General features: G+C 36.6%; 3 protein-coding genes across 4 annotated transcripts in view; 1 reads left to right on the top strand and 2 right to left on the bottom strand.

Moving 5' to 3' along the window:
- Window positions 1-28,593, bottom strand: part of DECR1 (2,4-dienoyl-CoA reductase 1) — a 61,329-nt gene extending 32,736 nt beyond the window's left edge. Inside the window, exons 1-4 of the mRNA XM_044668376.1 lie at window positions 28,436-28,593; window positions 6,951-7,153; window positions 5,096-5,153; window positions 4,605-4,691 (exon numbers count right to left, since the gene is read on the bottom strand). Coding sequence (XP_044524311.1) covers window positions 4,605-4,691; window positions 5,096-5,153; window positions 6,951-7,153; window positions 28,436-28,501 — 414 coding nt within the window. The 5' untranslated portion in view covers window positions 28,502-28,593. The remainder of the gene's footprint in view (window positions 1-4,604; window positions 4,692-5,095; window positions 5,154-6,950; window positions 7,154-28,435) is intronic.
- Window positions 28,594-74,198: 45,605 nt separating this feature from the next.
- Window positions 74,199-113,321, top strand: NBN (nibrin). Of its 2 annotated transcripts, XM_044668359.1 has the most exons (15): window positions 74,199-74,287; window positions 75,249-75,408; window positions 78,066-78,169; window positions 83,656-83,773; window positions 85,243-85,436; window positions 86,213-86,298; window positions 91,610-91,739; window positions 93,580-93,849; window positions 95,871-96,303; window positions 101,148-101,213; window positions 106,440-106,445; window positions 106,640-106,792; window positions 107,974-108,087; window positions 110,962-111,011; window positions 112,806-113,321. In XM_044668359.1, exons 1-15 carry the CDS (start codon window positions 74,214-74,216, stop codon window positions 112,834-112,836), a joined length of 1,989 nt encoding a protein of 662 aa, XP_044524294.1. In that variant the 5' UTR covers window positions 74,199-74,213; the 3' UTR covers window positions 112,837-113,321. The 2 variants fall into 2 exon arrangements, with proteins under 2 accessions (XP_044524294.1, XP_044524300.1); XM_044668365.1 differs by lacking the exon at window positions 106,440-106,445 and having other exon boundaries at window positions 93,577-93,849.
- Window positions 113,322-143,665: 30,344 nt separating this feature from the next.
- The window catches only part of OSGIN2 (oxidative stress induced growth inhibitor family member 2), a 20,665-nt gene continuing 20,151 nt past the window's right edge, over window positions 143,666-144,179 (bottom strand). The window contains exon 6 of the mRNA XM_044658180.1: window positions 143,666-144,179. This exon is cut by the window's right edge and continues 1,266 nt beyond it. The gene's annotated coding sequence lies outside the window, so the exon portion shown is untranslated.

Raw genomic sequence — 144,179 nt, 5'->3', positions numbered from 1 at the left:
TGGACATGAAGCATGACAGAAAGTGAAGAGTTAAGAATGAGTCAGAAGTATTATAAACACAGAAGGCTGAGATGATTGCAGTATGCTTAAAAGAAACAGAGACATCTCAAGGGCAGTCAAGTTTAGGAGAAAGGATAGGTTGTTTTGGGCATACTGAATTGAGATGTTGATCGAACAGGAAGAGATGTATAGCAAGCAAAGACTAATATAGAAATGGAGCTTAAGGGATAGATTAGGAATGAATATGTAGAATCAAGAGAAAAAAAATAGAGAGAAAAGGACCAGAATAGAGTTTAGGCAGACACATGCATAGGTGGCAGGAGATGAATGAGAAGACTCAAAGGGAATATGATAGCTGTCTTCATTAACTGAAAGGCTATCATATGAAGGAGAAATGGGGGTAGGGGATTGGTGCCAGAGGGCAGAATCAGGACAATGGGTGGAAGCACCAAAAAGGTCAATTTAAGTTTGATTTCAAGAAAAACTTCCAAAATTTGATATGATCCAAAAGTGAAATGCCTTGAGTTGGTTCTCTCCCTTTGGAAGTCTTGAAGTAGAGGTTGGAGTCTGTTTGATCGTTTATTTGTTTTCTTCTAAAATAGATTACTAGTTGATTTGTACTTGTATTGAAGGATACTACTATCAACTATAATGACTGATACAATGTTATACTGAAATTCAACAACTTCTTTGAATAAATAAAATATAATCATGTTATATGTTAAATATAATCAACTTAATATGTGTACACATTTTTAATTCTACAAAATTTAGTTTATTAGCATTTTTGTTAGATTTCCAAATTCAAAATCAGGGCCTCCAATGGAAAAATCTGTCAAACTGTACCTTGGTTGCTATTTAACAATAATTTGGTATTTGAAATTGGACAAAAACTGAATATAGCATGTTTTGTTTTGTATTTTTTTCAACTGGAAAAATTAATAAGTATTAATAGGTGGATTGTTATAACCACAGCCTAGGGAACAGTAGGGTAAGCCAATCCAAGAACAGCCAGGCAGTCCCCACAGGAATGGCATCAGCTATGAATATTTAGAACACACAGCAGACAGTACAAATAGGCAATAATAAACACAAGGGAAGTCCAGGATCAAGTGGTGGAGACTCAACCACAGGCTCTGTCATTCCTGTGCAGGACTTAAAAGGACTGAAAGAGGGAAGAAAAATAACAAATCCAGTCCTAGAGAAACTAGATTACCCTGCTGAGAACTAAAGCAGGAATTCAGGTATGAGAGGGATCAGATGGTGACCCAGTTACTATACTGAATATAAGGTTTGACTGCAAGAACAATGTTGAAGCAGTAAGCTTCTGGCCTAAGACTAATTATATTCCCCTTACCTTGGAACACAGCTGGTCTCAGAGTCTGCCTGATGAATATGCCTATTCAGGATGTTGTCAAGGAGATTATTTTGGCAGATATGTAGAGAACAAATTGAAGAGAGGAGACACTAAAAGTTAGGGGCCCAAATACTAAATAGGAGACCACCAAGATAGTCCAGAAAAGCCTAATGAAGATCTGAACTTGAATGGTGGCTAGATGAAGGGAGAAGGGAAGACAAATATAAGAGCTGCTTTAAGAGTAGACTTGATAAGACATAGAAAATGATTGGATCTGAGGGATGACAGAAAGTGGGGAGCTAAGAATGAAAAGAGAGTCAAGAGTATAAACATAGATGACTGAGATGATGGTAGTGTGTTTAGCAGAAAGAGCACTCTTAGAGACAGGTAAGTTTAAGAGAAAAGATTGGTTTTATTTTGGGGCACACTGAATTTGAGATGTTGATGGGGCATCAAATTTGGGTTGGACTGACTAGATGTTGTTGTCGTTTAGTCTTTTCGGTCATGACCCCATTTGGTCATGACAAAGACACTAGAGTGCTCTGCTATTTCCTTTTCCAGCTCATTTTATAGATGAGAAACTGAGTCGAATAGGGTTAAGTGACTTGCCCAAGATCACACAGTAAGTATCTGAAAAGGAATTGCCTTTATTACTTTTATATTAGTGATTATAAAACAAGGAATCACATATAATCCTTTAGATAAATAATTACAACTATGATCTAGAAAGAATTAGACCCAGTTAGTGAACTAACTGTGTATAAGATTTCAATTATGATAACATGATAATAACCATAGTAGTAGAAAATTAGAGTGGGGTATTAGAATAGTATAGCTACCAATAAAATTAAGAGCTATTGTTATCAACTTTGGAACTTTAAGTGTTCTGCTTGACTGAATCCTGATTCTTGATAAAGATAACAGAAACATTCGTTGAGTCAGTAGTAGAAATTGGGAATTTATTACAAAGCCAAGATGGTATTTACTTTTGTAAAGGTTTTATATTCACCATAGGTTCCCTCAGAGTTTATGGCCAAGAGACACACCTTTTGATTTATCTTTAAGTTTATTCCCAGAATCAGTATAACAAATTAAGTCTGATTATGTCAGTCTATTATTTGTATCAATTAAATATGTCTAAAAACTGTATCCTGATCAGATTCATTCCCACATTTTCTGTTATTCCTACTTTCAAACTTCACTTATGAATGGCACTTGTGACATATCATAAACCATACATTCTAGAGACTTGAGATATTGAACAGAGGCCCTGATCTTCATAGTTCCTTCTGATGTCTGAACAAGAGGTCTTAATTGGCACTTAATCATCAAAAGCATAAGAGCGAATGGGGGCTGTCTGTCTTCTTCCTCTATTGGAATTTATTAACTCTTTTAGCAAATATCTCCTAAACTTTAGGAACATGTTCTGTACATTTGGTTTTATTAATCATTTTTGTAAACTGACTGTCAAAAGCCTATAAAACAGGCTGTCTTTCTACATCTAAATGAGATCTTTGCCAAAGGCTGGGCATGGTGAGGCCTCCAGTTCTAATTTCTCACAACTAACGATGGATCTTCAACTCCAGATGATGGCCTAAATTTCTTTATTTCTTACATCTCTGAGGCTAGATTTTAACTGGGGAAGATGAGTGTACACAGAGATCTAGAGGTTACACTCTCATAAAGGGAAGGAATGTCCACACCTATAGAACTATAAATCCCTAAACTACTAAAATCAGGAGCTAAATACAATGGATTCTACAACAAAACTCATGCCACCCAAATCCACTGACTTCTACTATGTATCACGGCCCCCTATTGTGGAAAATGCCCCACATTTAAAGGACTATTTAGGCAGGGAAACACAGCATTTTGGTAACCTAAGTTCCTTGAAATCAAAAGAGATGGCCTGGGTTCAAATGTGACCTCTAAAGCTGTAATCCTAGACACTTTGGACCTAAGTTTACTCCTATGTAAATTGAGAGAACAGGCCTTGATGGCCTTGAATACTCCTTCTGGCCATAAATCTAAGATCCTCTGACTACCATTTTCCATCTTTGCATCTCCAACATCTAACCCAGTGTTTTATACATAGTTTTATGAGAGCATGGCTAAATGAATAGAGCATTAGATGTGCAATTAAGAAGGGTAACTAGGTGGCATAGTGGATAAAGCAACAGACCTGAAGATTGGAAGACTGGAGTTCAAATCCAGTCTCAAATACTTACTAGAAATATGACTTAATCTCTGTTTGCCTCATTGTCTTCATCTACAGAAATGGGCATAATAATAGCATTTACCTCCCAAGTCTGTTGTAAGGATCAAATGAGATAATAAATGTTAAGCATAGTGCCTAGTAAGTAGTAAGTGTTACATACTAGCATTTATTATTATATAACTATTATATAATATTAATGTATATAATATTAATTTGAATTATCTGTAATTCAAATAACTATCAAATATTAATATTATATGATCATTCTATATTATTCTATGTGTGATATTACATGTTATATAATGCTATATTATAGTTGTGATATTATACACAATATTAATATTATCTTATAGTTTTTGTTATTTGAATCTTACTTTAGATACTTATTAACTGTGTGACTGCTATAATCACTTCCCTAAATCTCTCTAAGCCTCACTTTCTTCATGTGTAAAATGAAGAAAATTATAGCATTTACCTTCAGGATTACTAAAAGGATGAAATGAGATAATTTATAGAAAGAGTTTTGCAAATATTAAAGTGCCATATAAATGTCAACTATAATTATAGACAGATTGTCACAATGGATAAATAGCCAGCCTCAATCAGGAAGACCTGGGTTTAAAAGTCTATCTTTGACACCTACTGGCCATGCTAGACAGTTCTCTTAATTTCTCATTGTCCCAGCAAAATTTCTAAAATGATAAAATGCAAGGCGGGTACCATTCTGCCTTACTAAAGAGATCTGCCTCTTTGGGAATCCCCTATACCAATTGGTCAGGTCCAAAAGAAATAATTATAACAAGCAATCAGTAAATTGAATTAAAACAGATGATTAATTACAGGGATGGTTTCACATCTTCGTGATAAAAAGTAGTTTAACTTCATAATTCCCCATTTTATAGTTGGCCCCTAGAAACACAGTTTTTCAGAGCTTCAGAAAATAAGTTACATATTCCATTGTTATTTTGTGGGGCATTCTCACCTTCTAATGCACTAAAAGTCTTATGACATTCCTACTCTTGTACTTACATCAGGATGTCCTGCTACTCCGATTAACTCAGAGACAGCATTTTTAACCATCTCAGGATTTCTCACATCACACTGAATTGCATGTACCTGAAAAATCATAAAAGTAAAGAAAAAAGTTGAAAACTTCTAAGTTTAATAAGATGATAACATGACACCTTTCTCAACTGTAAGGAAAAAGGGAAATTAGTATAATGAATATGGCCAATCTCACTGGAAAGAGCTATTCAAGTCCTGCCTTTGACACATACTGGCTCTGTGTCTTTGGGCAAATCACTTAACATCTGAGTTACCTTAGAAGGTTGTTCCCAAACAACCCTCTAAAGCTATAACTTCCAGAACTGTTGCTCATCTGCAATACAGAGTGTTCTCTACATTGGAGAAAATCATAGAACTGGGCAATAAAACAAAAACAAAACAAGGCTTAAAATATTATCCTATTATCCAATTCATGTAAAAACAAAATATAAGTATACTTCTCTGAAAAAAAATACCTTATTTCCTGTTTGAGAAGAAATTTCCTCTGCAGTAGCTTTCAAAACATCAATATTCCTAGAAACAAATTAATGAAATTCAGCATGAGTCCTAAAAAGTTTTGTATATTACAAAGCTTTCTTTTCTTGTTGGATGATGTTCTTCTCATTTAAAAAAAATGCAGACTATTAGGATGGGGAAAGAAAATAAAGAAAGCATCAAGACTGTCTTGAAACTGTAAAAAGGAATTCTTTAATGCTTTTCCCTAATTTAACAGGGGACCTGAAGGTCCTCTTACCATAGAGATATGTAGGGATTAACCAGCCCACAGTGAAAGGAAGTAGAAACCATAGAGACAGGAAGTGAGGTAGGAGGAGGTTATAAAAGGGGCCAAGCATGAGTTGGTCAGCCTATCAGTTCCTGACAGTTTTGGGGGGGTGGGGGGGTGGACAGTTGCTGACAGTCACGGGCTATCTGGTTCCCATACTGGGAGTTGAACCCAGGCTGCCTGGGTGAAAACCAGGAATCCTAACCGCTAGACCACCAGGGAGATACTGCTGCAAAACTCACTGCCTTAAAAGGGCCTGAACTAATTCTAACTTTGGCAACTAGTAACAAATCAGATTTATCCCTTTCTTATAATGAAAAGGAAGTGCAAAAATGGAAACAGAAATTCAAAGTAAAACAAAGCGTAGTTTAATTTGACTGAATTTACTAAAAATGTCAAAAGGCCTTTTGTGCTTTTTTTTGCTCAATGTGTGCTAATGTGTTGAATATTTCCATTTTTGAAACCAATTGTTATAGCTGGATATATTAATAAGTTACTTAAGATCATTTATTTGTACCTTTCGCATTGCTCAATGTAAACTTTAACAGGAAAAAATATTAAGTCATATGGGCAGGCTTTGGACCAAAGTTGAGAGGCCTAAACCATAGGAAATGAACTAATTCACAATCTTAGAACCAAATGTAGTTTCGGAATCTTAATGTCTCTCAAGGGTAGTATAAGATTTTATATATGAATTTTTATGTGCTAACACTTTTCTCAAATTTTGAAGCACTAAATAATTGTATTATAATTGCTATTTTATTCATGAGATGTCAGTACTAAATAAAGACACATGTTTCTTATATGTATTTACTCTTCATTACTATTACTGCCACCCCAGCATCTATTGAGATAAATATTGCTATGATAGTTCTCAATCTCATAGAATGTGATAGTAGAATATATATCATCCTGGTAGAAGATTAATCATTTCCTTGAGGAGAATTAATTACTGCCACAGAAAGTAGGCCAGCTGATTAAAGCAACTTTGCTACTTCATTTGAACTATTTTTTTTTTTTTTACCTTCCTATTAAATAGCATGGTGTGCCTGCTTCTCTTGGTTGCTGTGGAAGAAAGCACTTTGTCAACCCCAAACAAAATACAAAGGTGAGTTATTACATATTCCAAAATCTATACACAGCATCCTTTCCTTCAATTCAAATTTTCTTTTTAAATTTTTATGCAAATAACTTAACTATCTTCTAAATTTTAAGAGAATCAGGCAAGATTTAAAACATTACTTTCTCAACCATTAGTGATTTATTGTTATTACAATAGTCAGAGAAAATAAATCTTTATTTTTTTTTTTCATAAACCCTTACCTTCTGTCCTGGAATCAATACTATGTATTGTTTCCAAGGCAGAAGAACAGAAAGGGCTAGGCAATAGGAGTTAAGTGACTTGCCCAGAGTCACACAGCTAAGAAGAATCTGAGGCCACATTTGAACCTAGCACCTCCCGTCTCTAGGCCTGGCTCTCAACCCACTTAACCACCCAGCTGGCCCCCATTCTTAAATTTAAAAAGGTTTTGATATGAGTCACTTACCGACTTGCTATCACACAGGTCGCACCCAGACTGGAGAGAGCAGTCGTCATTCCTTTCCCAAGCCCAGTACCTCCTCCAGTGATGAAGGCCACCTTTCCTTTAAAAGAGTTGGGTGGTAACATCACTTTTTTAAGAGGTTCAAAGAATTTAGCTCGTGCTGCACTGCTGCTTTGGCATAATTCTTTTGTTCCACAACTAAAAAGCTTAAAGAGAAAAACCAACAAAAATCAATGAAAGAACAACTAAGTGACAAATCAAATCTCAATGCCAAGAACTGTACTAAGGCACAAAATTATAAACTACACCTTTTAAGTTAAAGGGAACTTTACCAGCAAAGTTTTATAATGAACACAAACCTCAGCCTAAATACCTTTTGTATTTACATTAAGTTGGCAAAATGTTACTTATTTCTAAAGCTATATGATTTAATAAAATTATAGAATAGAAATATTAGTTTCCTTATAACAATTTGATTCTAAAACTGGTTTGGATAACTTGGCAATCAAGACAGTCTTGATTTGAGTCACAGGATGATGATAGAAGATAATAATAAATAACTAGAATTTAAACAGCATTTTAGAGGGTGCAGAATGCTTTTGGTGGATTATCTCATTTGATCCTCACAACAACCTTTGTTATCCCCTTTTTACAGATAAGGAAAGGGAGACACAGGAAGTGTTAACTGATTAGCCTAAGGTCACACTCCTACTTAAGTGTCTGGGGTAGAATTTGAACTCACCTTCCTTACTCTTAATCCAGCATTCTATCCACTATGCCACATGTATAATTGGAAGGGACTTTAGAAGCTATTCAAATTCAACACCCTCATTTTTTTTTTAATCCTTACCTTCTGACTTGGAATCAATATGAGTTCCAAGGCAGAAGAGAGGTAAGGGCTAGGCATTTAGGGTTGAGTGACCTGCCCAGAGCCACACAATTAGGAAGTATCTGAGACCAGATTTGAACCCAGGGCTTCCCATCTCCAGTCCTGGATCTCTATCCCCAACACATTCATTTTAAAGAGCCTGATCCCTGCTACTTACTAGCTGTGTAAATGTCTCTATAACTTTCTGGGCCACAATTGGTTTCACTGAGTAAAATACACAGCTGCCCTGAGGAACCATAACTGATGACTGTGAATGCTTCATTGGGTAGCGACTCCAGATAGAGTGATATACACCACTGTGGTTGGTTCTACAGGCATCATTAGCCTCATTTTACAGGTGAGAAAACTGAAATTCAGAAAAATAAAGTCACTCATCCATGGTCATACACAGCTAGTAAGTACCTGAATCAGAATAGGATCAATATCTGTTTTACTCTACTAGGCTACCTCCTCTAAAATTTTGCTTCTTCAGGTTAAAAAAAAAGTCAAAAGTTTCAGTCAGAACTGAAAACAGAACCCAAAGATTCCAATTTATAATTATCATTCTGCTCCAATGAATATTTAATCTTTTTCTGACCAATTTTAATTTTTATTGAAATCTTTTATTTTCATATCTGTTTTATTTCCAAAAATATCCCTCTCTTTCCCTCCCCTACACAGCAAGTCATTCCTTGTAACAGGATAAAATAGGAACTTTTGAAAAATCAGTTTAGCAAAACTAAACAACATACAACCCAGTCTGATAGCATATGCAATATTCCATATACATAGTTCTCAGTCTCAGATGCTTACTAGCTCTGTGACTTTGAGCAAGTCAACTCCTGTTGGCCCCAATTTCCTCAACCATAAAAATAAAAGTAATCATGACCTACTTCACAAAGTTGTTATGCTGATAAGATCTTATATAATTATTAGCTATTATTATTATTATTTTCATAGCAAAGGCATACTAGATACATCTTCAACCACCTTGCTAGAAACAACTGTTAAACTTACAGGGTGAGCATTTACACCTTGGAAATCAGCAAATGCTACAAATCAGGACTTGACTTATCGTAGAGTTAAGAAAGTAATAGAGAAAATCTTAATAATGCAGATAAAACTTAAAAGTGTGTCTTGCCAGGGGGCAGTGATGAAACATTTCCAGGCATATCACTGGAGATCTTATTTTCACTTATTCAATAACATGCTTGGTCATTATCATTTCACAGCATTTAGTCTGAAGGGTTCAGAGGGCAGTCTTCCCTTTTACATTATCTGTAAACATCACATAGATTGTTCTTCGGGTTTTGCACAATATTTAATCTTTGAAAGAATGGAGGGTTGCAGAAGGAGTCCCGGTATAAGAGCTGGAATGGAGAAGAAAATGGCAAACCGCTTGGGTTACCTTTAGCAAGAAAGCCACAAATGGGATCACAAAAAGTCCAGAATATCCCAGAATGAGGACAGGGGGCAAGAAATAACAATACTAAGAGCTGGAAACAAATTCAAATACTGACTCTGACATTCCTAACAGGGAGATCCTTGTGAAAATCACTATTAACCTCTACAAGGTGCTAAGGAAGGGAAAGGATGGCAGAGTGCCCTGGCTCCGTGCTGAGTACAACTGCAGCTGGATCAGCCTACTGTATCTGCTAAAGCATCTCTCCAGGCACTGCATCGTCCTGGACATACCCACCTCCACATTGCTGCTGGGTCACCCTCCAGTTCCTGTGGCTATTACTACCACTTCTGCTAGCAATTCCAATGGCCAGGGAGACCTATGATTGGGACCTCAGGTTTCCTGAATTCAGTTTCTTGGTTGAGCTTCTTCTAACCTTTAAAAAGGGGAAAATAATACTCGAACTATCTACACTAATAAGGCTGGTGCTTAAGGATAGTGCTACATAAATGTGAATTGTTATGATTACTTTAGTGATGAAGGTGGAATTTAAATTGAAACATTTTTATACATTAGGTATTGGGCCCTAAAACTAAAAATAGGCATCTTCTCTGAAGCAAACTATTCTTTCTCAATTTGGAACCCGGAAACACGTTTTCCCATAAAGAAGAACTTTTATGTTCCCCAAAACAAAATATCAGCTCCCTGCTACTTTAAAAATTAAACTGAGAACTTGACAAAATTTGGGGACAAGAATTTGCAGGTGTGTAGTGCAAAAGCGTATGTGGGCTATTACTTCTTTCAGTTTTATGTTGACAAAGAAATGTATTTGTCTCTCCCATTTTTGCCCAGGCATGATAAGCTAAGCAAACTATAATAAAGTACTACAGAAATGGCAATTTTGCTTAAAGACTACAACCTGCCTCCTCAGAACTATGACATTAAAATGATGAATCAGTGAGTTTGTGTGTAGGCTGGCAATTTTGTCATTACTGAGCAAAAATGGAAAATCTTGTTCTACTATGCCAATAGCCCTACCACAGATGCCTATTTACATGGTATGTTTTTTGATGGATTTTCAGGATGGGGCAGTAGAGAGGAATAAGAGAAAATTGTTAGTAATAATAACATATTTATGTAGCACCGGAAAGTTTTAAAAGGTGCTTTTCACATTTATTTTATTCATTCCTTCTGTTCTGTCAGTGTACGAAACAAAGAAACCCTAAGAACCATAATTCTGAGTTAAAAACTGATTTTATTCATGGGTAAACAAAGTCAGTGATCCTATCATACCCAGTCTGTGATGAAAGACATCTCATGGATGTTCACAGTTGTTTTTAGAAGCTGTTGACAGTTGATACAAATCACTGATTTAAAAAACCCAAATACTCAAAGTATGTTAGCTAGTAGTTGATTTATTGATCTTATAACTAATATTTTCAGGCAATAACAAGAGACATAAAGGTAAACAGAGTCATCTCTCTGAATAATAAAATCTGAGAACTCTGTTATTGACAAGAATTCCTAGAGAAGCTATTACTATTCCTACTTTTACAACTGACTATGATTGTTTCTGTTACCTTAATTTAAAATCAGGAGATAATAAAGATGTGTACTTAACATATAACAAGAGCTCCTAAGCTGACATTCCCCTTATCTAACACTTCTTATAAAGAGTTAATTAACAACTAGGACTAGCCTTTCTAACATTCTAGTTACACAAACTACTTAAAGAATTACATAAGATGAATTAGTTTTATACAAAATGATATAAAAAGAAATTAAATGAAATAAATGCAAGTTAAGCTCTATTGTCAGTCAGACAATATTTATCAAGCACCTACTATGAGACAGGCATTGAGTCAAAAGCTAGAGACACAAAAAGAGACAAAGACAATACTGGTACTCAAGAAACCCACAATCAAATGGGAGAGTCAAAGATGTGCAAACACATATACAGGATAGATAAAAAATACTTAAGGGAGGGAAAGCTCTAAGAATTAAGAGGACTGAGTAAAAGCTTCCTGAAGAAGATGGTGTTTTAGTTGGGACTTAATGGAAGCCAGGGAAAGCAATAGGCAAAGAAGAGGTAGGAAAGTATTCCAGGCACAAGGGACAACTAGAAAAAATTCCTGTAGTTACAAAATGGAGTGTCTTGTTCCTAGAACATCAAGGTGGACAGTGTTACTGAATTGAAGAGTGTGTGGCAGGTTGTAAGGTATGAGGTATATAAGGATGAAAACAGAAAGACTAACAACATGGGGGGGATGGAAAAGTTCTGCAAAGATTTTGCCACAATACTTTTTCACCCTCAAAGAAGGTGTGGAAGCTACCACATTGAAATCTAACATCACGATCCTAGAAGTGCTTTTGGAAGATGTAGAAATGGTACCAAACCAAGAAATGATGCAGAACAAAGAAAGGAAAACAAGTTAGATTGGACCAAAAGTACGTAGAGAAGATCTGTGCTGGGCATGAGAAAATTGTGGGACACTGAGGGATTAATATCTATAGTATCAGATGTAGGGGCTACTAGGTGGCATTTGGAAAACTATGCCCAAAGGGTTATACCTTTTGACCCAGTAAGACCATTACTAGGTCTGAATACCAAAGATATCAATGAAAAGAGAAAAGGACCTATTTGTCAAAAATATTTAGAGCAGCTTTTTTTGTGGTGGTAAAGAATTAGACATTGAGGAGTTACCCATCAATTGGGGAATGGCTGAAGAAGTTGCAGCATATGATTATAATGGAATAATATCATGCTATAAGAAGTGATGATCAGGATAGTTTCAGAAAAACCTAGGAAGTGATCAGAACAAAAACTTTGTACATAGTAGCAGCAATGATGTAATGATGATCAACTATGACAGACATGGCTATTTCCATCAGTCTAGTGATCCAAGACAATTCCAAAGGACCCATGAGGAAAAAATGCTACCAGTTTCCAGAGAGAAAACTGATGAACTCTGAATGAACAGATATTGAACAGAATGAAGCATATTTTTTCATTTTCTTAATTTTTCTTGTGTTTTGTGTGCGAAGAGCCCACTCTTCGCTTGGTTGGGTCTCTGGAGGTAGGATGGCGTGGCGAAGAATGAAATGAAAACAAGCCAGAGTGCAAGTCAAATTGTAGAGGCTGTTTTTTCTAGTGCCATCTGCTAATTTTTATTTTTATACCCTTTTTTTCTTTATGATCTCATACAGGTTTTAATTTTCCCATACATTCAAAATCACACATTAACTTTTGAAACATCCTATGATTGGCATTTACTAATTATCTTACTGTAGTTAAACAAAGAAGCAAGCTTGTCAAGAATTATTCAATACGGCCTGGCTTAGTTGGAACTTATTATTTTCAGCCATCCCTAAGGTACAAGTACATCAGTTCCTAGCTAAGCATAATAGTTAATTTTCTTTTGACTAATTAAATCATGTATATAGTTATGTTATACTCTTCATTCTCATCATAAATCAAGGAGATGGTTATGGTAGTTGATTACATCTAACAAGATACAATAATATCAGTCTGGTCCAAGTTTTGTTCCCATGCTGTTCTTTCTGCTATAGGATCACTAAGAATACAGTTCTGGTAGGGTGATTCTGTGCTAATTTATCATCCCCTTTTTTTGTGTTTCACTGTTTCTTTGATCTGTGGGAGTTTGGAAGCAAACCCAGGCCAGGTATTTTCTTGCTGGGAACTTTAGAAACTTGTATTAACTCACTAACTGCTGGTTTTCTGCTGGGCTGATTCTAGGGGAAATTTCTATACTCTAGGGGGTTGTACAGGGGTTTATTTTGGGATATTGTTTAGTCTATGAGTGTGACTGTTCTTGCCTTGAACCTATACTGTTTTTCTGTGTTTCCTTGGAGCCAAATTAAGAAATTAATTGTAATAATTTTAATGCAAATGAATGTCACTGCAAAAAGTCATATAGGGGAAACTGAGTGTGGAATTTCCATCCTCCTGACAACCTGCCATGCTGGATTGTCAGAGCTTGTGAGTAGCCGTGCTAACCTCATAGCCTCGATGGCGTCCGGCATTTGTGTATATTTTCTTTTGCAACATGGCTAATATGGAACTGTTTTTCATGACCTCAGATGTATAATTAATATCATAGTGTTTGCCTTCTTAGAGGGATGAGAGACGGAGAGAATTTGAAATTCAACATTTAAAAAAATGAGTATTAAAATTTTTTCTTGAATTGTAATTGGGAAATATTTCATGTATTTTTAATGCATTAGTGTTTTTGTCTTTCCTCAATCCCTTCAATACTAACTACTCTCTTGTCAGATGTGTAATTATTATGACTATGAAGTTAAAAACCTAACAGTTGCTTTGATTTTATTTTCTATTGTCATTGATTTGTAGTAATCTTTAATAAAAAAAAGTTGTGTTTGTAATTATTTTAAACAATTCCTATTAAGATATGACACAGAGTAAAACATTTATGATGGTTTCATATACTTCCTCAATACTAAACTACTATTAGATATGAATTTTCCCCCAAATAATCAGCTTCAGTTACTATCCTAGCTGCCTTTATTTTCTTATGGAAATTTTGAATTTCATGTTATTAAAATAATTTATGTTTTGTAATGATTATCTCTTTTTTGATTAATGACTCTCCCATTTGCCAGACATAAAGAAACCTATCTGGTTCTCTTTCAACTTTTTTCTAATATTTCTTAATATTCAAATTGTGTACCAATTTTGAACTTATTAAAGTATATGGTGTTAGATGTTCACCAAAACTCAATTTCTGTCAAATTTCTAACAGTTCTTATCAAATAAAGAATTTCCCCTAATATAATTTACATTTTTAGGTTTAACAAACATTGGATGATTACACTGCATTGTTTCCCCCACTAAAATGCAAGCTCATTGTAGGTAACTGGTAGTTGCTTAATAAATACTTGATTTATTTCTGATTCTTCCTTGCCTAGTCTGTTTCACTGATTTGCTATTATATTTATTAATCTCTACTGAATTTTAAGGATTATTGCTTTTAAAATTATAATTTGAAGTTTAAAAGTGTTTCCCCTTCACCTCTAATTATTTTTCATTATTTTATTTGAGATATTAGACCAGTGATTCCCAAAGTGGGCACTACTGCCCCCTGGTGGGTGCTGCAGCAATCCAGGAAGGCAGTGATGGCCACAGGTGCATTTATCTTTCCTATTGCTATTAAAATTTTTTAAAAATTAATTTCCAGGGGGATAAGTAATATTTTTTCTGGAAAGGGGATGGTAGGCCAAAAAAGTTTGGGAACCACTGTACTAGACCAAAGGCCTTGAGTCGGAGATGAATTTTTAAAAAATTTATTTTGATAACTATATTTCAATATGGTTGGCTCCCTTTGCAATCCTATGTATAATATTTTATAAATTTAAAAACATCCTGAAGATTGCTAAATGTGTTCATGATACAATAAAAGTTTTAAAATCTTATGGACCTTTTGTTCCATTAAATTAATTTTATGACCAATTTAACTCTAAAATACCTCCATGGCAATGTGGGATAGCAGCAGATCTATAATTAAGTTTTGGCAACATCATAATATTTGTTATATTGATCAACCATAAACAATAAAAATAATTATATTTAAGTCATTAATTAAAACATTTTCTAATTTAATTTATACATGTCTCTATTATGCCCTGAAATAGTGATTCACAGATAGTTTATATATGATGTAGTTCAGAATGTGACTTCCTTTTCTAATATTTTCTCTTAAATTTTGTTGTTGCGAGGCAGAAAAGGTTTTTGCATATGTATGGAATTATTTTACATCCTACTTCATAAAAACTGTTGTCTAATTAGTTTCTTTAATGATTCTCTGGGATTTTCTAAGTAAGTCATTATGTTGTCAAATACATTAATTTTGTCTCTTCCTATGTTTATGGCCTTAATTTCTTTTTCATGTCTTACCAATAACATTGTTAGAATTGTTAGCATTAAGGAAAGGGATTATCTTTTCCTTACTCCTGTATTAAATGGGAAATCTCATGTTTTCCCATTAAATATACTGTATTTTGTCTTAGATATAAATGTTATCTATGTTAACAGGGCAACTAAGAGGCTCAATGGACAGAGAACCAGGCCTCAAGATGAGAAATCTTGGTTCAAATTTGTCCTCAGACACTTCCTAACTCTGTAACTCTGTGACTCTGGGCAAGTCACTTAAACCCCACTGCCTAATCCTTACATGGGATACCACACTATCCCATGCAATTGATAGTAAGATAAAGTTTTAAATTATAGAAGGTCATTTTTTAAAAAGAATTTTTTTTTAAAACAGTGATTCTGCTTCATAGGTTTTGTCACAACTGGGTTTTGTACTTTATCAAGAATTTTTTTCTGCATCAGTTGATATAATTGTGTGTTCTGAAGAAGATTGTTTTTAAAATAATGAAGTTAATTATTTTCCTGGTACTGAACCGTCTTTGAATTACTGGTATCAATATGACTTGATCATAATAAACACATTTTGGCTATACTGACTATTGTCTTTTAACTAAGTTTTATTTTAAATTTTTAATATTCATTAATGACATTAGTCTATTTATAATTCTCTTTCTTTTATTTAGATATTAAGTTTAGATATCATATTTAATATAGTATATTTATATTATATATTATCTTTAATATTATTTAGATATTTAGTTCATAAAGGATATTTGGTAGTGTTTTCTTTCTCTATTTTTGAGAATAATTTATATAGTATGGTATTAATAGTTCCTTAATACCTTAGAATTGTTGACTTTTTTAAATTTACTAGTATTTTATTTTTAATTTACTAGTATTTTATTTGTTCGATTACATGAAAAAAAACATTTTAACTTTCACTTTCTTTAAGTTTAAGCCAAATTTCTCACCCTCTTTTCCTTCCCCTCCCTGGTATTGAGATAACAAGCAATCTGATATAGATTTTACATATGTAAAATACTGTAAACTATCTTTCCATATTCATCCTTTTGTGAAAGAGTTTGAACAAAAAAAAAGAGAAGCAAAGAAATAAACTGAAATTTATTTATCTCAGTCTGCATTCAAACTCCATCTGTTCTTTTTCTGGAGGTATATATTATTTTTCATCATGAGTCTCTGGAATTATCTTGTATCACTAGGAATAGCTAAGTCATTTATAAATGTCCATCACATTTTATAAAATGTTCTCCTGGTTCTGTTCACTTCACTTTCTATCAGTTCGTGTAGGTCTTTCCAAGCTTTTCTTAAATCATCCTTTACATCATTTCTTATAGCACAGTAGCATTCCATTAAAATCAGATATCACAATTTGTTCAGTCATTCCCCAGGTGATGGGTATCCCCTCTTTTTCCAATTCTTTGCCATCACAAATATTTTTGCACAAACAAATCCTTTCTCCATTTTTAAAAATCTCTTTGGGATACATACCTACTAGTAGTAGTGGTGGGTCAAAGGGTATATGCTCACGTTTAAAGCTCTCCAGAATGACTCAATCAATTCACAACTCCACCAGCAGTACATTAGTGATTGACTTGACTTCTTTAAACATTTGATAGAATTCACCTGTAAACCCACTGGAACAGGGTAAGGAATTTTAGAATAGCTTCTTTATATTTAATTCCATTTCATTTTCTGAAATATTTGTTTATAACTTGTTTTTCATGTTTTTAAATAGGCGTTTCATATTTTTTTGTAGCTAATCCTCCATTTATTTTGAATTTTTGCTACATTATAATTGTACATTATAATTTTGCTACATTATAATTGTAGGTTAGGTTTTGATCATTTTATTTCATTTCTAATGGCTTAAACTTCATCTCATTCATTTCTTATTTTGGTCAATTGACTTTCCTTTCTGTTTCTTTTTTTCATCTGATTAGCTAATGGTTTATCTAGTCTTCTCAAAGAACATGTTTATAGTTAGGGTTTTTTAATCAACTTTAAGAATTTTATTTTCAATTTTATCAATTTCTTCTCTAATTTTTAAGATTCATCCTTTATGTTTATTTTTAATTTACCTATTAATTTTTAAGTTTTAAATTGCCTGCTTAGTTCTCTTATCTTCATTTTCTATTAATGCATTTTCTCATAGATACAATTTTTTCTATGAGGATTGCTTTGGCTGCATTCCAGAAATTTTGATATGTTATTTCTCATTGTCATTCTATCACTGTTATTAATCATTTCTGATTTATTTTTTGACCTACTCATTATTTAAGATGTCATTATCCAGACTCTACTTAGATCTGTATCTTTTATTTGTATTTCTTGTATTAATTATTTTGAACACATTTCAGTCTGTAAAGAAAGCTTTTCAGGTCCCTTCCAGCTCTAAATTGATGACTGTAGGAGGAGAACAAAGGCAAAGAAGACAACACCATGCTGACAATAGAGATACAAGTACAAAAAACTAAAAAATCTTTGCTTAGGGTCTAATGGGAGAGATAGCAAGGTATATATAAGATATATACAGCACAAAAGTTAATAAATCCAAGTATATACAAAACAGTTAATTACAGGGGAATTTTGGAAGAAGGCACTAGTATTTGAAGGCATTAGGAAGGGCTTCATGCAGAAGACACTTGCCTACTGCATCTTAAAAGAGGAAATCTATGAAGCAGAAGCAGAGAGGGAGCACATTCCAGGCATGAGAGAGAGTTCCAAGACAGAAAGACAAAGAGACAGGCTGTTTTGTGTAAGGAATAGAAAGACCAATTTGACTGTATTATAGAGTGTTGGGAGGAGGAATAATGTTCAATGAGTCTGAAAATATCATTTGATGCCAGGATTGGGTAGAATTTTGAAAGCTGAATAAATTTTTTATCCTAGAGACAATGTCCAGTGAGGCTAAAATGACAGGATGAAGGCAGAGTTTTTTTAGGGTTTTGAAAGCTAAACAAATAAGATTTTTTTTGGCATTTGTTTTCATCCATCCTCAAGTCAACAGAAAGCCTATGAACTTTGTTAGCATGTTGTAGAATGGACTGGGTAGAAAGAGACAACACAGAGACACAAATTGGAAAGTTATTACAATAATCTAGGTGAGCTGTGATGCAAGCCTGCACTAAAGTGGTAGCTTATAAATGAAAAGGAGTCAGAAATTTGTCTCATCCACTAGGCAGACCAAACAGCACTGCCCTGAGTGTTGAGAAGAAACTGGTAGAAAGTTTTCAATTAAAATTTTATTAAAAAAGAACAAAGATGCAGCAAACTGAGAATTGGCACCCAATAAATTAGACTCTGGACTTAAAGAGCAGAAACAGCTTTATTTTCAGGGATGTAGGAGGAGATTTAAGAAGATTCCATTAAACACTTATAAGCCAAATGTGTGAGAGTTTTTAAAAGTTACTATTGTAATTCTTTAATTCATAAGCAGGATCAAAGTGAAAAGTAATTTTATTACAAGAAACTTACTTTGGGTTCAGTTCTACAGGCCAGTACCAATAGCCAATCATCTGATGCCTCACAATAATGTTATAACTTCATCACTGATGTGAAGTGAAATGAAGGTTGTTTACTAGCCTTCCAAGTATGGAGTATTTTTTTTTAAATCAGCACTAGACAAATTTAATAAAACATGTCTTTGTGTGTTTTACACACTTCATATAGCACCTAGAATACAGTAGGTACTTAATTAAATGTTTCCTGAGTATATATTTTAGATGTCTCTAAAGTACCTGATATAAAGTCCTTCTTATTTTAGTATGTCTCCATTTTCGAAGACATAAATAAGTATAAATAGCCAGGCCACAAATATACCAGGTTTCCTTTAAAAATATGAGTCATTCTTGACATTAATAGAAGCTGCTGGGGTCACATATGAAAAATCTTATTTGTTGTTTTTTAAATACTTTTACTTAGTCTATTTTTAATATTTTTAAAAACCTAGTTCCAAAGATCTGAAGACTTTTATATCCTTATAGATTAAAAGGAGCTCCTGATGGCAGGTAGGTGACTCAGTGGATTAAGAGTCAGGCCTAGAGATGGGAAGTCCTGGGTTCAAATTTGACCTCAGACACTCCCTCATTATGTGACCCTGGGCAAGTCACTTAATCCCTTACCATTCTCCTGCTTTGGAAACAATACAGAGAGTATTGATTATAAGATGGAAAGTAAGGGTTTGCAAAATAAATGAAATAAAGTAAAAAGTAGCTATCATTTTATAATGTGTTGTAGCTTGCAAATCGTTTTCCTCCCAACAACCATATGAGATGTATGTTTCTTATCTATAAAATGAGATAGGCAAGGTGATCTAGGGTTCTTTCCTGTTCTAAATTATATGCATTTTTTTTGCATTTTTTAAAAAAGATGCTTTTTTTTTTTTTTTTTTTGCTTTTTGTACTTTATTGAGAAGAAAATGGGCTCAGAGTGGCTAAGTGAATTGCCCAGATTATGTAAATGGTAGGATCCCACCTGAACCCAGGTCTTCTCACTAAATGTTCAGAGGGCTACCCAGTATAATACTACATGAAGAATTCCATTCTGGGAGCAGAACTATCATATATCAAAACAACAGATCCCATAGTTTCTGGATGATGCACTAACTCTACAGACCCAGGACCTAGGTTAGGATACTGGTTCAAATACTTCAGTCCTGTGTGACCTTAAACAAGTCACTTTTCCATCTCTCTGGACTTCAGTTTCTTTATAAGATAAAGGCAACAACATGGTACAGCAGATATTCTGCTAGACTTGGGGGATGGAAGATCTGAGTTCAAATCTGAACTCACATGAATATACTTAATTGCGTGAGCCTGGGCAAGTCACTTAACTTCTGTTTGCCTTTGTTTTCTTTTCTGGGGGGTAAATGAGGATGATAATAATAGCACCTACCTCCCAGGGTTGTAGTAAGGACCAAATGGGGTAATAATGATAAATCACTTAGCACAATGCCTGGCACTAATAAATGTTGGTTGTTATTTTATGGGAGGATGAGTGAATTAACTTATGTAGGAGTAGAGATAACCTCTAAAATCTCTCCCAGGTCTACTAAATATGATTACACAAATTCTTTGTCAGAGCAACCATGAAAAGGGGTTGTTCCTGTGTGGCAATGTACACAGACTGACATAAGCTCTGGCCATCAGGTTTGAACTGCCATGGATAAGCTAGGCAATCATCTTTGAGCAAAAAAAAGGAAGCAGATGATAGGAATGGGCATGAATCACTTGCAGGGGAAAAAAATTTTTCCGTAACATAGGGTATAATTTCTATTTTTAAATAAATTAAAATTTAAATCTAAATTTTTAATTTTTAAATTCAATATCTATCCTCTAACTTTGACCAAAATGATGCTGCATCCACATCATAAAATAAATTGTTTTTAAAAAACTTTCAACTTGACAGAGCTGTGTTTCTTCAGCGTGGGCACTGCTTCTACCAAAGCAAAGTGCAAGCCCTCCCCAGCTTAGCAGACTTTAGGAGTTGCTACGGCCACAAAGATCGCAGTTCTTCCCCAGAAGGCTTTTGCTGATGAGGCACCCTAGAATCACCTTGACTGCTGCTTGGACAAGAGACAGCCACAGCTGGCTTCCAGAGCCAACGTCTTTCAGGGGTTACTCCTTCGCTCCCTCCTGGAAACCCGAGTCTCCTTCAGGATTCTGCTCCGATGCCGCTTCCTACAGAAGGTCAGATCGTATCCCTCCAGCCACTAATACCTCTCCTCGAAGCCTTGCTGCCTTATATCATGTGATGTGCGGCTGACTGAAATAGCTCCACCAGGCAATACAGAAGTCCTTCCGCAAATGCATATCCTTTCCAGAGGCAATACAAAGAACTGCAACTTCATGTGGAGGTTCCAGAGCTACCACGGAAGCTGTCCTCATGTTGATCCATTTGTTCTATTAACAAACATGGATTAGGTGCCTAGGAAGGCTTTAAAGTCAGAGGGCTTATGCTGATATCCTGTCTCTGGCTCTTACTTCCTATAGGACAGTGATGGCAAACCTTCTAGTGATGGAGTGCGGCCCCACCCTACCCCACCCACCCGCACAGGGAGGGAGGAAGCACTCCCATTGGGCTGCTGGGCAGAGGGGCATGAAGTTAAGAGGAAGTGAAAAAATGTCTTCAGACACAAGGCGGGGGTGGGGCAATTCTGCTCAAGTCCTTCTGCTTTTCTAATAATGAATTGGAGGGTGGGGGGGAGTGGCTGCATGACCACAGAGAGCGCTGCGTGCCATCTTTGGCACCTGTGCCATAGGTTTGCCTTCACTGCTGCAGGCCATTGGACTTGGTAGCCTCTGAGACTTTCCAATCCAACCAGTCCAACTTACAACTGAGGCCCAAGAAGGTTGGCTTAATTTATCTAGTGTCACTCAGGTAGCAAGTGCCAGAGATAGGATATGAAAACAGACCTCATTTACTGAATGCCTGCTACATGATGAACACTTAAAACCCTTACAACTGAATTGAAGTTAAACAATCATAAATGAATGCTAATTAATGTGATTTTTAAAAATATATCTATTCACAAATATAAACACATAATAGAAATATACTCTTTTCATCTAATTTTTATGATTCTTTTTCTTAACATATGCACAGTGTGGTTGCAACTAGGTGTCTCAGTGATTTGAGAGCCAAGCTTAGAGATAGGAAATCCTGGAAGGGTTCAGATCTGACTTCAGACACTTCCTAACAGTGTGAGCCTGGGAGAGTCACATAACTCCCATTGCCGAGCCTTTACTGCTCTTCTGTCTTAGAATCAATACACAGTGTTGATTCTAAGCCTGAAGATAAGAGTGTTATTTATATTTATATATTTTAAATATATAAGTATATATTAAAATGTAAACTATAATAAATATATTTATTATATGTAATTTTAATATATAAGTATATATAATATATAAGCATATTATATATAGTATAATATATAAACATATATAATTTAATATTCAAATATTAAATTATGTAATGTTTATTATATAAATGTATAACATGATATGTGTTTATTGTGTGATTTAATATATGTATATGTTAAAATATAACTATATTATATACAATATAATATTAAAATATATAATTAAATATATTAGTTATATGCTTTTAGTATAAGTATATATTAAAATATAAGCCATAATAAATATATTTACATTGTTTATATATTATTTACACTTTACATGATATATTTATGTTATATTTTACATATTTGTGTTGACTATATATGTTTGTATTTATTATATAATATCATATATTCCTATTTTGTGTGTGTGTGTGTGTGTGTGTGTGTGTGTGTGTGTGTGTGTACACAAAAGATAAGGGAGATTCCCTAGCCTGTATATACCTGGAATACTGTTGTCAGTTCTGGATATAAATATTTTTAAAGGGCATTGATTGGCTGGAAAGTATTCTGAGAAGGACAATTATGATGAAATTCATATTTTCATTTCATTTGCAACTTTCAAGTTTATCATAGTTTAAGTTCATTTTCAGTTTAAGTTTAGTTAAGTTCATATCTACATGAGAAGTAGGCTGAACTGGGGGCATTTGATCTGAAGAAGATTCTTAATGCACACATCCGTTTATGTCATTCCCCTATTTCCTATTTCTTCTAAGTTCAGATACAAACTTCTCCATTAGAGATATTAAGTCTCTTCCAACATACCCATACAGTACTTCCACTTTGCAACCCAAACTTTTCCCTCAACTGAAAATAAAGATAACAATAACAGCAATCTCCCAAGGTTGCTGTGAGGATCAAATGAAATCGTATTTGTAAAATGCTTAGCACAGTGCCAGGTACATAGAAGGGGCTGATTCTCTTTCTCCCTCCTTTCCTCCACTTCTAGTAATTACAACTATTTTAAAATGGGATGAAGCTGCCTACAGCTAGTGCTTGCCCCTCACTAGGGTTCAAGCAAATTCTGGATGACCATTTGTTAAACACATAGTTTAGAATACATGGTTTCTGAGATTCCTTCAAAATATGGACTTCTACATAATTCAATTCAATAAATATTTATTAATTGTCTACTATGTGTAAAGACAAAGCTGCAAGCACTGGAGACTATAAGAGTAAAAACAAGATAAAACGGTGCTTTGTGCACAATAGACCTTTAATGCTGGTAGAACTAAATTCTAGGTACAAGGGACAGATTTTGTCAAGACATGACAGCAGTAAGACAGAAGATTATATATCAATTTTGTGGGGAGAGGACAAGTTTAGCTAAATGAGTATATGAAGAGGGCTCAAGTGAAATAAATCTCAAAATGTAGGTTGGAACAAGACTGTGGAAGGCTTTAAATGGCAGGGCAAGGAGTTTGTATTTTTATCTTTTAGGCAAGAGAAACTGAATATTTTTGAGCAGAGAAGCAATATGACCAGGCATTTTCTTAAGAAAAATTATCCAGGTGGTTCTATGGAAGAGGAATTGTAGAAAGGAATGACTGAAGGGAGGAAGACTCACTATATAGCTACTATAATAATCTACCCAAAAGGTGATAGGGCACTAAACATGGGTGGTAACTTTACATGGAGATCAGGGGATAGATGCAAGGCATCTAAAGGCAGAATGAATAAAACTTGGCAACTAACTGGATAAAGTGGGAAAGAGGAAAGAAGCAATGCTTGGAATAAAGTCTATTTACATCCACTTTATTGTATCCTACAGTATTATCTGATTACTCTAAATTATTCTAGAGGTTCATGGTTGTATTTTTGGCTTTTATGATGCAAAACAGCCTAAATAAAAAGTGACTGTACATGTAACAACATAGCACTGACTTCAGATTTCAAGTTTAAATGAAAGAAATAGAGGCAGAGTTGTTTTTGGAATCTCATTTCTTTTCTAACTGAAAAAGCTAAAAGTATTGACCAAGATGTGATAATAAGATTAATCTACCCTGCCCATCTTTAGATTTAATCACCAAAGGTGAAAACATCTCCATTTAACTCACAAGTTGGGTGGTCTGTAACCATATGTTCTAGAGTGAGTGACAAATCAGAATTTACTGACTGCCTCCTGGGAAGTCCTAAGAAAAGCGTCTGTTGTGACTGGACACATAAACTAAGAGGAAGGCACAGGAAGTGATGCAAAAGAGAACCCTTTAAAAAGAAAGTTCAGAGAGCTGAGGGCTCTCTTCTGGTTCTTGCTTGGACATGGAGGAGCTCTGGACCTGGGATCCTGAGACCTTGGTGAGACTGCTCTTAAATCTCTCTTTTAGCACTACACATGGTGAGTGAAGAAGGCTGACTCCTTTAACCTCCCAGGAGGTACTAACCTTCGGGAGGCTCCCTTGATTGGGAGAAGTCCTTGTGGCTAAAACCCCTGTTAAATGACTTTTAGGCTCTGGCTGGGCCTCTGGAACCCAGATGGAATAAAGCCCAGACTTGAATACAAATCTCTTATTCTACCCTCTTCTCATCTCTCTACTTCCACTCTCTCCTATATTTTGTAAATAAATTTCCATAAAAGTCATTTTGACTTGAGGTTATTCTTTAATTGGGGATTGATAATTATTCAATTCCCTGGCGACCTAATCTTTTAATATATTCAATCAAAACCCCTTTTTTCCCCTTACAAAGATCATTTAAGATTCAGGCAACTCACCCCCAAATGTATCTGTGATGGTTCGAAGGCACTCTCCAAAGGAACTATTTAGAACCCATCCATCCTGCCCAATCTGTGTCCTCTTAGCTATGCTTTCCAATATATTCATCACAACCAATCTGATGGAGGCCTTACTCGATTCCTCCTGACACTACCCTGTACCAGTGGAGATCTCCATCTGTCCAGTTGTCATCATTTGCTCTGGCCACTTAACCAACAATTATTCTCTTCCTAGCATATGTTTCCTGATTCGGACAGAAAACTCTTAGAGCTTGCCCATCAGTAAGAGTTGACTAGAGTTGAAAAGCAGGAGGAAAGAGGGCTGGATGGCCCTTGACAGACTTCAAGGCTCTTTTCCTGACACCTCATGAAACAAAGATCCATCTTTTTCAATAAAGCAGTTGTTCAATGTTTCTATAAGGAAGAAAGGCTTGGAATACCAATGAATATCAGAGAGAACAGAGAGGTACATGGTAGTATGAGCAGTCTTTACACATGGCCAATGAAGAACTTCAAAGAATAGAAATAAAGATGTCATTGAGTTACAAGTTAGCTTCCTAAAATCATGTTATTACTTTTTCTCCCCTTTTAAAAATCTAGTCATTTTTTTTTTGTCATTTTTGTGTACTATAGCAACTTAATTTATATAGGTGAGCAATGAGGCTCAGTGGTCAACAAAACGATTTAAAATTACATTTTACAAATTGCTAAAACATTTATCTTTTGCCTTGGTAACAAGAGTTCTTGGATCAGATTTTTAATTGTAACAACTTGTATTTGCCCACAAAAACATGATGTTCCCTAGAACAACCTGGAACAACCTCCCACCTCACATATGACTATAGTTTGGGGTTGGTTTTTTTTTCCCTCTCAAAAAGCCTATCCTCACCTACTATGTGTTAAGAATGAGCACCTAGCACAGTCCCTTTCAAACAGGATACATTCCATAAATATTTGCTGAATTTAACTGAACCACTGTCCTACTCTAAAACCAAATTAAACATTACCTCTTTTCATATATCCACTTCCCCTCCAATTCCAAACAAGTGTAAAAACTTCCCCCTGAAAGCTTACCTTTTCCTCAAGGATAGGAGCTTTCTAAATACTATATATAGCCTTTACCCAGTGTTTATTATAGATTAGCTGGATTTTTTTCCTTCAATGCCACTTTATGTTGGGAAGCATCCCAGGATCCTGCTCCAAAAGTAAATTTAGTTCTTCAGCTCAAAATCCCAGAATGCCAGGACTAGAAAGAACCTTCTAGAAAAAAAGCACATTAGATACCTTAAACTGCTATATAAAGGTGAATTATTATCTAAATCAAGTCCTTTATTTTACAGATGAGGGAACTGAGGCCTAGGGAAGCAAAATAACTTGACAGCTAGTGAATTGAAGAGCCTAGACTCTCCAAAAGGAGCCTTCCCAATAACTCATTTATATTTTGATTAAAAGCATTATAAATAACCAGCCTCTGGGCAAGCAGCCCTGGGGGTTCAAATCCTGCCTCTGATACTGTACTAGTTGTATAATTCTGGGCAAGTTAGTCTGTCTCTCAGTGAACAAAGCAACTCTTTACAGGGGTTCTTAATCTTACTCCTTTGATAGTCATGGACTATTATATAATTTATATTATATATATATAATTTATATTCTAAATAGTCATGGACCCCTTGACTTCAGTCAACTGAAGCCTAGAGACCCTTTCTCAGATTAATGCTTTTAAATGTACAAAATAAAATACATAAAATTACAAAGGTAACCCGGACTGAAATAGTTATAATTTTTTTTTTTAAGTTCACAGACTTCAGGTTAAAAACCCTTGCCGAAGACTACGCCTGGCACACAGTAGGTGCTTAATAAATGTTTCCTGAATCTGCACTGTGATACTTCCAACACTCCTTCCTCCCCTATTCTTATCAATAATCTGAGAAAGACAACAATGGAAAACATAAATCTGCCCTCCTTCCCCTAGCATTTTTTTTTTAATAAATATACTTATTTGTTTATCCCCTAACATTTCTATACTCTCCCACTAGGGAATGGGGAAAACAGCTGCACGTCTGGGAATCTTTAGAGCCAAGCCTTATCCCAAAATTATAAATCCTGTTGGCCAGGTTTCCTTACTATATTATTCTAATATACCAGACTCTGTTCACCTGGATAATGTATAGCAGAAAGAAGGTAATTTTTAACCAGACAGGAATTTTTCAGCTTACAAGCTAACTTTAGATACTAACCCCCTTGGAGTGTGGACTTTTCCTACCACTGGAGTGACTTCCCATACATAGAACACTATTCTTGCAGCCTGGAAAAGCCTGGGCCCTTAGTTTGTAACATGCCTCTTTGGAAAAGTTAAAGTGTGTAAATTATTATTAGGGAGACAGTGAAAAAAATACTGGTTCTGGAATCTGAGGACATACGTTTAAATCTCAGCCTCTGATGCTTACTACATGTATGATGTTGGTCAACTCAATTAACCTCCCTGGGCCTCCAGGTAAAAGGAATAGGTTTGACTGGGTGGTCTCTAAGGACCCTTCCAGCTTTATAATTATGAACCTATAAGAATTAAGTATGCCCATGAAGCAGACTGGGAAACTGAGGCTGAGAGCTTAAAGTGACAGCTGGTAGGTGTGTCCATTTCACTCCTTTATTCCTACTATATTGTTTATAATTTTGTCCTTTATTACCTGTAAACTAGGCAAATTCTTTGTATTTCCAACTTTGTCTTTATAGAAAGCAATACTATAGTCATGAATAAATCTTGTTCAAAAAATAAAGCCCTTTTTATTTAAGGAAATACAAATATAACCAGTGAGGGAGAGGGGAGAGGGGTGGGTGGGAAGGGAGGCTGGGCATTTATAAAGCCCCTATATGTGCCAGGCGATATGCCAAGTTTTGTGGATACAAATACTGGTCTAACAAGCACGATGGCCCATGCCTTTAGGGAACTTACCTTCCAAGAGAATAGTGACCTCTGATCAAGAGGACTAAGAGGACTAGCTACTCCCTCCGTGGCCCAGGTCACAACTTTAGTTTTCCAAAGGAACAAATCCAGGCTTTTACAAGAGAGCTATTGTTCTTCCTACCATTGCCTGGAGTGAGTGAGTTCTCATCTTCACCCCACGAGTTTTCTGTTGGCTTATAGTTTTTCCTAGTTCTTAGAGTCTTTGGAATGGAGAGGTGGGAGGACTGGCAGAATGGGGTGGGGGAGAGAATGAGGGAGGTGCAGATTCATTCTCCCCACCAGCGCGGGAGGGGCCAGGGCGTCCCGGTGCTTTAAAACTGTTCCAATTTTAAATCGGAGCACCAAACTCCGGAACTGAGCGAAAGGTATATTTCAACCATGAATTGCTTTTTTTTTTTCCCCGGGGGGGGGGGGTACTAATTATACACAGCAGCCGATTTGGGGCGGGCGGGGCGGAGGGGTTCCCAAGTTCAAGTTCAGGAAAACGGCCACATTCTCCGCCCTCTCCCCTACCACCCACCTTCCCCAGCAGCGTTCTCCAGGCGGCCCAAAGTCCTCTACCCTGGACCGGGGACCTTGGGCCCAGAAGGGCTCCCCCCCCCCTCCAGCTGCGGACGCGCCTCCTAACTCTCAGGCTGCCTGGGGGAGACGCTGCAACGCCCTCCCGGACCTTCGGACCCCGGTGTAGCCGGCGCGAAGGAGGCCAGCCTTACCCGCCGAGAAGGCAAGCCGAAAGCTCGCGGGGCCCAACGGCCCAAGAAACGCGTCCCCAGCACCATTTCTTATTGCTGCTGAACTTGACGGCGGACTGCAGGCCTGGGCAGCTAGAGAGATAGAAGCCGAGGATTGGCGAAAACCGGAGGCAGGTTAATGGGGAGAGGCGGAACCTTGGCTGGGGGTGAGCGTTATTATGCCCTCAGACTTCAACTTTACCCCACTTCCTCGGGATCACTTTTCTGCCAGAGCTTATGACTCTTGCCCCCATTAGCCCTTCCTTTCCCAACATTTTTAGTGTTAAAGGCTCCCCAGGAAAGGACAACTTGGAAGCCCATTTCTGCCTTTGCCTTTCTCTCCGGAAGATATGTAGTTTGTCCAATATAATGATCACTTCTCTGGGTGATGCTAATAACTAAAGAGGAACAGATGAGGCTTACTTGCGGCTCACCTTTTTTTCCCGGTGTGTCACACGTTTCTATGTAGTTGGAGTGAATGAGTAAGGTAGAAGTCCTAGGAGGTTAGTGGAAGCAATAAATAGGATCAGGGATATTAATATAAGGGATCAGGTTCGACCTTGTTTGTTATGTATTGTTTATTTAGTACTGTTTATTTAGTGCTGGAAGAGACCTGACTTCTAGTCAGTTCAACCTTTAAATTTTGAGAAGAAGGTGAGTCTCCCAGAGATGCAGTGACATATACAATAGAATTTATTCCCAGGTATCTCAACCCCTCCCGCCCAGAACCACAGAAGGCATCACTGTACAAAAAGATACATATGTATAAACGCTGTCTTTGTGTTTCTATTTAAGAGTTCTTCTCTGGAGGTGAACATTCATTAGTCATTCTTCAAATATTAATTCTGTAGCTTTATGTAATGTTCTCTCCCTTCTACTCCGTTCACTCTCATTCACTTTACACACTTATTTGTTTTTTAATTAAACCCGTTCATTGTTTCTTAACTGTACAGTAGTATTTCATCACAATCATATACCACAATTTGGTCAACCTTTCCCCAAATGATGGAAGTCCCTTCAATTTCCAGTTCTTTGCCACCACAAAAAGAGCTGTTATAAATATTTTGGAACATATGTGTTCTTTTCTTTTTCCTCAATCTCCTTGGGATATAGACCCAACAATATGGGTCTAAGTATTACGCAGATTTATTACTCTGGGCATAATTCAAAATTGCTCTCCAAAATGGTTGGATCAGTTCACAGTTCTACCAACAATATATTAATGTCTCCATTTTCCACATCCCTTCCAACATTTCTCATTTTGCCCTTTTGTCATTTTAGCCAATCTGACAGGTGTGAGATAATATCTCAGAATTGTTTTGATTTACATTTTTAATCAGTAGTGATTTAAAGCATTTTTTCATATGTTCATATATTCTTCATCTAAAAACTGTGTTCGTATCTTCTGATCATTTGTCAGTTGGGAGATGGCTCTTATTCTTATAAATTTGACAAAGTTCTCTATATTTAAATATGAGATCTCTATCCAAGAAATTGTCTATAATAATTTCCTCCAAATTTTCTGCTTTCCTTCTAAACTTGGCTATGTTAAAAAAAAAAACTTTTTGATTTAATGAACTCAAAATTATCCATTTTACTTCTCACAATGCTCTACATTTATTGTTTACTCATAAATTCCTCTCCTATCCCTAAATCTGAAAGGTAATACACTATGTTCCCTATTCTTCTAATTTGCTTATGATATCTCATTTTATGTCTTGGTCTATAGTTAGTTTCTGCCAAACTGATTTCCAAATGTCCCAGCAATTTTTACCAAATAGTGAATTATTGCAAAATTTGGATCCATACAATTTTTAAATACAGGGTTATTATTATAACCTTTCACTACTGTTTGTTGTATGTCAATTCTTTTCCACCATTTTACCTTCCTATTCCTTAGCCAATACCAGCCAGTTTTGACAATCTTTATAATATAATTTTATAATAGTTTTATAATACAGTTTAAAATCTATTACTGCTAGACCTCCTTCCTTTATACTTTTTTTCACTAATCCATTTGATTTTTTTGATCGTTTGTTCTTTCAAATTAATTTTTTTCTTTTTTCTAGCTCAATAAAAATTTGTTTGGTACTTGAATTGGAATGGCTTTGAATAAGTAGATTAAATGTTTGTTTTAAATTCAGGGAAGTGTCTAGCAGACTCCCTATGGACATGTGGGAGACTTTGAGACTACATTACCCATGATTCAAATGGGTCTTAGGGCGTGGGGATGTCAAAGGTCCCCACGCAGTGGGCAGTTTAAATGAGAGGAGGACCTAAAGAATGCCTCTAGATCTTCCTGAGGAGCTGGCATACCAGAGGAACAGGATGGGCTCTGGTGGTAAATATAAGAGATAGGCGTGGTCTTATATATATTTTACCAGCATGGCCATGGCCTTAATTAAACTACTAATTTCTCTTATTATATCAGTCTTTGTCATTTTTAATCGTAACATAAGTAAGATTGTCATTTTAATTATATTGGCTCTATCCACCCATGAAAAATGAACATTTCTCCAATTATTTAAATTTTACTTCATTTGAATAAAAAGTATTTTAGAATTATGTTCATATAAGTTCCTGGGTTTGTTTTGGAGGTATTCCCCCAGTTATTTTATTCTCTCTGTGGTTATTTTAAATGGAATATCTTTCTATCTCTTCTTACATGTCTTTGTTAGTGATATATAAAAATACTAAGTTATAAGTAACCAAGGTTACTTACATGGGTTTATTTTATATCCTAATACTTTGCTAAAACTATTGGTAGCTTCAACTAACTTTTTAATTGAATCTTTAGGATTTTTCACATCATATCATCTGCAGAAAGATAGTTTCATTAATTCGTTTCCCACTCTGATTTCTTCTATTTCTTTTTCTCCTTAGTATTTCTAATACTATATTAAGTAATATTAGTGATAATGAGCATCCTTGTTTCACTCCCAATCTTCTTGGAAATGCTTCTAGTTTATTTCTATTACAAATAATACTTGGTGATGGTTTTAGGCAGATGTTTCATATCATGTTTAAAAAATTCATATACCTCTGCTTTCCAGAGGTTTTTTTTAAGTATTTATATTCATTTTTTTTTTTTTACTAAACCCTTAACTTCTGTGTATTGGCTCATAGGTGGAAGAGTGGTAAGGGTGGGCAAGGGGGTCAAGTGACTTGCCCAGGGTCACACAGTTGGGAAGTGTCTGAGGCCAGATTTGAATTAATAAAAATCATTGCTCAGTTGATACGTGGTCAAAGGTTATGAACAGGCAGTTTTCAGACAAAGAAATCAAGACTATATACAGTTATATGAGAAAATGTTCTAAATGACTCTTGATTACAGAAATGCAAATTAAACAACTGCTAGGTCCTCCTACAAACCCCAAACTCCAGAAGTGATCCAGGTCATAAGGGATGTAGGAAATTCCTTTCTGATAAAATTCTCCCAGCACTTTCCCCTAAATCTTCAATTAACATAGATATGCACCTTCCAGTTGCATTGGGTGGTACCTAATCCAAATATCTCTTGAATTCTACAGTCATTCCTTATACCTCCCAACCCAGTTAATTACCTCATTCAGGATTCACTCCACCTTCCCCTTTCTTATCCTGTTGTCAAAAGGATAACCACCCCACACACACACATATACCCCATCTCCTCTGGGAGGCTGTGTTCCACCTACACAGTCTCCTGGCTGTTCAACATTACCTCCAAGTCAATAAGTTTCTCCTTTTATTTTTAAACTAATTTTGGACTCTTGGATTCCTGCAAAGGGCAACCTATCCCAAACCTGGGATTTCACCTCAAAGCTCTCCCACAATATTTTGTTGCTGAAACCCAGGAGTCCTGAGAAAGTTGCTTTTCTACCAGAGATTCATGAGAAAACCATTTCTCAGGTAGAACAGGGGCCCTTCTTTGGCTCCTGAAACCCCCTGGGGTAAAATCTAGCTCTTTCTCCCATCTGGAGCCCCAGGGGTGCCAAGCCTGGGGTTGAACTCCACCTCAGGATCCTCAGAATTATTTCCCTTGAATAATCAGAAGACATTCTGATTTAGGGAAGCATGCCTCAGCGTCAGAAAACCATCTGATCTGAGAGACTAGTTGGACATCCCACTACTTCGCAAGATTTTTTGGTGACCCCTTATAAATTGGCCATTCCATATCCAAATCATGGGACAGAAGCAGAGAGTACCAAGAGATTCCCCTTTGGGGTGCATACTTGACAATAATTGACAAATTAGGCCGGCCATACAACATGTACTCCCCATCTTGAGTAGTGGCTGCATTGGACTTTTCTCCCTATCATGAATTCACCCACCGTAAGTCTCTGTGGGAAGACCGAGGGAAAAGTGTTTCACAAGCCTTCCTGTTGGAATGGGATCAGGCCCAGACAGTCTGAATAAAATTTCAAATTTTTTTTTTCATGTTAAATGGCTAACATCTTGGAAGAATGGGAAAATTGGCTTTTTTAATGGCACCCTAAATTTTAACACCATATGGCAATCAGATGCATTTTGCAGGGTAGAGGGCATTTGGGCTAGAAGCCCTTATATTTTAGCTTTTTAATCTCCTAAACCAGAACCTAGAGTTCTCCTAAACCAGAGCCTACAGTACTCCAGCTGTAGGTGCCTCATGAAGACACCACTCTCACCTTTTTCCTTGCCCCCTTCCTAGACTTCTAGCTCTCTGAACCCTGTCCTTTGCCTGAGTTATTTTGGGCAGGGCCCACCCAAAATCCAGGCCAAAATAGACATAGGGAGCTTGGAAATAAAGCAAGGCAGAATAGAATTAGAAAGCAGATAGAAATGATACCTGGTAGAGTGGATGTTTAGAGACTAGGAAGTTTGAGCAAGTAAGCCTGTATGTGAATGAAGTACAGTTGGAAGATATTTTCCCTGGCTTTTTCCTTTTATGTCAAATTCCCATAATCAGCACATAATGCAAATTGTAAAGTGAAAATTTCCATTTCTAAGCAGCCTAATAAGTTAATAGTTGACAAATAGGATTTATCAAAGCGTTAGCTTTCATTAAATAGCCTTCTATTTATGGAGGTCTTGTAGGAAACTGACTGTGATTGAAGTTTGGATCTTGGGCTTAGAAATATGACCCAGAGCTTTCTGGTTTTCCTCCAGAATCTGGAGTAGAGAAAGCTATCTATAAAGTACTGTTACTTAAGTGTTTATAGAAGTTGGACTAATATGTGCTTTGCAAAAGATTTTTAGCAAGAACACCTCAAGAATTTCTACAAACAACTAGGAACAAAGCAAATTTCATAAGAAGACCTGTCCCTTATGTCAGAATGTTATAGGGGTGCAAATGGTAAACCCCTGGGTTCGGGAAGGAGACCTTTCTCAGAAATGAGAGGACTCCAAATTTAGCTTAAAAGTAAAAAGAAAGATTTATTAGTAAGATAGGATTAATGGCCAGCAAGACAGCATGAGTGGAACAACCATGGGAGGCTGCTCTCCATGACATGGCAGGGCAGCACAAGTGGAGCAACCCTCCGGGGTTGCTCTCCAGGTGCCCCAGCTCAGGGGTTTTTGTATCCTTCTCAAGAGTGTGCACTTGACTTCTTGCACTCAGGCATTAGGTGGGTGGGGAAGGTCTGTCTGGGATCCTAGGGGCTTAGGCTATCTAGGTATGGCCCAAAGGTGTATCTCTTTTGTCTATCTCAACCTAAAGGACATCCAAGGATAATGGCCTTTGCCTCTGGAGTCACAAGGGCAGGAAGGGGGAAGGAAATTTCCCTGTTCACAGTGTGCCTGAGTCAAGGGGTACAGGGTCCCTGCCATCTCTGCACAATGCCCATGTCAAGAAGATGATTTCTGAAGATGGGATTTCTTGGCTGTGGGGATAAGCTACTCACATACTAATGGTTAGTTGATGTTATCAACGGCTATTGTATTAATTTTCTCTATTTATATCTGTTTCTCCAGTTTGGGCCCTAGCCATGGCTTCTACAGTTCTGCCTTAGGAAATGATCTTCCCCCTTGTGCTCTGTCTACTGATTAAAGGAAGTAGTCACTTGGACATGTCCTTCAGATCTCCAAGCCTTCAGGTCTCCAGCTACTAGGACCCAGGCATTCCCTGAGGACACATCCTTAGGACTCCTGTGCCCACAACCCCTCTCCCTCTCTCTTCCTCTCTCAGAGACAGCTCTACACCCATTACCAGTGTCAGATTTAAATTAATAACTCCAGGTTCTTATTTTCCATATAGTTTATTAATAATCACTTGAAATAGAGAAAGCAGATATATAGAGATTTAAGCCTAATTTAACCCAACCCTGACCTCGTGGTTCTCCACTTGGTTGTCTCTCTCAGCCATGGTGCTTCCCCATGTGATCCAAGGGAATAGAGAGACTGGGCATAGCCTACAACATTTTCTTTTATCATTCTGCATGCCTCACCTGTCCAGTACCCTCCAAGGGGCATGCAAAATGGGATAAGGGAAGTAGGTGAACCACCTTGGAAAGGTGAGAGGAGGGAATTCCCTTTACACACTAGCTTCAAAGAAAGTATATAGAAGACGGACCATCACCCTTCTCTCCTCAAGAATGTAATGGGAGAGGAATATCATGGGGGTGCAGATTTCCTCTTAGGAACCCCAAACTCCAGAAGTGTTCCAGGACAAAAGGGATGCAGGAAATTTCTTTCTGTTAACATTCTCCCTAGATTTTCCCCTAGATCTTCAATTAACATAGATAAGTACCTCCCAGTTCCACCCTGATAGGCATTGGGTGGTACCTAATCCAAATATCCCTTGAAATGCACAGATTATCCTTTATATCCCCTAACCCAATGAATACCTCATTCCTGATTCACCCCATTCCCACCCCCTTTCTTATCCTATAACCCTTGTTGTCAAAGGGGTACAAAAATCCCAGACCCTATCTCCTAAGGGAGGCAGTGTTCCACCTGCACACTGTCTCCTGGCTGTTCAACATCAACTCCAAATTAATAAATTTCTCCTTTTATTTTTAAGCTAATTTTGGAGTCTTGTATTCTTTCAAAGGGCAACCTGTCCAGAACCTGGGATTTCACTCCAAAGCTCTCCAACAACATTACTACCTCACACCTAACAGATTGGCTAATATGACAGAAAAGGAAAATAAAGGATGTTGGAGGGGATATGGGAAAATTGGGGCACTAATGCACTGCTGGTAGAGTTGTGAACTGTCCAGCCATTATAGAGATCAATTTGGAACTGTGCCAAAAGGGTTTTAAAACTGTGTATACCCTTTGATCCAGTAATACCACTACTAGGTCTGTATTCCAAAGAGATTTTCAAAAAAAAAAAGACCTGTTTGTATAAAAATAAAGCAGCTTTTTCTGTTGTTAAACTGGAAAAAACACAGAACTATTAAATGGTAAGAAAACCACTCTTTAATCATGGATTGGAGTTCAGTGCTGTACTCCTGGGAGTGCCACCACATTAGATTACAGCTCCCAAGGACAAAAGAATTGGGGAACCTATACCTTTTGGGAAACTGAGGGACAGGGAAATATGATTGATTGGCTATAAGGAAAAGGGAGTCCCCAAACTATACTGACAGGGTACAATCAAGCTTGGGAAAGGAATCATGCCTAGAGGTTGGGGTGTAAGGGAATGGGCTATTTACAATGGATACTAAAAAGGTGGTCCCTGCCTAGATGTGGGTCTTCTTGGGAAAGGGTCTCTGATACAATGGGAGAGGCTACTGGGATAAAGAATATTTTAGCATTTGATTAAATTTGTTAACTTCACCTAGCTAAATCCATTAAATATCTTAAGGTCTTATTGTTCAGTCTGCTAGTCTGAGACAGGATGTCTTAGAGAAATCCATGGTCACTAACAATAGGGTGTTATTAGGCTCCCAAATGTAGCATAAAGATCCTACATGCTTGGGGAGACAGCCAAAAACCATTAACTACAAAGGCTATTTCAAGAACTACAGCGCGCCCCTGAGTCTGCCGATACCCCACCACCTTTCCCACCACCCCCTGAGTTTCCCACCACCCCAAACGTATATAATCTTTACTCTGACTATGCCCCCCACCCCCACCCCCCATCCCCGAACTCCTTTGCTGAGCTCCCCTAGCGTGCACTAGAAATAAAGACTTCCCTTTGCCTGGATTGCATTGTCTCTGTGTGCTCCTTAGGTGGCAATCCATTTGGACCCTAACAATATCTAGTTCTTGACTCTGTGTAGGGCCAATTAGAGCACTGTTTTTCTTGTCCTGATTAAAGACATTCTTTTTAGTGGTTTAGTGGTTCTATGTTTTTTAAGGCTGACACATCAAAATCTGTTGAAGTGGGGTGCTTCATAACACGAATCCAGACACCCAGAAATTCAATTATTGGAACCATTATTTATTGATGAAAAGAAAGAAAGAAAAAATCTACCAGCTGGGACAGTCTTCCCTAGTGGAAGCTGTATCAGACTAACATTACAAGATAGTTTATATAGGTTACAAGATACTACTATTTCCTTTCACATCCAGGTTCTTATTTGTCAACACACATCACAAAAACAGGAAGTGATAAGTGGATAACACTCAGATCTCTCAGGGGATATTTACTTTTCACATGTACCTAAACACTCATCTAAAGTTAGCTATATGTTTACCTTGCATTCCATCCTGATCTATTTGCTTGTACCTAATGTCCCTTTGTTGTCCATAGGGGAATTTGGACTCTGACCCAGCATTTGCCTAGGTTGCTGGCCTCCTGGAGGAATTAGGTCAGTTTCTTAAATAATGCAGGAATGGATTAATCTACCTCATCTACTTCAATCCTACTTTATTCTCTAACCTATTTCATTTATTCAGACTACTTCACTGTTATTAGCCCAACATAGATTAAGTGAACTTGGAGAGAAAGAAATTTGTTTTAGAATCGTGAAACAACTGAAGTAAAATTTATTATTTTCTATGTGGAGTATACTAAATTCAGTAAGAAAGTTGAAGGAAGGAATGAACTTAGCCCTTGAGAGATTTGGAAGAAAATAAATTAAGAATTATATTTTAAGCCCTAAAGAAATTAATACTCTTCAAAAGACTTTAACTTTAATTCATACCTGAAGTTTTAATAGAAGCTGACACTTTAAATCAGTGGTTCCCAAACTTTTTTGACCTACCACCCCCCTTCCAGAAAAAAATTACTTAGCACACCTGGAAATTATTTTTTTTTTCATTTTAATAGCAATTAATGGGAAAGATAAATGCACCTGTGGCCATCACTACTCCCCCTAGATCACTGCAGCACCCACCAGGGGGCAGTGGCACCCACTTTGGGAATCACTGCTTTAAATCAAGAAATTATTATGCTGAAAATCAAAAGATACTTCTAAAATAATTGTTGGCCAATTGATAATGAGATAAATTTTATTTTAAATCATTATCCGGATCCAGCCGGACACAACCGCGAGACCCATGAGTCAGCCACCTGAAAGAACCATAGGGGGAGAGAAGGGAGACCAAGGCGCAATAAAGACAAATCAGTCTTAATTGTGACAAGGCTCGTTTATTGTGTGCAGGGAGTGGGTTTATATACTTCTAGGGCTGGGGTAAGGAATTTTCCTGATGGTCTCAGGCTGTTGGTCTCGCCACGCCTATCCCGGGTAAAGCTGGATAAGTTTCTATTTTCGTTTCTTGGGAAACCCTTCACTAAGTTTTGTTTCTATGGTCTCTATAAGTTTTGTTTCTATGGTCTCTATGGTTTTGTTTCTATGGTCTCTATGGTTTTTAGGTTTTGTTCCTTGGTCTCTGACAAATCATCAAGGATAATAATCTACTATCAAAGAGTAAAAGTGATGGAATAGTTATTTTTTTTTACAAGAAGTAAATAATCTACAGACTTCCAGTTGTTTCTGGTATTATGATATTTAGAAAAATATGAATTCATTAAAACTGTTCATTTGAAAATGCAATGGATAATAGTGTTTTTACTATGCATTAAAAAATATATGTTATATATATATAAAACAACTTTTTCTCTGTATGAAAGAGTTTAAGATCCACACTAGACCTATGAGTAGAATGAGGTTATTTTAATAACAATGGTTTGTAATACATAGCCCAGCAATTTTTCCCCAGCATATTTTGAGTAAACCTAACTTTGAATTTTAACTAGAAGAATTTTATTTATCTTAAGTAATTTCATTTGACCTACAAGTCACTTATGGGAGGTTTTCCTATATAAAAGCAATTTGGAAATGTATTTACCTAATTCATATCATTTCATTAGATTTGTTTTAAATATAAGATGCCATTATTATATTAAATTTTTAAGTTGCTTGAGTTGTAATTCTTAGAAATACATTGTGCAAAAAAAATGCTATTAAGGAAATGGTAAAATTATTTCATTAGGGATTTTATTTACATTTGATTAATATATTATGAAATTGATTGAGTTCTTAGAGATCATTGTCCTGAAGTGGAAACAGTGGAAACATTTGATTTGGGCATATTTTAGAAGTAAGGAAAGTATTCAGCATGGTGAAGATTATTTGAGATTTGATTGGTAAAAGAAAATAGAAAGTACAAGAAGAAGTGTGAGATAAAATATGAAAGAAACAAAATATAGGAAGTTTAAGGCAAGTAGAAATGAGAGAAGAGAGGACAGAAAATCAAAATCTGCAATAAGTGTGAGTAGTGGGTTTGAAGATCAAAGGTTTAAATGTAAATGCTAATAAGTTTTGAGCTAATGTTAATTTGTTTTAAATCAATAAGGGTATTTCCTACCCCCAAATTCCCAGAATTATTATCTCACCAATTATAGAGACTGATTTGGGGGTGAAACTAGGAAAATTTTTTATTAAACTAGCCCTGTGAGTGAACTTATGGGATAGGTCCCAATGATGACAAATAGAGCACTCTCTGTGGGTATGTGGCCACCCACCCCCCCCACCCAGAGTTTGTTACTAGAAAGGCAGAGGGACTTAGGTGGAACTGCTTCCCTCCTTTTCTCCATTGTGCCTGAGGACATTTTTTTACATCCCTCCCTCCTCTACCCAGAAGCCCCAAAGGAGCACTTTTTCCCTCCCCTGTTTGGGGTTAGGGTTGGGGCATGGCTGGCCCAGTACTCAATGATGCTTAGTCTCTGGCACTGCACTTGGTTTGGGGTAGTAGAAGGGGGAGGCGGTACTGCATTTGTCAAAGGTTTGCCATCACTTAGAAACTGACTGGATATTATTAACCTTATCATACTTCACAAAAAAAGAAAAATGTCTGTGAATTGGAAAACAACTAAAGAGAAATTGAGTTTGATTAAAATATTTAGATACTTAGGAAGTCTTGCAAACTAAAGACTGATCATTTTTAATAGCTTTTAATTTGGTGTGTATATCTTGAAATTGGAAACCTTGCTATAAATTATATCAGACTGTTGCCCATTTTGTATTTTGTTCAAATTTGAATTTTAAGAAGTGTGGTTAAGGGAGACCACTTCCCTACTGAGTTGTTAAAATGAATATAATAACTGTCTTTGGAAATTATTGTAATAATGAAATGTCTTTTGTCTTAAATTCTTATGATTCAATAAGAAATTTAATACCTCAGCCTGAATTGTTATATGATTTTGTAACTGTGCTTGGGTAAAGTTACTTTGAAATGGATTAAATTGATGTTAGATAAAGTAAGTTTAGTATTTTATGTATTAGACTGCTAAAAGATTAATAAGTTTGTTCAAAGGAAAACTATTGAATATTCAATGGATTGCATTGTCCTCTAAAATGGCCTCCTAAAAGGAATAGTTTCAGTCTTACTCTTTATAATATGAATTAACAGAAAACAGTGGGCTTTTGGGAAAGATGAGGTTTAATTGTTCCTGGTTGAAATGTAATATGATTTTATTTACAGTGAGGTAAAATATTTATGCCCATCTCTCAGTGTTGTTGTGGGGAAGGTTCATAATTATGGAGTGCTTAGCATGAATATGTGACTAGTACAGTGGCTGATCAGTACTCAGACCTGATAAGAATTCAGTTGGACAAAAATGCTCAACTACTTGATAGAATAATGTAAATTGACATTGGAAAGTTTACAAATTTTGCTGATATATTTCAGAGAATCAAATTGTAACTAGAAAAACCTGACACCTAAGTATTTTAAAGTAGAGAAGAAAAAAGTTCTTTGCTTTGAAAATGAAAACCTGGTATGTATTAAGTACTATGTAAATAAACTGTGTGAAGTAAAATACTTCCATCCCAGCTTTGATCCCATACACACCAGTGGCAGGAAATAGGAGTCACAGAGCCATGTGTTCCCCAGTGTCCCACCATGCATCCCTCAGTGGCAGTGCCAGCGTCCTGGCTCAGGCATAATGTCTCAAGACATTTGAAAGCCATTGATCTATGATGTGGGGCTGGGAGGAGCATGGACTTTTTGAAAAACCAACAGAAGTGGAATGTGCTCTTTCTATGGACAGATCTCTCGAACTAAATGGCTCCCTAAAACCATTTATCTTTTCTGGCTATCTCTGACAAGCCACCATGGTGCCAACTGCAATGGCTTAAACCCCTTTTTCTATCTTTCTCTCTCTTTACTAATAAATGCTTATAAATATGGTAATATGTCTCCAGATTAATTTTTATTTATAACAAAATTATTGTTACTTCTTTATCATAAAAATAAACTCTATATTAAGTTTTCCACATTATTGGATATGATTAGTAAGATGTCAAATTTAGGAATTTAGGAATGTTTTCTCACTGAATTATTATCACCTGACTAAACATAAGTTTTGTGTTTAAATGTATGATATGTATAATTAGAATTCTCTTCCCAGCAACCCAGTTACATATTTCTGTTTGCAGGAAGCCATCAAAGTTCATGACATTTGCAAAGCCTAACATGAACTATGAAACCCGCATAGCAGGTGACAGAAGGATGGTGATTCCACTTAGATTCCCCTATGTGACTCTTCTCACTAACATTCCCTTTTATTGGAATTATTGTAATCAATATCTCTATTCAGCCCCAGGAACATATAGAGGAACATTATAGGCTATTATTAGATCCCTTACAGGCCCCCAACAAACTCCTAGGAAATTCCCACCTTTACATGCAGTAATACAGAAATTCAACTAAAAGTCACTTCACAACAAACCAGCAAATAGTGAGTTAATGTTAAAGATTCTAAAATCCTAACTTAAGTTTCCATACACAAGTGCCTGCAAAAACAGGCCAGAATAGTCTCCAAGATTCCCCCTACCCTAATCCCCAATTTGGTACAGTACTTTAACATAAAAGAACAATAAAATGATAAATGGAGAAATTGTCTCCTGTACTTTCCCACCACGATAGCCCAAGAGATATGTCAAACACACCTTGAAAAATATGGAAAAGTTACTGGAAAATGAAAAGTATGACTTAAAACATTGTCTTCAAAAAAGATGTATGGTGGGAAAGGAAATCATGCCAGCATGTATGTAATCTTAAGAAAAAGGTAAAAAAATTAAAATCAGCAGATGGCAAATCAGAACAGCTTTCTGCAAGCTACTACATCTCTAACTGTTCTCTTTCATGCATCTCTTAACTGTCCTGCCTCCAAGGGGAACCTGGACTGCTGGTAAGCCACTCCCTGCCCCCAGCACATGTTACATGCTAACATAGGGAAGATATAAATTTTGTGTAGCCCCCCCCCCCGCCCCTTTGCTCTTTCTTCTCCTGGAAGCGCGGCTATGGAGGTGGGGTGAGGTGTGAGGCAGGAGAATTTTACTCTGGTGTTTTTTACCCAGGTTTTTACTTTTGTTCTTTTTATTTTCTTCTACTTCAACTGATTATTAATAAACATTATAAAATATAATACTTAGAATTATTGGATATTAATTTAAAGTTTACATTGTTGACAACCAGAAGTCTGAAGTTATAGGACCCTAGTTCCACTCTAAGTTGTAGAACAGTTTTTAAGGACAGATTAGCTTTAAAAGCCTCTTGCCATTTCTGCTGGCCACAAGCTACTGCAGTTTGCGCCATCGTTCCCCTCACTCCTACTGTGACCTCCCTACCACTGCTGTTTGCCTGAAGATCTGAGAGCTGTTTGAAAACACCTTCTTTTTCCTGCAGGAAAGGTGAAATCCAATCCCCTTGGGCTACACCCCCCCAAAAAACAACCACGGGGGTCGCAAGCCTGCACCAGCCACTTTTCAACAAGGGAATACAGCATGGAGCAGCCCCTCACACACTATCCACCAAAACCCCAACCTGACTAACCCAGGGGGGGTTTCCATGTTCCGGGCTGTGGAGGTGGGGACTACAGGGCTATATAGCCACTGGTTTTTATACCTGGGGGGAGGGGAAGGAAGGCAGCTCTTTCAAACCTCTTAACTTTACTCCTAGCCAGCACATACTAGGGTAGTACCACCTCGGACAGGAAATAGAATTGCAAGCATGGCCCACTCTATGAAAGAGCAGTGCATTACCACTTTAGGATGTCTTTTCTTCCTATAGTTCCTGGGTGCACTTGTCCTTGCTGTTAGCTTGAGTAATCTCAAGATTCAGAGGGGACACTCATCTCCCTACACCCCCTTGCCATTTTGGCCTGCCCAGTCTCTGCAACACATCCAATATGGGGTATGTCCACACTATGCTCAGTGCCAGGTATGGGGAGTCCCAGAAGTATGACCAAAGGAATCTAGATGGATGATGATACTTGGAAGGGGAAGGAACCTTAAATGTCTGGAGGTGAATTTTAAGCCTTTTCAAACTCCATTTGCCTTATTGATGTTAACTGTTTCAGTTTGTTCCCCTCTAAATAGTAAAGAAGTCTCTGTAACATAGCTATCAGAATTGGAGAAAAGGACTCTTGAATTCATTACTCACATCCTGTCACATATATTATATTTGCTGATTATTTGTTTTAAGATTTAATTTTGTTTTTTAAGTTCACATATTGATCTAATCTATAATTTTCTGTCACACTATGTCATTTTCAGCTACTGTGTTTTGGTCATTAGCTATCTGTTCTGTTACATTGTCTTTATTTGTACCATCTTCCTATGACTGGTCTGGGAAAAATACCATTATAAAAGTCCAAAATCAACTGTGTTTTGGTCATTAGCTATCTGTTCTGTTACATTGTCTTTATTTGTACCATCTTCCTATGACTGGTCTGGGAAAAATACCACTATAAATAAGTCCAAAATCAACTTGGGCAAACCCCTTTACATGGCAAAACCATAGGTCCTTATGGATGCTGGGTTTGTCCCCAGATCCATTGAGGTTACATGTTGCCTTAATGGCTTTTTGTTCCTTTTTGCCTTTGTTAATTGTTACATAGATGATGAAGGATGGACTCCATCAAACTGGTTACAACCAGTATATAATCTTTGGAGAATTTAATAAGCTAAAAATTAATGGATTTTAATGGGGTCTTCAGAAGGGATTTTTAGATATCTGATAACACCATTTCAAAATTTTCAAAATTTCAACATTTTCAGCAAATGTGTTTTGGCTATTTAACTATATATTCTGTTACATTGTCTTTATTTGTACCTCTCCCTATGACTGGACTGGAGAAAATACCATTATAAAAGTCTATAAATAACTTGGACAAACCCTTTTCTGTGGCAAAACCATAGGTCCTTATGGATGCTGGGCTTGATAACCTTTTCCATCTTTTTGCCTTTGTTAATTGTCACATAGATGATGAATGTACTCAATAAAACTGGTTACAACCTGTATATAACCTTTGGAGAATTTAATGAGCTGAAAATTTCAATTGAATTTAACAGATCTTCATAAGTGGTTTTCAGATATCTAGTAGCACCACTACCTCTGACTGATCATTTGCCTACCTTTGAGTTGTTTGTAACAAGAAGTAAGGGTCCATTTGTAGTTGAAGTGAAGTGCAATAGCACTGTTGTATTCCCCACCTCCACATTTATAAAATGTAATGGATGAGACATCAGAAGTGATTTTCACTATTATAGTCCTGACCTCCACATTACAATGAATGGGACATATAAATACTTGCCTTTTATGACTGTTACAGTCACATACCAAAGGAGGGAGGTTTCCCAAGGGGCTTGGTTACCCTATGATGAGTTATGATCTCATCTGGGAGGTGGGAAGGTTTTCCCAGGGGGCATGGTAACTCCTAGATTGCTCCCACAGGAGGATTTCCCATGGAACCTAGTAGCTCCTGGATGGTTTTTATATTTGTAACTCTTAAGCTTACTCTACCCTTCCACCAGAATGATCTAGATTCTTGGTGACATTCTAGACCCAAAAGATTTTCATCAGCAGTACAGAGGTATTGTTTTTTTTCTGGTTTCTCCTGCCACATTTTGGAATGATGGCAGTAGTAGACTTTGTTAGAAATATCTTCACCAAGGTTGAAAGATTGGCTAGATCTGGAGAACTTGTGACAAGTATTCATGAACCTCAAAGGTTTTTTAAAAGTCATACAGCAACTCATGTGAATCCTAATGATAGTGAGTTTGTTTGCTATTGTCATTAAATGGGCTCTTGTGATTTGGGGGATTTTGGTACTCTTTGAATGTCCATTAGCTGCTGTACTACTATTTTAAAAAGCTGTAAATTTATTTTTGTAATTTAATTTTGTATTTATGTAATTACTTGGTAAAAAATCATGTGCACTCACACTGTGGATTGTGGCCAAGCTAAAAAGGAAATGGATCTCATATTGAGTGAGAAACTTTTGTATTGTGCCTTTCCTTGGCTAACCTAGTATGTCACTGATTATGAACTATATATATATATTTTTTTTTAATTTTATTATTGTTTTTCCTTGTATGTGCAATAGAGTATTTGAGTTTTCTTTTTTCTCTCATTTTTTGTACTTGAAGCACGTTACCTGTATTAAAGTTGTTTTTTTTTTTTTTATTTTGCACTAGGATGAGTTTAGAATGTCCATTAGCCCTGATGTCAATGCATACCCAAAAGCTTTACAATATGGAAACCTATCATTGATTGTTAAATATTATGGGACTTTGATAAAGAGCCACTGCACCATGCCAAGGAGCACAAAGTTAACCTGCACAATGCCAAGGAGCACTAGGTTGAGGAGACCGACCAGTCCCAGTGGGACTAATGAGATTCCGCACCAAGTCAGGGGACTTGAACATATTTCAAGTTCACTTCAAGAAAGTGGCTGTTTGCAAAGTCAGACATAGGATTCCCTCATGCCAGATCCAGACTCCTAACAAGTACCTCAGTTTGGCTGCCATTTTGGCTCCCTTATCCCCAAGAGCAAAGGAAAAATCAGACCAGGGAATGATAATTTCCCTTTTTGCTTGAAAATCTAGTCCTTTTTCTCCCTCTTTTATGGTACAGCAATTTTCTGTAGTCCTGGCTACTGATTGGGTAAGTATACAATCCTACTATAGGCTTGTGGGACATAAATCACTTTAATCAGGCCCTGATTCAAGGACCTGTTATGGGCTTATTTTTCCTTACTTGGAATTTTTGCACATGAGACTTTGATATTTTATGTTTCATCCAGAAGTTGATTTTTTCTCATATATATATATATATATTTTTTTTTTTTAATTTTCTTTTGACAATTGATTCATATACTTCAAAACTCAGCCATATATCCTGGGGTGACTCATGTGTTGGTCAACATCCTCCTCAGAAAGGATTGTATTATTGTCATAAAATTCTAGACTTATAAAAATTTTTCTTGTTTGAGAGTAATTTTAGCATAAGAAACATGCTACCTCCCTGAATCGGGAAAGTGAATTGTTTGGAGAAGGCGCCTTGAAGATGCCTGCAGAAATCACACACTCCACCAAAAGATCCAGAATGAACTTTGGGATGTGGTGATTTGAACTGTGGGGGGTGGAACACATTTATTTTGAATGTAAACTGTTATGCCAAAGGGGAAGGCCCCCTAATTGGCTTTTTGTCAATGTGTCTAGCAATCATTAGTTTTGTTCTCTTTCTCTTAATGACCCCTGCCCTAAACACACTAAATTCCTAAAGAAGCCACAGGTCAAAGATTACTTGAGGAATTCCACCCTTACTGTACTAGTGTGATGGGCACCAGAGTCCTCTAATACACCCCAAATTCCTAAAGGCACCATAGCTCATGAGGAATTCACCTTGTAGGGCTGGAAGCTGAACATAGGATCCTCTACCTCTAATCTTTGGATATATTTACACTAGCCTTAAGATAAGAGTCCAAGCACAAGGGGATACCTCGTGTTTACATCTCAAATCTATCCACCTTTATGATCCCTACATCTCAAGTATCATGATCCCAAACATCCCCAGGTTTCTCAAGATGGGTAACATGATCAGGATGCCATAAAAAATGTGTACTTGTACTATGCTCCCAGACCCACCTCTATGATCAGGATATCATAAATGATGTGCGCTCATGTTTAAGCCCCGAGACCCAAAGGCACCTATTCTGTTACCTATTCTCCCCTGATTGCCCACTTGTTTATTCTCATTGTTCATCCCCCTTCCCATCCTTCCTTTCCAAGTCATGTGGACACCCCCTTTAGGATATAAAAATCCTGTACTTTTCTCAGTTCAAGGGGGCAGTTGATTCTGTACTCTGCCTCTCACCCATTCAATTTACATAAATCTCTCTATTTTTAAAGGGAGTCTTTCACTGGAGACTGTCATTCTTGAAAGGGCCTACCTGAGGATTAGTGAAGGATCTTGTAAAAGTTATTCCCTCACCTTTTGGTTGGTCAAAGGAGGCTTAATAAATGCCTGTGACCTAAAGGAGGAAAGTTGGACTTCAAATATTAAAAATATAAGATTGTGGATGTTAGATATTAAAAATAGACATCACTGTATATGCTGTATAAGGTTTAATTATAATAAAATAGAATGTGACTCTCAAGAAATGTATCACATCCTTGCTAATTTCCAGGGATGGAGGCCCATGTTTCTGCTAAGAATCTGGTAGCCAACATTAAACCAGTTGAATTCATGCCAAATAAAGCCCCGTCAAGACACTGACCAGATATTCTAATGAAGGACTCTAAATTTTCTCTTTTGAACCCTAAAGTTTTCAGACCTCTCCCTTCTTCAGGCATTCCTATACTCTGGTGCTGTGCGATGTTATGTTGGTTTTAACAATGATATTTGTGGGAAGGTATAGTTATGCCAGTGATAAGTAACCTGCTGGACTCACTCCTCCCCCACTGACAAGCTTGAGTGAAAAGGGAGGGGCACAATCTAGCTCAGTGCTCCTTTCTCCCCCCTCCCAACAAGCAATTAGAAGTCAGTTGGAAATGGTGGTTGATCTGATATCTTCTGGCAAGGCTAGGAAAGGTTAGTCTCCTATAGAGAGCCAGCTCCCTATATGGTAGGTAGGGGTTCTGAGTGGCGTTTTGTGGCATCGGATTATTAAGATGGGAAAAAGAAAATGAGAACAACCAGACTAGTGGTTAGCCCATGTTGATCTGATCTCTGTGGGCTTTGGAGTTTATTATATACTGATTTCAAACAAAGAACTCAAAGAAAGAGTCACAGCTGTAAAGGGGTCACAAATCATACACAACCCATTAAAGTCTAAAAAGTAAAGATATAGGTACAAGGACAAGGGCCAAATTCCAACCACCAATTAGTAGGGGATAATTCTGGGAGCAGAAATATATTTTATGGAGATGTTCACTAATTGAGTCCTGTCTACCTGATTTACAGGTTTTGCACCTGGTCAAATAAAGTCTGGACTAAATTGTCAGGCTCCAGTCTTATCTAAGTAATGCAGTCTTATCTAAGTAATGTTTGTTAGGGTTCAGGCTTCTTAATTATCAAGGAGAGAAATTTTTAACTCAGTAGTTGTTGGTCTGCCAAGGACTCAAAGCTTTTCAATAAGTCTATAATGTTTATCCAATGAGAAAAGGTATGGATCATAAGAGGTGTCAAAAGAGGGGTCTCAGATTTTTATCTATTCTCTTATTGGCTTCCCACAGTCTCCTAAAGATATTGACTTTTCTCAACTTATTTCCCCACAGGTTTGATTAGGGGAAATTGGGAAGAAACTTGAAGTCATGAAATTATCAAGGACAGAAGGAGGATCTGACTTGTATGGGTCACACAGCTGAAGGAACTAAGCTTGGAAATGGTTGTGAGTATTCCCCAAAATAATAGCCAGGCACTGCTCCCAAAGATGAAGGTTTTCTGATAAGTGAGGAAGGGAAAGGGAGGGAGGTTTTGTCAAGGATAGAATAAGGTCAGGGGAGTCCTAAACTGTTAGGTCCAAGCAGCCCCTGTCACCAGAGGGGAAAGATAAGTTGGTTAGCTATTTAGCTCTCTAACCTAATAAATAATCTTCTCCTAAGGTCTAAATAACTAATTTGAAGTATTGGTGAGGTTGATTGTAGGTCTAATTAGGCTAAAGCAAGGTTGACAGCTCTCAAGAGCCCCAAAATCTGGAATCAGCAAACAGAGTGACCTGCTCACTTCCACCCCCACGAATCAACTGCCCTTAACTGCCCCAAACTGCCCCTCACCCAGAATTCTCAGGGTGGGGGGGGGCCTGGAATTCTGGGTTGAAGCTTGACTCTGTATCTTGCAGGATCTCCATGTATCTGCCATCTCCATGTTACAGTATTCCCTCTTTTCTAATAGAATTTCCACTGGAAATTCTGCAGGCTTAAGACATTCCAGCCCACTTCATCCCCCCTCTATGCTACAACTAAAGCAAATTCCTATTCTTAACACCATAATCCTATTCTTTTCTATTCTCTCTATTGCTATGGCTTATTTTGACTATCTACCCCTATTTAAGGAGGGAAAAGGAAGGTGAACAAAGGGAAAAAAAAGGTTTTGATATAAGTACAAGCATAACAACAAATGAAACATAGTAACACAACCATAAAGCCAAATTTGCAACAAATACAGGTTGCAATGACTATTCCTAAAGCATGCAATGAAAATATCTTTGAAACACACATGAAAGCAAACTTGCAAAAACCTAAATTGTATCTCAACTTGCTTCTCAACTTATAACAAAAGCAGTTTTCATGTTAGTACCTTACTGAAGCTATATCAATGGTGTTAATACATCTACATTCTAAATTATTAGTATGTTAATGCTATCCTGTTAGTTATAACTATGTACATGGCTATATACATTACTTATCCTCATATACTATAGTGACTTTCCCTAACTAACTCTGTATTTCAAAGGTCCCTAAAGCTACCTTTCCCTAAGTTGTTAGTTATCCTTAACTATATGTGTTAGTAATTATAATACAGCTATACACAATACAACTTTGTACAGGAGGAAGTTCCCTTGATGTCTATCAAATCAAAAAACAAACAATGGATCTTTTGATATGCTAGAGATCCTAGGATATCCTTCCATTATATACAAATATTCACATGTAATATGTATATATAATACATATATACATAATAGAGACTCCTATTTATTTACATGAGGTCTATGTCAAAAGGTGAAAAATCAGTTTTGTGCTGTGTCCAATGAACTAATAAATACTGGTGCATGCTTATACTCACCCTTTACTACACGGATCTTCTGCCAACACAATCACCATTCTCCTTGTGTAGCCATACGTAGTGTGGCATGCAAACTACCATGTGATGTCCCATTTGTGTACTGTGTGGTTTGTGACATAATAATATAACTTTATGTAATTCCTTCTTCTAGTCCTCTTCCTTCACAGTACTTAATAAAGATTATAGATCCCTTGTGATTGTCCATTCCTTCGTGCGCCTCTGCTGTGAATTACTGCAGCTTGTAGCTTCTGTGTTCTTCGTTTTTTCACTGTACTGCATGCATACTTGCCTGTTGTCTATCATCTTTCCAGGTGGGTGGCTTGTCACCTTCTTAATCAGGAACATTAGTTATTGTCATGTAATTGTGTTAATTTTGTGTTAACTTTTGCGTTGCAAAAAAAAAAATTGCAGTTTTTTTTTGTTTTGTTTTGTTTTGGTTTTGGATTTTCAAGCAGGTCAGTTTTCTTCAACAGTACATTCTGTATGCTGTGGATCTGGCTGTATATTCATTTCAGGTTGCTCTTATTCAGTTGATTTATCATGGTGTTCTTCATGTATAGCACGTTCTTTCATAGGCTTCACATACGTGATGTGGAACCAGGGATCTCTGTTCTCAACTTTGACACAAGTTGGACTAGTTAATAGTACTTGGTAAGGCCCTACCCATTTAGGGTCTATAATGGATTTCCTTGCAAAGTTCCTTATATAGACCATGTCTCCCGATTTAAGCTGATGTAAGCTGAAGTCTAAAGGAACTCTCTGGGTTAGCAAGCCAAGCTTATGCAATTCATCCAGTCTTTTCCTTAAAGCTTTTATGTATTTATACAGCTGACATTCAGCTACAAGGTGTGACAAGTGAGCTGATTTCTGGGATGAACTATGCCATGGAGCATGACCATACAAGAGTTCAAATGGTGATAAGTGTGTGTCACTACAGAGTTGACTTCTCAAATACAAGAGAACAATGGGGAGTGCTTGTACCCATTTCAGATGTTTTCTGAACACACTTTTCTGATTAAAGTTTTAATTTTTTTATTGCACACCTCAATCTGCCCTGACGATTCAGGGTGATAGATACTATGGAGGCTTCTTTGTATTCCTAAGGCCTTGTAAACCTCATGCAGGATGTTTTGAGAAAAGTGTGATCCATGGTCTGAGTCAATTCTGGTTAGAACTGAAAATCTCGGGACTATCTCTCTCAGAAGTGTCCTCACCATGAAGGCTGACTTATTTTTCTTTGCAGGGAACACTTCCGGCCGAGTCAACCTGTCATCAATGACTAGGGCATATTTGTATCCTTGACAATTGGGCATTGATATATAATCGATCTGTAAGCACTCAAATGGGGTATATGCCAATTGTTTGCCCCCTAGTCCCTTAATTCTGGTCATGCTCTGATTGTACTGCAAGCAAACTTTGCATTTCTGGCTGTTCTAATTGCATAAGTGGGTATGCCAGGAGCCGTCCAGTGTCTTCGAATGCCATCCACAAGGGATTGGGTCCCATAATGGCCTTTGGCACGCAATGCATTGCATAGGGTATTATATAGATCTTGGAAGAATGGGTTTGTCTGCACTAGAAAACCATATGCCCCTCACTAATTTGGCCCCTAGATTTTCTATCCAGTGCTTCACTTCCCTTGAGGAGTATGCCTGTTTGAGATCTGCTTCATCCACCAAGGAGAAGTTTAGCACATGGATGGGACCAAATCAGGCACCATATTTGGCTGTTATGTCCACCCTTCTGTTTCCTAATGAGACTCCACCTACACCCTTTTGATGAGATTGGCAATGCATCACCAAGACTTCTTTGGGCAACTGGACAGCTTCCAGGAGTTGGTTTATAAGGTTTCCATAGGCTATTTCCTTCCCACCAGCAGTTATAAACCCACAATATCTCCAGATTTGGCCTGTGCAATGGACTACATTGAAAGCATATTTGCTGTCAGTATACACATTTATCCTTTTACCCTGGCCAATCTCTAGAGCTCTGGTGAGACTTAGGATTTCAGCACCTTGAGCACTCATAGACTTTGGTAGAGCTGCATACCATAAGTCTCATCTTGAGTCACCACAGTTTCACCTGTATACCATTCCCCATCTAGCACAAATGCAGAACCATCGGTAAATAGTGTCAGATCTGGAGAGACCAAAGTGATATCGATTAGGTCATCTCTAGTTTTCTGCACTACTTCCAAGGTATCTGCACAGCTGTGGATGGGTTCCCCTTCTAATGGTAAGTCTGGCATCAGTGTGGCTGGGTTGATCTCCTAAAAACGATGGAAAGTTAGGTTCTCATTGCCCAGCAACACAATTTGATATTGGGATAAGCGCTGGGATGTAAAAACGCTTGCAGGTTGCTGTTTTTCAAGATGGTATCTATTTGATGAAGTGAATACAGCACGATCCTGCATCCCAAAACCATCTCCATGTTACAATGATGACCCAGAATTGCAATCACCTTGCCCTTATTATTGCTCCTTTGATAGTCCTTATTATTTTAGGTTGACAAAACCCAAATCTTCCTAACTAAAAAGACAAAGAAGAGTGGCCAACATCAGAGGATGTTATTTTCAGGTATCATTGACTTTAAGTACAGTGCTCCAGCCACAAAGAGTTAACACTCTCCTCACCTCTACCTACTGAATTCCTTGGTTTTTCTCATGGTTCACTGAAATGTCACTTCCTCCAACTGGACTTTCACAATTCCCCTCCATGCTACTGCCTTCCTTATGACATTACCTCTAATTTACCCTGTATATTTCTTGCATGCACATAGTTGAAAGTCACTTGAAGAGATTTGATTGGATAATTCTCAATTTGACAAATCTTTGTTAAACATTTACAATGTACAAGATCCTGAGGATATAAAGACCAAAAAAAAGTCCTTTTCCCTCTTCAGTTCTTAAGCATTATTGTGTCAAGAGATGTAGCAAGCTGAAGAGAAGGGAATAATGTTTTTACATCACCAGAATTTCTCCCAATAATTTTCTTCCTACCCCTTCCTAGAGCATCATCTCACATAATTTTTTAAGAAAAGGAAAGGAGAAAAAAATCAGAAAAACTGATAAATGTATGAAAAAAAAACCCTTGAAAATGTATGCAATGTAGGTGGAAGTGGTCACTTCTATTTTTGGGGCCAAGTTTTAAGTTCTTTGTAGTTTTGCAATTTATTTTTGATTGTTTGGTAGTTGTTCTGTCTATTTATATTGTTGTATTCTTGTAGAATTTCTGGCTCAAAGCATATGGACACTTTAGTCAATTTATTTGCATAATTCCAAATTGATTTCCAAAATTGTGCTGATTTCACAGTTCCAACAACAATGCGTTAGTATTGTACCCATCTTCCCACAGTCCCTCCCATTTTAAATAGTCCTATCTTTTTATCATCTTTGTTAATTTGTCCCATGTGTGGTGAAAACTCAGGATTGTTTTCGTTTTCATTTCTCTTGTCATTTGTGGTTTGGAATATTCTTTCATATGGCTGTTAAAAGTTTTGCAGTTCTGATTTTGTTTTAGACTCAATGCTAAATGTTAATTTTAAGGCAGAAGAGTGGTAAAGGCTAGGCAATTGGGGTTAAGTGATTTGCCCAGGGTCACAAATCTAGGAAGTGTCTGAGGCCAGATTTGGACCCGGGTCTTCCCCATCTCTAGGCCTAGTTGTCAGTCTACTGAGCCACATAGCTGCCCTCTTGAATGCATTTTCCAATTTTTTGCCAGCATAAAGAAACCTGCTATAAATATTTTAGAACACATAGATTCTTTTCCTTTTTCCCTGATCATCTTGGGAAATAGAGCTAATAGTGATATTGCTGGGTGTAAGGATGGAATTTGTGCAAGGGGGAATGGGACAAAAAGAGCCATAAGAAGGCCATTGGTGACAGTTACTGACAGTTGAGACCAGAGGGAATTCTGGGTAATTCTCGGGAGGAGTAAGAGGGGAAAGGAGGAGAACATCTCAGCTCGAATCCAGTCCTGAGGACTTCCTGAGGATCTTTCTTTGGACATTGAAACACTGATTCCCTGGTCAAAGATTCCATCGCTTATCACCCAACAAGACTTCAACCATCGAGTCAGCTAAGTGTTTGGATTCCATTTTGGGAGCGATCTCTTAGGCTCCTTCTCCCATTACCCAACCTTGCTGAGAGACTCTTTCCAGTTTGACTTGCAATTATAGAAAAGGATAGAAATGGGAAATAGAAGTAGAAACTGAAGGAGAAGGGGCAAGGGGAGACACTTAGGAGTGGGAACCCCAAAGGTTCCCTCCTGAGTGACAGGCTCAATAGGAATAGAAAAGAGGGCACCCCAAAATTCCTCTTCCCTTCACCACTTTCCCCAATCCCTGAATTGTGATTAATAAAAGCCTCTCATTAGTCAGATAGCATTCCAGAGTGCCTGAGAGACAGCGAGGGGGAGGGGAACCACAGCTTGGACTAGCTGCCTCCATCTTGGAGCCAGACCACCTGCTGTGAAGTTGACTGGTCTCAGGGAAGGCTTGCATGAACTCCGCCCTCACTGAGAATCGGATTGGGGTACCACATACCTCGTCTTATAGGAAAGCCTTGCCCCCAACTCCCGTGGGGTGGCATAACCATCCAGGTCACCCAGTTTTGGGGTGACATCCCCTCGAAGTCTCCAGTGTATATTTGGTGGGAGGAGAGAGCTGGAAGAGAGTCTCACATCATAGGCTCTCTCTCCCCTTCTATCTAACATTGGTCAGCTGGCTCTTTTTATTATTACATGGGTCAAAGGCTATATAGAGTATTCTTTAAAATGGCTGGATCAGTTTACAGTTCTCACAGTGTGTTAGTTTCCAATTTTTCCATATTCCTTCCAATATTTGTAATTTTCTCCTTCTGTCATTTAAGCCAATTTAGAGGTGGTACCACAGAAATTTTAATTTGCATTTCTCTAATCAATAATGATTCGAACCATTTTTACATGACTATAGCTTTTATAAGTCCTTCATCTTCATTGTTTCAGCAAATGTTTATGAAAGAAGAAAATGGGCATTTATTAAATGCCTACTGTCCTGTACTAAGTGCTTCACAAGTATAATCTCATTTGAGCCTCACAATTTTGGGGGGGCAGGGTTAGCTGGTATTGGTATCTCCATTTTATAGTTGAGAAAATTTAAGCAGAGATTAAGTGACTTGCCCAAGGTCACATAGCTAATAAGTGCCTAAGGTCAAATTTGAATTTAGTGCTTTATCCATTGCACCAATTGTATGCAGCATACTGGTTAGACTATATAAAATTGTGTGATGGAATTTTTAAAAAAGTAAATAATAGATTACTTAAAAGTCTCTTTAAGATTAAATAATTAACAGAGGAACAAGCATATGGTGAAAAAGAAAAAATGTGTTCAGAGTAAAGGATTTGATTTCTAATTTCAATTCAGCTCCAAATTAGACCCTGATTTACCTTAAGCACTTAAGTTATAACTTTTACAGGCCTCAGTGCCCTCATCTGTAAAATAGAGGGTTAAATTTAAATAATTTAAATTTCCCTACAACTCAAAATCCTATCTTTTTATAAATAATTTAGAGTTTCTGTCTTTAAATACAAAAATATATATGTAAATTATTATTGAGGTGGGAAGAGATGCAATTTAAGAGACCATTATGAAAAGCTGGACTTCAAAGCATCATTTTTATTGAGAGTTAATGTTTGAAGATCAAGGTATCTCTCACTTCAAAGCATTAGTTTTCATTTAGTGCTAATGTTTGAGGATCAGACCCAATTATCATGGTACATATGAATATTGACTTTAAATGTATTAGCTTCCCTAAACAATTTCTTAAGGAAGAGACATTCAATTGTATCTTTGTTATGGATGCCCAATTAGTGTTCTTTCTTTTTTAAAAATATGTTTTTATTTATGTCTTCTATTTCTTACATCATTATAGTTATCTCAAGGATTCTTTCCTCTCCTCTTCTCCACATATTAATAGTATAATTATCTCCACAAAGAGGTAGGTTGGGGCTTTTCATATCTCTTCATTTGAGTCACTGTCGATCTTTATAATTTTATTACATTTTTATTTATTTTTTTATTTTTTGGTATGTGGTTGTTCTTTCCATGTATATTGTTGTAGTTAATGTGTATATCATTTTCTTGACTCTGTTTAATTTACTCTGCATCAGTTCATATAAATCTTTCTATGATTCTTAGTATATATCATATATGTTGAAAAGACTGGGCAAACATCTTCTGAGCAAACAGACTTTATTGTGAGAGCTACAGGTCACATAAGTCAAAGTCTACCTTAGCATAGACCCCAAGTATTACAAATGACTGATATGTATAGATTTAAAATGTAATGCAAGAAGAGGTTTTACCTAATTTGATTTCTTATCCTAAGAAAGTCAGTCTAGGGGATGTGCTGGTCTTTTCTTCAGGTCTTTTTCTAGAGAGGTCAGTGATATAGTTTTATATATTACAAATGGACAGTTAGTGCCATAAAGCCACAAAGAGATTAGTCTTGATGACCTTGTTTTATGGAACCCCCAAATTTACCTTTGTCCCTAGGGAATGTGCCTTTAAGAAAGTCCCATATTGACCCTTGTCTTGGACTGAACAATATACCTTCAAGTAACTAACGATCTCAACCTAGATAGAATTAATAGATAAAATCAAATCTTAAGTACTTTTTTGTCTTAGAAGTTTCTCTCATTGTATCTAGACCTCTCCCAGGTAATCCAGCCCCTAGCTGGAATCCTTCCTTTTTCTCCATGTAAACACATCAATTATTCTTCCTGTCCTTTATTTCTAGAAGGTATATAAGACCCCAAGTTATTCAACTCATTGGAAAATGCCCTTTAAAGGTGCATTTTCCAGGAGACATTGTTCCCAGAGTCCCAGAGCCTATCTCTGTGTGGTATCTTACTCATGATTCTGTGTGGTGGCAATTAGAGCATTGTCTCCCTTGTCTTGATTAAAGATTTGTTCTAATTACTCTGGAGTTCTGTGTTTTTCAATTTTGACTGTTTTACACAGGTTTTCTGCTAGACAATTCTTGCAGTAGATCATGAAATAATTTCACAGTCCTTTTTCAGGATGTTATGGAGGATAAATGGAACTGTCACTGGTCAGTGAGGCAATAGTATGATTCATCAGTCTTTGAATAGTCTGCTATCCCTCTCAGGGTTAGAGATTATAATACTAACATACATCTGCACTTAATCATTTATTCTTATTTGATTTTATGATTTATGGTAACTTGCACAGTTATTTAATTAACTAATCACTATTAAGTCAATAGTTACAATTTAACAGATTAACCAGATTAATTAAGAGAATGATTAGAATCTAATTAATTGCAATTTTTGCTTTATATATTTTTTATAGTACAATAATATTCCATTATGTTTGGGTACCACGATTTGTTTATTTAACCCCAATTTTAAAAAATCTCCATTTATTTATTATCCCTAATCAATGGGCATCTTAGCTATCAAAAAAGTACTGTTATAAATATTTTAGTGTAAATGAGAATTTTCTTTCATTAAAGGCTTCATTAGAGTATAAGCCCAATGATGGAATCTCTATTTCGAAGGGTAAGGACATCTAATTCACTTTATATGCTAATTACAAATTGTTTTCAAAAATGGCCATACTATTTCCCTGATTTAGCAACAATGTATTAGTTTTCCTATCTTCCTATACCTCCTCTAACACTGATATTGCCATTTTTTGGCATCTTTGCCAATTTGCAGAGTGTGAGGTGAAAGAGTTTGGATTTGAATTTATCTTATTATTAGGGATTTGGAACATTCACATGATTGTGAATACTTTGCATTTATTCTTTTGAGAACACTTTGGCCACTAATCTATTATCTATTTAATACTGAATTCATAAAGAAATGCTTTTCTCCTCTAAGAATGTTAGTCTTATTTTTCTTAAACCCTTACCTTGTATCTTAGAATTGATACTGTTATCGTTTTCAAGGCAGAAGAGTGGTAAAGGCTAGGCAATTGGGATTAAGTAATTTCACAGAGCTATGAAGTCTCTGAGACTAAATTTGAACATAGGTCCTCCTGTCTCTAGGCCTGGTTCTCTGTTGAGAGTACAAATAGGAATTTGCACACATATTTTTATAGAAGCATGTTTTGTGATAAAGAACTGGAAACTGAAAGGTTCTTCATCACTTGAAGAATAACTAAACAAGTTGTGGTATATTATTGTGATGGAATATTATTATGCCATAAGAAATGATGAATAAGAGGATCACACAAAATATCTGGTGATACAAAAATGAAGTGAGCAGAACCAGGAAAATATTGTACATAGTAACAGCAATAATGTATGATGATCATCTGTGAATAACTTGACTATTATCAGCACTGCATGGATCTAAGACAACTCTAAGAGATTCATGATAAAAAATGCTATCCATCACCATAAAAGGAACTGATGGAGTACTTTTTCTAATACATGTGATATATCTTCTTTCATAACACGACAAATATGGAAATATGTATTGCATATAGCACATGTATAATCTATGTCAGATATGTTGTTGTCTCAGGATGTTGTGAGGATTACTTAGGTATTAGTTTATATATAGTTTATGTGGACCTAGCAGGAAGGGCTGGAGAATTCCAAGATGGAATGAAGAAGCAGGAAGTGTCTTCCTGCTCACTGGGAGAGACTCCATGGTGGTTGGGGCAAGCTGCAACTGACCCTAGGAGACACCAGTTCACCAATGATCCTGTGGTAAGACCATCACCTATTTGTGGGAGATTTTGGTAGAGACTACTAATCCCAACCTGAGTAGCAGGTCAATTTGGGCTGGGTCAGCTCCCAGAATCTACCCACCTGGAAAAGTACAGCAGGTGGTCCTGGAGGAGCAGAAACACCACTGGAGTGAGGCTGGACACTACTGTGAGGATATCCACTTCAGTCTTTGCTAGTCTCTGGGCCCTGTCTTGCTTAGGTCTCAGTTAGTATAGATAAGTCCCTTCCCTGACCCTGGGTTTGCCCTTAGTCTGAAGAGTATAGTTACACCTATTCCCATCCTTTGTCTTAGTTGTCCCTAATTAAAAATTTTATAAAACTCTTGCCTTTACTTTGCTGGTTCCCATAGGCCTAGTCTAGATACTGCAGTGTGGCAGTTGAGCCTAACTGCCACTTCAGTAACAGTTACCTCCTAGCAGTTAAACCTGGTCTCCCTACCTTGTTTGGTCCTGTCATCTGTCATTCCTGTCACCCTCACACCCTTCTGGACCCACATTTTAATTTAATTTAATTTTAATTTAAGCCTACTGCCCTGGTTATTCCCCATTACAAGGGAGGGGTGAGTGGAGGAGAGAGGGAGGTAGGGAGGTAGGGAGAGAGAGCATTTGGATTGCAAAATGTCAGAAAACAAGTATTAAAATTGTTTCTATGTACAATTGGGGGAAAAACACAATAAAATGTTAATGGAGAATTTTTAAACAACCCGTTCATTTCTCTTTTTTTCCAGTGGTGTGTTGGGAGAGAAATAAAATGAATGCCAGTTAATTGGGGGAAAAAAGCCTTTAAAAAATAAATTACATGGGTACTTTCAAATAATACATTGAATTGGTGGCAAGATGAGGAAAAGGAACTATGTTCTTTACATTTTAAATCATCTATTTAATCCTCTGAATCATGACGTATGCCAAACATTAAATTACTAAGATCATTAACTACTGTGTATTGTTTTTTTTAATAATTTTTATTTTTTAGAAAAGTTATCCATGGTTACATGATTCATGTTCTTACTTTCCCCTTCACCCCCCGACCTCCCTGACTCCAGCCGAGGCATATTTCCACTGGTTTTAACATGTGTCATCAATCAAAACCTATTTCCAAATTGTTGATAGTTGCATTGGTGTGGTAGTTTCGAGTCTACATCCCCAATCATGTCCACATCAACCCATGTGTTCAAGCAGTTGTTTTTCTTCTGTGTTTCCACTCCTGCAGTTCTTCCTCTGAATGTGGGTAGCGTTCTTTTCCATAAATCCCTCAGAATTGTCCTGGGTCATTGCATTGCTGCCAGTACAGAAGTCCATTACATTCAATTTTACCACAGTGTATTAGTCTCTGTGTACAATGTACTACTATGTATTGTTACCTAATCTTTTCCACTGATCTACCATTCTTATTTCTTGGCTAATACCATATTGTTTTTATGATTGCTTTGTAATATTGTTTCAAATATGGTAATGTTAGGCTACCTTCTTTCATATTTTTTACATCTATTCCCTATTTTTTATATCTATTTACATTATTTTTTATATCTATTACATTTGATACGTCTATTATATCCATGACCTTTTGTTCTTCCAGATGGATTTTATTTTTTTTCTAGTTTTATAAATTAATTCTTTGTTAGTGTGATTAGTATGGCACTGAATAAGTAAATTAATTTAGGTAGAATTGTTATATTTATTATATTGACTCAGCCTACCCATAACAAATTAATATTTCTCTAATTGTTTACATCTCTATCTGTGTGAAAAGTGTTATTATATATCTGTGTTCATATAACTCTGGGTTTCTCTTGGCAAGTAGACTCTGTGTGAATTAAATATCTTGGAGACAACCAGATCCTAGAAGTCTTAAATAACAGGGATTTCAAAGTCATGTGTCAATTTGCCAAAATAACAGGTAAGATTCCTGACTGGCAAAAGTCAAGGGGTGTGATATGTAGGGACTGAAACAAAATCCTGGCCAATTAGAAAATCTTAGAGGAGGGTTTAGACTGAGTTTAAAAGAAGCCAGCATATGAAGTGGGAGTTCTCTCTGCCATTTTTTGGACTTTCACTGGTGAGTTGGCCCTTATGTAGGTAAGCCATCTTTGGCAAATTGTGGAGCAGTCCTGCATATCCAGCCCCTGAATCCAGGAACTATGACTTACAACCTCTGCTGGGGACTTACTTTAAGTTAGAAAGGATGGAAACCTTATTTCTATCTTTCTCTTTATTAGTACTTATAATTTAGTATAAAGTCTCCAAGATCAATTTTTATTCATAACAATTCCCAAGTATTTTATATTGTCTGCAGTTATTTTAAATGGATTTTCTCTTGCTGCTAGGTTTTGTTGGTAATATTTAGAAATGCTGATAATATACATGGGTTTATTTTATATCCTGCAACTATGCTAAAGCTATTTATTGTTTCAACTAGTTTTTATATTGATACCCTAAAGTTCTCTAAGTATACCATCATGTCATCAGGAAAGAGTGACAGTTTTGTTTCCTCATGGTATATTTTTATTTCTCCAATTTCTTTTTCTTGTTTTATTACTATAGTATATATTATATTAATAGTAATATAGTAATAGTATGTTACTATAGTACATTTCTAGTACCATACTGAATAATAGTGGTTATAATAGACATCTTTGCTTCATTCTTGAAATTATTAGGAAGGTTTCAAAATTATTCTCATTATAGATAATGCTCTCTCTTATTTTTTAAATTTAATTTTTATTTTTTTAAATTAATTTATTTAGAATATTTTTCCATGGTTACATGATTCATGATCTTTCCCACCCCTCTTCCCTCCCCCTTCCCAGAGCTGACAAGCAATTCCACTGGGCCATACATCTAGCGTTGTTCAAAATCTCTTTCCATATTATTCATATTTGTAATAGAGTGATCTTTTAAAGTCAAAACCCTAATCATATCCCCATTGAACCGTGCGATCAATCATATGTTTTTCTTCTGCATTTCTACTCCTAAAGTTCTTTTTCTGGATGTGGATAGTGTTCTTTCTCATAAGTTCCTCTGGATTGTCCTGGATCATTGCATTGCTGCTAGTAGAAAAGTCTGTTACATTTGATTATGCCATAATATATCACTCTCTTTGTACAATGTTCTCCTGTGTTCTGCTCATTTCACTCTGCATCAATTCCTAGAGGTCTTTCCAGTTCATATAGAATTCCTCCAGTTCATTATTCCTTTTAGCACAATAGTATTCTATCACCATCAGATACCACAATTTGTTCAGCCATTCCCCAATTGATAGACACCCCATCATTTTCCAGTTTACCACCACAAGGAGCATGCCTATAAATATTTTTGTACATGTTTTGTACTCTATTATCTATATCTATATCATTTTTTGTACTCTATTATCTATATCTATATCATTTTTTAAAAATACACAAAACACTTACTTTCCATCTTAGTATCAATACCATGTATTGGTTCCAAGGCAGAAGAATGGTAAGGCCTAGGCAATAGGGGTTAAGTGACTTGCCCAGGGTCATATAGCTAGGAAGTGTCCGAGGGCAGATTTGAACCTAGGACTTCCCATCTCTAGACCTGGCTCTCAATCCAGTGAGCCACCCAGCTGCCCCTCCTCTTCTCCCCATTACTCATCATTTTAAGAAAGCCTCCATTTCTTTTTATGCTTTGTAGCATTTTGAATAGGAATCGGTACTGTATTTTGTCAGACTTTTTCTGCATCTATTGTTATCCTATATTTATAATCATATTATTTTTGATGTTTTTTTGTGATTGATATGGTCATTTATGCTTGTAGTTTTCCTAATAATGAACTAGCCTTGCATTCCTGGCATAAATCCACCTGGTCATAATGTATATTCTTTTAAGTTCCTCCTTTTCATTTTTTTAGCCTCAAAGCAGCAGGATTCCACAGTTGCTAAGCAACAGAAACAACAATTTCAGTTTTCATCTCAACTCTGGAAGAGTAATATCTTGCAGTGTTGTTGGTTACACAAATCATTCCTTTAAGATTCATCACAATTTTAAAAGCAGAGCTAGCAATCTTAAAACTCTTTTTTTGGAGTAATTCATCATAGGATTACAGATCTATAGCAGAAAGTGTCTTCAGAAGTTACATACTCCAATCTCTTCATTTTGCAGATTAAGAGACATTATAATCCTACATAAACTAGTGAAAATAATTTTTTTAAATCTGAAAATATATAGCACTCAGCAACGGTTTTGTAAGAGATTTTGTTTTATTTTGAAGCATCAGTTCTGTCTTCCATCCTACTTAGGAATAAAATTCTGATTTTTCCCCTCACAAGAAAAAAAAAAGTAGAGTAACATGTTCAAATAAAATATAAGTATCTAGAGGGCAGAGGCTAATTATTATTAGTAGTAGTAGTCTTTGTATTTGCTAGCAGTTAGCACAGAACATGTTTATAGTGGGCATGTAATTCAATTGCTGAATTGAATTAAACATTACCAAAGCTTGGTCCAGAAGCTTAAATTCCATTAAATAAACGTTTATTAAGCACCTACTATGTGTTAAGCTGCCTGCTATTGGAGAGACAATTTAGTGTAATGTCTAATAGATCACTGCATAATCCTCTGTGTGCTCTTTGAAAAATCACTTTTCCTCTCTGGACTTCAAGATTCTGATCGGTGAGTTAGGGAGGGGTGTGAATTAAATAGTTTTTTTAAGTGCCTTCCAGTTCCAAATCCTAGGAATACTGAGGGGTGGGTGGATCACTCCCAGTCTAAACTGTTTTCCCACACCCAATCGCCAGGTGGCGGAGCAGACTCTACCTATCCCTAACCCTTCTCTCCACATTCTCCTCCCCTGCTCGTTCTCAATCTCTCTTTAGACCCGTAGGGGGCCCTGTTCCTGGGAGCGCGCACGCCGGCACCCGGAAGCCACGTCATTTACTCGGAGTCCTCCCCTTTCCCGCGCGTGAAGTGGCTCAAGAAGAGCACTGCTTCCCCGGGGCCCAGGGCTTGACCGGTCTCATGTGGACGCTGCTTTCCGCCGCGGGCTCAGCCCGAGGTAAGGACCGCAGAGGCATGGCGGCTGGGCCCCAGCCGGAGCCGCCATGCGGACCCACAGCCCTGTCCCCACCGGCGAATTGGGAGAGAAGGGAAAAGGGGTACAGAATAACTGCTGGGGTGGTTGGGAAGAGTGCAGGAGAGGCACCGAAGGCGGTTGGTGGTCGTGAGGTATCTCTAAATCATTTCCTAGCTTAAACTGGAAAAGTTTTATCGTGTTTTTCTCTTGATCCCACCCTCTGCTCTTATGCGATTGGTCAGGCGGCCGGAAGCCCCGCCTCTGCGACACGGGGTTTGGTTAATGGGCCTGCCACCTTCCTTAAAGCTCCTGAAAACTCGTGAGAGTGAGGTAAACTCCACTAGGGGAATCCCAGGTCTGCCTAATAAATGACCACGTAGGGTTAATGGAAACAGTTTTTTCCTCTGGAGAGCAAACAACAATAAATCAGATAACTTTCATATAACTCATTAAGCTTTGCAGAACATTTTACTTTATTCATTCCTTTCATCCTTAACAATCCTAGAAAGAAGGTTCTATTTTGGTATCCCCATTTTACAGATGGGAAAATTTGAGAAGACGTCTCTCTGTACTGCAGGCCTTGGAGAATGAGTTGTTTTTTTTGTTTTGTTTTGTTTTTGTTTTTTGCGGGGGCAGGGGGGGCGGATACTTAAGGTTCATCGTCTTTGAGCTGCTTAGGCAACCCTGGGGATGTGATGGTTAGAAAGCTGGATTTGGGAGTCAAGGAGACCTGTGTTCGAATCTTATGTCAGACATTTACAGGCCATATGAACTCTCTTTTTCACCCCATTCCTCATCTGTTAGATGATCAGGTTATATTCGATGGCCTCTAAAGCCCCTTTCAACTCACTACTTTAGTTTGTTTTAGTAAAGGCTACAATATTTTGTAATCTTTAATAGCTGTAATTCTGGAACTGGGATGGATTATTTGTGATCTCATCAGTGTTGGTCCTCTGCTAGCAGATCACAATTCATCTTTACCTTTTCATGTTGTTTTTCAAGACTTTCTATTCTTTAAGTTATTTTATGGGTACCTGTTTAGCAAATTCCTGTCTGTTATTCTTCCTTCAGCTTATCTTCTATTCACAAATAGGATTTTTAAAAAGAGAAATAAGGTAGCTCGTGCTCTCCCTAAAAAAAAAATCTTTTTATACAGTATTGTATATTTTTAAAGCCTAATACCAATTAATAATCCATCTCTATTAAATTAGTGATAATATTTGCATTTAAGCTGTTTTTTAGGGCACATTTCAGATTCTGACACTAGGTCTTATCACAACTTTGATCCCAGGGATGTGGTAAAAGATGATGCATGATCATAAAATGAGATAGAATGAGTCATCTAGAGTTTGGCCACATATGGAGAACTTTTAGGTTATTAAATTCTAATTAATCTGACAGTTCACATTAAACTTTTTTAATTTTTTTTAATTTTTATTAAAATACAAGTTGATTTTACTAAATATTTCAGGTAATCTGCAGCCCAGGGTCAAGTGGGACAGGCCCATATTGGGTATTCAGAATCTGGTCTCACCCCCTTTGTTTGACACTTAAGAAAACAGGAGCTAAGTGTAAATTTATAAGGTAACACCACAAATTTGTTGAATTTGAGATTAGAACCCAGTTCCTCTGATTCCCTATCAGTGTTCTGTCCACCAACTGTGTCATTGAGCTGAATTTTTATCAGGCCATAGGACTGACTCCTGACTCTAAGACTAAATTAAATATAAAGATATTGTTGATAAACTAGCAAAAGGATTGATATGATTGGTTCAACAGCTCTTCACTCTTTTTTTGCCCCTTTAAAAAAAATTTCAAGGTGGCAAGCCTCAAATTTTCTTCACTAGCCCCTTGGTTATTTTAGCTCTTCTGGTGAAACTTTTTTACTTTCAGTTATTTGAAGCCTTGTTTGCTCAATTTGTTTGCTGCTGTCTTCATATAGGATACCAACAAATATCAATTAAGTAAAAGCAATATTCTGTGCATTACAACAGTGTACTGCAGTTTTCACAACTAACCACAAGATGGCAACAGAGGACCAGCTAAAAGAAAACATTTGTAAAGGGTTAACAGGTATTCGTTACATCCATAGCAAATTTAAAAGAGAAAAGTTATTTTTACATTTGTTTAAACAGCTTTTCTTTAATGAGAGTAGCTTTTAGCTTTTGGTCCATACCTGTGATTTAAATTGGTGTGAGAACCTCTTCACCTCTACCCCTAGCCCCCCAAATTGAAAATTTCCCCCACCAACATTCTTATCTAATTGCCTTGTGTCACAGAACTTGTATGTCTCACAGGCAGAACTTGAAGGCCAGTCTTCCTGATCCCAAAGTCAGCCCTCTTCCTGCTAGGCCAGGGGTCAGCAACCTTTTTGGCCGTGAGAGCCATAAATGCCACATTTTAAAAAATGTAATTTCGTGAGAGCCGTACAGTGCTCACAGTGAGCACTCCTGTACCAGTGCCTGAAAAAAAATGGACTTTATGGCTCTGCAGAAAGAGACATACGTTGCCGACCCCTGTGCTACACCATGGGAATCACTTAACTGAGCTCCATGAGATTTTGGACTTTTGTCTTATTTATTCTTTATATCTCTCTGTGTCTCCTTAGTCTTTGAAGACAGAATGAAGTTAAACCAAAGTGTCAGAGGAATGAATGTCAACACAAAAGCATACTTGCAAATACTTAAGGCAATAGTAAGCCTTAATTATTGCATATTTAAATTTATGTAAAGAAAAGCTTAAGGAAATACATAAGTGCAGATATACTAAAGGAAAACTACAACCGAAGTTTTCGGTTTTTCACTGCTAGTTTTAAGGAAAGGATATGCAAGGACAGCCAGAAAGCCAAGCCATTAGTTTTTTTAGATGAGAAGAAATGTATGTATTTTCCTATTCAGGCAGTAATTACCTGTGGGGTTGTCAATGAAAACTTCATGAAGGAGATATGACTTGAGTTGGGCCTTGAAATATGAATAGGGTTTTAGAGAGGCACAAGATACAAGTGCCTAGCACAATGTTTTGTATACCCAGCACAACAGGAGTAGCAAGTATAATTACCTAAAAAAATTTTTAAAGGATCCTAGATTTTTTTTTTTTCTGGTATGTATATTCCCTCCACTTCCCTCTAGTATTCAGTAATAAGCATTTAAGTATCTACTATCTGTGAGGTTTTGTGATAAGCTTTAAGATACAAATAAGAAAAAGAAAGACAGTTCCTGATCTCACAGGACTTGCCAACTAAGGAGGGAAGACTACACACAAAAAGAAGTTGAAAAGGCCCCCAGAAAGTACTTAGTGATGGGGGTTGTCATGTAATGGAAACCAAGCAGAGCAGCTAGTGGAAAATGAGTAAACTCCTATATTAAATATGTCATGGTGTTCATGAGTTTCAATGACTGAAAAAAAAATCACTCCATGGTCAATCTGGAAATATTTCTTCTAAAAGAACTGATCCTTGGACTTAAATGTAAAAACTATATTCTGTCACTGGGCACTTCCTTGAAACCGTTGCAGTTTGAAAGAAACCTGCCAAAAGTTTGTGTTCTTCTGGTATAACTTTTGAGATTACAGGCTGTAGTATACAGAATTGGGGGATACAGTTTTTTCTAGCTTTGGCTGAGTTCCAAAAAGCTGTTAGAGGTTTTAGAATCTTGAGGAGAGGGAGTTGACTGGATCTTCCGTGGAGGGAGGAAGTCAATGAGCGAGCTCTTGGATTATCTAGCTTCAATATTGAAATTTAGCCTAGTATTGATATATTTACATAAGAAATTATTATTTTAGATAGACCCTTTATATCTTCCTTTCCTAATACCACCCTGCCTTCCCTCCCTTACCTTAGTGGCTGTGGAGTTTATAAGGAGAGAAATTAGAGAGGAGTTAAATCTGTGAAGAGTTATCTAATTGACAGCATTATTTATAATTTAATCAAATCATCATTTATTCCCTTTAGATAGCATTTTGTAAAACTGAATAAGGCAGGTCCTTACTCAGATTCATCTTCACTTCCCTTCCCCCACCTGAGGTTCCTGAGATAACTGATAGGGCTTTCCTTTAATCCACCCTCCTAACAAACATTCTTCAAACAATTAAACCCTTTGTGTTTCAATAGTCCTATTTAGTGTAATTTGTCTGTTAGTTATCAAGAGGGGAGAAGAGGGAAAGAGACAACATACTCTGGGCTCAGAGGGTAGTTGGGGCATCCATCTTGAAAGGAAGGTGTTACTTCAAAATAGGTCCCTTCCTGTGAAATTAACTAAAGCCCGTTTGTTAATTTCAGTTTAGTCTATTTCCCTCAGCTTGTGTTTGAGTCTAAGTCCCAGTCTGTAAGCCTGCTGTGTTAGCCTGTTTAGTTTAACTTCTTTCTCCCAAGAAGATCTCTGTTTCCCTTTTGTGTTATACTCCTGACCTCAGTCATATTATACCCTGAATCTCCTTTAATCTCAGCCTACCTGTAGCCTAATTTATCCATTTACCAAGTCTCCAACATCCTCCTTTCAATTCCCTTATCCCAAACACCTTTCCTCAAATTACCCTCGTAACATTCTGGCGAGCCAAGTCATACGAAACCTATATTCTGAAGAATAGAAAAAGAAAATGAATTGCACAAGATTGATTTTTATATTAAGCAGTCTATCGCTGCTTATATGGTCTTTTATGCAGGGAATGTGTGCATTTGGCTAGTAAAAGTACCAAACATGATACAGCAATTAATAGAAATCTACGACTATTATAAATGGTTTGCATTCACTTTAGCTGAATGCATATGCTTCATTCCAACAGCAATGGCAATTGTTCTGGCTCTATGGCATTTTTTGACAATTTTAAAAGCGGTCCTTACTCATCTGTTTAACTATTATAAGGCATCTGATTCAAAACAAGGAAATGATAACAAGGAACTAGTTGAGAACATAAAACTACTGTTCCAAGTGTTGAGGCAATTACGTGAAGGGAATGAACTCGACAAACATACCATCTTACAACTTGAAATCGTAGAATCAAAATTTTTTGGGAAAAAGGAAACAGAGAAAGATCAACCAATACAGAATGCAGTGGTCTCTGCCCTACCAATAGTAGACAGGACTATCGTGCAACCTGGAGAGGGGGTGGTGCATGTCAAAACATACAAGGCATTCACTCCTAGTGATATGGAGGTTTTAAAACGCCATTTTCCCAGATTCTACGAAAAGCCTTACAAAAGTTTAAAAGAATTGAAGCGGGTGTTCACACTTTTTAACCCTAGTTTCGACGATGTCGAATTTCTTTTGGGGGAATTTTACACTCCCTCGGAAAAGGAAAAATTCCTGACCTAAACTAGAACGAACCCCAATTTAGAATCATGGCCGTTAGTACATCAAGATCTAGATTTCACTCAACACGCCAACATGAGGTACTTGTTAAGATGCAGGGCTGATCTTATTGAAGCAATAAGAAATTTTGCAAAAAGGCCAAATGCATGGCAAAAATTTGAGAAACTGAGGCAAGGGGAAGAAGAGCACCCGAGCAGTTTTCTAGACAGAGTTATTGAAGCTGCTGAAACGATATTAGGACTTAGAGATACTCATTCCCAAGATACGATCGATCATATAAGGAGACAATTTGTAAAGGGAACCTCAATCCCGATACAAAATTACTTCAGGCAAAGTTGTCCACAGTGGGAATCATTACCACTGGAGGATATTAGGAATCATGCAGCATATATACATGATTCCAAACAGAAAGAAGTGAGAATGGCTAGGCAATCTGACAATGAGAAAGATGAGATCATAGCAGACTTGAAGAGGCAATTGAAACAGTCCAGACGGGAGAAAGAAATCGAAGAGGTGAAGAATTTTGCTCTTCAAACGAGTAGAAACCAGTTTAGACAACCTGCCAACAGCACCCCAAAATCAAAATCAGCACCCCGATGCTACTTGTGTGGGAAGATCGGGCACATGATTCGTTTTTGTAGATATAAGCAACAAATTGATTTTTCAAAACCCAATAATCAAAGAGATAATAGAAAAACATTTTATAATTCAAAGTGGGCTAGAAATAATGAATCAAATACATATAATCAAGGAAAACATACAGATACTTGCTGCAATCATACATGCAAAAAGTACAGTCAAACACCTTCGTTAGATGAAATGGAGAAATATATACAAATGGGCACGAAACCGAAAAAATCATTATGAATCGAGATTTCTAATTTAAAACCTATTAATCAGTGTAATTTGGGTGTGGCAGAGTAAGAGAATTGAGGGAAGCAAAATGAGAAATCGAGGCAAAATAGAAAAGGTGTCTAAAGTAATCTACACAGAGGATACACATAGGTCTGTGGTAGATAATGAGCAATGGGAAGACATAATGCAAATGCGCAAAGAAATCTTTGGCATTAAGGAGGATGATTATGTAAGGGATCAGCTTTCTCATTCCATATCACACACATTGGGTGGGAAGCATGAATCAAACCATTGCAAAGAATCACATCAAGAAAATTTGCAAACGAGTTTAGAATTAGATGCAACAGTTCTTTCCCATGCAATTGCTTTAGACACAATGTCACAGAGGTTAAAGAGCAAAAAAGTCTAGAAGTTGGCAAGAACTTGATTTTAAACTCAGCCAAAGCTAGAAAAAACTATATCCCCCAATTCTGTATACTACAAGGCTTATCTCCATGCCAAGACTGGGTAAATGGAAATGTTGAAAAAATATGTAAGCCCTGGGTTCTGGTAAGAGTTGAATACAAAGCTAGGGGGTTTGGACTGACATATAGGAGTATTAATCTGATGTGCAGGATAGTTTATTTGGGGAGGAAGCACATTTTGGTAATTTTTCTTAGTCGGGAACTCAGAATTCTCCTTTCACATATATCAGTGATGGGCAAACTTTTTAAAGAGGGGGCCAAAGGAAAGGAAATGCTCATCTGTCGGTCTGTTTCTAAGGCAACTCTTTCGAAGTTTCACTGTATTGTATCCTACTCACTGTATTCATCAGATTAGGAATAATGTTGCACGGCTGGATAGAACATTGCAGGGAGCCGCATCTGGCCCGCGGGCCGTAGTTTGCCCATCACTGACATATACCATTCTTGCATTGAGTGATTCCCTCTCTCTCACATTATCCCACATTATCCCCAGGTAAGAAATAGGAAAGAAGGAAAGTCTGTGATGGAATAGAAAGAAGAGAAATTGGGATGATGAGGGGCACCAGAACAGTAATTGTTCTACTATGTGACAACTTTCTGACTTAAGAGTTCTGATACATAGCAGTTCCAAGTGTTTATAATTAGAGAATTTCTCATAATGCAAAATAGATGCAAAAGTGTTTTGGAAAGTTAAAAACATAAAATGTTATTATGCTCGTACTATTGGAAGTTAAAGGTATTCCGAACCATATGATTTCTACTTTTCCCTCAGATACTTATTAGCTATATAACCTTGACTTAGTAAGACATTTAACCTCTCTGATCCACAATTTCTTTCTCTATAAAATGGAAATAATAAAACCCTCTCATAGGGTTATTGTAAGCATCAAATGCAATATTTATGTGTATAGATATGTATATGTACATTTATATATTTATGTCTATCTACACACATATATACATATATTTAGTACTTTGAAAATCTTAAAGCACTACATAAATATTTATTATTATTAATTTATCATATTTACAGGAAAAAGTTATTCACAATTGGATTGTGATTTATCAGCTTAAAAACAACTGTTATTTTTTCTAATCCACACAAAATAAATAAGTATTGCTCATACATATTTTTCTAACTTCAAGTTATTTTTTATGAGCCAAATCAAATATTGGTAGATAAATATTAAAATTTTTATGTTCATTTTTATAACTCAAATGTTAATTTAGTATAAACTGACATTTTAAAAATTATTGATATTTGATTCTATGCTTGCTTCACAGTAGCTAGAATTTGTCAACATTTGGAGGAATATTTTATAATATACTTGAGAAACTGATTTGTAAATTGAATCATTTTAAATCAACTAAGAGAGTTTATTAAGGAAACTTTGTAGTCAATGAAGTGAAAAAAATTTAGTATAAATACCTCCCCCCTCCAATTTAAGTTTTATCAGTTGGTATCTTCTTTGTATAGTGGATTTTTTTTTAAAAGCAGAGTATATATATATTTTTATTGATAAAGGAAATTTATTTGAGAGTGTGGTGAAGAATCATAGATCGACATCCCTAGTCCTCCAGTGATGTACTCTAAATGTCAAAATACATCAAGGAAATTCCCCAGCTCACGTGGACCACATATCAAATTTATGAGAAGACATGGACAAAAGTGTCTCCTGGGTGGCAGGTGTGGATGGGTTGTGATCCTCATCATTAGAAGAAACATCCATATTTATAAGATCACAAATCCATTTGAATATTTGATAAGGAAATACTTCTTAGAAAAATATGTCCCTATTAATTTTTAATTGATCATTAATCTCTTCACAACCTCTGAGTGATATAAGGAACTCTTTTAAGGCTAAATTGCAGAATAGTTGTTGATCTGTGTTAGTACAAATTTACCTTACTTGAAATTCCCTGCAGGTCCAGACCAAAAAAACCAGTACCTTAAAACATAAATTTGACTTGAGTAGAAAATTCCACTAGTTTTTAGCTAGCAAGAATAAAATTGTTTCATTAAAATCATTTCTTTTACAGTGATGTTGAACCTATGGCATAGGTGCCAAAGATGGCATGTAGAGAGCTCTCTGTGGACATTTAGCTACCCTCTCTCCCTACTCCCCCCACCCCCACCCAGAATTGGTTACTAGAAAGGGAGAGGGACTCGGGCAGAGCTAATTCCCCTCCTCCTCTCCACTGAGCCTGACAACATTTTTTCACATCCCCTGCCCCTCTGCCCAGCAGCCCAATGGGAATGACAGGTGGTAAGGTGGGTAGCTCATCAGGAATAGAGCTTAGACCACTCCTCTCCCCCTCTCTACATTTGCTGAGGACATTCCTCACTTCACCCACCCTTCTGTCCAGCAGCCCAATGGAAGTGCTTCCTCCCTCCCCTGTGTGGGGTAAGCTGGCAGTGGGGCATACCTAGCATGCAGGAGGGGGAGGCATGGCACGTGGTGTGGGGGGTGGGGCCTAGGCCCAGCACTCTGTCTCTAAAAGGTTCCCCATCACTACTTTAGATGAACAAAATTTGGAATTTTTATTAGATCAATATGCTTTGTGATTTCCTTAGGGAACTCTTACCGACTTTTGGTTGATGTCGATTATGTTGTTGGAAGAAAAAATTGTGGAATTCTACTTGAAGATGATCAGTCAATCAGTAGAAATCATGCTTTGCTGACTGTCAGACATTCTGTGACCAACCTGGTATGCCTCTTTCTTTCTTACCACAGATTGTAGTTAGGTAGCTATCTGGGAAAATAAAAGATTGTTTTGAAATTTGAAGAAAAGATTTTGTGGGGCTTCTTTTTCAAGTAAAATAGTATGCTTTGTTAATATCAGCAGAAATGAACATTTGTAACTTGTTAAAAGTAACTGTATATTTATTGTCACCGTTTGGTATGCTATTCCAAATCTTCATTTATTCTTTGGGAATTAGGCATATAAACGATATGTGTACATATGCTGAAATTATTGTAATTTTGCCAAAGCCTAGGGTCCCTCAGACTTATTTGAAGATTTGTATATGTTCTGTCATATAATTAGTCACTTTGTATTTGTTTAATTTTCCTTCATATTCTGAATCAGTGGACAAATGCTTCATTCTACTTAAGATTCTAAATTTGAACTGTTTGACTTCTTGTCCTTAAAAAAACATATAAATCCAGTCCTGTTCCTTAAATGAGGACTAGGAATGACTCATTGGCTTAGAGCTGGGTAAAGTAGAGTATAGTATACTGGGAAATTATAAACATGGGAACATGGATTCCAGCATAGTGCACTCAATATCATGGGAAGGAGGGAGAGTCAAATATTTATATGGTGGGGAAGATGTGAGGATAGAACATGAACAAATTGGTACCACTTTTGTAGGAAAGAAATTTGTTTGGGAAATGATGATTGATGAAGGGTTGGATAATGGGTATAGAAGAAAGCATAGAAAAACTTGGAAGGGTTGAAAGGATATCATACCAGAATTTCAAAATGCTAAGAGCTGAGAATATAAAGGCAACAAACGCTGAACATTTTTCTCACTAAAAGAAAGTGAGAACATAGCCCACTGAGGGGAGTTGGTCTCAGGAGTGATAGTTGCTTCAGAGAAAAAGTGAATTGCTTAATAAAGACAAAATTGCCAACAGTAAGTAAAATGATGACCACACTATCATCTTAGCATCTTGTTCATCAAAGTTTTCAATCTATTTTGTTTGGTATGTTTTTCCCATGGATATTACTCTTAAATTTCAGAGTATTTCTCATTAACATTTCAGAGATGTATTTGTAACTTATTCTTCATATGTTAAAGTAATGTTATAAAATGTATTTTCTGCATGGTAAGAAATATTAATGCCTGTATTCATTTCCAGAGTCAGGCTTCTGAAATCCCTATGTTGACAATAAAAGATAATTCTAAATATGGTACATTTATTAATGAAGAAAAAATGCAGAATGGGATTCCACTACCTTTAAAGGCAGGAGATAGAGTTACCTTTGGAGTCTTTGAAAGCAAATTTAAGTAAGTACTTTTTTAGGTGGATATTTAAGTGGGCAAACTTTCTCCCCATAGCCAAATTCTTTTTTTTAAAACCTGAGTTGCTGATTATTTCACTTTTGATCCCTAAAACCTATAGACCATGCACCCAGTTTGTCAAAACAAAACAGAACTTTTCAATACCATGCAAACCAGAATCAGAGTATCAGAGTTGAGAGGGCCCTCTGGTGCCATTTCTACCCCCCCCCCCCCCCCGAGCCAATGCTAACTACCAAATAGCTAGGGCAAGGAAATCATAAGGATTATGTTTGTGTTCCACCATTAAAAAAAGAAAGATGAAAACTTTTCAAAATCCTTATGTGAGGCCCATTAGCAAGTATTACTGCACTCAAATTGTAAAGGTAGTATGGTATCTTCAAGGATGATAAATTAGAAGAGCAATTGTTTGGTTCCTACATAAGACTATGCTGATATTGAAGTCACATTTGTTAAGAGCAGTTTTAGGTCCTGAAGTGTCATTCCCTAGAGTGTTTTATGTTTTTTATTTTTTGTATGTATTATGTAATATTCTTTTTTTCCCAGTTAACAAAAATCTATTTTCTCTCCTACCTATCTTCCCTCCCACTAGTAATAAAAATGCTTCCTCACTGATCCTCTGGAATCATTGTTGATCATTGTGTAGATACAAGTTCTCAAGTCTAAAGAGTAGGTGAAAGTATAAGTGTATCATTTAGGCTGCTAATAATAGTGTTTCTTGTTTTATTTTTATACATGAATTTAAAATAACATTCTGAACTGTAATGAATATATCTAAATGAAATGAGAGGTGAAAAGTTTTTTTTTTAATTAAACAGTTTCATAGTGGGTTAGAAACTGATCTTATTTAGTCTTTACTAAACAGGTAACTCTGTTTTCAAATTGGTCTACTTTTTTATCCTTATTAAGCTGATAATAAAAGCCCTTGTGTAACTTTTGTGCCTTACAGAGTGGAATATCAACCATTGGTTGCATGTCCTTCTTGTTTAGATGTGTCTGGAAAAACTGTTTTAAATCGAGCTGTTTTACAACTTGGAGGACTTATTGTAAACACCTGGACAGAAGAATGTACTCACCTTGTCATGGTGTCAGTAAAAGTTACTATTAAAGTAAGTTAAATATGCTATGATGTTAAATATCTAATGAATTTTAAAGTTCTAGTTACCAAACATAACATTTCTCTTTACTGTGTAAAATATCATAACTTTTTTAAGTTTTTAAATATTTTTCCATGATTACATGATTCATTTCTCTCCCTCTCCACTTCCAGAGCTGACAAGCAATTTCATTGGGTTATACATATGATCATAATATTTTAAACATAAATGCAGAGTTTGAAAATATATCAAAATGTTACTACTTTAGGGCATGGTCTTTAGTTTCTAAAAATAAAAACCATATTAAGCTCTGGGTTATAAAGAAGTATGAAAACTATATTGACCTCTCAGAATGTATAGGTGTTCTGAGCAAGACATAGTATATATAAAATAAACCTTTTTGGAAATGAGACAACAAAGGAGAAAGAAAAGCCATGAGTGAAGCAGAGATGAAAAGTTCACCTTCATGTTTTCCAAGTCATACCCACATACTTATTTTTTTACATAGAAACATGTCTGGGAGTGGCAATCACTATAGTATATATTTTTTCTTCTGCAAAATGAATAAAAATTTGCAGATCTGTAGCCATTATGTTTAGGTATCTTTTCATTTGAAATAGGTTTTCCTTTGTTCTTTTATATAGGATTATAAACAAACCTCAATAATGATATATTTTAAGAAAGATTTAGGAGGTTAATCCACTTTAGGTAGGTGCTCCATTTGTAAGAAACCTTTTTGAACATAGATGAGGAATTAAGGCTCAATAGAGGATATTTGTGATTTGACTCAGGTTATATATAGTGTATGTAGCAGGGACCGAAGTCTGGTCCTTTCCATTTCAAGTTGAGTATTCTTTTCACCATACTATGATGGAATTTTATTTTAAAAATCACTAACCAGAAGTGTTCAATATTATCTTAGCATGTGTCTAAAAAGAATTTCCTCGTTTCTATAGTGTTTCTTTATTACCAAACTCTAGTTCTTGCTTAGAACCTGCACATATTATGGAGGATTATTCTTTAATTGAATTTTATTTTTTGTCAGTTTTCAAGATTTTTGCCCTCTCTCTCATCATCACCCTACCAAAAAAAAAAAAAAAAAAAACAAGGAAAGGAAAACCCTTGTGACAAATATTCTACATAGTCAATGAGAGCAGTGTTCCGTATTGGCCATGTCCAAAAACGAATCTCATTCTGGATGTTTAGTTCGTAATAATATAGCTAGCATTTATTTAGTGTTGTGAATTCACAAAGCATATTACATAGGTTTCCCAAAAAAACAGCCCTATGGTGTAGGTGCTATTATTATCCTTATTTTTCAGTTGAGGAAATTGTCAGGAGGTAGGGATCATTCCTCCTCATCAGTCATCTGGATTCATGGCTGACTATTACATTGAGTATGATAGGATTTCAAAATCTGATCTAATTCCCTCATTATACATGTAAGGAAATTGAGACCCAGAGAAGGCACAATGACTTTCCTGTGATCACAAGTGAAGTAAGAGCAAGGTCAGTGGTTTAAAGTGTCTCTCTGAGCTAATGCTTGTCCAGTACCTCAAAACTATATCATATATATATATAAAAATAATAGATTCTTTTATTTTCTAGAAACTTAATTTGGAGACAGATTAAGACTGTGAGGGGAGAGGGATTTGTATGTAGGCTTTGTGAAAGTGAGACTACAAGTTCTCTTAACTTAGAAGTACAGGATCATAGATTTAATGAACTGGAAAAATCTTCAGATGTTACTAGACCAGTCTCCTTATTTTACAGACTCAAGCTCAAAGAGCAAAGTGATTCACCTAAGGTCATACAGAAAAGTAGCATAGCAGAACTGGGAGCTAGGTCTTTAGACATCAGTCATAGTTCTCTTTCTTTTGCATTATATGCTTTTGAGCATATCTGTGTAATTATGTACAATGTGAAAACTGGAAATAAGCTGCAGTGAGGGTTAATTCCAGTTAAGTTGACTTTTCCTTTTCCTGAAATGATGTTATGGAGCTATAGGATTAAGCCTTTTACATATATGATGCCTTCTAATATTATCTAAAGAAAATTATATATGCATTATTTTAAATGCAAGTTAGAGCCCTTGTTCTATGTGATATCTTGAAGCCTTTACAGATAGTAAATTAAAGTTTTATTTATTAAAAGTATTCTAATGAAAAAAATTCCTAAAATATGGCATGCAGTTAGCTTTTATTTGTCTCATTATTGAAGAAAGGTAAGCTATATGGTTTTCTCTAGGAATAATAATAATTGGAAATAGCCTATTTTCTGTTGCCATTGAGGAACATAAAATAAATCCTCTATTATCTTTACGTTGTTTACAAATTTTGTGATGCATTCTTTTTTTTTTTGAAAAGTGTATTTATTGCTCTCGTCTAACTTTTTTTTAATTTTCATTTTGAATATTTTCCCATAGTTACATATTTCGTGTTCTTTCCCTCTTCCCCAAACTCCCCTTAACTTTACCCCTTAGCTGACACACATTCCACTGAGTTTTACATGTATCATTGATCAAGACCCAATTCCTTATTATTGATAGTTGGACTATAGTTATCGTTTAGTGTCTACATGTGATGCATTCTTAATTCTCATTAGCTATCACTTTTTTTTTTTGGTAGTGAGAGCTAACAAAATAAACAAATTTGTTGCTTCCATTTTAGACAATATGTGCACTGATTTGTGGTCGTCCTATTGTAAAGCCAGATTATTTTACTGAATTTCTCAAAGCCATTAAGACAAAGAAACAGCCTCCAAATCTTGAAAGGTAAAGTATATTTTCATTATCACATTCAAGGAAAGTTTGATTTAAAATGTAATTTCAGATTTAATTCTTAGTGAAAAAAAGACATAAAAATTGATATGTTTACACTATCATAGAATTTAGAGCGAGTGGGGACCTTAAAAGTCATCTAGTCCAAACTCTTCATTTTATATATTAAGAGAAATTAAGCAACTTTATTGACTAAGATAATATAAAGTAGTAAGTACCAGAGTTAGTATTTGAACCTAGGGTCTCTAACTCTAACTCTTGTGCTCTTTCCATTATAAATTTGAACCCTGTTGGCCACAGTATAAAGAAGTTCCTTGCAGCATTTTTGTTTCAGGTTTAAAAACATTTCTATAATACAAGTATTAAGTGCTTACTGTCTTGCAAATAACAATTGAGGGCTTGAATAGGTATTCAAGAGGGAATATTATGCTGATTATAAAAGTATTACCTGAGAGTATTACATGGGCTTTTCCAAAACAGAATTTGTATGGAATTTTGAATTCTTATTGAGGTAGTGAAGTATGGGGATGAGAGTCAACAGAAGATGAGAACTGTAATCTTGCTCACCTACTAACTATATGTGACCAAGAGAAAGTCTCTCTAACCTCTATGGGCTTTAGCTCCTTCATATGTTCATTAGAGTGATTGGGTGATAGTTTGATGGATTTTGGAATTCGACCTCTAATATTTTATATCTATTGGCAATTTAGGATTAAGTGAAGAAGACTTGTGTCTGGAGGGACTATAAAATTTTTGTATCTTGTAGGTCATTGGTTCCCAAACTTTTCTGGCCTACCGCCCCCTTTCCAGAAAAAATATTACTTAGCGCCCTGGAAATTAATTTTTGTTAAATTTTAATAGCAATTAATAGGAGAGATAAATGCACCTGTGGCCATCACTGCTTCCCTGGATCGCTGCAGCACCCACCAGGGGGCGGTAGCGCCCACTTTGGGAATCACTGTTGTAGGTACATAATTGTTTGAATGTTATCTTACCAATTAGAGTGCCTCTTGAAAACAGGGACTGTGTTTTTACCTTTACTTATATTCATATATACCTTAGCACATAGAAAGGGCTTAATAAATGCTTAAATACCTGTTGACTGGTTGCATTCCAGTCATCTTAGAGAAAAGACAACTTTGAAATAGTAGAGATTCTCTTCTGGGAACTTATTTAGGAGCTCCAGGAATTATTTTCTTGAATTATCGTATGATCATCTTTATGTTGTATTTCACAGAGCAGCATATAGCACTTCATAATTTGTTCTAGCTTAGGCAGGCTTTAGAGCTATAACTATAATTTTATAGCTGTCCTTAAGCCTAAATGCCAAAAGGCAGGAAGCATGCATGTGTGTATACATACAAATGTAGATGCTCACATATTATATGCATATCCTGAGAAAGTTATTTGCAAATTGAATTTTAGGTTATCAGTTTCTGTTTTCTGATTATCATTATGAACTAGCCATATTTACTATATTGAATTTCTATGTAAGATTTTATCTCCAATGTACTTGTTAGCATAAAATGATGATTATTCCCCTCCCCATGCTTTGTCTCAACTAAAATCCTGTTCTACAAAAAGCCTTTCTCAACCCCTCTTAATTCTAATCTCTTTCCATTGCTTATTTATTTCCTATTTATACTATATGTGGCTTAGTTTGTACATATTTGTTTTTTGTTGTCTCCCCCATTAGATTGTAAACTCCTTTCATCTTTTGCCTCTTTAAGTGTCTCCATTGTTTAGCACTCCAGTGTTTGGTTTCTGGCATATAATGGGCACTTTTTGTTGTTCAATCTTTTTTCAGTACCTTCCAACTCTTCATGACTCCTTTTGGGTTTTCTTGTGCAAAGATACTGAAGTGGTTTACCATTTCCTTCTCCAGCTTACTTTACAGAGGAGGAAACCAGGTCAAACATGGGTTAAATGACTTGCCCAGGGTCATACAGCTAGTGTCAGAGACTAGATTTGAATTCAGAAAGATGAGTTTTCCTGGCTTTAGGCTTGAATCTCTATCCACTCTGCTACCTAGCTGCCTTCAGTAGACACTTAATAAATGTTTATTATGTGACTCACATAGAAGACCAATATTTGATTCCCAGATAGGAAGATTCAAATGTTTTTAGAGAGGTCGCTTAGTATAGTGGAATAGGTAGTGGGTTTGGAAACAGAAGACCTGGATTTGAATCCAGATTCTACCATTTACTGTTTTTATTCTTTTTTTTTAAATAATTTTTTATTTTTAGAAAAATTTTCCATGGTTACATAAGTCATGTTTTTACTTTCCCCTTCACCCCCTCAACCCCCCACCCCACTCCACTGTAGCCAATTCGCATTTCCACTGGTTTTATTATGTGTGGTCAGTCAAGACTTATTTACACATTATTGGTAGTTACATGGGTGTGGTCTTTTCAGGTCTACATCCCCTTGTAAAATGAATAATTTTGATTATATTAAATTAAAAAGGTTTTGTACAAACAAAAACAATGCAACCAAAATCAGAAGGGAAACAACAAATTGGGAAAAAAGTCTTTATAACAAAAAATTCTGACAGAGGTCTAATTACTCAAATATACAAGGAGCTAAATCAATTGTATAAAAAGTCAAGCCATTCCCCAATTAATAAATGGGCAAGGGACATGAATAGGCAATTTTCAAATAAAGAAATAAAAAGTATCAATAAGCACATGAGAAAGTGTTCTAAATCTCTAGTAATTAAAGAAATGCAAATCAAAACAACTCTGAGGTACCACCTCACACCTAGCAGATTGGCTAAAATAACAGCAGGGGAGAGCAATGAATGTTGGAGGGAATGTGGCAAAATTGGGACTTTAATGCACTGCTGGTGGAGTTGTGAACTGATCCAACCAGTCTGGATGGCAATTTGGAACTATGCCCAAAGAGCGATAAAAGAATGCCTGCCCTTTGATCCAGCCATACCATTGTTGGGTTTGTACCCCAGAGAGATCATAGATAAACAGACTTGCACAAAAATATTTATAGCTGCACTCTTTGTGGTAGCAAAAAACTGGAAAGCAAGGGTATGCCCTTCAATTGGGGAATGGCTGAACAAATTGTGGTATATGCTAGTGATGGAATACTATTGTGCTCAAAGGAATAATAAACTGGAGGAATTCCATGTGAACTGGAAAGACCTCCAGGAATTGATGCAGAGTGAAAGGAGCAGAGCCAGAAGAACATTGTACACAGAGACTGATATACTGTGGTAAAATCAAATGTAATGGACGTCTGTACTAGCAGCAATGCAATGACCCATATCAGTTCTGAGGGATTTATGGAAAGGAACACTACCCACATTCAGAGGAAGAACTACAGGAGTAGAAACACAGAAGAAAAACAACTGCTTGGACACTTGGGTTGATGAGTACTGTTTTTATTCTTGAGGAATTCATTTAACTCTCTGGGCCACAGCTTCCTTATCTTTTAGCTCAAAATCTATATGTATTAAAATGAATTTTTTTCTTCAGTCAATCATTAAAGCTTTATTAAGTGCCTGTTATGTGTCAGGCACTGTGCTAATAAATGCTAGGGGTACAAATACAAAAAAAAAAAAAAAAAAAAAAAAAAAAAAGATAGTTTGTGCTCCTCTTAAGGAACTTACAATCTAATAGGGGAAAATAATGCCTAAAGGGAAGCTGAAAAGTTGGGGGGGGGGGGGAGGACCAGGGTGACAGGACACAGGATAGTAGAGAAATAGTATAGCCAAGTAAAAGACAAGATGTTCTGACTTGGGTTTTATCCCTAAATGGAAGGAGTTCATGGCTCATCCCTAAGGAATAAGAATCTGAGGAAAACAAGAGTGGTATTGAGACTGAGTTCTAAGGCTGTGATAGGATCTTGCAGGATGATAATTTTTTTCCATTAATGAGGTTCTTAGGATATGGTGGAAAATTCAGTTCATTAAATATTTATTAAGCATCTACTATATGCCAGGTACTGTGCTTAGATATGAGAATATAAATATAAAAAAGGAAGATAATCTATGCCTTCAAAGAGCTTACTATCTAATAGGAAGAAGACAACACACAAAAGGATGCTGGAAAACAAGGGGTAGGGGACAGGAAGAATTAATGACTTAACTCTAGGAGCATCTTTTTCCCTGGAGTTGAAACCAAGGAGAGTTGTGCATGGAGAATGGACTGAGAAATCCCAAGAGGAGTCTCAGGAGTAGTGCAGCTGGGCGAGAAATAATGGGGATAAAATGCAAGCTAAAAAAAGATTACATTTTAATATTTGTGAAAGGCAACCAGCAGATACCTCAGAGAATTGGAATATCATGACTGATTTAATAATGGTGGTTGCTAAGCAACTATCAACTGTTAATAGAATTTGATCTTATACACTGGGTCAGTATTAAACCTAAAATGGTTTCACATACTCCAAATAATTTGCTCAGTTTATATATTTCTTTAATATATTGTAAGCTTTTTAATGACAGGGACATACTCTCCTTATTCTTGTATTTTTTCCCCAAGATCTACAATAGTGCATTGCATCTCTATCCTTAATAAATACTCATCGAATGAATGGATGTTCTTATTATACATGTTTGTTTATTGCAGGCTGTAAGCTCCTTGGGCAGTTATTTAACTTTTAAACTTCAGGAATTTAAGTTGCTTGAACCCTAAAAAGACATGATAGGAATAAATTTTAAACAGCACATAAAGACCAACTAGAATTTCTCCTTACAGCTCAACTTAGAGAAGTCATAGGACAATTATATACCTGCATAGCTATTGTTCATTTAGCACAAGGCCTTTATAAAGAGCACATAGCTACATGTATGCCTACATACAATTCATACACACACAGCAATTGATATGAAGACACACGGCTAGACACAACTAAAAATTGAAATTGAAAAAGCTCCCTGTTTTCAAGGGACATGTGTTCTTTTTAGGTGAAAGAAATTTCACAGACATCTCAGCACAAAAGGAATAGGAGAAGGAATTTACATGATTTAAAAAGAAAACATACAAATTTTGGGACTTTTTCTTTTCCTTTTTTCTTATTCTTTGAAATAAGATTTTTCTTTTTCTTTGGAAGGTGGGAGACTACAGATATGGTAAGACAAGGGAGAAAGAGAACATGTAGTTAAAGATGGAAAGAAGGACAAGAAAAAATTCCAGAAACAATATAAAGGAAGAAACAAATTGGCAAAAGACAATTCATCTAGGTGGTACCAGTTGGATTGGGTCAGCAGTTTTTCTTACTGTTCTCTTAACTAGTTCCTCTCTTAGTACAAACTGATATCTTTTTGGAGGAAGTATTTATTTTCGTTTATGTATAACATCGATCACATCAGCAGCAAAACACTTCTAATGGCATGTCTTACAATGTTCTTAACAGTAATGTCTTTAGAGAAGTAAAGCCATCTTACCATGAAGATAGTCATAATTGTCAAACTAGCAGAAACTCAGATTGTATGTTATTTTCATATAGTTTACTTTTTCTTACAGTTTTTATCCTCCCATTGATGAACCTGCTATTAATAATGAAAACCTGGATCTATCAAGTCGTAAGGAAAGAAAACAAATATTCAGTGGGAAAACCTTTATATTTTTAAATGCCAAACAGGTAATATCAATAAACTTTTGGAATGGACAGGGAAAAAGTCTGACCCTTGAAATTCAGTGGAATAGGAAGCTTTTTCTACTAATGTAGATAGGAAGCTGTTCTGCAACTTATACTCCAAATAAAATCATCTGGGACATTAAGAAGTTAGATTTGCCCAGGGTTGTGAAGATAGCGCATCTTAGAAACAGAACCTGAACCTTGGTATTACTGACCCAGAGGCCATCTAGTAGTATCCCACCATGTTATATATTGTTTCTACCTGTTAGCTAACTTTCCTTATTTGGGGAATATGTATGCACGAAGAATGATAATTCATCTCTATGTATCAGTAATAACAGTTTTTATGCATGTCATGTATGAATTTGACATTTTAAAAAACTTGCTAAGGAATTTTTTTTTGGCCCCATCACTAGGTAGAATTTTTGGGAATCAATAGTGCTGCTCTATTTTGAGTCTTAGCACAGCAATCATGTTAATAAACAGACTATATAAAAGAAAGTATTGACAATGGATGCCGCATGGTATAGAAAAGGAAAAAAAGAACTTTACTAGATGTCAGGAAAATGACATCATCATTTCAGTTATTAAGACAAGCCACAGAATCTCTTTGTGCCCTATTTTCCTTATCTGTAAAATAGGGATGAAAATAATATTTTTATAGCTGTCTGTCACTCAGACTGTCTAGCTAATGACATGTATAGTAGATAGACATCCAATAAATATTTATTTTATGAGTGATTATTTGTTGTACCTTCTTTAAAAGGTTTTTATGAAGTCAAAATAGAGAATTGATATTTATTTGTGTACGGTTATAACAAAGTCCTCTACAATGCAAAATATTGCTTAACTATAAGTGATTTTCTCAAATTTTTTTTTACATTGGATTGTCATTAAAGGTTTTTATCCACTCTTTCAGAATTCTGCAAAAATTATAATTTGGGACTCTGGGGTATAGAGGACCTTTTACAATTCTCTAGAAAATTGCCCAGAGGAACCTTTTTGTTGGTTTGTTCCTTTGTTTTATCTAAACCTATGATTTAATTGTGGTTGAAGCTCCCTATATCAATACAGACCTCTAAATCTGAGAGTTGCCTGAGCACTGAGAGGTTGAGTGACTTTCCTATGGTTCTGTAGTTAGAATGTATCACTCAGCCATGTTATGCATCTGTTGGTCACACTGGTTTTCTTGGTGAGCACTGAGAGTAACGTTTACCCTAAAGTAAAACACAAACACAACAGAAAGTGTCTTTTATGAGTTTTATAGTTAAGTAACCTAATAATCACATCAATTGAACAGTGGTTGCTAGATCATTATTGGCCACATTTCTCAAAAAGAGAGTCACAAAGATTCTCTTTCAAATTGTCGTTATTTTAATAATAAATTAGACATTTTGATGTAAGTAATGTAAGAATATTCAACAAGAATAAGTTACAGTCAGCTTTTTTTTTCCTTAAAAAATAATTTTTAGCATAAGAAATTGAGTCCAGCAATTCTTCTCGGAGGTGGAGAAGCTAAATTGGCAACAGAGGAAGATAAAGGAGCTGCTACTTCTTTTTTAACTCCTGGAACATGTGTTGTTGATGCAGGATTAACAAATTCACAGGTTTTAGTACCTGATTCTATGAGAATCTGGATTCGTTCAATAATGGATATGCTTCAAAGGTATAAAATTGCTCTTTGTTAATAGAACAGTAGGTATGTGCAAGGTCATTGCAATCTTACTCCATTCCTCAATAGAGATATAGAAAGAAACATGAGGTACAATGAAGGGACTCATGAAACTAGCAATTTAAGCAGTTAGTATGCTAAAATTGGCACATTTTAATGTCATAGACATCTTTCTTTTGTGCTATAATGTTCTTTATCCTCTCTGGAATGAATTCATAAGTCAGATGAATTTTAGAGGAACTTAACTTTTTAAGTTTTAGGGCAGAATATATTATATTTGAGGAAAGTTGAAAGCTCCAAGTTGGAGTCAAAAATTTTAAGTGAATTTCTCTACAGTTAAAGTAAATTAACTTTTCACTTGTCATCATCCATAAGGAAAAAAAATTCTTACTACTAATCAGTATATAGGCAGAAATGAGAATCATGATGAACAGTGAAGTTGATGATATCTTGAAATCATGTCTGTCGTCACTATAGGGAAAAATAAGTCACACATAGTAGATGGTTAAAGATAATGGAGACTGTGGGAGAGAGCCCTTTAGAAGTGCAGAGAGGATCACATTGATAAATCTCCCTTAAGTATTACTCTAAGTTTTAGAAAGCCTTTTCCTCATAAATACCTGGAATAGTATTCATTCCCATTTTGTCAAATGAAGCAATTGAAGTGTAGGGAGATCAAGTGACTTCTATAATCAATAGAGCTTAAGTCACAGATAGACTTAGAACTTTTAGATAGACTTATTGCTATTAAAATCTCTTATTTTTCATAGCCACCATCTTAGAGCCATCCCTGAAGCAGAAATTGGATTAGCAGTTGTTTTCATGTCCACAGAGACTTACTGCAATCCTGGTACAGGTAATTGAAACACATTTTTTTTTTTTTTGCCACCTCATTTGGGAAGTAAATTTATTTGAGTTTGATATCTTCTCCACTTGTCGGAGAAAGATAATTAACCTTCCTGCATTTTTTGTTGTTGGTGGTGGTTGGTTTTTATTACTATAGCATAGAACTATATTGCTGTTTGGATCAGAACTTGGAACTGTTTGTACTGTAACCATTGCATTACTTTCCAAGGCAGTCAGTTCCACATTGTTTTTATCTGTCTGCAACTTTTTTCTGTTAATCTTAGTCCTACTATTTGGTCCTAACAAGCATGTATCCATTTCCATCTAATAGCTTTCAAATATTTGTCAATAGCTATCCCTCAGTTGTTTTTTTTTTTCCTTTCAATTTATCATAATTAGTATGATCAAGGTTTTTCTGAATGTACTTCACTTTTTCAATATCATTCCTACAATGTCATGCCCAGAACTGAACACAGTATTTCCAATGTGGTCTGAACACAAAAAAATTTTCCAATGCTGTCATGTAGCTTGTACTAGACATTACCTCTCACTGACACTTAGAAGTTGATTTTTTTCACTGTCTTATCACAATGTCGACTCATTCTGAGCTTGTGGATCCCTAAAACCCCCAGATCTTTTTTGATGTGAATCTTTGTCTAGCTGGATCCTATATTCTATTCTTAACCCAAGTGTAGTATTAGAAATTTAAAGTGTAGTATCCCTATAAATTTTATCTTTATACATTTGGCTCAGCTTGCTAACATGACAAGATCTTTTTGGATTCTGACTGCATCCAATTTGTTAGTTCTCCCTCTCAATTTCATTTCACAAGTTGTGCCATCTGTAGCTTCATAAAAAAATACAACTCATGATTTCCTTGACCTTCTCTGACTAATTTGCTGCTGATGTTATGGGTTAGGGAATGACTATGGTGAGTTAAATAAATAGCAAGAGATTAGAAGGAAAATGGTAAACATCACAACTTTACTAAGATTTTGAGAGTGATAACTTTTTTCCTTTACTTCATAAAAAGTCACATCAAATGTTAAGTATTTTTGAAGGTTTTTTTTTTCTTTTGGTTTTAGAGAATGATTGTCCTCTCTGGATAAGGACTGACTTACAGATGTCCCATTCATACAAATAGGAGTTGGAAAGTCTGAGTCTGTCCTGCTCCATTTAAGGGCAACCATCATTAATTTCCTATTCAGAACTCCTGGGGAAGAATTTGTCTAGAGCAGGGACTTAATTTTTTTTGTCTCATAGACACCTTTGACATTCTGGTGAAGCCCATGGACCTTGCCTCAGAATTATGTTTGTTACCTGCATTCAAAATTGAAGGAAATAGTAAATATCAGTTAGAGGTTAGTGCAAATAAAGATGTCATTTTTTTCCCTGTCCAAATTCCTTGAAATCTTTCTTTCTATGACCTCCAACTTAAAAACTTCTGATCTTCAATATTTTGTATGTAGGGGTAGGGTAATTCTCTTATATTATAGCATAGAACCTCAGAGTTGCAAAGAGCCAAAGTAGAATCATAGATTTAGAGCTAAAAAAGACAGAGGTCACTTAATCCAAATTCCTTATTTTATAAAGTAACTGAGGCCTAGAAATCACCTCTAATTCCTACTTGAAGAAGAATTTCTTCTATATTATCTTTGATTAGTGTTCATCATGGCAGCTCTAATTATTAGAAAGTTTTTCCTTTACATCAAGGCAAAATATCTTCTCCAACTTCGAACCACTTTGCTTCTGATTTTGCCTTCTTGGACTAAGCAAAACAACTTGATCTTTCTTTCATGTGACAAATTTTTTAAATACATGAAGACATAGGAATTATTTCCTCCTACTTTTCCAGGCTAAATATCTTCACTTTCTTTTGCCAGTCCAAGTAGATAGAAAAAAGACAACAGGGAACATTAACCAAACTATGAAGTTAAATCTCTCTCACCACCTTGAGAATATGGCATACTGTCCCTGGTTTACTTAGTTACCAGATTCTGTTATCCTGACCTTCAACTGGACGTGACACCCTTTCCCACCTCCCCACATCCCCAGCCCTCATTAAACATCTCATTCCCTTAGTCCTCAAAACCAAGAATATCCTGTTCTGAACTAGCAATTTTCTGTACATAAAGATTACAAACCTTACATCTCCATTCTTCTCTATTAGGAGACATGGAAAACTCAAAGATTTTCTTAATTCTACCCCAGCTCTTCCAAAATCCTTTTCCTTTTTAAAAAGTTTTTCCTTGGTTACTGAATTGACTCTGACCTCCAAAATAGTTGACATTTAGTGCTTTGAGGTTTACAAGGTGCTTTACTCATGCCTGTGAGGTAGTACATTTCTTATCCTCATTTTAAAGATGAAGAAACTGAGGCTTAGAGAGGTTGCTTGATTTACCTAGGATAACACATCAAGGAGGTATTGGACCCAGAATTTCCTGGCTTTGAAGATAAGGTTATTACACCAAAGAATAATGTTATTAAAAAGGAACATCCTTGCTTATAGATGGGGTTATTATGAGAAAAGTTTGACAAAAAAAATAGCCAAAAGAACATTATATACAGTTATTACAACATAAATAAAGTGATTGAAAACATTGAAAGGTATAAAACTCAGATTGAATACAATGGACATTCTTAGTACAAAGTTATAGTAAGCATGCTGCTTTTCTATTAACTATAAAAGTGGAAATAGATTCCTAGTAGTTGAAATAATTTTACTTGATGATTTTTCTTAACTTTTTGGAGACTCCTCTGCTAAGGTTTCCTTTGGATGCTTGTTGAGAAATGTTTGTTTTGTTAAAGCAAAAAGTATCATTAAACATTAAAAAATAGTTGTTAGATATAGTTGAAATAATATTCTTAGCACTGTAAATCAAGTAAATAATAATTTTAGTTGTTTTTTGAGATTAGCTTGTTAATCTAGTGAACATATATAACATTTCTATGTGAAAATCTATTCTAAGTCCCAAATAACCAACTGTTGTTAGAGCAGATTTTTAGACCACTATCCATGTTTAAATTTGGGGACTTAAAATAGAAGATTGTTGTTAGAAAAATTGGCATAGACTTAGAAATATTTTTTGTTGTATAGTCTTTACTTTGATATTACTCATTGCATTTAGAATTCATTTGTACAATAAAATCTCACAAATCTGAACTAATTGAAGGAATATACCAGCTTAAATAATTGAAAAAGCTCATTGTAGATGGTATTTTTAATAATTATATTGCCTTTAGGATCATATTAATAATCTCAACTAGGCTAACTGCCTTTACCAGTACATTTTGTAGAACAATTATTTGGACCTACTTTAATGAGTATTCGAAACATGCTAATCAAATTTATTTCCATGAAAATGGCATATTGCAATAGGGAGACTCTTAGTTAACCTTTTGTACTAACTTAAGGACAAAATGAGCAGATTTGTCATTGAAGTCTGGGTATGCTCCCCCTCTCCCACCTTCTCTTCCCATTTCTTTTCTCTTTTTGTATCTCTTTCTCCTATTTTGTCCATTGCAGCCTAGCAAATACTCTTTATTCAAATGCAAATGAACTTCAGTACATACTCATAAGTATAAACTCAGATCAGTTTTATATACTTATAAAACGTTAAAAAATCCCTGCCCATTCTTATTTCTATTCTTGAATTCTTCCCATAGGCCTCAGCCCTCAAAGTTAGTGTTATTCAAGGTAATCTGTCCTGTTTCTATTCTCCAGTCCTTAGTTAACCTTTTTCCTGTATCAATTTCTTTTCTTTTTGAACCCCAGGTATATCCCACTAGATTCTGGTAGAAACTCTGTAGTCTTTTCAGTTACTTCTATTACTGAATCATGCCCTTCTGGTAATATTTATAAATAAAATTTCCATGTCATTTTTTAAACTGAAAATAAAAAATTAATATGGAAAATGATTTTAATTGCTACTTTTAAAAATGAATAGTCATCATAAAAATGACCTATCTGGTTTGTGAAAAATGTATAGTATATCAATAACAAATGTCCTTTTTGTAGGCAAATTAATAAATTAAGGAATATGCTACATAGTGTTGCTTTGACCAGTCATTTTGCAGTAACATCATTATTACATTAAAATCTACTCCCATTGTAAAGCCACAAAGCTCTGCGTTATGTGCAAGTCATCCATTTTTATAACATTGTTTCTGTGAAAAGAACTACACTTAAATGTTATTTGTAATGTGATTTTTTTTTTAACCCTTACTTTCCATCTTAGAATCAATACTATGTATTGGTTCTAAGGCAGAAGAATAGTATGGTCTAGGGCTAGCCCAGTGATGGGCAAACTGCCCCAGGGGCCAGATACTGCTATCCTGTTGCTGCCACATTATTCCTAATCTGACGAATACAATGAGTAGGATACAATGCAGTGAAACTTCAGATGAGTTGCCTTAGAAACAGACTGACAGTTGAGCATTTCCTTTCCTTTGGCCCCCTCTTTAACAAGCCCATCACTGGTCTAAACAAAGAATCAGGCCATTTAAAGGTTGACCAACTTTTGGGGTGATTCCTGTGAAGTTGATAGTATCTTTGGCCCCCTTGGGCCAAAGGAAAGGAAATGCTCATCTGTCAGTCTGTTTCTAAGGCAACTCTTTTGAAGTTTTATTGTATTGTATCTTACTCATTGTATTCCTCATATTAGGAATAATGTGGTGTGGCCAGATAGAACATTTCAGGGGGCTGCATCTGGGCCATAGTTTGCCCATCACTGGTCTAGGCAATGGGGGTTTAAGTGACTTGCCCAGGGTCACACAGCTAGGAAATGTCTGAGGTCAGATTTGAACCCAGGACCTCCTATCTCTGGCCCTGGCTTTCAATCCGCCGAGCCACCTAGATGCCTGCCCCCTATAATGTGATTTCAAAGAAATTTAAAAATAAGAGGGGATTTAAGATAATCTGATGAGCTCTCTTCCTTTTACAAATAAGCAGACACAGTTCCAAAGATAGGAAATGACTTAACTAAGGTCCCACAGGTAATAAGAGGGGAGCTATAATTCAAACCAAGGCCTCAAGCTAAACTTAGGCTACTTTTACCAAGGAACCATTTAACCACATTAATCAGGTTATTACTAGAGTGTCTTAAGTACTGTTTCATTTTTCATTGATTTTATTAAAACAAATCCATTCTTATTACCAACCTGTAAGAAGCATACCTAGTATGTTAGCCCCTATTCATTTGCCCTTACATGTAGTATTAAATCTATGTGTTGGCTGTCAGCTTGAGTTAACAGGAGTTTACCGTGAGTTAACAATTTAAGAAATACTCATTGTTCTGTTTCTTTTCATGTGTAATTTATAGGATTGTCTCTATCTCCAAGGCCACCAAGTCTTTCTCAAAACAAAATGATAAATGAAACCTTAATGCCTGGTGCCACAATGAATATCACCGCAGGTATTCCTGACACAGAATCAGAACAGGAAAATACTTGGTAAAGTTTCTTTGTGAACATACTGCATTTCCTCTTCTCCCCATTTTGAGCTGTAATTTTATTAATAAATTAATAGTATATACAGGAGTCTTTGAAAAATGTATGTATTTCACTGAAGGTTTAAAGTAATCGATTTAATTTTATGAATGGGTTGTAGAATATGTCTTTCCTTTATAGTCATACTTCATTTATATATATGTATATATATTCATAGTGTTGAATATATTTATATCATAGATTTATAGCTACATATTCATTTTTGCATTTAATTTTTTTCTACATTAAATATTAATGTATTTTATTTTAAAGTATTCAAAGAGAGAGAATCTAGGGGGCATTTAGGTGGCCAGGCCTAGATATGAGAGATCCTGAGTTCAAATCTGGCCTCAGATACTTCCTAATTGTGTGACTGTGGGAAAGTCACTTAACCCCCATTGCCTAGCCCATACTGCTCTTTTGCCTTGGAACCAAAACATAGTATTAATTCTAAAATGGAAGGTAAGGACTTTTTTTTTAAGAGAGAAAGAATTTATGTTGGACTTGCTTTCTATGAAACTACAATAATTGACAAATTTTAATTCTCATTAGTTTTATTTTACATTAAATTTTACTTTAATTTTCTTTTTTGTTCATTGATTTGATATTTTGATAGACCTTAATTTGACAACCTAAGTATTGTAGTGTTTAAGACAATGTCTGGGCTTAAAAACCTGAGATAAAGAGGCAGCATGATGTAATAGATTGAAAACTAGCCTTGGAGTCAAAAAAATCTATGTTCAAGGCCTGCCTCTGACATAAACTGTCTACATGTACCCGGGCATGTCATTAATTTTTCAGTGATGCATGCACTTGAAAGACTGTAAATTACAGAGTAATAATTCTTTATCTGCATTGGTGGAGAGAGCTTTTCTCATCATAAGTTCACTAAACCAAGGAAATCACAGATCTGCACCAAACTTCCCTGTTCCATTCTCAAAAATTACTTTTAGACAGTGTTCATCTAGCAAATATTAGTGCTGTATATTTCAGAAGAAAGTCATATATTATGATTATCATGTTAAGCACCCATTGTCTATTCGGCCTTTGAAAGGACATAAAGGCAGTTCAGAAGTTTATATAATAAAATATTTGAGGATGCAACTATCAATAATATGGAAATAAGTCTTGATTGATGACACATGTTAAAACCAGTTGAAATACGTGGTGGCTATGGGGAGGGATGAAGGTGGGGGGGTGAAGGGGAAAGTAAAAACATGAATCAAGTAACCATGGAAATTTTTTCTAAAAAAGAAAGTATTTTTTAAAAATATTTTTAAAAAACAAATTAAAAAAAAGAAAAAAATTGAGAAATCTGCCTAAAAAACTTCCTATAAGAAATAACTTGTTCCATCGAAGAGTATAGATGAAAAAGGATAGTGCCTTTTTGTGATGCTTAATTGAAAACTTTGATTAACATATCATATTGAGAAATTCGTTGTATTACTAGAGTCCTACCTATTCAAAGTTTAATTGTTTTTCCCAAATCTCTACCTTCTGTCTCAGAATCGATATCAGTTCCAAGGTAGAAGAATGGCAAGAGATAGGTAGCAGGTATTAAGTATCTTGCCCAGGTTCAGCTAAGAAGTGTCTAATGCTAAATTTGAACCTAGGACCTCTCCCATCTCTAGCCCTGGCTTGCAATCCACTGGAGCTAACTAAGTTGCCTCCATTCATGCTTTTTTTGATTTCTAGAGAACTAACATGCACAAAATCTATTTAAAGCCATTTTCCTCTGTATTGAGTTGCTTGGTATTAAACTCATCTAAATACAGGATGTATCTTTTCTCTTTTATTTCAGCATGGATTTAAGTGAAAGTCCAAAAGAGAATGAAACTCCTCAAGTGGAACAAAGATCCAAATTATTTTCACAAGAAATGTTCACTGTAAAAGAGACTCCCAACACAAATTGTAGTGTTAACTTGGGAACAAAGCCACTTAATCAGACTTTAATAAAAACCCCAAACACTCAACTTTCTCCAAGTAAAATTTCAAGAAAAAGGAAAGAACAGGCTTCCCAGGAACAACAGACTAACTCCATTAAAAACTATTTCCAGTCAGTTACAAAGAAAAGGTAAATTTCCAATAATTCTGCTCCTTATGTTTTGTGAAGACAAATGATAATTTACTTATTGTCTGGAATAAATATATGTTGGTATATGGTACTTGATATGTTATGCATGCTCACTATTAAGATTTAAGATGTCTTTGCCTACCACTTAACCAAAAAAAAAAGAAAAGAAAGCCATCATATTTTCTTTCCCTTCAGAGGAAGAGGTGTCTCCATTTCTAAAGCTAATCATTTATACTAGTGATTCCCAAAATGCGCACTACCGCCCCCTGGTGGGAGCTACAGCAATCCAGGGAGGTGGTGATGGCCACAGGTGCATTTATCTTTCCTATTAATTGCTATTAAAATTTAAAAAAAATTAATTTCCAGGGAGCTAAGTAATATTTTTTTCTGGAAAGGGGGTGGTAGGCCAAAAAAATTTAGGAACCACTGATTTATACCCTTGAAATTGTTCATTCTCACCTCTTCTCAAAAACATTTTTACTTCATTTATACCCATTCTCCAATCAACTTTTGCCTCCTTTTAACCACTTGATTGCCTTTTACTTCTAGCTACCATCTTGCCTTCTTTTCACAGTGAATCCCAAATGAATGAACAATCAGTGACTAGAATAGAGGGCATAGAGCACTGGAATTAAGGTCTTTATACCTTTAGATATCTCTCCAGTGGTGGTCATTCCTAGTAAATGAATGCAAAAATTATTTAGGTGCTTTCTTTGTGCAAAAAACTGTGCTAAGGACTAGGGATATAATAAAAGAATAAGACAGGCCATGTTTTCATATTCTAATGAAAACAACAACACAAAGAAGATTTCAGCTTCAAGTTAGATGAAAAAAGATCCCGTGATCCTTAAAGAATAGCAGAAAAGTAGATGGTATTACCTCTTTATGTCATTATCTCTGATACGTCATATCAGTTTCTAATATTGAGCCATTATTTAACAGGCTTTGGTGGCAAGAATTCTTCTGAGTCTTCAGTAGCTGTACCACCCATAAGAGAGGTTGGCAGGGATTGCCACAGAGAGGGCTTGCTAGGATTATGACAATGGGCAGTTTGCTGGAAGCATTATGTATCCCAAGGCTCTCAGGTTCAGGGCTGTCTGTAATGGGGTTAATATCTGTAAATGGTGGTCAAGGTGGTAGTTTGACATACTTGGAACATACTACCTCCTGTTTCTTCCTCATGGTGCCTTGCTACCATCCAGGCTGGCATGCCTACCCTGTGGGTGATAGTCAGACCTAAAATGAAGTTCTGCCTCACACACTTAACAGTTGTGGGATAGTGGGTAAATCAGTTCACTTTTGATACTCAGTTTCATTGTCTATAAAATGGAGGCAGTGATGCCTCTGATACTTACCTCAGGGTTTTGAGGCTCAAAGTAGATAAGCTATGTAAAACATCTGGAAAACTTTAATCCTTTAAATATACAGTTGCCATTTTTGTAATCTGCTGTCACAATATTTCACAGTCACTTTCTATCATTCTAGATCTGCCATATTTTTAAACCTCTTTAAGACATAAGCGAAAATCTAATTTCCAGTGGGGAAAACATTGGACTGATTTGTACCACACTTATTAAGAATTTCCTGAATTGCTTTATTTGAAAAAGTACAGGAAAGGTTTACACCAGTCTAATGGGAGAAACACTTGGTTTAGTATAGAGCTTTCTGTTTGGAAGGTCTGCTATGTCTATTCTTCTCCCTATGGCTTACTACATTAGAGCTGTCTGTCTGTTGCTGGCTCTCTACCCTCCGCTGGTTTCACCTTTTCATCTTTTTTCTAGAAAAGAGAAGATGGCCTTGATATTGTCATTATTGGGATCAGTGAGTCCTATGTAGAGACCCATAGTATACTAGTATATGAGAGATCTATAATATATATCTGACTAACTGAATTAATTAACTCTGCATTTTCTCCTTTTAAGTACAAAAATAAATTATTTGCTTTTAATTAATGTTGTTCTTAATTATGCCAAATGATGATTGAATACAAGATTTTATTTTCTTTTTCTTTTTAACTCAAGAGAAAGGAATGAAGAAGAGCAAGAAGAGTCTGTATCCAAATCTGCAAGAGTAGAGCTGTCTTGCTCTCTGTTAGACCAAACCCAACCCACTACTTCCTCAGCATGGAGAAATCAGGAACAACATCAAACCCAGAAAGGACTCAATATATTAAACAAAAAAACAGATGAAACATATAGAAACATTAATCCAAAACTTAATGAAAATAGTCCTGTTCATGAACTTCTTAAATCCAAACCAAGAAAGAGGAAAGAACTGGATGATTTAGCTATGGAAAATGAACATTTACATCAGGGGACAGAACAAGAACAAGAGGTTGAAATTGGAGTTCAAAGGCCAGTGAATGGAATCAGTTTAGGGAAAAAACTGAGACTTGATATAAGAAAAAATGACTCTGAGGATAACGAACCAACTCAAGAGAGTTGCAAAATAACTGTAAGTAATATTTGTTTGATATTTGTTAAATATATCAGGAAATATTGGGAAATCTTTGTGTGTTGATTTAAAGTGAACCTTGTAATACCTCTCTTATAAGGAAAAGTTAATTCCAGTCCACAAATTTTACAGCATAAGAATGCTGAAGGTCAGAAAGAAAGAGTGACTTGCTGAGAGCCACATTAGTAAGGTCATATCTGTTATTTTCATTGTTCCCCATTGTTCATCTTAACCTACCATTATCCAAGGACTAGACAAAGTGAGATGGGTTAAACAGTGAGTTACATTATGCTGCCTTTAAATATAAAGACATGTGGTTTCCCAGAAGCTTCCAAGGCTTTCCTTTAATTATTATAGCATGTGTTTTTTTTTTTTCAAATTCTAAATGAAGGACAGGACTAGGGGCCTCTGTGTCATACTTAAAATGAAAATACCCCATAATATAAGCAGAAATTTGACTAGTCATATTATTCAATTCTGAAAAAGCTAAGATTAATAATTCTGCTCTTCATATGGGTAATTAGCTTCCTTTTATTCCAAAGCCCAAGGCTGACTATCAGATGTGGAACTTAAACTAGATCTTACTCCAAAATCCTACTCTAACCACTACACATGTCTCTCTCCCTTAATTCCAGGTGAACAATGAAAGACTTATTTTGTTTTGTTCTCTTTTGAAATTATCACTGAAGTTGGCTACCTCAAATAGAAGACAGAATCTCAGGGTTAAAATGGATTTCAGCAACCTTCTAGTCCAATTTGGACTACCTCTACCTTGCCAAATTATCTTGCAATTATTGAACCAAAGGAGATAATATTAACTTAATGTGGATGAATCAATATGACTAATCAGTGAACAAAATCATTATTTTGGGATCTTGCACCATTACTTGAAAGATGCTGCAAATGGTATGCCTATAAAAAGGCAGCACATTATCTTAGCATATGTAGGATTTTTGATTATTGAGAGTTTGATATCTACAGTTTTACAGAAGAAGGGTAATGAGAACCAGTTGTTATTAATCAAATTTTTTGGATCTAGAATATATAATTGAGATCAATGAGTTAAAATTGTAGAGAAGGCAGCTTGGTAACTCAGTAGATTGAGAACCAGGCTTGGAGATAAGAGATAACAACATATGTTCAAATCTGACCTCAGACACTTCCTAGTTGTGTGACCCTGGGCAAGTCAGTTAACCCCAATTGCTTAACCCTTATTGCTTGTTTGCCTTGGAACTGATACTTTTTTTTAAAAGGTATTTTAAAGGTTTAAAAAAATTTTTTTAAATGCTGTGAAATATTTTATCTGCATCAGTAGAAAATTCCTTAATAGAACCATATAGGAGTGGAATATAGGCTTCCTTGGGACATGGTTGGCCCCCTCCTTGTGGAGACCTTCAAATATACCATAACTACTCTCAAAGGGTTTTTAAAGAGATATTCTATGGACCAGTGAGACTAGTGGTACTGAGGTTTTGTGTTTTTTTGCCATATCTTCGAAGGGGCCACCTTTTTTAACTACTCCATAGAGAATAGAATAGAACAATGGCCTCACGTACTTAAGAGACAAAAAGGGCACAGTGGATTTACTGCCCTTGGAGCCAGGGAGACCTTCCTTAGACTCATGTTTTGTGACCTAAGTTAAGTCATTTAACCTTCCAGTGTCTGGGGAAATTCTGTACATTGCAGAACAGTTACTGATCTTCATTATTAGAACTTTCCCCACTGGAAGTTCTTGACATAGGAAATTTGAAATCTTAACCTTTTTTGTCCTGCTTCTGAAAAAAGAAAGCTAATAAACACTGTTCTGCTGGAGACCACATATTTTTTTTTTAAACCCTTGTACTTCGGTGTATTGTCTCATAGGTGGAAGATTGGTAAGGGTGGGCAATGGGGGTCAAGTGACTTGCCCAGGGTCACACAGCTGGGAAGTGGCTGAGGCCGGGTTTGAACCCAGGACCTCCTGTCTCTAGGCCTGACTCTTACTCCACTGAGCTACCCAGCTGCCCGAGACCACGTATTTTTGACAGAATCAAGATCACACTTTATCAAGAAACATCCAATCCATTTGTATAAATTTTCCTAAAATGAGTTTTGCATATTTCATTCCCTGAGAAAATACATTCACTCAGGGGCAGCTGGGTGGCTCAGTGGATAGAGGGCCCAGCCTAGAGATGGGGGGGTTCAAATCTGGCATCAGACACTTCCTAGCTGTGTGACCCTGGGCAAGTCACTTAACCCCCTTTGCCTAGCCCTTACCATTGATTCTAAGATGGAAGGTAAGGGTATATATATATATATTCACTCCAAAGATTAACACTGCTCTGATACTGTCTTTCTCATTATATCCTGTCCAGAATCTGAGACACCTTACCAGCACAACAAACAACTCTTAATCTCCTTAGAACTCTGGATCTTGTTTGTTTCAATATGAGAGGGAAGAGAAGAGGCCCTTGAACATAGCTTTGATGAATGCTAATACATAGTAGGCAAGAGAAGGATGGAGAACAAGTGAGAAAACTGAGAAGGACTGGAGGAGAGGAAAAAAGTTATGTAAACAATCCTAGGACTCTCTTCTTCCTCGAAGTATCTAGTTCTCAGTTAACTTCTTAAATGTTATCTCTACTCCATGCCCTGCAGTTCTTCCTCCCCCCTTTCCCTCCCACCAACATAAGCTTCTCGAAGGGCAGAACTGTTCCATTTTTGTCTTCCACCAGGACAGGAACTCTGTGCCTTCTAAATGAAGGAGTAGATGAGATACTCTTTGGAAGGAAAGGATAGTATAAAGGACAAAAGATGGTGATATTGAAATGATCATCCACTTTAACAATTAGGAGACCATTTGTGACTTTGGAAAGGGCAGTCTTGAAAGAGTGGTCAGATCAGCAGGCATATCATAACATGTTGGTAAGAAGTAAATGGTCAGTGAGGATACAAAGGCAGTTAATGTGGAATGAGCCTGATGAGGACAGGAACTTTATTTATTTATTTGTTTGTTTTTTAGGGCCTTACCTTCCGTCTTGGAGTCAATACTGTGTATTGGCTCCAAGGCAGAAGAGTGGTAAGGGTAGTCAATGGGGGTCAAGTGACTTGTCCAGGATCACACAGCTGGGAAGTGTCTGAGGCCGGATTTGAACCTAGGACCTCCCGTCTCTAGGCCTGGCTCTCAATCCACTGAGCTACCCAGCTGCCCCCAGAACAGGAACTTTAAACAGGGCTAAGAAAGTAGCATACAAACTCTTATAAGATATTTTCACAGAGTGAGTTATGCCACTAGTTGTAAGCCCTAGAATAATTAATAATTGTTATAAACTTTTTAAAGTTATGAATTTCCCCAAGAGGCAATCTTATGTAGTTCCAAAAGATTAAGACTTGGAGACAGGATATTTTGTTTTGAAGCTTTGTGTCCTTGGACAAATTACTTAACTTCTCTAAGCTGTGTATCCTTTTTTTAGAAATTAGAATAATAATGTTTATACTATGTATGTCACAGGATCATTTGGAAGATTAAAATGATATAAAAACACATTTTAAACTTTAACAGGTTAGATAAATATAGTTTTTAATTAACTTGAAATTTTTATCATTTTTCAAAAAGAATTTCTGAAGCCAAGATTCTTGTAGTTTTAGCAAACCAGTGGAATCACACTCAGTTTCTCAAACTGCAGGATTACCAAGGTACTTTCTTATGACGATGAGTGAATAAAATAACTCATTTTTTTAAAAAATTGAGTCACAGTTTTAACTTAAGAATAATATCCTGTTTTTGATTCAGTGTTCCAAAAATATACTTTCCAGAAAGGCAGTACCTAAATTAAGTTAATAGAGCTTCTCTCTTCATGCCTTTTGGGAACTAGAAAGTAGTTTATAGTGCCTATGCTTATTTTTCATGTTAAAATTATCCAGTCAGTACTGTTGTTATCAAGTGGTTGCTTGTTGGTTACCCTGATTCCCAAATTAATGCCTGAGCATCCTAACTCTGTCTCTTTTCATGTTTCATTTAATGAGATAAATGTACAGCAATATTCTCGCTCGCCTTTACAATCAAATCTACTTTATCCATTGTCTATCTCCGCCTTCACTCATTTCCTACTTTTCATCATATTGAGCTTTTTATACTTTCTCTAAACTCTTGTCTCCTTGGTAATTTCTCCATCTATAGATATACTCTTGTCTTTTTTCATTTTCCCCCCTTTTTGCTGATCACACTCCTCATGACCTGCCCCAGTGATATACAGTCCTATACTTGCCTCTCCTTAGTATTTCTACCTTTTCTCATTTTTCATCCTCAGATACTTTCCAGGCAGCTCAGCTTTTCTGCTGCTTACACTGAGTCTTCTCTGCCTGGAACACACACCAAAAAGTAAAGGCTGTTTACTTCTCTTCCTTCATTCTATATTCAGTATCACTTCTGAATTCCATCATGACTATATAAATTCACTGGGATTATTATTGTAATATCACTTAGATTTCAATCTTTATGGACCATTTATAAAATATTTTAATATTCCTGTAAGATCCTTGAGAGCAAGGACTGTTTATTTTTGTCTCTTTATCCCCATTACCTAGCACAATGGTTGCCACATAATAGATGCTTATGCTTGTCAAATTGAATCAAAATACCAGGAGAATATTGAACATTCTTTCCCCTAGAATATGGTAAGGAGGTCTGGGTGCTTAGGATAGTTTTATAAAGAGACTTTAGAAGGCTATTCAAGACAGTGTTTCACTTTTTCAGAGTTGTTTTGGAAACTATATGAATTAGAGCTACTTCTTCATGTATTAAATGCACAAAGATAAAATGTTCCAGTTAAGGTAACATTCAAACCTGTTTTTGTTTTTAACAGCAAGAAAATGAACCAGGAAAGAAATATGAGGTTAAAGAAGAAACATTTTCTTCTGAAAAAGAACAGGTAAGCAAAGAAAATTTCAGTCATTTCAGTTAACTTTATAAGAATAAAATTGATATTTGATAACTTTTGATGCCAAGAATAATAACAAAGGGACAATTTCATAAACCTTGCATGTCAGATTTTTAATAGCTTTGTATTTGGTAGCTCTTGAATATTTTATTAATCAAATGACTTAGTAGTACTATATGTATCATATATAAAAATAATAGGTTATTAATCCATTCATAATATCACTCTTATGTATTTCCCTAGTTTGACAGTGAGACTCTAGTTAAGGGTAATAAATCACTTCTTTCTGTAACATAATGTATACTAGAGTAATTGTGCTACCTAGCACACACCTTTCTAGAACAGTAGCCAAAAATGTTTTTAGATCTTTTAACTACCAGTTGGAGTATGAATTAGACTGGAGGTATCTTCATGCCATTCTCAGAATATTTTTTTTTATGAATGCCACTAATATGTTCAAACATGTTGAGAAGCTCACTGTTACTTTTTAAGTAAAGTTCAAACTCCTCTACCTGGTATTCACAATTTTTAGAGTTGTAAGCCATAAAAGAGACCATCTAACCAAGAGCTTCCTCCTTAGCCTCTCTAACAAGTATCAAACAGACTTTGTTTAAATAGCTCTAAGTCTCCAGCCCATTACTTCCCAAAACAATCTGTTATGTTTTTTAATAACCCTATTTGTTAGGAAGTTTTTTACTTCATTGAGTCTGTACACTCCCAGATCTGGCTCACTGGGTCCAAGTATAACAAGACTAGTCCTGCTTCCACATGGCAGACTTTTGGATATTTGAAAACAATTGTCATCTGTCTCTTAGGCCTTCTGTTTTCCAGGCTATGTGTTCCTAAATCATTGAAATATACTTTAGCTCTTTCATTACATAGACCAGTGATTCCCAAAGTGGGTGCCACTGCCCCCTGGGGTGGTGATGGCCACAGGTGCATTTATCTTTCCTATTAATTGCTATTAAAATTTAAAAAAAAATTAATTTCCAAGGGGCTAAATAATAATTTTTTTGGAAAGGGGGTGGTAGGCCAAAAAAGTTTGGGAACCATTGGTATAGACCCTGTTTCTCTGAGTGTTCTTCATTTATAAATTTGCTTCTTAAAATGTGATACCCAAGTGTAAATACCCATATGGTCTGACAAATAAAGAGAAGAATCTCAAGACATTTTTAATATGCATTCTATTATAATGCCCCAGGCTCTAATTTATGAACTTCTTAACAAGCTACTCCTTCGCTAGCTTGTGTTTATGAAGTTGACTTTTAGAAAATATTTATTGCTATATTCTGATTTTTATACCAATCATTGCCTAATTTACTCTTCTTTGAAACAAAGTAAAATAGCAAAAAACTATAATAGAGTCTAATAAGTGGATTCAACATTTTGCACCTAGAACCTCCCACTTCTCTACTAAGAAAAAAAAATATTTCATCCTCTGTTTCATGGAATTAAAACTATTACTCTTAATCTGAATTAAAAGGCTTCCTTTTAACTTTGTTTTCTTTTAGAGTGTTGCAGTCATTTTGTATATAATTCTCTTGCCCTGCTTTCTTCCCTTTGTCCCAATTCATACAGTCTTCCTATGTTTCTCAGGTTCCTAATATTCATTGTTTCTCATGGCAGGGTGTTCCAGATAGTATGACAATTAATAGGACCTGTTTTTTTGTAGAGCTATATTCATATCCTTTTAACACTAATTTTGTGGCCAGAGACAAATTCCTTAGTCTTTTTTAGGGTCAGGGTAAGTTTCTTTATCTCTGAAATAGTGATATTATTAATTTTGATACCTGTCTCATAGGGTTGTTGAGGCTCAAATGAGGCATGTATACAAATCATTTTGCAAACTTTGAAGTACTTTATAAATATCAGTTATTTTTATTCAGTTACCACAATTTGTTTAGCCATTCCCCAATAAGTTGGTACCAAATTTTGTTTCCAGTTTTTTGCTAACACAGAAATGCTGCTTAGAATATTGTGAATATATTTATTTGACACCTTGAAGTATATTCCTAACAAAGAGCTCCCTAGATTAGAGGGAATAAACATTTTAATGGTTTTTCTTGCATAATTTCAAGTTGTTTTCCAGAATGGTTGGATCATTTCACATCTCTAGCAACAATATATTAACTCTCTACTTGCAGCTACATTTTTTTATCATCTTTGCCAAAACGATGTGTTAGGTAAAATCTCAGTTTTGTTTTAATTGTCATTTCTCAAACATTTTTTTGTTTGGATCATTTTTTTCCCACATGGTTGTTGATAGTTTACATTTCAAATTTGATTGTTTGAGTCCAAGTATTAAAACTTTGCATTCCCTAATAAAATGTTAACAATATAGAACAATATCTAGTGTTCTCAATCATCTAGCTTATTACAAAACATTTTGCTGAAATCTAAATAAACTATATCCATATATACATATATATAAATAATATAAATAATATAAAATTTATATTTATATATAAATCTTTCCCTTCATTTAATAGTCTTGCAATTGTGTCCCCAAAAATGATGTTAACTTAACATGAAGTCATGTTCACTAACCAACACCCCTTTAATATATGTTCTAGAATTCTGCTAGGAATTGAACTCAAGATCACTTGCCTATTGTATTAAATATCCATTTTCCTTTTTTTTTGGAATTTTGGAATAATGATTACCCTTCTTCAATCAGTGGTTGTTCCTATTAATGCATTCCTTCAGAGATTCATGAAAGTGGCTCAGCAGACACCTCTGTTACTTCTTTTAGAACCCTAGTATATAATTCATCTGGATCTAGCAACCCAAACTCATCAGCTTGACCTTTATTGCTCTACTTCAACTCTATCAATTATATATGTTCTTGTACAAATATTATTTTTCTTGGTAGAGAAAACAAGTAAAATTAATACTGAGTAGTTCCACCTGTCAGTTGCATCTGTTATTATTGTCCCATCTACCTTGAGCACTTGTCTTATGCTTTCTTTGAACCTGTTCTTTTTCCTGATAATAGAAGTAAAAAGCCATTTTTGTTGTCCTTAGTATTCTTTGATGCTTAATCCGAGCCTTAGAATTCCTAAAATTGTTGTTACTGAACCAGATGAGCATTTGTATTTACTCAGCTTCCATTACTTGCCCTTGCTCCCATTTTCTATGCATGTTTTTAAAAAAGAAATCTAAATTGGTTGATGTCTCTGCATGTACTTAATTCTTTTTTTTTCTTTGACTCTTACTTTTCCATTTCACCAGAATTGTTTCTCTTTGGGTCTTTAGGATTTTATTCTTAATTCCTACCTGTCCATCCTTGACTAATTCCTTACATAGATTTTTATACCACCTTTTGAAATCTGCTTTCCAAATATCAAGAGTACTTGTCAAATTTGATTCTCAAATGTCACAAGTTAGATGATAGACTGGCCATTTGCCCCCAAGGTTCTAATCATTTCCACTCTAGCATTCTTCATGCTGTTGAAAATCAGATCCAGAATATCAGTTTCCTTTATTATTTCCTCCACCATTTGAAAGAAAAGTGATTATCGAGAGGCCAAGACATTCTTACCTGCTATACATATTTTTGACAGAATGAAAGTTACAGATAATAGATAATTTAGGCCCCTCAATATTGCTACCAGACCTTCATTTCAAACCTGTGGCCATGATTTGTTTCCTATAGCGTTCCTTAGTATAGGAGTTCTATAGTAAGCTGCCTCAGCTATATCACTTCTTTTTCTCCTTTCAATACTTTCAGCCAAATACTTTCCATAATACTGCCCCTCTTATGGTTCCCTCATTTTCCCACATAAGTATATTTCCTTTTTAAAAATAAATTTTTGTTGATATCTTTTGTCCTTTGCATCATTTATATCTCTCCTCAGTGTTATAATATATAACAAAGAATTAAAAAGAAAAAATAGTTCAGCAATGCGAAAAAGTCTGACATATGAGTGTTCTACATGTGTAATCCCATACCTCTGCAAAGCATAGGGGGAGAAGGAGATGGTATGCCTTTTCTTTGTGGCCCAGCTTGGTCATTGAAATTCTGCCTCATTCAGTTTCATTTGCTATGTTTGTTGTTTTTGTTCTTTCCATCTACATTTTATAATGTATATTGTTTTCCTGATTCTGTTTACTTCACTTTTATATCAGGTCATACAAGTCTTCCATTGTTTCTCTGTATTTGTCTTAGTCATTGTTTCTTAGAATGCAGTTGTATTCCATTATATTTTTATACTACATTTATGTTCTTCTACATCATTGTACAGTTGTTTAGTTGTTCTTCAGTTGATGAGTGTCTACATTGTTTCTAGTTCTTTGCTGCTATAAAAAAGAGCTACTGTAAATATTTTGGTTTATGTGGGACCTTTCTTTTTATCATTTACTTCCTTGAATTATATGCCTATCAGTATAATCTCTGGGCCAGAGATTTCTCCCTTCCTTTCCCCCTTTTTGTTTTTGTTTTTAAATGTTATACTTCTTTGTTCTTTGAAGCCTTTCCTCCATATTTAAGCTAGCTTTCATTTTCTCCAAATAACTTGGCAAATTCTTCAGTCCTTTCTGCTAGCTGAGAGATGAACCCACACTTTGACATAGTTTCTTGCACCTGGCAGAAACATAAAACATCATGTGCTCTGTGATAACTACTGGAAGAAGCATAGTGTAGGTGATAGGGAACCAGCCTCAAAGCCAGGATCCTGCTCTTTATACAACTTGACTATGTTACTGCAGATCTGCACTGAGAGAGGCTACTTAGCAGTCCTTCTCTCTGTGATAGTCACTGAAAATTTTTTTCCTGACATCTAGAAGCAAAATCTCCAGTCACTATGGCTTTATAGTTGTTCAGTTAATTAATTTAGTCCCTGTTAATAATTAGTTAGACCACTCTATTAGATTTATTAAGTTATCAAGAGCAAGAGCTCATCTTATTTATCTTTGTGTATCCTTCAGTGCTTCACCTGAATAGTAGATATTTAATAAATGATGAGTTTCTTGAATAAGTAGTGCCCATGGGTATTACTGAAAGGAGAACACAAAAAGAAAGGGAAAAATTAAAGAATTTAATTCTGTCTAGTACTGGGAGAATGCCACCAAAGTTAAAGACTTGTAGCTAACTGAACTGATTGACATTCTCTATCCCCATCCCTGTACCTATAAAGAAAGTATAAATCAGTAGTAAATATCTTATAAAGTACAAAGGAAGAAATAAAGGATGTGAATAAATATAAATTGGTTTTTAAGGCTAATGTAGAACAGAAAAATTGGACCACAACTGATGGGAACGTAAACAATTGTATATTTAGGTTTGATTTCTCCATATATTAGTATAAAAAATAAACCCTAGATTTGTGTATTTTCATATCTGTAAGAAACTTATATTTAGAAATAATTATATAATTTCTTCTTTCTTCATATATTCCTTTTTTAAAACCCCGCTTAAGAATGATAAACTTCAAGATAGTTGTGAGGTGCTTCCCAAGAAACTTTTATTGACTGAATTTAGATCACTGGTGGTTAGTCACTCTGGATCCAGAAATGCATCCATTATAAGAAATGATTATGGACAACTAAACAACTTTAAGAAATTCAAAAAGGTAGGTACTTAATTTATCACAAGAGGGCAGTATTTGATATATAAAAATAGTATTTTGCTGTAAGATTGATTTGCACCATACTTAATGTGTCAAACTTGTTCTATATACCTGCAGCTAAATAACAACTTATGCCTTGAGCGTTTCATAATTATTCCTTGAATATGACTGATTAAGCCTTCACCTTTTTCAGCCAGTCTACATAAATTCAGTGTTGGGGGTGGTGGAGCTAGGGAAGTAGGATGGTATAAAACTAACATATGTCAGATTAGTATTAAGAATTTATTTATTTGTGCCTAGTCATACTCTCAGTTGAATGCTTGAAATGCATTTATTTCTGTTTTGCCTGTAATTAAAATTATCTTTTTCATAGCATTTATTTTGATATGCAAAAACTAAAAGTCATTTAAAATTTTTGAAGTTGCTTATATCGTTATGAAAGCATTATCATTTTCATAATACTCAAGTCAGGGAATAGGAAGGTTTTAAGGATTTAGACTGAAGTGTTTTAGACTTTAGAGGAGAATCCAGTAATTAGAATTTCATCTACAAATGAATATATTGCACTTTTTAATCTGGAATTACTTCATGATGTTCCAGTATGTAAACTCTGAAGCTGTCTTTAAAGGGTAATGCCAAATTGGGTTTCAACAACTTGTAAAAATATCAAATTTTTCTAGTTAAAAATTTTGTGCTGCAACTCATATCACATATCAAAACAGCATCTAATGGGAATACTTTAATAAAAATTAACAAATTATGTAAAATTTTAAAATAGCAAAACATAAGAAAAAATAATTTCTCTGAGCTTATCAGAAACTTTTATGTTCTGAATTGTTCTAAAGCAGTACCACAGTAATAGTAATAGTTGAAAAATTAGAAGCTCTTTGAAATAATTGCATAAAACTTCACAGACCTCAAAATTGCCATCAAATATCCAAATACCATTTTGACTACTTTGCTTTTGCTGAAGTATTTTAAGCTATAGGTTTTCAGAACAATAGAAATAACTTCATTTACATAGCTCTGCTTTGTAAAGTTAATGACCCTTTTCTATCTAGTTCTTTTGAAAATGTCATAATCTTACTTTGCTAATATATTTTCTTATATTTTAATGTGTTGTTTTATTATTATGATAATAATATTAAAATTTTGTGATAATTTTGGACTTTTCTGTCTAATAGGTAGCTTATCCCGGGGCAGGAAAACTTCCATCCATCATTGGAGGATCAGATCTAATAGCTCATCATGCTAGAAAGAATGCAGAATTAGAAGAGTGGCTAAGACAAGAAATAGAGGTCAGTAAGAAATCATTTTATATTTTATTTCTATTTGGTTCTTTTAAAGTATTCTTAGAACAAAATTCAAAACATGGCCAAAAATAGGTGATCTACAATTAATTATTCCCAGAAAAATGCCATGAGTTTTATTGCATTAAGGTTAATGTTTATGCCAGGATAATTGCACACAACTATAATCCCAGTTTCCAGGAAACTCTTTGAGCTTCAGTGACTTGTGTGATCAGATGTCTTCATTGGATCAATAGAGTGAGTCCTGAGAAGTGGGGGATCTCCAGGTTACCTGAGGAAGAGCACAGACCATTTGTAGGTCAGAAACAGAAAGTCTAAGCTCAGTATTGATCATTGATGGAATTAGGCCTATTAGTAGCCTCCACACTTCTAGACTAGGTGAAATGGGGAGATACAGTGTTTAAAAATAATATAGTAATGCTCACCAGATTAGAAGAAATGTCAGAGCTCTTTCTGTTCATCACTTTATTTAGACATTAATATTTTCATTTAAGCTATTTAGATTAAGAAAAAAGGATGTTCAGTGGGGACCAGCACCTTTAGTGTGAGGGCTTATTGTGCCCTTTTCAAGACTGCTCATCTACTTTTGGTGTCTTTTACCCAACTCTCACCTGTGACTTTAAGAAGCTATAGCTTGTGCAGTGGCCACACCTGGTAAACCATCTTGGCAAATGGGCTAAATCAGATCGAGGGTAATCAGTATGCCTCAAGCCCATGGGTGAGTTACAGGGGAATGTCTACCCCAAGCATATGAAGACTTCTCTTGGCAGAATGGGTGAAAGAGAACGATTTGTTCCAAAGGCAGTGAAGGTGGCCTGAAGTGGATGCAAGTGCTTAGAGCTCAGTCTGGCATCAAAGATCCCTGGGTCATCTACTGCATTCCAAAATATCACTATTTGTCTTGATTTTTGTCTTGCCACTGGACAACTCTGGAAAAGAGAGTGAGACTGATGTCTCTGGGTTACCCTGCCTCACTTAAATCTAACTCACAAACAAGTAAAGACATCACCCATGATATCATTGGATCTCTTTGAAAATGAAGGATGAACAAGAGTTCCTGAGCTACTCTAAGTCAGTCTGTTAATTTACAAATTTTGATATGGCATTATGTATTCTAGGAATTGTCATATTAAATATATAGAGCCCAATACCTAATAACTTCTCATTCATCATGGCACAGAGATTCTAGCCAGTTTTGTGCCTTTTCCTAGTCTGATCTCCCAAGTTCTAACTTGCTTTGTCACTACCAGCAACTATAGTTTTCACTCTGTTCTTCTCTGCTGTTTATCTCTCTGATTCTTCTGTAATGGTGTCTCAGTCTGTTTTATTCCTCTGTAAGAGATCTATTTCTCTTTGTCACCATCTCCCACTTTTGGAGTGTCAGTTTCTATGTATGATAGTGCTTTGTGTTACACAGTAACTTTTTATTATATAACTAAAAAATAAGAGTAAGTGGAACTTACTAGAATCTAAGTGAGTAGGTTCCACTTACTCTTATTGTTTAGTTATATAATAAAAAGTTACTGAGTAACACAAAGTCTAAACTTTATTTTATATGCAAGGAAAATTACATTGGAGAAATCCTTGAAATAGTTTAATTGTTGTAATAACCCCATGAATGAAGCGAGTTAATGTATAATATTTTTTGAAACATTTTTATTCTGCTTAAATGGAAGGGTACTTTATTCCTGCCTGGTAGAATAAAATTTGCCAACCATTGACAAATATGTTTTCTGGTTACATTTCTTAAAAATACATAAAATTATTTTGTAGCTTCATGATTAAAGATGTGTTTTTCACCACTCCCTAATGCCATTCCTAAATTTACATTGAAAAGACTCCAACCTTTAGAAAATATATAATCATTGTTTTCCCTTTTTAGGAGGTAGAGAGATGAGAGATGGCAGAAGAGGGGAAGTATGAAAGTGGCATTGGAAAGTAAAGGAGTATATCTACTCTTGGCCCAGTGTATCAGGAAACATGAGAGAATAGAATTCTATTTCCATTAAAATAATTAAAGTCACATATTTATATTTTTCCAATTGAGCTATTATCCAAAATCACTTTGTAATCCACATTCACTATTTTGTAGCATGACATTTCTTGTTCAGAAATTTTTAATATCAGAACTAGCCAGCATTTTGTAAGTTTTAATTATCTTATCCCTAGCATGAGCTAGCATTGTTACTTTTGCTTCAGAAATCTCAGATTCTTACCTTTTTCATTGCATGTATATAAATGTAAATTTTTCCAATGTCATACTACTTTTTCATAATTTTGTTTTTATTATAGGTATTTTGAGTGCCCTATGACACCATACTTTATGATGTACTGTAGCTTGCTGTGCAATATATCTTAGCTAACATTTTCTTCTTTACTTTGAAAGTAGTATATAATTACCTTTATATCTTTCCACCTTTGTCAGTTTTTTCAGTTAACCCCAGCTGTTCTTGCTGTTATTTGTTGTATTGTAGTTTATCTGTTTTTCTGCTTCCCTTTTCCTTCCATTGTTCTTTTTTGCTTCACTCTCTCCCTTTCTCTACTTTCAAAACACACAGGGCTTAGATTTTATAGCTACTTGATTAGTTCACACTTTATGTGAATTTAGGTCTTTTTATTCTCTCCGCACAATAAAGTGTAATGGCTCTTGTTACTTCATTGATATTAATTTCAGTTTTAAACAGTTCTGATGATGTTTGTGTTGAGTACATTATAAAATAGTTGACCCTTATTCATGTTCTTTTGAATACACATTAGGGAATAGTAGAAAGATATGATAAAGAAGAAAGAGATATTGATCAGAATTAATAAGCTGGATATTTAATGGAGGGCAAAATTTTGAAAATCTTTTTATTTTGATAGGTACAGAACAAACATGCAAAAGAAGAATCTCTTGCTGATGATCTCTTTAGGTAAAATTTTGTTTATTTCAGGTTTCTTGTGCTTTCAAAGATGTTATTTTTTTGATGCCAAAAATGTGTACAGTCTTCAGTAAAACAACTGAGGCTGAGCTCTGAACGAATAGCTATTTATTAAAGGAACCTGGTCCTCTTCGACAAATAAGATCCCAGACCTCTAGATGACCCCTCTGTGCTCCAGAGTACAAGACACCAACCATTGCTGGGCAACAGAGGGAATTGACAAAAGGGCCCAGGGTGCCTTAGAATAACCAGGGGACTTTCCACAGAGACTTATGATATCCTTATCATGCAGGACTTAGATGGTTAGGCCTAGGTTTGAGGTCTAGAAGTCTTCCAAATACTGATGCTATTCATCAGACCACATGGGTAGAGACCTCTACAAATTTAATGTATCTATTGAACTATTTAAATTAATCTATTCACTCCTAATTCTATTATGATTAGTTGACTTTCATTAACTGACTAAATATATATGAATGTCTTAATACGCAAAAAAATAATCACTACTCCCATGAAATCATATTAAACTGAGTTAGAACAGAGGTAAAATAATTGATTTATGATGGTCAAAAGTCTACTCAAATAGAGTAGGGGTCTTTCTCATATGTTTCTCATATAGTTTGAAAGCAAATATAATGCATGTGGCTCCAGTCTCCTCAAAGCAGTATATTATGTTCACTCCATTTTCAGTCTTATCATAGTAGTAATAATAGGTTTTCTATTTCAAGAACTCATCAGACTTGTCTAGTTTCATTTTCTGAAATTCTGCACAGATTTATCCATTTTTCTCTTTTTCTGATTAGCCTAAATTTAGAATCTCTAAAGCAAGCATACTTTAAGAGTTTGGAGCTTTCTTTATATCAGTTATGAGATATATCTCAACTTGATGTATCACTTATGATATATGCCACAACATACTTTAAATCATTGTGTGGTCTAGAACCAAGAAAAATAAAATAAATGCACCAAGCTAACACAAATCTACTAGTAATGTAATTTGGCTGATAAGCTGTGACATTTTCATGCCTAAGCAAAAACATTAATGAATGAGTTCTGACTTAAGGCAAGTTAAATGCTGGATCATTTGTTTAGTCTTAAGTTGCTCATGCATGAAAACAAAGGACTATATTAGAATTTCAGTTGGCTTTTGGTGGGGAGGGATTTAAGGATGACTGTGATTTAATTCCTATTCATCACATTCCTGTGGGCATAGTAAAAATTTACCTATCTTATCATTAAATGAAAATAGACAACATTGTAAAAGTATATGCATGGATGGATATAATTTTACTACATTTTCTAAAATGTAGGACAAGAAAGTTTTTTAATAAAAGTTTTTAAAAAAGTTTTTCCTCCAGAGAACTAATTTTAATTCATTGCCATGTAAATTATCTGTAGAGATTTTTGTTATTGTTCAAAGGATTTTTTCCTTTAATATTAAGTAATGATTGTCAAAACTTACAGGTGAAGAAGCAGTAGAAGTGCACAAAAGTGGATAGGTGGATGGCCACATTTAGTTAATTGAGGTAGGGATAGGAATAGGGACTAGTCATGGGATTTCATTTTTACTGGGAACTCTCGGATCAGGAAATTGTCTTTACCAGTACAGATCAGTGATTTTTCACACTAACCTCTCTCTCTCTTTGTGACAAAAGCAAAATTAGAACTCTCCTTGCTTACTTATTCCTAATCCTGCTGAAGAATTCTTTAATCACTATTTCATTAATATTTCAAAGTAATGGAAATGCATTTTTTAAAATCATTTTAACCTCTTTTCCTTTACAGATACAACCCTAATGTAAGAAAAAGAAGATAACTGAAGTGTTAAAGAAGCAATCACATGGCAAACATTAATCTGAATGTATACAGAGTTGTAATATATAGAAGAGATTTCAATAGCAGATGTTTTATAACTTAAATTCATCATTAAATGAAATACTTACCCAAAATACATTTCTTTCATGTGGGATAGTTTTTTTCAGTTTCAAATTTTCCAGGAACTTTCATCCCCACCAAAGGTGACAGGTGTCAATTCATCAATTATACCTGTCTCTTTGATCAGTTATAGGGGTCTGCCTTAGCAGGTGAGTTTTCCACAGAGATTATAGCCTTCAAGTTGTATGTAAGCTTTGCTGCCTGGTCTGTCCTATCAAGTTTCCTAGATATCAAAACTTCTCATAAGGAAGATAAAATTCAGGCTAGTATAGATTATGTGTTATGCTTATATTGAAGTATAAGAGGCTCACCTAAATTGAGGATAGAAATAAATTTTAGACCAGAAAGGGATATCTAGAGATTATATCATCCAATTTATAAGAATAAAGAGAGGCTCTGCCAAAACTATAATAATTATTTTTTATTATTATTATTATTATTCCTATTGACTCCCAGAGGAGCATAGGGCCGCAACCATCTCATGTCAACAGACTCTGTTCTGGGCAACTTCCCCCAACTGGGCCCATGTGATTCCAACGGTCTTTGTTTCGTTTTTGGCATATCTTTGCCAGTTCTGTTTTGGCCTTCTGACTTTCCTCCTCCCTGGTGGGCCCCAGCTCAGTGCTTGTCTGGCAACATTGTCCTCCGATTTTCATAGCGTCCTGACTGATGGGATACTGAATTGTTCTTTCCCAGAGTCTGGTATTGGAGATCTTTTCAGGCCATCTGATGTTCAAGATGTGACGTAGACATCTGTTAACAAAGACCTGGAGTTTGTTGGCTTTTGCCAGCACGCTTCATGGACTCTGTTGGAGAGCAATCTTCCAGACTAGGTGATCGTTGGTTTTGTTGGTTTAATGAGGTTGCAGTTTCTGTAGCAAGTGAGATTTTTACGGGGTGAGGTTGCTAGCCTCGAGCCCAACCCTCCTCCTTTTTCAGCCAGGCTTGAGACCATCCTTGGCGGAGTTAAACTATAATAATAATGAGGGCCAATAACCAATGAGAGGGGAGATAGAGAAAGTCTATGATGGTGAGACTCTCCTCTAGCTCTCCCCTCTTGCCAAATATACACTGGGAGACTTCGAGGGGGTGTCACCCCAAAACTGGGTGACCTGGATGGTTGTGCCGCCCCAGAGGAGTTGGGGGGCGAGGCTTCCCTATAAGATGAGGTATGTGGTACCCCAATCTGATTCTGAAAGAGGGCGGGGTTCACACAAGCCTCCCCTGAAGTCAACTTCACAGCAGGTAGTCTGGCTCCAAGATGGAGGCAGCTAGACCAAGCTGTGATTCCCCTCCCCACTCCTTGTCTCTCAGGCACTCTGGAACACTATCTGACTAAAGAATGGCTTTTATTATTTGCAATTCAGGGGTTGGGGAAAGGGGTGAAGGACAGAGGTATTTGGGGTGCCCTCTTCTCTATTTCTATGGAGTCTGTCACTCAGGTGGGAACCTTTGGGCTTCCTACTCCCAAGCTTCTTCTCCTGCCTCTTCTCCTTCAGTTTCTATTTCTATTTCTATTTCTATTTCTATTTCTATTTCTATCCTTTCTATAATTGTAAGTTAGACCAGAAAGGGTCTCTCAGCAAGATTGGGTAATGAGGGAAAGGGACTAAGAAATTGCTCCCAAAATGGAGTCCAAAAACTTAGCTGACTCAGTGGTTGAAGTCTTGATGGGTGAAAAGCGATGGGAAGTCTTTGACCAGGGAATCAGGGTTTTAATGTCCAAAGAAAGATCCTCAGGAAGCTCTCAGGACTGGATCCAAGCTGAGATGTCCACCTCCTTCCTCTCCCAGTCCTCAGCCAGAAGTCCTCTTCTTTCCTTCCTCCTCCAGAGAAATCTAGAATTCTCTCTGGTCTCTCAATTGTCACCAACTGTCAGTCACTTCTTCTCTGACTCCTTTTGTCCCATCCCCCTTGCACAAATCCCATCCTTGCAAATTTCTTAATCTTAAAAATTGAGAAATCAACATAGTATGACAACTGGACCTTACTATCTGCTCTTTTAACTAATTCAGTTCAATTCACAGTTAATGATTTGGCTAGTCATACACTCCCCATTTAAGCTACTTAAGTAGTTCTTATTACATCACTTCCATCCAGTTGGCTTTCCCAGACACCTAAGAACTATTTGTCATGGATCTTTGTTTTTATTGTCTCTGATTGATAAACTATAACTTACTTATAAAATTGCCTGAAGCTTTATTTAGTGTAAGAAATGGAAAGATATCCAAATGTATGTTTTTTTAGGGTAAATTTGTGACTAGGAGTCTGCTTATGAATTGACCTATTAAAATTTAAATATAAGTATGCAGTAATGATCATTCTGTGTTTATGAAAGTTTTTAAGAGTTTGGTTTCTTTTACAAACAAAACTCCAAGAAGGCAGCTAGGTGAATTGAGAGCCAGGCCTAGAGAGAACTTTACTGTTCTTCTGCCTTGGAACAAATATACAGTATTGATTCTAAGACAGACAGTAAGGGTTTAAAAAATACTTCAATATTTTAGTGAATATTTGATCTCATCATTGAGAGTTTATCCTCCAGTGGTGCATATAACAACCAATCCATTCATGCCTCCTCATCCTATGTATCTCTAAACCAAGATTTTCCAAAAATTCACTACTAGGTTGACTTTTTATCTAGCATGCTACTAGAAGCCTTCCTAACATTTTCTTGACATGGCAAGAATACTAGCAAAGGGGTAGCTAGATGGCTCAGTGGATAGAGTCAGTCCAAGAGACAGGAGATCCTGGGTTTGAATCTTTCAGACACTTTCTAGCTTTGTGACCCTGGGCAAGTCACTTAACCCCAATTGCCTATCCCTTATTGTTCTACTGCCTTGAACCAATACTTAGTATTAATTCTAAGACAGAAGGTAAGAGTTTTTTTAAAAAGTACCATCAAGGTGTGTATATTTTCTATTCCGTATCCTATTCTTGTATTCTTGTATTCTTGATGACTCATCTTTTTTAGTCATACTTTTCTTTGATTTCTTTTATACTACTTCTTCGTAATTATTTGTTTATAACATGTTGCATCCCACTCATCAAATTTTTGACGTTTGAGGTACTATTTATAAACTCCGAGGACCTTTGCTTTCATCAAATTATATATCATAAAATATCAGCATATCAATTCTGGGAAGTGTGTATCATTTTTCATTCATAAACATAATTTTTCCTCAAAACATTTAGGACACTTTATGTTTATAGTAGGTCATCTAAACTCAGGAAGTTTGTTGAAAATGAAACAATACTAGCCTTTATGTTAGTCAGTTTATTTCCATCTTCAATGTCAGCTTGTCATTAAGGGACATGCCGCCCTGTGATTTGTGTAATGGACCTTAGAAAGATCTGGAAGTTATACTAGAAAAGAGAAGAAAGAATAAGGTTTTTAAGTTCTTACAGTTTTATGAGTTCAAAATAAATTTTAAAATGCCTCATATCTATAGTTGACTTAAGAAAGTAGAGATGGGAGTAGTTCAAGATTGTCAATAACAGTTATATTCAAATATATTCCATCTCAGAATATAAGCATTTGATGCCTTGGAGCTCTTGTGCCTTCATTAATGGCCTATAAAACATACAATTTCATCATTAGTAACTTAACAAAATGGGATTCTTTTTATGTGCTTTCCCCATAAATCTAAAAAAAAAATGCACACCATACTACAAAAACCCTTTGTTATATATATTTTCAAGATGGTAGCTGTAGGAAAGCCAGATTTTTTTTTCTTTTATCACCACTTTTGCCCTTGCTTTCGGCTAGTTTCCCATGTAACTATAAATGATGGATCTGTTGAGGAACTTAAATCTAGTTGGGTGCCACTAGACTGGCTTTGGTACTCTTGGTGTCCTCAAGAAATAATATAGTTTAAGATTATTTAGACAACACTACTTCTCTATTTCATGAGTAGGCATGGATAGTTTGTCATCTGCAGTGTTGGAAATAATACATCAGTGAAATCACAGATCTGTTTTGTTATTTACAAAATGCTGTTTTCACAACAACTCTGTGAGGTGGGAGATGTAAATTGTAGTATCCCTAACTTACAAAAGCCATCCCTCAAAAAACCTAAGAATTATTTAGTTTCACTGCTAACTAGTAACAGAGTAGGGATTCAGACATTGATCATCAAACTGCAAATCCAACATTGTCAATATTCATTTTATTCAACAAAGATCAAGTTCCTCTAATATTCAGGGCATTGTGTTTTACAAAGAGGGTACAACAAAGGGTCCCCTTTAAGTAGAGGTGTCAGACCCAGGAACCAGATTAAAATATAATTAGGAAATATTAAACAAAATTAAAATATAATAAAATATAAATTACATTTTAAAATTTAGTACTTGGCCAGCATATTACTGCAGATTAGTGGCTCATTCTATTTGAGTTTGATACCACTGCTCTTAAGCATATAATTCATGGGACTGGGAAAGGAGAAAGACAAGTCTACAAAAAAAAATAACATGTTTGAAGAAAGTGCTATAAAACATTTGAAGAAATCATTTTCAGATAGGATATGAGGGAAGGTTTCATGGAGAAGATACTTGCTTGAACCTTGAAGTGATGAAGGAATTTCAACATAATTCAGAAATATCAAGCAAGGAGAATATTCCATGAGCATAGGTGGAGAATAACAAGCGTGAGAACAGAAGTCAATAGTGAGAGCCTAATTATGAGATTTGGATGTTTTGGAAGCCACTAACAGGTTCTGACTAGAAAAATGGTAATGGGTTAACAAGATTATATGCAACAGTATGATGCTTTTAACAGTAGAGAGACAAGGCAAGACCAGTTAAGCTATTTAATGTGAATACAATTTGAACTCAGTTGATTGCAATGTAGTGGATAGGAAAGGCCAGATGTGAAGTATAAGTGTTAAAGGAGACATAGCCAGACTTGGGAATTGGTTGGGTAATGGATGGAATGAAGAAGAAAAGTTGACAGATCAGGAGACTTCCGGTTAAGATGGCTGCAGAGTAAGGAGCAGCTGCTCGATCTCTCCTAACCGAAGCATACAGGACTCCTCAAGGGGACATAAAAACGAATCCAGACGAATGAAGGAACCCCACAACAGGGTGCAGCGTTGAAGGTACGCAAAATCAGGGCATTTCTATGCTATAAAGGGGTGAAACAGCTCTCACTAAAATGCAAGAGGAAGAAGCCCCTCCCCCACCCCCCACACCACACACCTCGCACAATACCAAGGCCAACGCACAAGAGTGAAAACAGGATTGGGGCAACCAGTTAATCACTAGCAGCCCCAGGGCTTGTACCTGTGTGCTACAAGATGAGGGACCCCAAGTAGCTGGGGGGCACGCACGGACTTTTCCCCTAGTGTCCAAGTGGGTAAAGGCACCGCCTCGCCTCGGGCTGGGACAAAGGCCTCTAACACACAGACTTTCCCAAGCGCCTGAAGGCATCGCCTCAGGTGCGAATAAAGATCTCCAGCCCACAGACTTTCCCTAGCTTCTTCGTGGGTGAAGGCAGTGCCCTAAGAGGTCTGCACTGGTAAAGGCAGTGCCCTAGGCTTGAATAAAGATCTCCAGCCCAGGCTTGGACCTCCAGTGAGGACCCGGTGCGGACCAGAGCGTGGCTGTGGAAGCAGCCCCAAAGACTGCTGAAGGAGCCTCGGCCAGAGGGGCAGACCGGGGTCTACCAGGAGGCCTGACCCCGACGACAAGGAGACCGGAGCACTGGGAGCTTAGAAAACGCAGGCAGACCCTGAGTGTGAAGACAAAGCGGAAAAGGGGCGGGGCTAACGATGGCAAGCCAAGAACTCCAGAGGAAGAAAAAGATTATCAAGAAAAACTCTGGAACACTCGACAACTTTTACACAGAGAAAATCCAGACAACAGAGGAGGACAAACAAGTAATATCCAAACCTTCCCCAAAAAATGAAAGCTGGTCACAAGCTATTGAAGAGTTCAAAAATGAGATGTTGAAGAAGATGGAAGAGATCTGGCAAAAAAAAAGCAGCTTAAAAGGCAGAATTTTGCAATTGGAAAGTGAGGATCAGAAATCAAATGAACTGATAAGCAAATTGAACACCAGAAATGACCAGATTGAAAAGGAAAACCAAAAGATTATAGCCGAAAAACCAGTCCTTAAAGGCTAGAATTGAAAAATTAGAACATAATGATCTCTCAAGACAACAAGAACAAATAAAACAAAGCCAAAAGACTGATAAAATAGAAGGAAACATGAAATATCTTAATGAGAAAGTGACAGACCAAGAAAACCGGTCGAGAAGAGACAATTTGAGAATCATTGGTCTTCCAGAAAAGGCAGAAATTAATAGAAACTTGGACTCCATACTTAACGAAATTATTCAGCAAAATTGCCCTGAAGTTCTACAACAAGAGGGCAATATAGACATTGAAAGGATCCATAGATCACCCTCTACACTGGACATAGAAAAGTCAACACCAAGGAATATAATAGCAAAATTTAAGAGCTTCCAAGTAAAAGAAAAAATCTTACAAGAAGCCAGAAAGAGACAATTCAAATATCAAGGAGCACCAATCAGGATCACACAGGATCTGGCAGCCTCCACGCTAAAAGACCGCAAGGCTTGGAACACAATATTCAGAAAGGCAAGAGAGATGGGTCTTCAGCCACAGATCAACTACCCATCGAAACTGACTATATACTTCCAGGGGAAAGTATGGGCATTCAATAAAATTGAAGAATTCCAAGTTTTTGCACAAAAGAGACCAGGACTAAATGGAAAGTTTGATACCCAACCACAAAAACCAAGAGAAACATGAAAAGGTAAATAAGAAACAGAGGGAAAAGAAAGAAAACTTATAATTCTTTAAATTTGACTCTTTAAGGGCTTAAATAAGATCTAATTATCTGTATTACTATGTAGAGAAATGCTATGTATAATTCTCTGTAGTGAACTCTATTGACTATTATAGTATTCACTAATACAGTAATCAGAAGAATAATTCATAGGGAGAGGATAGGAAACTAAATGGTCTAAGATGACATATGGGGTGGGAAAGAGGTGGGGAATAGTAGGGGACACCAAGAAAAATCTGAGTAAATAAGAAAAATAGGATATTCTATTACACACAAAGAGGGCATGGGAAGGGGAGGGGATAAATACTGTCATAAGAAGGAGAGGAAGAGAGCATTAAGAGGGAATAATCAAACCTTACTCTCAGTATAATCAACCCGGAGAGGGAAGAGTAGCTTTATTATCCATTCGGATAAAAAAACTATCTAACCCTACTGAGAAAGTCAGAAGGGACAAACCAAAGGGAACAGGGGAGTGAGGAGGTTAAAAAAGGGAGGGGAGAAGAAGGGGGAGGGAATTCATTAGGCCTTTAAAAATAAAAAGAGGGGAATAACAAGGGAGGGGGCAGAAAGGGAAGTCAATCAAGGGAGGGGATAAGGGACACCGGCTCAAAGCAAACCACTGGTTTAAAAGAAAATAGTATAAGAAGAAGGGGTGGGTCTAGAGGAGAATACAAAAATGTCAGTGAATGCACAACTGATAATTGTAACTCTGAATGTGAATGGGATGAACTTGCTCATAAAACAGAAGCAAATAGCAGAGTGGATCAGAAACCAAAATCCTACCATATGTTGTCTACAAGAAACACATATGAGGCGATTAGACACACACAAGTTTAAGGTTAAGGGCTTGAGCAAAATCTTTTGGGCGTCAAATGAAAAAAAGAGGGCAGGAGTGGCTATTATGATCTCTGACAAAGCCAAAGTAAAAATAGATATGATTAAAAAAGACAGGGAAGGTCATTATATCCTGATTAAAGGCAGTATAAACAATGAGGAAATAACACTGCTCAATATGTATGCACCAAGTGGCATAGCATCCAAATTCATAAAGGAGAAAATGGCAGAGCTCAAGAAGGAAATAGATAGTAAAACCATAGTAGTGGGAGATCTAAATATTCCTCTTTCAGATCTAGATAAATCAAACCAAAAAATAAATAAGAAAGAGGTAAGAGAGGTGAATGAAGTCCTAGAAAAATTAGATTTAATTGATATGTGGAGGAAAATAAATAGGGACAAAAAGGAATACACCTTCTTTTCAGCTGCACATGGTACATTCACAAAGATTGACCATGTAATAGGACATAGAATCATTGCAAACAAATGCAAAAGAGCAGATATAATAAATGTAACCTCAGATCATAATGCAATAAAAATAATAATTAGTAAGGGCACATGGACAGGCAAATCAAAAACCAATTGGAAATTAAACAATATGATTCTCCAAAACCAATTTGTCAAAGAAGAAATCATAGAAACCATCAACAATTTCATTGAAGAGAATGACAATGATGAGACATCCTACCAAACTCTGTGGGATGCAGCCAAGGCAGTAATCAGGGGGAAATTAATATCCTTGAGTGCATATATTAACAAATTAAGGAGGGCAGAGATTAATGAATTGGGCATGCAACTCAAAAAATTAGAAAGCAAACAAATTAAAAACCCTCAGATGAAAACTAAATTAGAAATACTAAAAATTAAGGGAGAAATTAATAAAATTGAAAGTAAAAGAACTATTGAATTAATAAATAAGACTAGAAGCTGGTATTTTGAAAAAACAGATAAAATAGACAAAGTACTGGTCAATCTAATAAGAAAAAGGAAAGAAGAAAACCAAATTGACAGTATCAAAGATGAAAAGGGAGACCTTACCTCTAATGAAGGGGAAATTAAGGCAATCATTAAAAACTATTTTGCCCAATTATATGGCAACAAATATAACAATTTAGGAGATATGGATGAATATCTATAAAAATATAAACTGCCTAGATTAACAGCAGAAGAAATAGAATGTCTAAATAATCCCATATCAGAAAAAGAAATTGAACAAGCCATCAAAGAAACTCCCTAAGAAAATATCACCTGGGCCTGATGGATTCACAAGTGAATTCTATCAGACATCCCAATACTATACAAATTATTTGATACGATAAGCAAAGAAGGAGTGCTACCAAATTCCTTTCATGACAAATATGGTACTGATTCCAAAGCCAGGGAGATCAAAAACAGAGAAAGAAAACTATAGACCAATCTCCCTAATGAACATAGATGCAAAAATCTTAAATAGAATACTAGCAAAGAGACTCCAGCAAGTAATTAAGAAGATCATCCACCATGATCAGGTGGGATTTATACCAGGAATGCAAGGTTTGTTCAACATTAGGAAAACCATCCACATAATTGACAATATCAATAGTCTAACAAACAAAAATCACATGATTATCTCAATAGATGCTGAAAAAGCCTTTGACAAAATACAGCACCCATTCCTATTGAAAACACTGAAAAGTATAGGAATAGAAGGACTTTTCCTAAAAATAGTAAACAGTATATATCTAAAACCATCAACAAACATCATATGCGATGGGGATAAATTAGAAGCCTTCCCAATAAGATCAGAAGTAAAACAAGGATGCCCATTATCACCTCTATTATTCAACATAATACTAGAAACACTAGTAGTAACAACTAGAGAAGAAAAAGAAATTGAAGGTATCAAAATAGGCAATGAGGAGACTAAGCTATCATTCTTTGCAGATGATATGATGGTCTACTTTAAAAATCCTAACGAATCAACTAAGAAGCTGGTAGAAATAATCAACAACTTTAGCAAAGTTGTAGGATACAAAATAAATGCACATAAATCATCAACATTTCTGTACATTTCCAACACATTAGAGCAGCAAGAGGTAGAAAGAGAAACACCATTTAAAATCACCCTAGACAATATAAAATACTTAGGAATCTATCTACCAAAACAAACACAGCTATTATATGATAACAACTACAAAACACTTTCCAAAAAAATAATACTGGATCTCAACAATTGGAAAACCATTAATTGTTCATGGGTAGGACGAGCTAACATAATAAAAGTGAACATTCTACCCAAATTAATTTACCTATTTAGTGCCATACCTATCAAATTACCAAAAAACTTCTTTACTGAATTAGAAAAAACTATAACAAAGTTCATTTGGAATGACAAAAGATCAAGAATATCAAGGGAAATAATGAAAAAAAAATGTGAAGGAAGGGGGCCTAGCAGTACCAGATATTAAACTATACTATAAAGCTGCAGTCATCAAAACAATATGGTACTGGCTAAGAGACAGAAGGGAGGATCAGTGGAATAGACTTGGGGTAAGTGACGTCAGCAAGACAGTGTACAATAAACCCAAAGAGCCCAACTTTTGGGACATGAATCCACTATTTGACAAAAACTGCTGGGAAATTTGGAAAACAATATGGGAGAGATTAGGTTTAGATCAACATCTCATACCCTACACCAAGATAAATTCAGAATGTGTGAATGACCTGAATATAAAGAGAGAAACTATAAATAAGTTAAGTGAACACAAAATAGTATACATGTCAGATCTCTGGAAAAGGAAAGATTTTAAAACCAAGCAAGAATTAGAGAAAATTACAAAATGTAAATTAGGGGGCAGCTGGGTAGCTCAGTAGAGTGAGAGTCAGGCCTAGAGACAGGAGGTCCTAGGTTCAAACCCAGCCTCAGCCACTTCCCAGCTGTGTGACCCTGGGCAAGTCACTTGACCCCCATTGCCCACCCTTACCAATCTTCCACCTATGAGACAATACACCGAAGTACAAGGGTTTAAAAAAATGTAAATTAAATGGTTTTGATTATATTAAGCTAAAAAGCTTCTGTACAAACAAAAATAATGTAGTCAAAATCAGAAGGGAAACAACAAATTGGGAAAAAATCTTTATAACAAAGAACTCTGACAGGGGTCTAATTACTCAAATATACAAGGAGTTAAATCAATTGTATAAAAAATCAAGCCATTCCCCAATTGATAAATGGACAAGAGATATGAATAGGCAATTTTCAGGTAAAGAAATCAAAAGTATCAATAAGCACATGAGAAAGTGTTCCAAATCTCTAATAATTAGAGAAATGCAAATCAAAACAACTCTGAGGTATCACCTCACACCTAGCAGATTGGCTAAAATGAAAGAAGGGGAGAGTAATGAATGCTGGAGGGGATATGGCAAAATTGGGACATTGATGCATTGCTGGTGGAGTTGTGAACTGATCCAACCATTCTGGCTGGCAATTTGGAATCATGCTCAAAGGGCTATAAAAGACTGCCTGCCCTTTGATCCAGCCATACCATTGTTGGGTTTGTACCCCAAAGAGATCATAGATAAACAGACTTGTACGAAAATATTTATAGCTGTGCTTTTTGTGGTGGCAAAGAACTGGAAAGGGAGGGTATGTCCTTCAATTGGGGAATGGCTGAACAAATTGTGGTATATGCGGGTGATGGAATACTATTGTGCTAAAAGGAATAATAAACTGGAGGAATTCCATGTGAACTGGTAAGACCTCCAGGAACTGATGCAGAGTGAAAGGAGCAGAGCCAGAAGAACACTGTACACAGAGACTGATATACTGTGGTAAAATCGAATGTGATAGACTTCTGTACCAACAACAATGCAATGACACAAGACAGCTCTGAGGGATTTATGGTAAAGAACACTACCTACATTCAGAGGAAGATCTGCAGGAGAGGAAACATAGAAGATAAACAACTGCTTGAATGCATGGGCTGAGGCGGACATGATTGGGGATGTGGACTCGAAACTACCACACCAATGCAACTAACAATAATACAGAAATAGGCCCTGAATAAGGACACATGTTACAACCAGTGGAAGTGTGCGTTGGCCATGGGTTGGGGGAGAGCCGGGGGTGAAGGGGAAAGTAGGGGCATAAAGTATGTAAACAGGTTAAAAATGAATATTAATAAATGTTTAAAAAAAAGAAGAAAAGTTGAAAGATAACACTGAAATTTTTATCTTAAGTGTTGATCCTATTAATTGAAAAAAGTAAGGTGGAGGGGGAAAGTATAGAGAAAATAATGAGTTTCATTTTGACTTGGAGTAGGCAGTTTGGAATACAGGATTAGAGTTCAGGAAAGTTGGAAGTGAAAATTAATTTGGAAGCCATTTACAGTCATTGAAGCCATAAGAGTGAGTTAAATCACCAAGAGAAGCTGTGTGTGCGTGTGTGGGGAGGGGGAGAGAGAAAGGGATTAAAAGTGGAGAAAGGGAGTAAGGAGCTAACAAAAGAGATAATGAAGAGAATGGAAAGCAACCAAGTGGACTATTTATAGAACACACTGGAGCCTAGGATATTAAGAATGAAGGTGTATTCTGTTATAGGATAATGGGAGCACCAGGTCCTCGGATGGTATGAGGAGCTGAAGCTGAGTGAGCGTGGGAATGCTTAGGTGTAGCACTAAGTTGTGGTAAACACCAAGGACCCCACAATATATGTGAAGAACTTATTACACCCAGCTTCAATATAACAGTGTTCCAGGATAACTGATGAAGTGAAGAGGCCTTGGGTTAGATCACACAGCTCCTTTGAATGCTTATTCTGGCTCCAAAATGTGGATAAATGCTACTTGACTACAACTTAACTTTAGTTTTAATAATCCCTATTCCTTCAGATACCCAAGGATATGTTTAATGATCCTTAGGGTAAAAATGACATCCACCTAAGTAAGTTTTAAGATTTAATAATAACAGACGTAGGGAAAGGGAAACAGGGAACTGAAGGAAAAAGGTATAAAGGGAATCCTTGGCTAAAGCTACAGATGATCAGGTGATATCAAATTGAAGGTAGTCAAGGTTTGAGATTAACAGTTGAAGAGGTTTGTTTCTTTCAGTTGCAACCTGAACCAGGTTGTTTGATGGTATTGATGTTGCTTCTTCTTTGATGATTAATTGATTAGGATGTATAGTATAGATTCACATAGGATTGGAACTAAGGTATTGATCAGGATTGGCTGCTGGTATCCTAAATTGACTTTTGGCCTACCCAACCAACCAAACCTCCCACCAAAGCCCTTCTCCAAATTGAGACCCGCTTTGATTCAAAATCCTGCTATTTATAGTCTTCTTGGCAACTGACTTTTGCCCTTGCTGGCTCATGGCAAGCTTGGTTGATTCTAAGTTCCAAACTGCTAAATGTCAATCATTCTGCTCTACATTTTGCATAGCAGAAATGATATTACAATTCCAGGATTTCAAGGGTCAAAATAATGAGAGAAGAAAACAATCATTGGATTTGCTGAAGAGGTCAAATACTTATGAAGAGCATGGTTTAGGTAGGTAGGCAGGAGGGGAAAGCCAATTCACCAGGAATTGAGAGACTGGAAAGAACTTTTTCTAGGAATTTAGCAATTAAAAGAAGGAATGAGATAAAATGATAACCTGAAGGCATTGAAAGATCAGGGGAAGGTTTCATTTTAGTGTTAAAGGTATAGCAGCATATTTGTAATGTGGTAGGAAAAACCCAATATAAAGAATGAGACTTGTAGATAACTGGGAAATGCAGTGGCAGTATGGCCTAAGAGATGGAATACTATATTATGTTGTGAGGAAGATTATTTAGGATTAGTTACATAGAGTTTATATGGACCTAGCAGGAAGGGCTGGAGGATTCCAAGATGGAATGAAGGAGCAGGAAATGGGCTTGTGCTCTGAGAGAGACTCCATTAGTGGTTGGTCATAACTGTTGCTAACCCTGGGAGATCTCAGAGTTAGGGAAAAACTGCATCCAGATTCCCTGGGATCCTGAGAAGTGAAGGCTTTCAGCAGTGGACCACAGACCTGCAGAGCTCCACCAAGTGGGGAAGTGGTTTGGGATCTGGTGGACAGCATCTCAAGCTCACTCTCCCTACCTGGGTACCTTTGGACCACGTTGGCTTTTGGCATCCTGTGATCATCCTTGGATTACTGTGAGACCCTCAAAGCCACCCTCAGGCCCTGTAGCTGTGCTGACCAAACATGGCTGGAACCAGGTTTGAGGGAGCTTTCCCTGTGACTTCAGTACTGCTTCCTTTGGGCCCTGCCTGACTGAAGTCAATCAGAATAGTGTAGTTAAGTCCTTCCCTGCTCCCTGTGGTTTGCCCCTTAGGTTTTCAAGTGTAGAATCCCCTATCCCCTCCTTTATTTAGTTACCCTCAATTAAAACTGTATAAACTTTTACCTTGCCTGCTGGTTCCATAGAACCTGGCCTAGGGTGAGCTGGGTGACCATTGGGCCAACTGCCATTCCTGTGTCAGTTAAATCAGTGAACCTGGTCTCCCTATCCTGGTTGGTCCTGTCTCTCCTTCAACCCAGTGTGTACCCACAAACCATTTAGGTTATAGTTTAACATCCCTGGTGCCCCACTTTTACAATTAGGATGAGCTAAAAAAGTCAGATGTTACTCATGAAAGCTGTGTGAACATGAGCAAATCATTGATACCTCTGCCACTTAGTTCTTATCTCTAAAATAGCAATATTGTTCTCTGTAGCTCCTACCTCAGGTTTGTTGTAAGGAATCATTGAAATAATGCACTGGAAGTGTTCTGCACACTTTAAAGTGTCATGTAAATATAAGTTAATAAGATCAAGGCCATAGAAAAAACTTTCCCAAAGGCTAGTATTATATTCTTTGGGAGAAATTTTTCAGAACTTTTTCATATTTCTGATACAAATTACAATCAATGGCTTTGTTCAGGTGGCTCACAAATTGATATCCTCAGCCCCAGTTTCTCTGTAGAGTGTTACTTCCATATTTCCAGCTGATAAAAAAAAGTCTGGTTCCATGATACAGAATTAAAGAATGTAGTGAACTTTTGTCAACTTGATGCCAAATAATGGGAAAACAAATGATTTCAGCAAAAGGAGACACTATAATAAAAAAAAGTGTTTAAGATATAAAAAAGGTATGAGGCTTATTGCATGTCAACAAATAAAATCATTTTACTCTGACCCACATAATGCCCCTTCCATAATAGTAGAGTGAGGTAAATTCAGTATTGGTTGAATGGTCAAAACCAAGAGTAGTCATTTTGACTATTTATGTAATTTAAGGATCTCTAGTTGTCACCATATGTTCTACCACTACATTTAGGATTTCCAGGCTTTAGAGTATGGGGTCCTTGAGGGCAGGGACTCTGGCTTTTTCTATTTATATGCTCAGCACTTTTCACAATACATACTGTAAGAGCTTAATAAATGTTCTTTCATTCATGTATTCATTCAGGAGGTAATGAGTTCCTTTTCATAAGATATCCTGAAAAATGGGGTTGGGGGCTTTGTTGTAAATAGATGGATTGGATGGATAAATAGATAATTATAGAAGGCATTCTTGTTCAATTATGGATTGGACCAAATGGCCTCAGATTTTGTGGGTTGTGGTGGGGAGCCAAGTACTAAAATCATGTAGAAAGGTGGGGAACTACCAGATTGGTATATAAATGACTAGGTTGATAGATAAAAAGGTTGAGAGAGTGATTCAGATGGATAGCAGTAACTTCAAGATTTTAAGTAGAATTTCCATTTCACCCTAGTTTCTCTTGAGTTTATATGCCTAATACATAATTGTTATATAATATTGAATACTTGTTGAATAATGACTGTAGAATAAATATCTGAAAGTGGTGGTGAAGAATAAGAATACCAATTCTACTTCCAAAGTCCATCTCCCATGCTGAGATAGAAAAATGGGAAAAGCAACAGTCAGCAGCCAGTACTGTGGAGTCATTAGGAAAAGTCGGGTTTCATCAATACATGGTGGAATGAGTCTGAGGAAAAGGTCCAGGATGAAGGGGGATTTAAGAATGGAAAAGTTCCAAAGGGCCAGGCAGGACAGAATAAGGACTTTGATAGAGTAAATAAGAGGTGAACAAAGGTGTGTGTACTAGGATAGAAAACGGCAGCCCCTAACGCAGTGCACTTAGATAACAAGGATTCTAGGAGGTGTTAAAACTATATTAAACTCTGGTCTTTAATTTCCATAGAGTTTATTAATATTTACTTAAATAAGAGAAAGAAGACAGAGAAAAAGCATATTTCTGACTAGCCACATGAGTGCATCTCTACATGGCTCTCTCCTCCACCTTCCTTTCGCTGCATGCCTGAGCAAATAGAGAGAGCCCACTTTCTGGAACCCCCTCTTTTATATCTTTTTTTCTTTACCCCAGATCCATAACCTGATCCTTTTCAGATCATGTGCCCAGGTCACTGACCCATGTCCCATGACCGATGCTGGAGCACAGGGACACAGGTCAGATTCAAATGCATGATCCTGGGAGGAGGGGCGGAGGGGAGGGTCCCTTCACACAATCCCCCGCTTTGATTCTTTGGTAGACTAGCATGCTAAATCTCTTCATTTGGGTTTTTTTAGGGGATTAACATGTCAGGTATAAGCTACATATGTGAAACATTCCACACATGTAGCTTATACCTCTAAAGATTCTCTTACTAGAGGTTGTAATAATTAAAAATAATAGAGACTGAAAGTAAAAGGAGAAGTAATATTTTAATTAGGGCCATCTTGGTAAAATAAAGAAATGGCCACGTGCCTGCTAAAATCTATTTCAAATCCCCCAGCATTAGTCATTACCTTCTCTCACCACTCCTACATACCAAAAAAAAGGAAGTCTCAAGCCGGACCTCCCATATTAAGCTACGCTTTTCCTTGGTACACGTCATCACGTCAAAACCAGAAACCTGTTGAATCATGGAAAATGTAGTTTCCAAGTTCCCTAAACGTCCACAGGAAGTTTGTCATATATCTATATGTCATATATATATACCTCTCAAAGGAACCCCAAAAATTCCAAATAACACAAGGTGTATAAAACTTTACAAAGAGGGAATTACTACGATTTGGGGACAAGAAGGAAAGAAAAGAAAAAGGAAAAAGAAAACAAAATTGATAGACTCATTGACAAAAGCCAATTAGGAGGCACCACCCTTTGGCATAAGAGTTCAGAATAAATGATATGTTCAACTCCCTTCAGTTCATTATATCCCAAAGTCCACTCTGGATCTTTTGATGTAGCAGGTCCTTGAACCAGCAAGGCCCAATTAAAGTGGCTTATGTCCTACAAGCATGCAGGACAATTGCAGCAATATTGTGCTCAGCAGCCAAGACTATAGAAAATTACCACAATTTAATTAGAAGGGGACAAAATTCTGAGGTAAAAGGGAAATATGATTCCCTGGTCTGATTTTACTTTCAATTTTAGGGATAGGGGAGCCAAAATGAAAGCCAAACTAAGATACTTGTAGGAATCTGGCACAGGGAAGTCCAGTGTCTGAATTAGTCAAATAGCTACTTCATCAAACTGCACAGCAAGTCCTCTGTCTTGGTGTAGATCCTCATCAATCCTACAGGGATTATTGGTCTCCTTGACTTTGTGCTTCTAGCACTGTGCAGTGGCTCTGCTGTGATTCCTTCTTTTGAAATCAGACACAATTATTAGTTAAAAATCCCATAATACTTAACAGTCATTGGCAGGTTTCTATAGTCTAAAGCTTTTGGGTATACATTGGTATTAGAGCTAATATATATTGTAAACTTATCTTTCATTTTTCATTTTTTATTTAATTAATTTAGAATATTTTTCCATGGTTACATGATTTGTGTTCTTTCCCTTCCCTCTTCCCTCTCCCCTCCCAGAGCCAACGAGCAATTCCACTGGGTTTTATATGTATCATTGTTCAAAACACATTTCCATATTATTCATATTTGCAATAGAGCGATCATTTAAAGTCAACATCCCCAATCATATCCCCATTGAACCATGTGATCCATCATGTTTTTCTTCTGCATTTCTACCCCCACATGAACTTATCCTTCAAATCAAAAATCAATACTGATTCCATGTATTCAAGTAGGAAAAAAAAGAAAAAATAATCAAATATCCCATTGTAAATATAAAGAAAAACAATAGTAAAAATTCAGAAATTCATAGTTCATATTTCATGTGACAATAGGTCAAACAGAGGTAAAACACAAAGGTTTCTCACTCAAAAGCAAGCTCTATTTTCTTTCTAACATGGCCATGATCCACAATGTGAGTGTACATAATTTTTTCACCATGTAAAAGCTTGTTATAAACAGTAGTACAACAGCTAATGGAGATTCTAAGAAGTATCACAATCTGCAAAATTATAAGTGCCCATTTGATGATAAATGCAAGCAAACCAGTGCCTTGCAGCCATGAGAAATTCCACTAGTTATTAGAAGTCACATGAGTCTCTATAGCCACTTGTTGTGTGTCATTTAAAATCCTTTGAAGCTCATGGATATTCATCACAATTTCTCCAGATCTATTTATATAAGAACAAGATTGATTAATAAAGGCACATGCACCTCCCAATGTGGCTGTGGGCATGTTGAGGGCCAGCTAATTTTGTAGAACTGTTTTTGCTAAGGAGTGTAATAGGTATAGGCTGTAAAAGTTTAAAAGCAGATTTGTGTAAGCATGTTAGGGAAAGCCTTTGCTGGAAGTCATGGACATTCTGAAGAGAATGCAGGGGGTAGGGAAGAGACTGCTGAGCAACAGACAGACTGCTGTACTGTGAGGGGTTCAGAGCAGAAGTGCAATCTGCAGTCCTTTTTGACCTGGGATCTTGGGGAGTGGTGAAGGTTGAAAAGGCAGAAGACATCAATCCTGCAAGTCAACTCTGAGTAGGGAAGTGGCCTGTGATCTGGTGGACAGTTTGCAGACATCTCTCCCTACCTGGTTACTTTGGATCATCGACTGTGGAGGAATTGGTTCCTGGTATCCTGAAAACATCTCTGGAATCAGTTGTGAGACCCCAAATCCAAGCCCTCTTCCTCAGGCCCTTAGCCAAGCTGTCAAAACCTGGCAGAAGCCATGTTGGCTAAGGAACTTACCCCTTTTGACTCCAGTCCTGGGCAGTTAGATATAGTTTCACCTCACCCCCTCTCTTATCCCCTCATATTACAATTAAACTGTTTCCCTGTGTGTTTTCTAGTACTTTAAAGTCCTCATTGAATATATCTAACACTTTGAGGTTATTCCAGGCTGGGTGGGGCAGAGTGACAGTTAGTCAGGCTTAATTGCCATTTATGTCAATGGTCATTCCCCTTATAGTTAAACCTGGTTCCCTGGCTTGTAAAGTCTTACCCATTGTCCCTTCCTGTTTCCTATCCACTCCACTGAACCCACAAATAATATTTAAGTTAACTCCCCTGGTTTTCCCCATAAGAGGAGTCAATCTCTTCCTGTAGGTAAGAGATGGCCTAAGTAGTTTGGGAGATGATTTGAGCTGTGTCTTGTGCCAATCTTTCAACCTCAGCTGAGATATTTCTAACAGAGTCTATCACTGACATCATTCCAAAATTTGGCAGGTGTGCCCAGAAACCTCTGCACTGCTGATAAAGAGGCTACTGAATTTGGTCTCAACCTCTTGGGTCTAGAATGCCACCAAGAACCTAAATTTCTGGTCTACGAGGCAAATATAATGATCATGCACTGATAGAGGTGGAATAAAAGTCTAAACCACAAGTACCATACCATCCTGGTAGAAGGGTAGAGTAAGCTGAAGAGTTACAAACAGAACTATCCAGGGATCACCAAGCCCTGTGGGAAATCCTCCTTTCTCTGGGATGAGATTGTAATAGCTGTAAATGGCATGTATTTACATGTCCTCTCCATTGCATTTCTAAGCTGTACCCTAGCACAGATAAATGTGGAGGTGGGGAGTGGAATGGTGCAGTTGCTCTTACCTCAGATTCATAACCTGAACCTTTCTAGGTCATGTGCCCAGGTCACTGTCCTGTAGCCCACGCTGGAGCACAGGGATGCAGGTCAGAACCAAATGCATGATCCTTGGATGGGGTTGTGTAAAGGAAACCCCTTCCTCCCAGGGTTGTGAACTTTGCACTCATCTGAGCCAGCCCATTAGCATGGCTGGATCGCTCCAAACAGAGACTTTGTTTGGCTCCTGAGATGCGGTAGACCAGCGCACAGGGAAAGGAGGAGACATGGAGAAGGAGATAGAAATGAGAGTAGAGAAGAGGAGATTTTTCTCTGGAGGTCTTTGGCTGTGGGTCTTTCTGCAGGCAGAAGACACTCTCGTGAGCCGGTAAGAATAGGATTGTAGGCTAGGAATTTTGTTTTTCCTTCCCTCCTTATTTCTTTCTTAGACTATATTTATATTAAAATTATATTGTTAAAAGCTACTATCTATTGTGACTTAAGGGTGAGAAATGGGAAAATGCAAAGAGATAGAAACATAAAAGTATTCATGGAATGGAATGTTGAGAGAAGGCTGTTTGAGAAGCTGGCAGTTTGGCTCAGAACTCTGGGAAAGCCCTGAGGGGGAGAACCTGAGGAGCAGTTTTTGAGTACTGAGCTCCTCGACTTTTGGGTGATCCTCTGATCTTGGTGGGAAGTGTCCTATCTAGTGATTTTGTCTCCTGTCCTGTATGAGAGAGCCCTGCCAGCAGTGCCTGAATTATCTAACAACTGTTTGATCTACTTGGAAAAGAAACTCATCTTGAGTGAAGATATCTGAAAGACTGCCTCCACAGGCATCACCTGTATTGGGAGAGACCCAGCCTATTAGGGTCTTCATTGGTTGAGCAACTTTCTCTATTCAGAAATCAACCTTGTTGTGGAGTGGCTATAGACTTAAGAAACTAGAATCAGGGAGGATTGGGGAACCAGAGATAGAGAAAGAGTTACGGTAGGTCCAACTTTGTTGGACACTGAAGCAATCTGTGAGGATCAATGGGGTCCTGGGAAAGGTAGGGTAATGCAAAAGATGCAAGAGAGGGTTTTGCTTTTGCAGGAGGCCAACTGAAAATTTCTGGCAGTTAGAAGCCTTAGAATTCTGAGAGAAAGTTCAGTTGGTCCCTGATGCTTGAACAGAGCGGAAGGATGAACTAGAGCTCTATTTTGGCTTCGGTTTGCTTTGGCCTGTGCCTTGTCTTTGGACAATTTGAACCTACCTAATTTCTCTGGACCTTTCCCTGACCTTCTCCATATTATTTCCCTGTTTTCCCTGCCTGTTTTCCCGGGGCTCTGGGAGGCAGGGTGGCTTTTGGGTTTTTAGTGAAAAGACTTTGTGGGTTTAGTTTTCCCCAGTAGGCAGGTAGGACATCCTTGATTTCAAACTATCCCTTTAGTATACCCTCTACCTTAAAAGCAGCCAAATCTTCCGAGGCTGAGAGAGCAGGTTCTCTCTCAGTCTGACACATTCTTGTGACCCTCCCCCATCTTGAGTTTCTCCCTAGCAGTTGTCAGAAATCCTGAACACCTCTCTCCTTCCAGACCAATCCTGAATTTCAATAAATCCTTTTGTTACCTAATCAAACCCTCTGGAGAATCTTTGTGTTGAAGAAATTAGGCAAGGGTTAAGGAGAAGGAATAATTCTCTTTTATTTCTTGAGGGAAACTGGAGACATCCATCTTGGGAGGAAGTAGTTGCCCAACACTTCCTCCTGAATCTCTTCAATTTCACTGACAGGGGGGAGCCTTGTGATTCCTCCTTTGAGGACTTGAGAAACTGACAAGAAAGCCCTCAAGTCAGATTCAAACCACTTCTGACTGGCCCTATTCCTTGTGTCTGTAAAAGTACCTTTCCTGCCTGGAAGGGTTCAGCCTATTACCCCAATATCCTCTGTCTATAGCCTGGGTGTCTAGTCTGTGTCAGCTGCCTCTCCTGAATACCTCACCTGTACCCTTACCATCCAAATACCACCTTGTCCATTCCTCCCTAAACTCAGCCTTCCCTTTCATTCCTCTCCTATCACCTCAATCACCCTTTACCCCTCCGTCACTCAGCAAAGGAAGGAGATCACCCCCCTAACATTAGTGTACCCCCCTTTTTTATCCATTACAGTAAATAATATTAGTGACAGGGATTTCCTAGCCCTCCTTCCTTACCTAATTCTAACTAACATATATAATAAATTCTTGTTGATAAAAGCTAGCAGTCAGGTTGAGTTTCTAAGAGTCTCGGGGCAGAGAGTAGTTATCAAGTCAAGACTAACCTTATTTATGGGTCGAATATACCATCTTACAAGGGTTTATTTTATAAATGGAGACTACAATCTTTTTTTTAACTAATATTATAAATTCAAACCAATTTCTAAATATTACATTTGGCAGACCAAAAATATTTTAATGATAACCCTCAATCTTCTCCAATTTTCTTCACTTTTTACTCTCCTTAAGTCAATTTGCTAGTAACTAATTCTGGAGCGTGGAGTTCTTAACTCCACTCTTAAGTTGGTAGAGCAGTTTTTGAAATAAACAAAAGGACAGATTAGCTTCAAGGCCACAACCATTGGTCTGATACTATAAAGCTTTAGAAGGCCCGCCACCTCCCGCCACTTCTTACCCCTTCTGCCATCCACACTGTTGCCCCCCAACTCCCACAGCTTTTCTCCTGCTGCTGCCTCCCAACCACTGCCAGATTGCCCAGGGGTCCAAGAGCATTTGGAAGCACCTTGTTTTTCTTGTGTGGAAGGGCGAGGTCTAAATCCTGTTTTCTCCTCTTAAACTGAAAACAGCCTAGAGCCATTGCTTGCTGCAGCCTGGTAAGCTGGTGTTTTTGTTGTTTTTTTAGCAACACCTCAAAATTCAAAACAAGCCTCAGGGCTTTCACTTAGGCCCACAAACTACTATCTCAGCCCAGAATCCCAGAGTATTGGAGGAAGTTAATAAATTCTGCTCAGTCATTTTTGTTATTAGAATATATTAATTATTGGGCTAAATTAAGAAAGTTTAGTCTCATTTTACTCCTAGAAGTCTGCTCTTTCATTAAAGCCTTTCCTGAACCCCCGCGTGTCTCTAGCATTAGCTTAAGTAGGAAATGGAACACTAGGGAGAGCACTGCTCCCTTAACCCTGAGAAGGTTTCAGAGTCTACTAAGGGGAAAATCCCAACAGTCCACAGCCTGTACTCTATACCCCAAACCCTTTTTGCCCTCTTAGGTCAGCTCATCTACTCCTGTTCAAATTATGACAAAAAGTGGTCCATCTCTTTTCATTCCTCAGTATCCCCTATCAAAAGAAGCAATTGAGGGAATTACCTCAGTAATAGATTCATTAATTGAGCAAGGAATAATAATTTCATGCAAATCAGAATATAATACACCTATTCTACTTATAAAAAAAGCCAAAATTAAGCACAGATGGGAAACCTGTATATTGATTTGTACAGGATTTAAGGGCTATAAATAATCATGTCATAACAAGACACCCTTTGGTTCCCAAACTTGCCACAATTATCCCCTCTATTCACAGCACAACCACATATTTTACTGTGATAGATCTGTACTCAGCATTCTTCTCAATTCTCAATTCATGAAAATTCTAGGATTATATTTGCCTTTACCTGGAAAGGTTCTCAGTGGTCCTGGTCCAGGCTACCACAAACATTCATGGATAGTCCCACGTTGTTCTTACATATTTTAAGACAAGATTTAGACAATATTAATTTTCAGGAGAGCTATTTGATACAATTTGTAAATGATTTGCTCTTGGCCTCACCAAATGCATTGTATGCAATGTATTCCAGGAAGATAGCAAGCATCTTCTTTTCAAGCTACATAAAAAAGGCCATGAGGTCTCAAAGGCAAAGGTTCAGTGGTATCTCCCCAAAGTGGAATATTATGGGTTTATTTTAACTTCTTGTGCCTGCTCCATTTTTCCTAAGTGCATTGAAGATATTCAGAAATTGAGTGCTCCCTCCACTAAGAAACAGTTGAGGGCAATTTTAGAAGCAACAGGGTTTTGTAGACAGTGGATCCCTTGCTATGGGGAAATTACTAAACCCCTTAAATCTGACAAAAAATTCAGTCCCTGAACTGCTTAGATTAGAGGCTGAACACCTGTCAACTCTTTCAAAATTAAAACAGGCTATCCTGTCTGCCCCGCTCTAGGCATTCCAGATTACAAAAAGCCATTTACTTTGTATGTACATGAACAGAGAGGGGTAGCTTCAGGTGTTTTAACTCAAACTTTAGGATCTGTTCAGAGTCTAGTTGCTTATTATTTGGCCCAGCTGGACCCAGTAGCTTCAGGAGCCCCACCATGTCTTAGAGGCATATCTGCCACAGCTTTTAGTGTTGGGATGCCCATTAATCCTAATGTGCTCACATGAAGTCAAAGCATTGTTGCTAAGACATAGAACACGGGCATTTTCTGATCAAAGACTTGCGAGGTACAAGGTAACCTTGTTAAGTATTGAAAATATTACTTAATCCTGCAGCCTTGCTTCCAGATTTACCAGTCTCAGGAGAACCATTGCACAGTTGTGAATCTTTAATGTCCATGGCAGGAAAGCCTCAAGATAATCTCCTGGACACTTGTTTAGACAACCCCAGAATTTAGTCTTATTCACTGATTAGTTCTTCTTTCAAAAGGGATGGCATACACTTCACTGGAGCTGCTATAGTCACAGAATTTGCTACTTTGTGGTCAGCTTCACTGCCCTCAAATATAAGTGCTCAAAGTACAGAACTGATAGCTCTAAAACATGCCTGTATAATTGACAAAGAAAAGGCAACAATTTACATGGACCCTAGATACACATTTGGAATATGTCATACAGTGGGTATGTTATGGCTCCAAAGGGGGTTTTAACCTCAGCTGGAAAATGTATCACAAATGCAGAAATTATTAATGAAATGCTTTCTGTTCTCCAGGTACCTGAAGCCCTAGCTATAGTTTATTGCTCTGCCCACACAGGTGGAACTGCCTCTATCTCTAGAGGAAACTGCCAGGCAGATATTGTGGCAAAGCTTGCTGCTTCTGAAGGACCTGAATTAATTTTAACTGGCAACTAGTAATGACTCAAATTCATCCCCTTTTTACAATTAACAGGAAATGGAAAAATGGAAGCAAAAGTTTAAAGCAAAACTAATCAATGGAATAGGAGTGTCATCTAAAGGAAAACCTCTACTCCCTAGATGTTTTTATCACCAAATATGCATATTCATTTACAAAAACAGTCACTTTGGCACCCAGGGCATTGTAGACTTTGTTAAAAGAGTATGGATAGCCCCTGGTATAACTGCCATATCCCTCTAAAGAGTGTGCAGCCTGCCCCACTTGTCAGACCTATAATCAACATGCCTTTTCATGGCAAAACTTTTGGTGGTGTATTAGAAAGGCTAATGAGAAGGGGGATATAGCTGGGGAACAAGGTGGAATTTGTGTAGCAATCCCCTCCTCACTCACTGTTAGCCACTAACACTGTGAGACTTTGAGGAAGTCTCCTTGGAAAATGGGGAACCTGAGGAAAGATGTGCTACCCCACAAGGGTGGGATACATGAAACCCCAATTTGACGTTGTTCTGAACTGGGGCTCACATAAGACTCCCCCTCTTCACCACAGGCTTAAAGATGAAACTTTTCCTGGTTTAGCTGCAGCCCTCCTTCCTTTAACTGTCTCTCAAGTAAACCTAAACATGATCTGACTTTTCTAGTATTTACTGAAGATAGCAAGGTTAAGGATAAGGGTACAGGAAAATGGTGGTGGATAGTGGGTGCAGGTGACCCTAATGTTAACCCCTTCCAAGTCCTTCACCTTGTACAGACCAATTCTGTCTCAATACAAAGCTTCAACTGCCCTTCCCACTAATCCTATGCCTATATATCTAATCAGTTTGATAATATTAGATAAGGTCATTGTATGGCAAGGTTCAAGGAATGAGGGATTCAGGGAACTGCTCCCCAAAGGAGTCTAGAATCCCCAAACACTGATTGGCACATCTTGGTCTCAGGAGATATCAAGATGTCAGTGAAACAATGGTAGCAGATCTTTTCAATAGACCAGGAACCTTCCAGGATGTCTTCAGGTTGCTCAGAACTCATTTTCTCTGTCTCCCCTCCATGAGCTCTTTCCCCCAAAGACCCCTTCTTCAGAAAATCCTTCCCAGAAGTCCCTGCTCTTCTAACTGTTGTTTGGTCTCCTCCTCTTCTGTCCTCCCTCCAAGAATATCATTCCTTGCCTTCATCTTACAGTGGGCACATGCCTTTTCATGGCAAAACTTTTGGTGGGCATCCTCTGGCTTATACACCTTTTGAGCATTTATGAATTGATTTTTATCACCAAAGGCAAAAGGCTGGACATTGTAAGAGGGGAGACTAGATATTTAAGGTATGGTCGCCAAAAATCAATTAACTGGATTTCAAAATAAAATAGACCCAAGTCAGGATGATTTTTATGTTGGTTTATTTACAATTAGGAAGGTTGAACGTAGGGAAATTGAGAGAGAAAAACTCTGGCCTGGACCAGAGGCCGGAAACAGGTAGGAATTTAGAGGCCCCAGCAGAGGGGCACAGAGGTTAATTAAACAAGGTTTCTAGCCATAAGACCTCCTCTAAGAAGAGATGCCTCCCTAAGGCTAGAGCCTCCAGAAACGCCAAGAGAAGAGAGAGTCAGCCTAACTTACCCACATGATGATTCAAAGGGAAACAGTCTGAGGTCTCACCAGAGATCCTTCAACACCAAGTTCAAACCCTCCACGGGAAGTTACCATCATATTTAAAAGATAGCATCTTTCATCACTTCCTGCATCCACCTCTAATTTCAAGTGGACAAATGGCAGCCTCGATACTGTTTTGGACTGCCCAAAGGGCAGTCCCTTGTTTTTTATTTGTCACTTACTATCACATGTGGGTCACAGACCTCCCCCTCCCCACTTAATTCTAAGTTGGGTGGGGTGCCATCATTTCTGGTGGCTAGAGTCTGAACAAATGAATGAGGGTGAGCTAATTCCATTTATACACAACCTTATAAATTTTGTCTGGTTGTAGTGGATCAGCTGACCAGATGGCCAGAAGCATTTCCTAGAGCCTGAGCCATAGCGGCTTTTGCATAGGTTCTCTTAAAAGAGATTATTCCTTTGGTCTGCCAGCACAAATTGATTCAGAGAGGGCAACTCATTTTACTGATTCAGTTTTGTCTCAGATTTATTTTTGTTTGGGGATCACTCCCAAATTCCATGTACCATATCATCCCCAGAGCTCAGGCCAAGTTGAGAGAATGAATAGAGATCTTAAGACTATGATTAGCAGATTGTGCATTGAGATTCACTTAAAATGGCCTGAAATTCTCCCTCTAGCTCACTTTTATCTTTGAAGCAGGCAGGCCCAGGGGAGATCTGCACATCTCATCATTTGAGTTGCTTTTTAAACATCCCCCTATATAGCTTTTTTCTCCTGCATACACATCATTACTAGCAGGGGACACTTCTATTGTTTTGTATACATAGGGCTTATTTTATAGTAACCTCTGGGAAAAAGATGGAGACCAACTTGAATGACAATGGACAGTTATAGAATTTAGAACTTACCCAGATGGCATGATCCAGGGGCAAAAGACAGTTGTTGCCACCACTATAAAAACCCAGGGGCTGAGCCTCTCAGAGTCTTAGCCTTGAGAAGGGCCCAGGCAGTGAGTGGGTAGGCCTATAGATCTGCATCACTAGCTCCTGTATCTTATTGTCTGAAATATCAATTCACCTGTTGCTTGCTGGATAGGGCTGAGAGATATACAGCTAACATCAATCATCAAGAAGAACATCACAAACCCTCCACCTGGTCAAGGCCATGGTTGGGCCTGACCAGGGTCTGAGAGGGAGAAGAAACCTCTCCAGTCAGCTGCTAACTTGATTAGTGATTGATATAGCCAACTCTAACACCCATAGCTTAGCATAGCCATCCCCAATACCACTTTCCTTATCCTGGACTTTACTCCTTTGAGTTTACTAGAATTAAAGCCTTGAACCAAGTTAAGTGAAGAGTGGTGTCATTCTAAAGAGCAATTCAACAGATACAACTAAGGGGAAAGGGAAATATTTGTTTAAATTGCAGTCATCAGCATTATCTGACCTTATTACCAATTAGTCTCATTATAAACCTTATCCATTAACCCAATCCCAAGCCAAGTAACCAGAGGAGCTGTGTGAACTAATATACAGCTTCTAACTCAATCATTTTGGCTTGGGCACTATAGGTGGAGTCTGGTGCTCAGCTGAGACAAGTTATAAGCTCTGGTGGTTACCAGCACACCTTGGTGGCCATTCAGGCATCCCATTCCTCACTCCATATACCATTTAAGGATCTTGGGCCACCTTCATCAAGCCCATCCCATAGAAGCACCCTCTACTGCCCATAACACTTACAGATCAAATTGCAAGAACTGCATTGGGTATTCTCTTTTATTTTTCTCTTATCCCCAAATTGTTGTAATTTCTTCTTAGATAGTACAATATTATATGCATCTCTAGTAAGAGATCTTTAGAGATATAAGCTGGTTATGTGAAATGATTCATTGGGGAGACTAGACATATAAATCTGGGAGATTTCAACATGCTCGTCTCCCAAAGAATCACAAGGGGAATTGTGTTAAAGGAACCCCTTCCTCCTAGAACCATAAACTTTCTGCTTGTCCAAGCCAGCCCATTAGCATGGATAGAATGCTCTGAAAAGACTTTGATTGACTCCTGAGATATGGTAGACCAGCACACAGGGAAAGGAAGAGATGTGGAGAAGGAGATAGAAATGAGACCGTTGAGGAGAGGAGGTTTTTCTCTGTAGGTCTTTGGCTGGGGTTCTTTCTGCGATTCAGTATTGGTGCCTAGGGCAGATGACATTCTCATGGGCTGGTACAATTAGGGTAGTAGGTTAGGAAATTTTATTTCCTTCCTTATTTCTTTCTTAGACTATATTTATATTAAAATTATATTGTTAAAAGCTACTATCACCCTTTTCCTTTGAAAGGTCACTGAATGGATTGCACAAGGAAAAGGGTGAAGGGCAGCTTGTGCACAGTAGATGGAATGCCAGGTCTGGAGTTAGGAAGACCCTAGTTCTAATCTGCAGTTGACACCTACTAGCTGTGCAATTCTAGGCAAACCCTGTCTGCTTCAGTTTCCTCATTTGTAAAATGAGCTGAAGAAGGAAATGGCAAGATACTCCTGCATTTTTACCAAGAAAAACCCAGAGGGGTAAGTCAGACACAACTGAACAAAACAAAATAGGGTGAAGGATGTGTGGTTAGAAAGTTCTTATAAAAGTGATATGGAGGTGGGGCGAGGGGCTTGTGGACTTGCTCAATGAAAACCCTCAATGCCTTAACTCTAAGGGAAACTAGATTCTCCACCCAATCCTCTTTCATCTCACGGTGAATTTCTTCAGATCTTTAAAAAAAATTTTTTTTTAATTTAACCTTTACCTTCCATCTTGCAGTTAATACTGTGTATTGGCTCCAAGGCAGAAGAGTGGTAAGGGTAGGCAATGGGGGTCAAGTGACTTGCCCAAGGTCCCATGGCTGGGAAGTGTCTGAGGCCAGGTTTGAATGTAGGACCTCCCCGTCTCTAGGCCTGGCTCTTAATCCACTGAGCTACCCAGCTGCCCCAATTTCTTCAGATCTTGAAAATTCACTCAAGCTACTCTCACAACTCCTTACTAAAAACTAAAACCCATAAAAATGCTATCTGACTAAGCTATCTAAAATCCTTATATAAAAGTAAATTATTTATATTAAGAGTGTCTCCAAGTAGGCAAGTCGGTGAGCCAAAGTGTCTCAGAGGCTCCCTGAGCAGAATGTGACACTGAGGTAAAACTCAAAGAGTCCAAGCAAGCAGATCTGGTCTTCTTTCACACAACAGTTTTCACAGCAGCAGGTCTTCTGGACTTCTTCCAGATGGTTTTCCATAGTGAGGAAAGGACAAACCCTCAAGATATTTCCAGGGTTTCTCTTTCTCGTCACAAGCAGAGCTATGTTGAGAGTCCTCTTCCCCCTTCAAAGTTCCAAGCCTCTGCACAGAATTCCTTCTGCCCCAGCCACTCTGCAGCTTCAGTGACAACTTTAAGATTCTTTACCTCATAAAAACTTTATGTGTGTGTGTGTATATATATATCTATATCTTATTTCATTCCTATAAGATACAATTACATATGACTTGGTAGTATTAGATTGCAAACTCATTGAGGGCAGGGACTCTTTTACCTCTTTTTGTATTACCAACACTTAGTACAGTGTCTAGAACATAGTAGGCATTTAATAGTTGTTTATTGAATTAAAAATTTTATTTACTGGATTGGAAGGAAAACTTTCTTAACAGGTGAAGTTGTCCAAAAGTTGATTAGGCTGCTTAAGGGATACAGAACTAGAGTTCTTCAAGCAGTGTTGGCTACATTATCACTTGGAAGGCCCAAAAGGGGACTTTTGTTCTGGCAAATCTAGAATGCCTCTAAATCCTTTCACAATTCTAAATTCTGATTCTATTTTTTGTAATGATGACATTCCTAATTATTACACATCAGTGAAAACATTAAGGCCAGACAACAAATTTAAATGATTAGAAATTTTATGTTTTAAAAGAACTCCAATGAAAAAATGAAGAACTGGGTATTCTATAGTAACCTTGGAAATGGAAGACTTAATTTTTCACCTAGCAATTCTAATTTCTTGAATATCTTTGGCAGACCAAAGGCCAAAAATAATTTTAAGTGAGACTATTAATAAATACTCTAGCATACAGGCTTGTTTTCAGAAAGTATTTCTGTTGCAAGCTGTTTCTCCTAGTATAATTCACTCACTGTTTCAATGAGGCAAAAATCATACTGCAGGAAGTACACTGAACTTCAAGTCAGGAAATTCTGTCTAAAGCTTACTACTGACACTGTAAACAAGTCACAACTTCAAAACCTCAGCATACTCATCTTTAAAATGGATGTAATATGAACTATTTCACAGTAGTGTTGTAAGGCTCAAATGAAATAACGTACACATAGCACTTTGCATAAAATGCCAAAAAAGTATATTGTATAAATGTAAGCTACTAAAATTATTAACTCTTCACACAGTAGTAAGAGCACTTTTATAAGCAATTTATTGTTGTACTTCAAATCAAAGTATTACTGGAAAGCTTTATAGAAGTTTAGTAAAGAACAAACCTCCACAAAATACTTTATTAATTTGTCTTAAAATGGCCAAGTTTGCAGATGTACCCCAACAATAATGGACCGTCAAATTATTATTAGAATCTAAGATTAAGAAGTCTGTATTGAATTTAACAAAGAATCTTCTTTTGTTTATAGACCATCTTAATCTAAGTAACAAATAAAATTTACAAAACTGATTATGTAGCAAAATAAATAAAATCTTTTTTAGGAAGTGTTTCCCCACATAACATTCTCTTTGAGACCTAAAATTATATTAAAGTCAATTTCTTAGCTTAATCATCTGATTTTATAATTTCAAGGCAATAAAAGTTTGAAAATTAAACATAAGAAATGGAAGAAAAATAACTGAAATCAAGTCTTGTTAAAATAATGTAACAGTGCTTCAGTTAAAATAAAGGCCTTTTAAAGCTGGCCAGAC

This window comes from Gracilinanus agilis, chromosome 1 (genome assembly GCF_016433145.1).
Source record: "Gracilinanus agilis isolate LMUSP501 chromosome 1, AgileGrace, whole genome shotgun sequence".
NCBI lineage: Eukaryota > Metazoa > Chordata > Mammalia > Didelphimorphia > Didelphidae > Gracilinanus > Gracilinanus agilis.
This window is presented reverse-complemented; position numbering and strand designations above follow the sequence as displayed.

Bases quoted from the DNA above. Each gene is read 5' to 3' on its own strand.
- NBN (XM_044668359.1), top strand. From the start codon at position 74,214: ATGCAGAATGGGATTCCACTACCTTTAAAGGCAGGAGATAGAGTTACC. The intron at 74,288-75,248 runs GTAAGTACTTTT...TGTGCCTTACAG, and splicing joins GTCTTTGAAAGCAAATTTAA to AGTGGAATATCAACCATTGG. The intron at 75,409-78,065 runs GTAAGTTAAATA...CTTCCATTTTAG, and splicing joins CAGTAAAAGTTACTATTAAA to ACAATATGTGCACTGATTTG.